The sequence below is a fragment of the Melopsittacus undulatus genome, chromosome 3 (assembly GCF_012275295.1).
Source record: "Melopsittacus undulatus isolate bMelUnd1 chromosome 3, bMelUnd1.mat.Z, whole genome shotgun sequence".
In the NCBI taxonomy this organism is placed as follows: Eukaryota; Metazoa; Chordata; class Aves; order Psittaciformes; family Psittaculidae; genus Melopsittacus; species Melopsittacus undulatus.
Genome location: NC_047529.1, coordinates 24,818,612 through 24,962,790, shown reverse-complemented (window position 1 = coordinate 24,962,790; position 144,179 = coordinate 24,818,612).

Genomic DNA, 144,179 nt, shown 5'->3' with positions numbered 1-144,179 from the left:
TTGCAAAGTAGAAGTAGCTGCCTAGGTGACAAATCCTGTGTAATGTGTAGTGATTGAAGATATATTTCAGCCTAAGGAACAACTGTATTTTTAGAGTTCAGCATTTTCCAAATCATTGACATTTTCAACTAGAAGATCATGGAAAATGTCTTTCTTAGAAACATCATTGTACATTAAATATAGCCGTACAGTTTATGTATGTCCAGTCAAGCTACCGCTTTAGGTTTAGGTAGGAATGCAGGGACTGTGAGAACGACCAGGGCAGCCTATATTTGGGATGTCAACTGCAATCTACTAAGTTTCACTTTCACTTACACCTTCACTAAGTCTTTAACTGGGAGACATGAAAGCTGGAAGAGCTGCAGTAGCTCTTCTGAGTGCTTAATAAAAGGATTATTGTTACTTTGTTAGTGTCTTAGAGGTCACATTGTATTGGTGAAGTCAGGATTAAAATCAAGAGAGAGATGAAATAAAAGTATCAAAATAATGTGAGCTCTGTGAATAACTTCAATAAGAAGCTGAAATCCTTCTGTGGAAATAAAGCCACCTGTGTGACTGCCACCACAAATACCAAGTCTGAAAGTAACCTAGAAATTCCAGGCTATTTTAGTATCTGAATTACTACTGAATCAATATATTTCTGCCATTAAAAGAAAAATATTATTTTTTTTGTAAGAAAATGAAGACTCCTATAAATATGTATGGAAGCAATACAGATTTGCCAACAGACAACTCTCTATGTCTTTGAGCTAGAAACCTTTCAGTAGCAACCAATGAACGTGGACAACTCCACCTGTATGCTCGAGAAAAGCCATGCAAGTAGAAAGAACACAGAAGTCCACTGTTGCAGTGGTGTAACATGAGTATAAAAGACCCAAATGGCAAATTAACAGCTTGATAATAACATGAAACTATAGTATTCTGTCAAGCTAGTGAAGCTCACAGCAGACATATGTGTTATTGAGGGAAGAAAATACTCAAGAAGCCCAGGTAATCAGAGTTTTTACCATGTCACGTGGGAAAAACCAATGGAGATCAGTCAGTGAATGGCAGGTGGAAAACTGCTAGTAAAGGAAAAAAGTGAATCCCAACTTAAAGCATTTTATTGTAAACTATTAAAATTCATCTTTCATATGTTAAGTCTATATTATACCCACATCAGTAAGGAATATACCTTTTTTTTTCTAGGTGAATATTTCTCTAATATTGTCTATAGCAACTTTGGATTTCATTCGACACTGAGCCACAAGGATTTTTTGGCTAATAAAGACACCTCCAACTAGTGACTAATGAAAGTGTCAGAACTAGCAGAAAGTGTACATTAACTTCTGACTTTGAATCTTGTATGGCTCCAGAAAAGGCAGTTTTGTTAATTCCCTTCTATTTTTAAACTGTTTAAACATGAAGTTTAATCTTCAGGTAACAAAATAAAATAGAGAATAAGCGGTATTTATTCCAGAACACTCAGAGTGGTGAAGAAGATATCAAGATTCTTGAGTCTCTGACAAATATAACAATTTTCACAACAAAATGTTCTCAATATAGTCTTCAATCTGTTTAGAACTTTTAAGGCAGTTAAATTTATATTCAAAACATTTTTTTTTTAAAAACAAGTGAACTGCCTTCTGAAATGATGTACTGTCTGGTAAAATTGATGGACAATACCTTTCTTAAACATGACACAGGATGCTCATACATATATAGGGGGACATCTGTTAGTGCTAAACAAAAATGTGGGCATCAAAAAGAATAGTTTTTACAACAAATGCACATTAATACTTCAGTTCCAGTTTGCTTCTCATTCATTAACCTATCCATTGTGAATCTAAACATGCATTTTTCTTCCACATTTATATCGCAATTAAAGATTTCCCAATTAATTTATTGAAAATATTATAGAACACTGTCTAGGTTCACCTACACCCATAACATCTAAATGATTCTGTAAGCAAGACTCACTGGGGGTGGAGACAGAAGGCTTGGTGGAAGATTCAAACTGGCCATCAGCGGCCATTGTTAGTCACTTGCTGAAGTGAGTAGCTTGAAAAAGGACGCCTGTAACACCGGAGCGGAGCTGAGGGTGATCAACGTCCAGGAGCCTCACCACAAAGCGACAAAAGCCACTGCGGAGGGAGCCTCAAGTCCTTGACAGGACTTGCCCAAGAGCTCAGCTACTGCGAGCAGTTGACGTCATCTACCTGGACTTGTGCAAAGAGTTCGACACTGTCCCACATAACATCCGTGTCTCTAAATTGGAGTGTCATCAATTTGATAGGTGGACCACTCGGTGGATAAAGAACTGGCTGAATGGTCACACTCAAAGAGTTGTGGTCAACGGTTCAATGTCCAGCTGGAGACCAGTAAGGAGTGGTGTCCCTCAGGGATTGGTGTTGGGACCGGTCTTGTTTAATATCTTTGTCGCTGACATGGACAATGGAATTGAGTGTGCCCTCAGCAACTTTGCTGATGACACCAAGCTGTGTGGTTCTGTTGATAAGCTAGAGGGAAGGAATGCCATCCAGAGGGACCTTGACATGCTTGTGAGGTGGGCTGATGCCAACCTCGTGAAGTTTAACCATGACAAGTGCAAGGTCCTACACCTGGATCAGAGCAATCCCAGGCACAGCTACAGGTTGGGCAAAAAGGAAATTCATGGTAGTCCTGTGGAGAAAGACTTGGGGGTGTTGGTCAATGGGAAAATGAACATGAGCCAGCAGTGTTCACTCACAGCCCAGAAAGCCAACTGTATCCTGGGCTGCATCAAAAGGAGAGTGACCAGCAGGTCAAAGGAGGTGATCCTGCCCCTCTACTCTGCTCTCATGAGACCTCACTTGGAGTATTGTGTGCAGTTCTGGTGTCCTCAACATAAAAAGGACATGGAACTGTTAGAACAAGTCCAGAGGAGGGCCACGAGGATGATCAGGGGCTGGAGCACCTCCCATATGAAGACAGGCTGAGAAAGTTGGGGCTGTTCAGCCTGGAGAAGAGAAGGCTGCGTGGAGACCTCATAGCAGCCTTCCAGTATCTGAAGGGGGCCTACAGGGATGCTGGAGAGGGACTATTCATTAGGGACTGTAGTGATAGGACAAGGGGTAAAGGGTTGAAACTTAAAGAGCAGAGGTTTAGACTGGATATAAGGAAGAAATTCTTTACTGTTAGTGTGGTGAAGTACTGGAATGGGTTGCCCAGGGAGGTAGTGAACGCTCCATCCCTGGCAGTGCTCAAGACCAGGTTGGATGAAGCCTTGGGTGATATGGTTTAGTGTGAGGTGTCCCTGCCCATGCCAAGGAGGTTGGAACTAGATGATCTTAAGGTCCTTTCCAACCCTGACTATTCTATGATTCTATGAATTTTTCACCCAAATAGTTCTTGATACTAGAAACAAACTGCAGTTTCTGTGTTGTGGTTTAAAACCCCACCTCAGTCCCCCTCTCACCACACTCCCCCCCCCCCCCCCCCCGGCTCCCGGAGGGATGGGGAGGAGAACCAAAGGAATGCAACCCCCACGGGTTGAGATAAGAGCAGTCCAGCAACTAAGGTACAACACAAATCACTACTGCTACCACCAATAAAAACAATGATAGAGGAAATAAACAAGGAGAGAGAATACGATACCACTCGCCGAAATGAGCCCTACCCGGAAGAGAGCTAGCCCGAGCCCTTCCAGCCAACTCCCAGTTATCTCCCCGGGCATGACGTGCTGTGGTATGGAATACCTCCTTGGCCAGCTTGGATCGGGTGTCCTGTCTCTGCTTCTTCCCAGCCTCCCCTCCTTCCCTGGCAGAGCATGAGACTCTCAAATTCCTTGGACAGACCAAACATTTGGTCAAAATATACATGTTATCAGCACCGTTCTCAGCCTGAAAGTCAAAACACAGTGCTGCAGCAGCTACCAAGAAGGAGAAAAAATGACTGCTACTGCTGAACCCAGGACAACTGTTTTTCCTGAATATACCAGGTTGTTGTGAACCTTCTTAGCTTATGCAAAACTTTATTTTTATGAGTATTACTTTATTTCAGTGAAGAGTTCTTTCCTAACCCCGTATCTTGTATCATAATATGCTGGACTTGATTCTTTCATTCTTCAAGATCAGTTTCACCTAACCAGGAAAATGTAACCAGCTTTTTGCTGGCAGTGGATAACAACTTTTTTTTCATGTTAGTGAATAAAGGCTTCAGGAAATAATTTAATACTACTACTTCTAAAAATATAGTTTAGTAATCTTAATGCCAGACTCAGAACATGAAACCAGATGCAGCAAGCCTTAGTAATGTCTGAAAATAGGCGAGACACTGAAAACTGAAGAACTTGTTTGGTTTCTAGCAAGTAAAATCTCCATTCAAAATTGAGGGATCGGGGTGATAAAATTCCTTAATTGTGAGTAAGACAAACAATTTGAAACACAGTTTGGGATAGGAGAAACTAAATTTGAAATGAAATGTTGACAGAAAAATGTACTACTTTCATTACAACATGTCTTCTATTGATTAGTTTGCCATCTTTATTGTTATGCAGTGTTTAGAAACTAGAGTCAGTAATCATAGCCTGAATACGAATGTAAACATTATTATATGTACATATTGCAACACTCCAAACTCACTGTATAATGATTTTTAATTTCAGCACTGAATCATTTATAAAATGTCTGCAATCAGATCCAGTTTAATTGCCTCTGTGTAAGCACACTTTAGTTTCTTATCTCAGGTGTTTTGCCTTTGAAATTAGTAATTAACTTTTAAAATAATTCATAGAATCATTGAATGGTTTGGTTTGGAAGTGACCTAGTTCCTTGGGTTGGAAGGGATCTAGATCACCCAGTTCCAACCCCCTGCCATGAGCAGGGACACCCTCCACTAGCCAGGTTGCTCAAAGACCTGTCCAACCTGGTCTTGAACACTTCTAGAGACAGGGTGTCTACAGCTTCTCTCGGCAACCTGTGCCAGTGTATCACCACCTCATAGTAAAAAATTTCTTCCGAATTTTAACTTATTTAATTAGTAACACTGAGTGTACATTATCCTATGCTTTTCATCCATGCTTCCCTGTCATTAGGGCTAATATTTAAAAGACAGTATGTGAATTTCAGATCAAAAAGAGTTCAGAGTCATCAGTATGCACAGCTGTTTTCATGCACTTTCAATATATGTTTTTAATTCACATATAATTCCTGGTAATTGCTTGTCAAAAGCTGAGTATGACTGCAAAATGATTTTCTGAGATGTACCTTTCTGTCAGAAGATGTCTAGTTTCTCCAGCTGTTTTGTTTGTTTGGAGGTTTGTTTGTTGGGGTTTTTGTCCAAAAAAAAAAAATGAACATATAAAATTTTGGCATGACTATTTGAAAATAACTGAACCACTTTCTAAAGAATCATTTGTTGCTCGTTCATCTTGCTGAGATATCAGACATCAGCAAATATTTCATCATGTCCAGAAAGTTAGTGATTTCTGGAACTTGAGATATGTTATCCTGATTTAAACACATCCTTTCAATGTTAAATCCAAACTACTGTGGCTTGGCACAAAAACTCACTAATTTGAGTCAACGATGATGAACACTTTCAGAACAATGCCCCAACCCATGCTGGCCCAGAAATCTTCACTTCATGGTGAAACAATTCTATGTCTATTTATTGTTCAGTTCACATAGAAATCAAATTCTATAAATATATGATATAGAATTTTTCTATGGCAGACAATGCATGATTTCATAATGTGTTACACAATTCTGGAGTTTCTAAGACTTTTTAATATGACATATGGACACTAGTGAAAAACATCTCCTTAAAGAACATTTCTTATTATGCTGCCTGATGAACTTTCTTCCCACTAATTTTTTTCATAATAAAAATATTTCAATTATTATTTTAGTGTCTCAGCCTTTTCTGCAAGTACCTGTGCATACCATATTCTGGAATTATAGGTTCAGTGGAGCAGTATTTGTTACCCCTTACTGCAGAATTCACACAGGCCTAAGCAAAAGGTGCCCAAAGAACCCTTTTCTAGGTCAACACCTAAGGGAGGGATAAAGGTCAAGATGAAAAGGAGATTAATGAGGATCAGTACTCCACAGGAACTAAAGGAAGTTACACTTAATTGGAGCCTAAATTAGCCACCTTTGCATCTTTTTGCCTGCCTTTAAACTGGAAAAGGTTAAGAGGAGCAGCAGATGAGAAAGGCTGACTACAAAACTAATGAAAAGACAAATGTCTAGGTGATCAAATGATACAGGACAGTGCTTAGTAGGTTCAAACAGTGTGGGTTTAATTAGGGGCAACTGTGATAACAGGCAAGAGAAGAAAACTGTTTTTTTCCTAATCACTGAGTTTGGATTGATGTATATAGTACATGGTGTTTTACAGAAAAATAACCACAAATCTTGGGTACCAAAACTGTCAAGGTTGCATAGATAAAGCTTCTTACACTGCTGTGGAATTGCAATGCAAGTTTCATCTTCTAAGCATTCCATGGTGAGTCAATAGAGCATCAGGCCCGTGACAACTAAAAATGAGATTTCACTCACCTGCCTTTATCTGTTCTTGAGTGTTGGTCCTAAACCTAGGAGAAAAGAACTGAATACAAGACGTCTGAAAAACTCTGCAAAGTTGTGCAGAGATAGATATCATGCTTTAATTAGTGTGTTGCATATCTCACACCTTGGATTTAGGTAAGAAATACTGTCAGATCTCCTTGGATCATAACAGAACAAAGCGAGGATCTAGGAAAGTACTGGACTTTTTCTGGTTCAGCTTCTTACCTTTTTTACTAATTAATACAGGAAATATTTTCCAGAAACTGATTGAATTAATGTAGACTCCGAGCCACGTTCAATATTTCTATTTTAAAAAACATCTGTGAAGACCACTGAACACACATGGAAATCTTCTTATACAAACATTCCAGAGAGACAAGTCTGAGTGTTAAAGTATCCAAATACCAACCAGAAGCAGGGGAAGAAATTCACTTAAGAGTGTAACTGGAGAGGAAGGACCAAGGAATGTGACGTGCTTTGCTACAGGTAGTGCCACTATTAACTGCCAGTGTCTAGGAACAGCACTTTATTAACAGGACTGTCATACTATTACCCTAGGCTTTAGCGACATTTTAACTGTCATTATAAAAAATAAGGAGGTCTGCATTAAACAGTTTTGTAGATTAAGACAAACTGGAAATAAGGCAGTCAGAAGGATTTCAAGTGCATCAGTTTTCCCTGCTAGGAAGAGGTTGGAGATAGGTAAACTTTTCACAGATGCTATGTGGAATACTTCTGCTGAAGTTAAACACTATATTTTCTTAGACTTTTTTTTTCTACAGTTTTTTATATAGAAGCTACTAAACCTGAAAGTTTTTTAATTTGATCTAGTAAGGAAAAATTAAAATCTGGAAGGCCTTCTAGCATTGATTGTTATACATTGGCACTTTAATAACCCTCAACAATAACCAGAGTAATAGTAGCTAAGATTAAAGTCAGCTCTGGGAAGCTACTTTAAAGAAACATCCTAAATGACAGGCTGCAGAGATTTGGTTCAGACACTGAAATATGCAGCCTCTCTTTTGTGTGCATTTCTTCAATCAGTTTCTTATTTTTCAGTCAAAAACATAAGCCTCCACTGCATTAACATGCTATTTTGTAATTCTGACTTGCCTAGTCTGTGATGATCTTAATCGGATCTGACAAGCATAAAGTATTTTTCTTTCTGAAAGTAACACTTATCAGTAAGGTGTTTTCCAGATCAGCTTTTCAGAGTACTTGAAAATTAAAAATTAAATAAGTTTGTGAAACACTGAGATTGGAGTAAATTTTCCAGCACACTACAAAGTCACATTTGGGGCATGTTTCTCACACAGTGGGTAAAAGGAAAGTCACTCTTTACAAGTCTTGACCAGTGATCATCTACCAAACTGAAGAAAATGAGACACAAGGGTAAATCCATGTCATTATAATAATGTTTCTTACTTTCACAGGAGGATCACTTTGAGGAGGGGTGGATGTACTACCTGATTTTGAACCTGCTTAATATTTGCCAGTCAAAATCAATCTCTTCATTCTCTGTTCTTATTTCAATTCAAAAAGAGAAGAAAAAAAAAAGAGAAGAAAATAGAAAAAGATAGTAAGTGAAATTAAAAGAAAACACTTTTTAATGGTTTAAGAGGTTAACATGTTCTTTTAAGGTGCTTGTTGCCTAATATTAAGTGCAGAGAGGCTTTTGGCTTTGCTGTTCCATATTTAGTGCTCCAATACTGAATTTAAATGTTATTTGAGTAAAGATATACTGCTGCTTCAGATAGTCTTGTCATATTAACTGATTCCAATTTCTAACATTTCTTGGCATTAAAATTTTAAAAATAGTGTGGTTTCATGTGCTAACTGTAGAAACATTTCATAGAAGACATGGTAAACACTATCTGTATATTCTGAAAAACTCCACATTACAGAATGGGCATTCCAAGCCCCAGGGAAGAAAAAGTGCAGAATGAATCTCACAGAGGCTTCCAGCATACCATGTGTAGATCCAGGAGTCAAATTTAAGTTTGGCATTTACAGTAAATTACTTCAAATGAGGGGAAAGAAAGGAGCTTGTGACTTACATGTCTCTCATCACAATGTCTCTCTATCACAATTTAGTACCCATGTCTCTCTATCACAATTTAGTATTCCAGTTGTTGATCTAATGAGAATTTTTTTTTTAATCTCAAATCAATGCAGATTATGTTTTTCTCATGACAAACAACAGAACAGGAAGAAGACTATTGTTCCTAGTTGTCGTGGTTTAAGCCCAGCCAGTAACTCAGGATCATGGAGCCTCTCTCTCACTTCCCCCCGTCCTCCCCCCCTGCTCCCAGAGGGATGGGAAAGAGAATCGAAAGAATGTAACTCCCACAGGTTGAGATAAGAACAGTCCAGTAACTAAGGTATAACACAAACCCTACTGCTACCACTGATAATAATAATGATAAGGGAAGCAAGGGAAGAGAATACAACCGCTCACCACCCGCCGACCGATACACAGCCCAACCTGAGCAGTGATCTAACCCTTCCAGGTAACTGCCCCAGTTTATATCCTGGGCATGACATGCTGTGGTATGGAATACTTCTTTGGTTAGTTTGGGTCAGGTGTCCTGTTTCTGCTTCCTCCCACCTTCCCCTCCTCCCTGGCAGGGCATGAGACTCAGAAAGTCCTTTGTCAGAGTAAACATTACTGAGCAGCAACTAAAAACATCGGTGTTATCAGTGCTTTCCCAGGCTGCAGGTCAAAACCACAGCACTGCATCAGCTACTAAGGAGAAAAATGATTGCTACTGCTGAAACAAGGACACTAGTTCAGTTTTGGTCATCTTCATTTCTGCTCAAAACTTTCCCTTTATTTTTCATTGTTACAGTCGGGAGGGGCAATACCCTGTGAACTATTCATCCAGTGATTGCCTTGTGTGTTTCCCCTGGTAATTAGCCACTTGTTTAGAATTATCTTTTCAACATGCAAAATATACCTATGTTTTTTACATCTGTACTTTTTTGCAACAAGCCAGTCCTTCCCAATTCTCTTTGTTGATCAGAGTACAGCTTTTTTTTTACATCCCTAAACCTTTTTCTTGCTGTCAGGAGGAAGACAACTGAAATGCATGACGTAATCTGAAAATTGACACTAAAAGGGATCTAAAGGAAAAACTTTAAAAACAGCTTTTCAAGAGCACACAGCTGCATGTAAATGAACACAGATTCCTTAGAAATAATCCGGAATGTCAAAAATGTCCTTTGCATTGTTTTTGGGGTACACTGTTTCATATTTTGACGTTCTCAGTATCTTTCATTAGAAGGTACATATTTAAAGAATCCTTTTATTCAAGAAATTTCTAGCCCTTCTTCTTTCTCTATCACTCATTTCCTTAAGCATGTACTTAATATATTGATCGTGCAATCATCTTAAAGTTACCCGCTTGTATGCAAACTGCAAACTTGTACAAGAAAACTAATATGAGCTACATGGATACAAAATATAATCTGAAATGACAACAGAAAGATTTCCAGAAAAAAAATTAACACAGCCACATTATTCTTTGTAAGGAAATACTCAGTGATAATAAATACAGTTCCTCAAAACACTTTCCATGTTGTAAATGAAAACAGGCCATAAGCATTCTATGATTCTATCAACAGGAACAGCAAAGACTATTTTTATCATGGTGAACATTCCTGAACAGTTTTCTACAGTATTCATCTTGCTCTTTCTTGTTTTTACCTTTTTAACAGTGGATATCAGTGCTGGTTTTCGTGCCTGTTTTCTCTAGGTACCTCAAGGGAGGTTCAGATGGAAATCTTATACTTACTTCTAGCAAAACACCAGTACATTATTTCTCAAACTGTTCCTGTGCCACCTCTCTTTTTAGCACTGGTAATAACAGGAAGGAAATTTTTCAAGACCAGCTCTCCACCAAGAAGCTCAGTACTTACCTGTAAAACTGAGTAGTAAAGGTTTGCCTTGCCATTACATATTTTAATAACATTGCACAACAAACTACTTTGTATTTGTCAAAAGTGGAATAAGACTGAAAGGATGTTATTTTTTACTGATTGAAAAGGGAAACTACCAGCAGCATTAAATGGAAATATTTAAGAAAAAATACACATTAATCTGCATTAGTCCACATTTGGGTCTGTCCTTGTCTTCTCCTGTACATATCTGTCACAGAATCACAGAATCCCAAGGGTTGGAAGGGACCTCAAAAGATCATCTAGTCCAACCCCCCTGCAAGAGCAGGGTAACCTACAGTACATCACACAGGAACTTGTCCAGGAGGGCCTTGAATATCTCCAACATAGGAGGCTCCACAACCCCCCTGGGCAACCTGTTCCAGTGCTCTGTCACTCTTACAGTAAAGAAGTTCTTCCTGATGTTAACGTGGAACCTCCTATGCTCCAGTTTACACCCATTGCCCCCTGTCCTATCACTGGATATCACTGAAAAAAGCCTAGCTCCATCATCCTGACACCCACCCTTTACATATTTGTAAACACTGATGAGGTCACCCTTCAGTCTCCTCTTCTCCAAGCTAAAGAGACCCAGCTCCCTCAGCCTCTCCTCATAAGGGAGGTGTTCCACTCCCTTAATCATATTTGTAGCTCTGCGCTGGACTCTTTCAAGCAATTCCCTGTCCTTCTTGAACTGAGGGGCCCAGAACTGTACACAATATTCCAGATGTGGCCTCACCAAGGCAGAGGGGGAGGAGAACCTCTCTTGCCCTACTAACCACACGTGTTCTAATGCACCCTAGGATGCCATTTGCCTTCTTGGCCACAAGGGCACATTGCTGGCTCATGGTCATCCTCCTATCCACCAGGACCGCCAGGTCACTTTCCCCTTCACTACTTTCCAGCAGGTCAACTCCCAACCTGTACTGGTACATAGGGTTGTTCTTCCCCAGATGCAAGACTCTACACTTGCCCTTGTTGAATTTCATCAAGTTTCTCCCCGCCCAACTCTCCAGCCTGACCAGGTCTCGGTGAATGGCAGCACAGCCTTCTGTTGTGTCAGCCACTCCTCCCAGGTTAGTGCCATCAGAGAACTTGCTGAGGGTACACTCAGTTCAGTATAGACATACCGTTTATGTTTAGTATGTCTTGCTTTCTTGAGGAACACAGCAGCAAACAGAAAAAAAAATGTTTCTACATCTTATGAAACAAGATTCTTCAAGTATAGGATAATGATTTACAGGCATAGAACGCAGGTGGTGAAAGAGATACCACTGTGCAACTATTTTCCTGTGAAACAGATCCATATTGTACTTAGCTGTTCTTTTCCTATCAGTTTTAATCCTGTTAGAAAAAAAACTAAACAAAAACACCTGTGTTGTTTTTTTTTTTACATTTGCTTGCTGTTATTCAAAGCCATTAGTAGGATTTATTATTGAACTTATTGAATAATTGATTATAGAATGGAGTATATCAGTATGCTAGGGCAATTACCTTCCATAACGTAATTCATTACCATTGCTCCAGTGAACTGTTGAAGACAACTAAAAAATAAAGGGAAAAAAAGAAATATCTCTAAAATGTCAATTATCATTTAAACATATTGAAAAGACATTTGACTGGTTGTTAATAATAATAATACTTATGCAGGGGGAAGTTTTATTCTGTATTTTCCTATTGGTAAAAATCTTGCCTCCAAAGGCATTGAGTTGGGAATATGGTTCAGATGTTAGAGTTTTGCTCGTGGATTCAATGAGATTATTGATCTGAAATTTTGGAAGATAAAAATTTTCATCTTACTGCTTTGCTTGAAATTATCTTCACAATAAGTCTGATTAGGAACCCAGTAATTTTTTCATCTTCTGTTATTTTTGACAGTTCACTTATCCTTAGTCTTTTTTCAGGGTTTAGCAGAATCTGTAAAATAGTATCAAGCTATGAGTGGCTTTGTGTTCTAAAGTGTCTAAAGGCCATCTTTTTTTTTTATGAGCCTTTTTAGTGAGTGCTCCAGGGCATGACATTCTTCAGTTGTCAATAATAACTCATCCTTTGCAAATTCAGAGCAGTCTTAAGTTTTTCCCTTTATGCTTCCAGCCTTTTAAAGTTTTGATCTATTTTAACAGTCACTTAAAGATGACGTTTAATTAATTTTGTACAAAGCAATATATAAAAAATAGCATTGTAGTCCACATAGACCTTAATTTCTCATCACGTGGACAAATTTAGGCTAGCAAGAGGTAAAATAAATGCAAAAACATGTACAACAATTAGATATCAGAAACAAGAAGAAAACTATGACTAAGCAGTGGAGGCTGGAAATACGCATGAAGGGTAAAATAATGTATTGAAAGAATTAAAATATTCTTTCAATTAAACTTGTGTTCACATTTCCTATTGCAGAAGCCAGAAGACCTAAACAGAATGTCTATACTGGGATGTAGGTCTGTGCTAAGACATATATGCATGTCTGCAGATGATCTAAGTGTATTACTGAGGTAATTAAGTCAGTATAGTCAATTAAAGCTAGAAGAGGGTTCAATGCACTGTAGTCAACACAGGTCCAAGAACAACTAAGTTAGTGCCTTATGTAACACATAAGCCCATTGTGTATGGTTTCCACCTGCTATCCTGGAAAGATACTGGCCTCTTTTCTCTCCTAGTAGATTTGATCACCTGCCACTTATTTTCAGAAGAGAGGCTGTAGAATTCCCTTTAAGAGAATGTATTTTTTAGTGGCCAACAGAATTGCATGTATGCAATCTCATTCATATCTCATTCTCAGTGCATTTTTCTTTATTTCCTCCTTGTATCATTGGGGGGGAGGGGGGGGAGGGGTTGTGTGTGGGTTTGGTTGTTTGTTCTTTTTCTTAAAAAACACCAGTGTGTAAGAGCTTTGTATATCTGGGGCAAGAGCTATTATGAGTAAAAGCTGCAGGAGATAAGGCTGATTCTTGAGGTTAATTCACAGCTCCCAGAATGGGAAGTCTTTATTGGGGTCAAGCAGGGTGCAGGACAGATAGTTTCCAAGCAATGCATAAGTCAGCCTGTTTGTTGTTTTGAGCCAGGTCTACTTGGCTTAATGTTTTGTAGGAATTGTTAAGATTTAGGAACAACCCAGGAGGCAGAGGACTTGGCTCTGCCTTTCTGGGGAAGCTGGTTTAGTACATGGAATACAGAGAAGCAGTACAGGTTCTCATCCCTGAAATGAGACAAAGGCCTTTTTATACAATCAATCATTTAAAAATAGTTGTTCCACAAGGATCAACAAGTTTTCAGTTTTCTAGAGTTTAGCACATGCAATAAAAATTTAGACATTGTGGTGTTGCATGACAAAAAGATACCTATAGTTTCGATTTGTTGATGTTGCGTACAGGAGAATAAATAGTGTAGAGATGCTAACTAAAGAGATGTAGAGAGAAAGAAAGCTATATTGGTAGATATCAGGGTTAAAGAAGTAATTTAATTTTTAATCTATTCATGAGATCAATAGCACTGTGTGATGAGCATCTCAAACAGTTAGTTTTATCATCCAAGCAATAATAATATATCCAATACAGTAAGATTCATAGTGTCACTCTATAGAATCATAGAAGGGTTTGGGTTGAAAGAAACCTTAAAAATCACCCAGTTCCAAACCCTCCTGCCACAGGCAGGAACACTTTCCAATATGTCGGATTGCTCAGTGCCCCGTCCAACCAGTCCTTGAACGCTTCCAGGGATCAGGCAGCCACAACTTCTTGGGGCAACCTGTGCCAGTGCCTCACCACCCTCATAGTAAGGAATTTCTTCCTAATATCTTGCCTAAATCTTCCCTCTTTCAGGTTAAAGCCATTCTCCCTTGTCCTGTCACTGCATATACTTGCAAAAAGTCCTGCTCCAGCATTCTTATAGACCCCTTTTAGGTATTGGAAGGTTGCTCTAAGGTCTTTGCAGAGCATTTTCATCTTCATCTTTCCCTTTCTCTCTCTGTCAAAATCAAATGGTGTGAAAGAGAAAACAAAAACAACAAGGCTCTCGAGATTCTTCTCTCAAAGAATATGAATAACAATTTCTATGTTGTAGAAGGAAAAAATCTTCCTCCTTCCCTCATGATAACCAACCAAAGTCTTAAAGAAAAACATCTTCAATTTGCATTTTTTTTTTCCCTCCTAGGGTTTTCCTGTGAAGAATTGAAGGTTTTCCTAATTTGGGATAAAATGTTATTTTGTAAATTATTAGTTTCAGGGACTTGAACTTAAGAAATATAGTATTTTTCCAAAAGGATAAATGTAAATACTTTACACAATATATCAGGTGAATAGAATGTAGAAAGGAAGAAAGAGTTACAATTTGAAAATAGTGATTTTTATGGTTACTGACTTTAGGAAAAAGAAGTCATTCTGAATTTGTTCCATTATTAATGGATTATTTAGTAAATGAAGAAAATTTAAATAGTTACATTTCATTAATTTTATCTATTGGGATTTCTTTTCAAACTTCATATACCTTCATGCTGTCTATAAACTGAGTTGCACAGTTTGAGTTTTACTTACATATACCGGTAAGCAGAGCCAGCAAATGAGTGGCTGTCATTTACAGCAAACTTCTTGAAACAACTGCTGAAATACTAGACCAATAATCAGGTTTCATTCAAAATGACAGTTACAAAAAGAGGTCTTGACACAACATTTCAGTCTCTTTTTATTAAATCAGAGATCTGCTGTTGTTATAAGAGCTTAGTGTAGAAGACAGAAATATTGTTTGGTCCTAAGAGAAAAACACAGAGTGACAAGTGATGGATATTGTGGCAGCTCTTCTAAGAGGTTAATGCAATCAAGTTCTTTCATTAAAAATACTAACCAACCAAACAAGGAAAATTGCCCTAAATCAGATTGATGAAGGGTTATAACAAGACTGTAGTTGCATGAAAAAAAGGCATGATTCGTATTTTTTGTCAGAATTCTTGTTAAAAATGGTATCCAAAACAAATCAGCAGAACAAATTTTCCTCCTTTTTTTCACTAAGTAAGTTCAGAATGGGGTTTGGGATAACTAACTCGGATCTAGACAACAGGCTTTTAGGTACATACAGTTAAGCAAAATTATTTCTCCCTCATACAGTGGAACAATCTGTATAAGATATGACTCAGCATTCTATTTTCCTCACTGGGATTTCCTGATCAGCTGACGTCAGCTCACTCAACATCTCTTCTATCTGCAGCCAAGAACTCCCTAATATTCCAATTATAAACCAGAAATAATGTATAATTTTTGAAGTAATGAGAAGTAGATTACCAAATAAAAATAAGATAATTAAGTGAAACTAATAATGTAACTTCATGATGTATTCATTCGTTTATGGAATATTCATAACGAAATCTAGGAAAACTATAATTTTTAACTCACACAGTGGAGATGATTGTTACTACTGATTGATACGTATCTTGAATGGTGGCATAGAAAGTGCAAGAATTTTTCCAGGCTTTTGGCAGTACATATTTTTCAATTTTGCACCTTCATCTAAGCTAAATCTTTCTGCCTCACCACCCCAGAAGAACAGAGAATTCATTAATACTGAATGAACCTCCTGCTCTTTCACTTCCCTAGAGTTAATCAGCAATTTCTGCCAACTCATTTCTGGACAGTTTAAAAAAAAATATTGGGTATTTGCTGGGAGACAGCTCGAACACTTGGATTTCTTAGTCTGTTTCCATGTTTGTGTGATTGATGATATTGATCTTAAAGGAGAGAGAAAGGAACACACTCAATCTCTCAGATGTTTGTCAGGTGGGCTGGAAAACAGCATTTGGTAATGCATGATCTGTTAGCAGCTTGTCTGCCTATTTTGAATTATCTCCTTTCACTCTGAGGGAAGACTTCTTGGATTTATGACTTTGTAAAGGTAACCTGTCTATCAAGAAGTAAAATCAGTTACTCTCAGGATTTTCATTGTCAATATTTTTTTGTCATACTAGATTTTATTTATTCTCTGTTTCAATAATATCCTTTTAATGTACATAACATCCTTAAATATTTGCTTAATTGAAACCCAATCCAAACACACAGGAAATACAAATAAAAGTTTTACCTTTAGAAGCATCATGTACAAAAATAATAGCCACAAAATCGAATCAGTGTTTAGTGAATTCATCTCACCAAATTTTATTCCAGAAATTCTTTCATGCTAACAGTAATTTTAAACTATTGTGTGTTTTTATAGCCTGCCTCTAGAAAATATACATCAGGAATATGTCTGTTCATGAAAGAGCTTTTCTAGAGTACGCCAAATGTGACAAAACCTATATTCCAGTCATGGAACAGGAACATACCATGTTCCTACCTGCCTGGATAGGCTGGCTGGATGCAGTAAGTTTCATTTTGCTGGGAATTCTTAATCCTATGTTTGTTAGTCTGAATCTAGGAAAGTACAATGAAATAACTTAAATGTAAGAAGTATAACTAACAAGAAGACAAAAAATAAGGCACTGTAAGGCATTCTTCTTGTGTCTGAAGTTCTTTGTTGTGAGGGTATTTGCAGAAAGCGGTGGCATGCAGTAATGCTGAGAAAGAGAAAAAAAAGATTCAGAAATAGAAATATCTGGAGTAATTTTTCTTAGTATATTTATTTATTCATTTTTATTGACTGTGCCAGAATGAAATTTCCATGAGACACAATATACAGAATTCTGCCTTTCACAAATCCTCAAGCAGAGGGAGCTGCCTCAAAAACACATAATGAAGGAAACACATAATGAAGGCAAGTCTTTAGAAAGAGGCTGTTTAAATAATTAAAATAGCTGGCATGGTTGATAAATGAGTTCTATTGCCAGTTGCCATTTATTTTTAATCTGTTCAAAGCAATCAGGTAGTTAAAAAAAATTACTTTGCAAAACTTAAAGGAGAAGATTTTATAAAAATATTCATTGGAAAGGTGATTTTTTATTTTTTTATTTTTATTTTTATTTAGAATTATAACCAAGAGAAAAGGGCAATACTGCCAGATGACGAAATGAGTATGGTAGATATTTAAAATGAATAACAGGGGTATCTGATCCTGGCAAAAATTTTTAACAGAATGTAAGTAGGCATAGACTCATAAGGACTTACATGCTGTATCTTTACATTTTGCTGTTGTAACTGTAGCTATAGAAAAATGCTTTATTTTTATTAGACTGCATTTGATTAGCAGCAATATTTAGGAAATCTATAAAGAATATGTTTCATTTATAACAAGGTAATAATGTATTGCCTGTTACAGGCTAGGTCTGATACACCAGCTGATGCTCAGAACTGGATTGAGCCTTGTTAGCAGTATTAGCATGTCCCTCCACATTAGCATGTGAGAACAGGAGATAGATGGTTGCAGCTGCTTTAGTTATCTTCATTTCTTCACATTGTGCCACACAAGCAGACGTGAAACATGAAAGACTTGGTACATTACTGTAGTAATACATGAAGTTTTTTTTATTGTGAAGAAATAGAGATAGCAATACAGCATTTTAATGGATGGAACAGAACTTGCTGGATTTATATTTTTTTCTTTCTGTGAACCATGTAGAGGTTTAAAATATTATTCCCATTCCTACCTAAGAAGACAGAAAGTCCTGTAATTGAAAATGTGAAAAATAGAAGGTACTAACATAGTGGATTTTTAGCATAAGAATGCCCTTAGAAAAAAATTCTTTTTTGCTGTTCCCAAAGGAAACAACTGTATATAATAAAAAGAGTATTTAGAAACTAAAAAGGAGCCACCAAAAATCTCCAAGGTGACTGATCCTTTTCAGTTGTTTGTTTGTATTTTGGGGCCCTCTAGGATTTTTTTACATCTTGCAGGGCAGAAAAGCTGGTGCTGTAGCCTTGTATTGTGCTTGTGTACAGCCTTGTGGTATGCTCATTGTGGATTGTCATGGTTTGAGCATGTTTTGAGGGTGTTTTTGTTCAAGGTTTTTTCCAGCCAGGTGGAGGAGGGGAGTCCGGGAGGAAGGAGAGACAGGACACCTGACCCAGGCTAGCCAATGAGGTATTCCATACCATAGCACGTGATGCCCAGGATGCATACTGGGAAAGAGAAGGCAGGAGAGGGAGAGCTCTGGAAGAAAATGGAGGAGGGAGCACATGGTGCTCAGCCGGGCAGGGTGGAGTGAGTTATGGGTCGGTGGCTGGTGGGGTGTTGTATTCTTTTCACTTGCTGTTTGCTGTATTATTATTATTTGTAGTAGTAAATGGCAGTAGGGGTTTTGTGTTATGCCTTAGCAATTAAACCGTTCTTATCTCAATCCGTGGGGGCTACATTCTTTGGATTCTCCTTCCTAACTCTCCAGGAGTTGGGGGACTTGGTTTAAACCACGACATTTTTGGAGCCCAACGTGGGGCCCGAGGATTTGAGATAAGAACAGATCTGAGCGGATTTATGGTCTCTTGTCACAATGCTGATTTATTGGCTGTTAGAGGTTTTTCTCTGGATCTCGCTGTTTCGGGATTTTGCCGGGTACTTTGTGTATGGATTGGATGTGTTTGTGTCGGAGGCTTGTAATACAGTGGGGCTCCGGCAGCAGGGGGGGATGGACGTGGCCGTGGACTTGGACTTGTACCAGGCCGTCCCGCTGCTCTTCGCCGTCCTTGTCCTTATCCTCATCATCGTCTGCGTGGAGCTGCGTGAAGCCAGGAAGGAGCGGCCCCGGGACCTGCCGGCAGCTGAGGCTGCCAGGGAGAGCGGCACGGGGAGCCAAACGGCTGTGGCAGAGCAGCGGGAGCAGGTGGGGGAGGAGCGTAGCAGGGCGGTAGCTGAGCAGCGGGATCAGGCAGCAGGGGAGGTGAGTCCCGCGGCCGTTCCCGACCCTCCGACGGCCGAGAGTGTCCCCCGGAAGTCGCCCGCCAAGCCGCAGCAGGATGCAGGAGACCACGCAGCATTTCCCAGCAAGGCAGAGAAGGAAGATCCGGACTCAGAAGAGAAACTGGTGGTGGGAGAACTGGCAAGCAGGGCAGCTACATCAGCCCCAGTGACAAGTGTAGCAGCATCATCTGAGAGTTCTGATGGTTTTGAATGGCTTTTGGGTGCCCTTGGGACCTGCCTGCTGATTGCTATAGGGGTCAGCATGGTGGCACACACACAGAGTGTGTTCTACCCACAACCATTTTGTCTGATCCCAAAAGTTAAGCAGAGTCAGGTTTGGGTCTTGTCTAGGGTTAGACAAGGATATAGGAGCACCAGGAGACTGTCCCCAAGGCTGGACAGTCATGAGTGGCAGGGCATGTGGGACAGTATGGCCAGGTATCTGATCCACTGGGCCCCTCCAGCGCTTTGGAAGCATTGGAGGTGGAAGGCAGCTGTATGAAGTCCCCAGCAGCAAGCTGTAGAACTGCTGAAGGGGACGCTGAATGATTTTGAGCCTGGTGGGCCCAGATACTTCAGGCTATCAGTCCAGAGATGCAACACAGAGATGTCTCATGATCGAGGGGTGGACTTAAGAGTGATGGTGTATTAGAAATGTGGGATCTGGGCATGACGTGAATGGTATGGAATAAGGGGTGGATAATGTCATGGTTTGAGCATGTTTTGAGGGTGTTTTTGTTCAAGGTTTTTTCCAGCCAGGTGGAGGAGGGGAGGCTGGGAGGAAGGAGAGACAGGACACCTGGCCCAGGCTAGCCAATGAGGTATTCCATACCATAGCACGTGATGCCCAGGATGCATACTGGGAAAGAGAAGGCAGGAGAGGGAGAGCTCTGGAAGAAAATGGAGGAGGGAGCACATGGTGCTCAGCCGGGCAGGGTGGAGTGAGTTATGGGTCGGTGGCTGGTGGGGTGTTGTATTCTTTTCACTTGCTGTTTGCTGTATTATTATTATTTGTAGTAGTAAATGGCAGTAGGGGTTTTGTGTTATGCCTTAGCAATTAAACCGTTCTTATCTCAATCCGTGGGGGCTACATTCTTTGGATTCTCCTTCCTAACTCTCCGGGAGTTGGGGGACTTGGTTTAAACCACGACATGGGTATGCTAAATTTTCATGAAAACCTTTACAAAATTTGCACTGGTAATTGCTATCATGCAACATACTGAGGATGTAAGTAATGAATATAGAAATATACATAACCTATGTAGTTTTATTTATACCTTCATGTAATCGCTTTCTCCCCATTTGATATACTTTATATTCTTTTTTGTTGCTATAGCAGCTCTTTTCAGAGTTAGGAATTTCTCACTTTCATATCTGAAGGCCCTTCCCATATTGCTCATTGAATTAATAGGAAAATATAGTATGCATATCTAATGATAGATGAGGAGATATACCATGCTTACAAATTGGGAGGTTCCCAATTTGTTTTGAAGTTTCACTACGGAAATAGAGGTAGTGAAATAAATTGATTAAAAAGGTACCACATAATTTTGCCACAGTTCTATAAAGCTAGGAATTCATCTTGCCTAATAGTTGCCACCCAGGAGCTGGAGTCAGGAATTGTCTTTGTTTGTTTGTTGTTATATGTGTAACTTACTTTGTTACATTAAGATAAGTACTTTAACCTGTATTTTGTTTGTCCATGTAAAACATGTCCTTGTTTTACACTGTTGCACATTGTAATCATTGTAATCATTGTAATCAATACACATTGGCATAGTGTATACCCCTTATCTAACTGATAATGCAGAAGTACTAATATGATGTACTAAGAAATTAATTAATATATTCACCTTTTTACACAAGCAAGAACAGTGGTTCTGTGAATAGCTTCTCCATTCAAGACCTAATTTTTTTGTCTCAAGTGAGGTCATTCTTTCTCCTTTTAGCTATGCTTTATGTTGATATGTTTTATAATTTTAATGTTTATAATCTGTGACTAGTTTTCATTTAATATCTCAGACACCTTCAGAATTTTCTAGTACTTCTATTTGTCTTTACCTTGCAACATTGCATCCTTAAGATAGCAAATTGTGTTATGCTTTCTTCTAAAAACCAAGTTGTATTATAGATGCCTGAGTAAAAAGTCACTATCTCAGTGATTGATACTAATGTCATTTTAATCTTATCTTTAAAAGAGAAGATTGGTTGATGTTGCTCATTGGTTGATGAGAAGCTCAACATGCCCTGGCCGTGAGCACTTTCAGCTCAGAAAGTTAGCCATATACTGGACTTTATCAAAAGAAACATGATGAGGAGGTCAAGGATGGTGATTCTTCCCCTCTACTCTGCTCTTGTGAGACCCCACCTGAAGTACTACATTTAGCTCTGGGTCCCCCAACAAAAGAGGTATATGTACCTGTTGAAGCAAGTCCAGAGGCCACAAAGATAATCAGAGGGCTGGAGCATCTCTCCTATGAGGGAGATTGAGAGTGTTTGGCTTGTTAAGCCCAGAGAAGAGAAGGCTCAGGGGAGACGTTATATAGGGTCTCCTAGTACCTAAAGGAGGCCTACAAGAGTGCTGGAAAGGGAGTTGTCCAAGGGTGTGAAGTGATTGAGGAAGAATAGCTTTAAACTGAAAGCAGGGAGATTTATATTAGATATGAGGAAGAAATTCTTCACTATGAGGATGCTGAGACAGTGGAACAGGTTTCCCAGAGAAGTTGTGGCTGCTGTATCCCTGAAAGTGTTCAGGGTCCAGTTGGATGGATCTTTGAGCAACCTGGTCTAGTGGGAGGTGACCCTGCCCATGGCAGGGGGTTGGAACTGGATGAACTTTACGGTCCATTCCAACCCAAACCATTCTATATTTCTGTGCTTTATGGCTGATATTTCAAAGACCAGGACATTTCCAAATAAGAAGAAATATAATATGCAGCACAAAAAAGAGGACCCTCTCTGTCTTTGCACTTAATCAGGTGATCACTTTTTTTTGTCGTCTCTTATTGCTTTATCTTTTAAATTATTTAGCTTTTTTTATTTTTCTCACTGACAAGGGGAAACAGTACAGAAAGCATAATTGATAAAATATAAATTTATAATAATATTTAATAAATTATAATTATTTATATTTTTAATAAGATACCCAAGAATTATTATATCCAGTATGAGGTTGTTAATGCTGAGAACAATAGATAAACCCTTTAAAATAGCATCTTTTCTTCTCACATCACTCATTCAGTAAGTTTCTTATAAAATTGGTTACTGCCTAATTTATTGAAGACTGAATAGCAGGAAATCACCACTCTCCAATGTAGTATAGCAGATAATCCATTAAGTAGCACAGTAGGATATGGAACCTCTCCTTGAGAAATGATCTATATCTTCCTAAGAGGCAAGAGACTGGCTGTGCAGAGGTATGTCTTATTCAAGTCATAAATACCTGTTGCACTAATCTTGACCAAAGCACATTTATGACGATGCATAGCTGTAAACCAGATTTGTGTCATTAGGCATGGACATATTTGCGTCCCTTTCCCTTATGCTGCCATTCACAGTAACTGCAGACCCAGATGTAGGCTGCAACACAAAGGAAGAATCAAGGCTGTTTAGTTATCGATTTGATAATTCAATCTGTCAGTAATCTTCCTTGCTCATGCTGCAGCCTTTTTATTACAGGAGGTGTTTAAGAGGTGTCTGTCTTCTTCCCAGCTACCCTTTTCCCAGAAATTGTAGGGAATTAACTATTCTGAGGTTTGTGTTAAGTTTTTTTGACCCTGGCTAAGAGGTTTAGGAATTATCTAGGACACAAACATATAGACAGTCAGCACGATCATATGAACTTTCTCCAGGAAATCAATCTCAAAATAGAAACAAACACGAAGTGCTAAACTTTTACAGTAAATGATAGAATAGCATTGATTTTCTGTTTTAGAGGCTTATGGCAGTCTCTACAGAAGACTGATGTACATAAGTATTACTACTACAGCTTGAATCTGCAGGAAAACAGAAAAATTGTCCTGATTTCATATCTTCTGATATTTTTACCTGTGTCCATGTTCATGCAATCTACTGCATGGTAACTGTATTGGATATATAGATAGGCATAAAATTCTTGTCTCTTTTTTGTTTTGATTGTTGGAATTTATAAAAAATATTTCTTTTGCTGTAAGAACGGTAATCTGAACATCAACAAATCATCACTTTGAGCCACAAATTTCCCTCTCCCCACATCTGAGCCTTGTGATACAGAAAAAAAAGGAAAATGCAAGAGAAAATAAAAGATTTTTGTTAAATGGGGATTTTTATCTTTTCAGCCAAAGACTGCTGAAAAATTAAATTTTCTTTTTTTTCTTTTTCTTTTTTCTTTTTTCTTTTTTCTTTTTCTTTTTTCTTTTTTTTTTAATTTTGAACAGGGTCATGTTTGGATAAATATATTTACTGAATTGAAGAAGTTGTTTTATTATTACTTAAAAATACAGAAAGCTTGGGGATGCGGAAAATTTGTAATTATTTTCCTCTCATAAATATGCTTTCTTAGTGTATTAATAAATGATACATTAATCTAACTAGAGGGTTTGCTCTAGTTAGATTTTAAATCAAGTTCTGAAACCCAAACTATGTTAGGCTCATTTAGATACACAAAACTTATAGCCTTCAAAATGAGTGTTGCTGCTCACTTCAATGAGGCAATGAGGAATTCTTCAAAGAAAGTTTAAAACCGGTTACAAAATATGTGAATACTTCACTGTGAATCGATCTGTCCTTCGTGTTCTTGAGCTTTAATTTACAATATTAATGAGCATATTGCATGTCATTTTTTCCATGGTATTTTTTATTCTGGCAGAAGTCTCATCTGAAAAAATCTGCTCTGCCTGAGCACTGCACTTCTAAATAAAATACAGGTGAATCAGGAAGAGTTCAGGGAAGCACAAGAATAGCATATATAGAAGATGCAACCCATGAGAAAATGCTGAAAGAAATAGCATTTGTGCTTTTTTTATAGATTATTAAAGAACAGACTAAGATAACTTATAATACATGAAACATCACTAGATAGAGGCTGGTGCACATTTTTTCTCATCACTTACTGAAGGCAGGACATGAAGAAATTAGGTTAGATATTAGGACTCGATGGGAGATATTGTCATTAGATGTGGTAAGGGTAGTGAAACATACAAACAGGCTATAGAGGGAACAGGTCAGATAGATGTCTCAGTGGACTGATGTGGTCCCAAATGAAAGGAAATGAACTTTTTTTGAGGCTTTTAAACCACCATTTGCTCTCATTCTGTGAAGCAGTTAGTCGTTGCCATCAGCGACAGGCTTCTGCCGAATTCTTTTTCTTTTCCTTTTCCAGATTCACTTTTCCAAAGTCTCACTTACAATTGCATCATTATGATTAAAGAATAATTGTCTTCATTAGATAATCAGCTTGGTGAACCATTTGGAACTCAATGTTGTTATTCCAAATGAAATTTTTAACTATTTGCAAGCAACTAGGAATACAGAAATAACTGGCTTAAACCAGATTATTTGAAGAGATATTAGCCTGTCACTAGTATAAACTTATTAAAAAAAAGTGCAATAAGTCTTTCAGGAGTCTGGCATGAAGACATATACTCTCAGACTGTCTCCTTAACCTTAGAGACATGGAGCATCAACAGTTATATAGTTTCAGCCAGCCTCTTTTTTTCTTCTCTTAATCCTTTCCAATTGAAATGTGGACAGTCTCATCATCTATGCAAATCCTTAAGTTTTCTTATAAACCTTCTTTAGCCTTAGTCTCATTAGCATTCATATCAACAAGTTGATTGGGCTGTTAGGAAAGTATATTCTTCTTATAGCTTTAGTCTGTATTACTGAATCTGCATTTGTTTTTTGGGTTTTTTTTTGGTTTGGTATGGTATTTTTAATTATTAAAATAAGGGAATATAAAATTAAATAACTCAAATTCCTATAGCTCCTTTTTTACCACATCTTTATCCCAGGCTGTATGAAATGAGCACCCTTCACATTTCCATTGTCTTTACACAAACCATATGTTTCTGTGGTGGGTCTAACAGTTAAATACCACCCAGTCACTCACTCACTTGCCCTCCTTAGCAGAACAGGGGGAGACAATAAGAAAAAAGAAAGAAACAACTCAAAAACAGGAGGAAGAAAGCTCATGTGTTAAGAGAAAGGCAGGGAGAGTACTTAGCAATCTCTTCCATTGGTAAATCAGAGGTGGGGAAAATTGACTTAATTTACTGCCAAAGAAAATATTCAGGTAGACAGAAACAAAAAGACAAACACTGAAGAAATGCATTTTCTCCCCACCCTGACACACTGAGATTCAGTCTTTCAGACTCCTGTGTGCCCACCCTAGATGGCACGGGGAGATGAAGGAAAGGTTATGGCCAGTGCACACTGGTTTCTGTTGGTCACTTCCTCTGCTCTGGCACGGGCTCTCCACAGGCTGAAGTCTTGCAGGAAATCTGCTCTGGAATGTCCTCTCCGTGGTCTGCAGAGAATATCTGCTTCAGGGATTGGAACACTTTTTCCTCCTCGCTCTCTGGTGTCCGTGTTCCCTCTGTTGTTTCTCACTCTTTTCCTCCTTCCTCTTTCCTCTAGCCACTGTTTTATAACCCTTAAACCTGTTCTCACAGAAGCAACACAAACTTCACTGATGGGCTCAGGTGTGACCTTGCTGTGCACTTGCAGCTGGATGGATGGACTGCTGAAGTTCAGGAGCCCGCAGCTGCCCCTCTTCCCCTGCTAAAACTTTGCCATGTACACCCAAAAGTGTCATCAATTGCTTTTCAGCTGAGCAGTGATTACAGGCTGGTTGCTTTGAATGTAAGTCATTTGGCATCTTATTGCATTTTACTTCAGCCATCTAAAACCCTATTCATAGTCAACTAAAACAATTTGAAATTCCCCAGCATATCTAAGGCAATTATATCTGGCTAGCAGATATTCTTCAACACAAAACATAGCTGTGCACGGACTGATAAAAGAAAACAAGAATATTTTCAGAGGATGCAACAAGACTGCAATATATTCTGTTTATGCATCACAGGAAAGCTTGGTAGATTCCCATGCTGCGCAGAGAAAATACACTTTAGTAAGATAAGGAAGAAGAAGAGCCATAGCAGGAATGTATAATTACAAGAGGAAAAGAGTCTTATAGCTAGTAAAGATGTAGTTAACACACTACACTAATGCCATAATATTGCATATGTGATATACAATATTAAATATGCAGCCATAGTTAAGAAATTCTCAGAAATCCCAGGACAGACAAACAGGATTAAAAATAAATGAAACACATAAATTATCACCATGAATATCAATCTTCAACTCAGATAGATGAAGAAACTCTCAAAATAAGAAATTATTCAATAGATCCTCTGTGGGGATGCTTCTTCTTAACCCCATGAAAAATACTGTAGAACAATGTTATGAAGAAAAAAAATGTTTTATAAACTTCAGGTATTTTTGAGCAGTGTAAATACAGGTGTTGTTGACAGATCTAAACATATTTAAACCTTCCTTAAAATACTCTAAGGTGACAGTTGCTGGAATGTATTATTGCCTTATATTTTCTGACAAACATAGTACATTTATTCCATGTATTATTTTCTTTTTAATCTTCATCTTCAACCGTCTTTAAAAAGTCTTGATACTTTGAAAAAAGCAGTCATTATGTCATTCACAAAAAGTCACAAGATAGTATTCAGTGTCTGATGCAACTCAAGTATTTATTTTTAAACTCAGAGTTCAAGATATGTGCCTTCCAATTTAATAGAAAATAATGTTCTATTTCCATGTCAAATCTAAATTCTTGTATTTCTGTTGCTACATTTATCTTAGTTCTGACTGGAAATATAAGGTAACATTTTATTTCCTCTTTCACATTTCATTCAGCTGGAAATTAGACTGAGGAGTTTTGCCTTCAGGAGAGAGTTTACATTACTTTCACTTGTTTGGTCAATCAACATCATTTACAAAACTGAACCACTTTCTTATGATAGTAAGTTTCAGAGCACCTTCAATTCCCATTTCATTTCTGAAATTTGTTGACTGTGGCCCACCAAAAGCTATATTTTGGCTTCAGTGGTTTTCATATGCAATAAGAGAATTTTGAATTTCCAAACTGAAGGCAATTAGTTCTGTTCTGCTACATAGATAGACAGATTAACCAGTTTAAAACCCTTTGTCACACTGATGAATATCACTGTGATCAGTTAGCAGAAACCGTTCTTGAGGCATCACAATAGCCCATCTAAAAGAACCATCTGTAAGGAGAAAGGATCAAGTGATATATTATCAGTATGGTCACTGAAGACTTTGCCCAAACACATTAGAAAACATGAAAAATTGCACTGAAAAAAATGCATATTAGAATATTCAGGTTAGGAAGAGACCAATAGCTCTGTAAAAGATCTGAAAAAGCAACCTTCCCTTTGGTGGGTGAGAAATAAAAATGATGAAAGGGAAGACATAAGGTATTCTTTGCACAGCATAATCCCCTAGCTGAAGACATGTGCAGAATTGAAATTTCATAATGAATCTCCTTTGGCAGGCACAGCTGCATATAAACAAAGACTGTAAGAGATAAAATACAGAAGTGAGTTTGATAAAACAGAAACCCCCAGCAAAAATTCAGCTGCAGCAAACAAGATATAATCAGACCTCCTCTCAAGGAAAAGTCAGACACAAGATGAAAACATATGAAATTCTTTGTTTGCCATTCCAGAAAAAAATAAGAAACCAGTCTAATTTCTTATAAAGTTGCATTGTTGTTGTAGCATGATGGACTGAGAAATTAAATGAAGGAAATCTCTGCGGTTTTTACCTCTTCCTATTACTTTCCAGAGACTCTGCAGCAACTGAGGTTAACACTGGAAACCACCTTCACATTTCCTACATGTGTAGGGGATTTTAGATTCACTCGTGTTTTTAAAGTACTGTACATACTCACTGTACCTAGATTGAAAATTGAGGTGGCGTTATGTTGGGAAAATTCAGTAAAGAAGGTATTGCTATAGTTATGAATCAGTTTTACACCAAATATGATTGTCAACACAAATACAGATTATTTTAAGAATTTGCTCCAGAGCTGGTCTGTGCATCTGTCACATAGAAAGAAATTATAGGGTTCCTATGCAGTCCTTTCTAATGACTAAGGCTGCAGTAGTGGAAGACCATTTCTTGCTTAAATTTAGCCTCATCTGCATCCTGCAGAAAGGAAGTCTGCAAAAATCTGAACATTTATTATCCTTTGAAAATTTCTGAACCACTGCTCAAGGGAATCTTGGCTTTTCTTAATCTGTATAGCAGAAGGAGTGAAGCTCTCATATTCATATTTCATATCCCAAGAATAAAACTACATCACCACTCAGCAAGGCAAAGCCCACAAAAATGATGGGGATACTTAACCATTTATGCTTCATCTGAGAAATTACTTGCTTTTGTGCTTGGGTTACAACAGTTCTTAGTTTCTACTTCCTTAAATGTTGTGCCTGAGTAGGCAAAAATGCAGCAAATTTACCAAAGGAACTCTGCTAATGAGAAGTTGTCCACAGCCAGCAACAGAAACGTTAGGTGATGGCATAAGAGTAATCACTGGCTTTTTAAAATTGCTACTTAATGAGGATAATAAATGCCAACTATTGCTTACTTCACTGTGGAGGAATTTTGACTACATATCTTCTCTATTAGTTTGTGAGGTGTTTAATATTATAACATAAGGAAAGGTCAAAATTGTACTAAAAGTCCAACATTTTAAGAATTTATATCAAACTCTGCAAGAGGAAAGTGCTCAAGTAGAAAATGTAAAAGCATGGAAAGCTTATATGCTTGGTTGAATCTGTTGGTTCATCAAACACTGACTACAGATGTACATTCTTCTCATTTAAATGTTGTAGAATTGAATTTCAGCACTAGCAATGAGTGCCAACTATTCGAGCAGCCATTTCATTGTCTTATTCACTGTTTCCCAAGAAGCTCTTCTTAAGAGCTGCAGGTCCTTTCTGATTTGGTTTGGGTATCCATGTCATGACTGATTAATGGTAATGGGTCCTAAAAATAAGTGGGAGAAACAAAACTTTCTGGACAGCCTAGGCATGGCTGTCACAAGCAAGTTGCAGATCAGGACCAGATGACTCAGAAGTTTCCAAAATCACCCATAGCACACTGCTGTTAAAATCCTACAAACTAAAACAGCTGGCTGGACAAGTATCCTGGCCAGCACCATCATATCACTCCCAAGTTCTCAAACTAAGTGGAGGATATCCACTCTGCTGTGCTTTGCTGGTACTCAAGTTCAATATGTGTACTGTCAAATGGCAATTGGGGTGGTAAGAAACATCAGTAAACAGTTAAATAATTCATATTGCAATCTGATCAAATTGAAATGCCCACAGAGATGCACAAAGGTTTGATTTCACTGTGAGAAATATGCCAGATTTTATATTCTAGATCTAAAAGGGAAGGCTAAGGAAAATGAGGGAAGTTGTAGGTTTTTTCAGGATGTTGATTATTGGTGAATGTTAAAACCATCACTAATATTTTTTGGGGAAAGTTAATTGGCTGCAGAACCATAGTTTTCTGTTTCACCCTTATGTATTCTACATATCTATGCTGTAAAGTTTATTTTACAAAATGCTTGGAAGTTTTTTGAAAAATTGCTCATCCTTAGAAAAATATATCAGCCCAAAATTATTGAAAAGAATGAAATATGCATATATAGAAATGAGGTTGATGTGAAAAACAGCAGAGTGGAACTGTTTCTCTGTAAAACACTTGATCTTCACTGGGCCACATTTTCTATCATTTCGATTACACATTGAGGTTTACACAATTGTAATCTGATGAGTATTGTCTCTTTTGACTTCACACCGTTTCACACAATTGTTTTCCACATTGTCATTGAAAGACGGGAGGAAATCTTTATTACTGATTTTTAAATGTCTATACATGACAGAATTTGCCATGTTAATTTCAAATGTTGGCTTTATGCTACTAATACTTAATTTTCCTTGGTATGCACAAAAGCTCTCTATTAGAAGGTGTTGTGTTCAAATGTGTGTACTGTCTTATCTTGGCTTCAATTTGTTATTTCCAGTGAACCAATGGGACTCCAACACTACCACTATTTCTCTATTCCTTTTTCTTAAAAATATCTAATGAATACTCTACTGAATATCTTTCCCCATGTATTTCTGAAAATGTCTGACAATTAAGGAACTACCTTACGCAGTTCCTTCCTGCATTATAGTAACTTCTGATGGAATTTTAAGAGAAATAAGGCCGTTCTTTATAGCTGTACAGTGTATTTCATTCAGTATTGTTAACAGCAATGCACTTAAGCCTATGCCTTGCCTTCACTTTCCTTTGTCATGACCACTTCCTTCTCTTTTTAGCTTTGCTACACAAAGTGTTCTGCCAGTATTTTAGCATATGTGCCTGTACAAAGTGAGTGAGAGAGATCACAGAAAAATATCTTAGTAAGCATTTCAGTCTTCTCCTTAGCATCTGTTATTTGCATTCTTTCCTTGGAAGGGTAATATGTTCATCTAGCAGAATATGACTGACTAACTGAGCAGAAGAGATATTTTGCACAAGTCAGTACTTGGAAGTGCCATAGTTTGCATCTATTCTGCCAGTCTCTTCTCTTGTACGGTTTAGTGCAAAATGACAACCTTTATTGGGCCTTGCTATCTTTCTCTAGTTTCACCATTATCATTCTGGAAAATTGCCTTTACTTCATGGAAATAGGATTGGTCTTATAACCTAGCAGAAAGAGATGTACATACTGTTTTGTAAAATATCTCTTTATGAGAGGTTTGAAAACATTATTTTATGAAGTTAGTGCTCACTGAATAAGTGAGATGAAGTTGGGGCTGTTTTATTCGTCAACAGAATCAACATACCACAAATAGTAACAGTGTAAACTTCTTCAACTAAACCAGGAACACTGATCAAGCTCTGCCTAAAGATGTGCTTTCTTCAAGTTTTCTGAAATTGTTTTATTCTGGCTCTGTAAGAAAATTGCTACTAGTTGTTACTCACTTCTACTGTTCTGATATAATATCTTCAGAGCAACAGATTTGAAAACAGACTACAAATATAAATGGATTATGAGTGTGTTTTTCCTATGTAATAAAATTTCAACATCTTTCCTATGTGGATATGTGCTTAATCCCAATTTACTTCATAACTTCATTGAATATTCCCATATTTATATTTATTTTCTTTCTCCACTTTCACTTTAGATAATCACCTGGTACTAATACAATCATACTTAAACTGAAAATCAATAAAATTATTTTTTCATTATTGTATCCACACTGTTAGAGATAGCATGTTCTCACTGAATCTCCAGACTCAAATATAGTCTTTTCAATAAAAAGAAAAAAAAGGAAACATTAAATTTGATGTTAATACATCCATTAAAAAAAAAACAACTTTGGGTCTTACTAAGTAAATGGAGAAGCTTAAATGTAAAAGATTTCTAACTCCTGTATTTCTTAGTCGTATCTCTGGGAAAGTTCTTATGATAGGTTGTATTTCCGTAGGGAAAATGATAGCAACTGAGAATAAAGTCTCATTTCCCTCATTTTAGGCTGTCAACTGTAACTTCAGCAGTGCTATAGACATGGATTGCCAGAACTGTAAACTTTTCACATCACCACGTTACTGATTTAACTTATTTTTATATTTACAGCTTGAAAAGATAATCCTGCACTTCAATTGTTTGGTAAATTGTGGTGGAATACACTTTATCTAATTTGAGCCAAGATAAATGTCCAATTAGCCACCAAGGCTCCCACTAAAGTCAGTGGAGAAAAAAGAGTCAGGATGATTCATCTCATCTGTCTTGGTCACATAATTTAAGAGTGCAATGAATTGTCTTGGAATTGATTCAGAGAAAACTCCAGGAACAAACTTGCCAACAAAGTTTTCAAGCTGACAATCAGGTATTCTTTATTGCAGCACCAGGAGACACGGGGGATAGCTCCTGCTAATGTGTGTCCCTGTATTGCTACACAAGCCATCCCCATACAGTCCCTGGGCATACATACATATTCATGAGGCTACATATCGATTACACTATTTTCCAGAAAGTTCCCCACATGCGTACAGAATTGTGGTGGTGGTCTCTGAGGGTCGTTTACTTCTTCCAACAATGTTCATCACTTCTGTCAGCCTTTGAAGAACGCACAGTCGATGCTTATACCAGTTTAATTGGTTAGTTATCACTAGAGACATAATAATCCTCCTAACCTCCTACTTATCAGTTAGTTTAACTGTAGCCTATCCTGGACACCCATTCCTAAATACTCCTTAACCCTATGTCCTGTTCTTCTAGACCATTTTTCTTATAACTATGTCAACTATAATGATTTATCTTGTACAAGAATTCTGAGTATGTTCTCTAGCTGTACTTTTCTTTTTTTTCTATGTATCATGCACCTCAGTAATTTTCCACTGCTACCGTTACAAAGCCATCAAATTTAACTTTGCTTAAAGCTAATTCTAAAGGTTTATATATTCCATTTTGTGATTTTGTGACCCCCTTGTTTCAGAATGTACTTACTAGTCTTTGTTGATCTGCTATTTCACCTGCTTACACAATATGTCTCTTGGATCGCTGAAATTAGGTGAAATGAATTTTGCTTCCACTCAACATGTCAGTTTCTTCACTTCTGTTTTGAAACCTCAAACATTCCTTCAGTCTCCACAATTAGGATCTGTTACATTTGAAGAACAGGCATGGATGAACACTAAAGGTAATGAAATAAGTAACATAAAACTCTTTGGTTGAATTTTGTGACATCTGGGATTTTTGTGTTCAGTCTCCACCTGTATTTATCTTCCTGAATGCTCATAGAATACAAGCAGCAGTAACATGTTTTCTAAGGATAGGATGTTATATGCCAAGTGAATATATTCCCGAAGTTCCTACAGCAACCCACTCATAGATAATTGAGAGGATGGATCTGGTCCTTCATAATTTGGACCCTTTTTTCTATTAATACTTTCCATGCTTTAAATAAAAGCAAACTAATATTGAATTATTTCTGTACCTAGTGCAAAATATTTTCAGATTGACTAAATCTTACTAGTTGCAGAAAAGAAGTGGAAAATTCCTTTTCTGCTTTCCCTTTCATTTCTTTTGGACCTCATGTGGGACTTTTGACATGGCATTTTACTAAAGGGTAGATTCACCTTCCTATCAGATTCAGTGGGAGATATATCCAATCAGGGAGCAGAAATGATCCCATATCTTCATGGACCAACCGTCACTAAGCAACAGCTGACATTTCTTCTGTCAAATATTTTTGCAAGTTTATGTTGTATTGAGCCTTCAAGGAAAAAAGAAAATAATAAAAAAAACGTACACATAGCTGGTCTCATAAAATCAGCACAAACAAGTAGAATTAACCTTCTAATATTTTACTAGGATTTTATAAGCTAGTTAAGGCAATTTTTTTTTTTTTATGGAAAACCCGATAGATTGCTACAAACTTTGAATCAGTTTGTTACAAAAGGATTGAGACCCTAGGGAAAAAAATCCTTTTCTTTTCTAGCAAACCAGTGCAAAGTACCTTCACTCTCACAAAATCATAACCTACAGGCAGAATATGCCACTGTCCTATGAAGTAATCCTGCAGGTAAATCTGCAAAGAGACACAGACACATGTTAAAGCCACAGATGTTTCTTTTAACTCAACTAAAAAAGTCTCTTGGATTAACAATTCATATAGCACTGAAAAAATGGCATTGCCCACTGTTCAATTCATAACCCCCTGTTTTATTCATACTCTGCTAATCAGCTGCAGGTAGTATCTACTTTTTCAATCTTAAGGTCCTTTCCAACCCTAACTATTCTATGATTCTTTAAGGAGATCAAGGCATAATGAAAAGGATGGGATGGAAAGTTCCTGACTTAACAAACTTTTATCATGAAATATCTCAGTCAGGAACCAGAACACTTTGTATAAGGCATTTAGGCTAACAGAATTGGCAAAATGTAAAACATTAACTGTACATGCAATAGCACTTTTAACAGAGACTTCTGTGAGGCATCTGGATTGGTACTGCATGCAGTTTAATTTAAAAAACAGAACAAAAATGTACACAGTGTACATTAAACACCAAATGACTAATTAATAGTGTGCATCTCTCAGTTACTTGAATTAGAGTGGAAAAGCATTTTTAGTAAAAAGCTGGCAATGACACATAGGTCGAGGCTTTAATAAACAATGAAGGTGATGGAATACTGAAGAAGCAGCACATTAGGATCAGCAGCTAAATGGCTTGCTTTATCTAATATAGGCAAATAGGATGCTTAATTTAAATTGGTCATCTGTAAAACCACTTTTTTAAATGATTGGATAATACTCTGGAAAGTAGCATCTTAGAGAACAATTTAAAAGTCCAAGGATCCAGGATTTGCATATAATCAATTAGGACAACATTTTTGACTGCAATAGACCCTGAGCTCTATCTTAAGCATAAGGCATTTTCTTTGATGTAAATGCAACTAAGAAAAATAGTTGCATCCATTTCATGAGCTGCGAAAATTAGAAATAAGTTTGGAAGACACCAGTGGGGATGAAGTGTCAATGTCTTAAACTGAGAGACTCAGACCTGTCTGAGTTTGCATTGGCAAGTAGTAACATGCAAGTTGTAGCAGTGAATCTGCAGAATAGTATAGTAAGTGCTGGATACCAAACATCTACACTACAAATGGATGAAAGTTTTACCTAATACTACCAATAGTCTGGTCCTGTTGTTTGTATACCCATAAGTGACAAGATCACGTTAAAAACTGTCCTGAAGCATGTACCCATCCAGACTTGGGCTGATCTAGAGTTCATTCTGTTCAGTTCAAGGCTTTGTCATGAGGAGAAGCCAGGAGTCATAAGTGAGGTTGACAGAAGATTTCCTTCAAAACTGCTTAGTCTCAATTAAAGAATGTTTGGTGTATTTAGAAAAGCAAAAATAGCTTGATGTCTTTGTAAGTTACTACTTGTGGAAGGGTCACTTAAAGGAAAAATTTCTATTGTATAATTCACCAAAGTAATATACGAAGTAGCTGAAAATTCAAACTTGATATATTTAATATAGAAACAATTAAATAGGTCCAAGATAGCAACCACATGCTGGTGTCACTAGTATAAATTATATACACATTAGTTTTTAACAACTTCTGCAGTGGATTGTATACTATTTTAAATGTTTTTAACAGGGTTTTTAAAGACAGGAGTCCAGTTTTGTGACTGAAGACTTATCTCCATAAACACAGAAGTGAACAGAGGAACAATGACAGGTAAGACAATCCTAATAACCATGGCTGTCACAGGAGGGTGACCAGTGGATCCAGTGGACAAGGCAGCTGTTTCCATTTGTGTTTATGTGTTGATCTATCCATGTTTGTATATATATATGTATATGTGTGCTGTACACATGTTCGTATGTGTGGTATTTGGGAATAAAAGCTCATGTTCAGTGATGGTTGGACCTGGGAACATGGACCCTCATGTTTATAAGCTGCCAGGTTCAGTAGCCCCTAACAGTATAAGGGAATTAAAAAAAAAAAAAAAAGAAAAAAAAAAGATACAAGGTGAAAATTTATAAAATTGTAGTGTTGTCTTTAACCCATAATTTAGGGATATATGAAGAGAGTGGTCTTATTAACGTCTTCCTTTCAGTTCAGGTGTGGCGCCAGAGTTCGCTTAAAAAATTACCAAGAACTAACTGGTCAAAAATTAACATGGGAATTGAGAAACATAGCTTAGAGTTTCCAAAGGAGCTCAAGGTTTCCTTACTTCCTTCCTTGCTTCCTTTCTTCCTTTTTTCTTCACTTCATGTAGATTCAAGGATCATCTCTATTTGAAAGTACTTTGCTGAAATTGTTCCAACATTCTGTTACATCAACTAGTCATATCCATAACACTCAGTGCATTTGCACTCCCAATATTTATACAAAATTATGAATTTGGCTTGCTATTATCATATTTCCTTTGCCATTTTGTAGTTTATTTTCTGAATCTGACAGTCTGAAAAAGCACCTAAGTTTGTTTTTACATTCATCATCACGGAGTAATAAAATGGAGTAATAGTCTGAGGAAGCAAAACCAGAGAAATGCAATTAGAAAAATTTTATCTAGCATACAGCATCCAGTCTCCAAACTTCTGTGCAGTACATTAGGATTACAAACTTGACAGTGAGGAAGAGCTCTATACCCTGGCCTAACTAAACATGACAAATAATAGACTAGTTTCATCTGATTAGTGGTATTCATATCAGTTTGAAAGAATCATAGAATCATAGAATAGTTAGGATTGGAAAGGACCTCAAGATCATCTAGTTCCAACCCCCCTGCCATGGGCAGGGACACCTCACACTAAACCATATCACCCAAGGCTTCATCCAACCTGGTCTTGAACACTGCCAGGGATGGAGGAACTCCCAGAAATCTGTTCATCTTACTCTGTCTTCTTCTGACTTCTGTAGTCATTTATGTGGCTCTTTTTCTATGTGAATAGAAAGCTGCTGTAGGTTGGAATTTTACTGAATGTAATGTAGAGTGATTTTTGTCAGGGTTGTTGTTATGGTGGTATGTCTCAGTTATTACTGTCATCAGGCTCATTTTCACATTCTTTTGAGTTGTTGGAATTTTCCTCAAGAGAAAAAAAGTGGGCCATTATCACAGCTTCTGTTATTGCATCTGGCACTATTAGTACTAAAACATTTCTACCAGGTTTCATCCAAAAATAGCAGAAAAAAGGATGTTACAATGGCTGTAGGTGACTTTTTTTGACATCAAATTTAGAGACATCAATTTGATAGGTAGACTACTCGGTGGATAAAGAACTGGCAGGATGATCGCACTCAAAGAGTTGTGGTCAATGGTTCAATGTCTGGCTGGAGACCAGTAACGAGTGGTGTCCCTCAGGGATCAGTGTTGGGACCGGTTTTGTTTAACATCATTGTCGCTCACATGGACAGTAGGATTGAGTGCATTCTCAGCAAGTTTGCCGATGACACCAAGCTGTGTGGTTCTGTTGATACGGTAGAGGGAAGGAATGCCATCCAGAGGGACCTTGACACACTTGTGAGGTGGGCTGATGCCAACCTCGTGAAGTTTAACTATGACAAGTGCAGTCCCAGGCACAGCTACAGGTTGGATGGAGAAGAGATTCAGAGCAGCCCTGAGGAGAAGGACTTGGGGGTGTTGGTCAATGAGAAAATTAACATGAGCCAGCTTCAGTGTGTGCTTACAGTCCAGAAAGCCAATTGTATCCTGGGCTGCATCAAAAGGAGCGTGACCAGCAGGTCAAAGGAGGTAATCCTGCCCCTCTACTCTGCTCTTGTGAGGCCTCACTTGGAGTATTGTGTGCAGTTCTGGTGTCCTCAACATAAAAAAGACATGGAACTGTTAGAACAAGTCCAGAGGAGGGCCACGAGGATGATCAGGGGCTGGAGCACCTCCCATATGAAGACAGGCTGAGAAAGTTGGGGCTGTTGAGCTTGGAGAAGAGAAGGCTGCATGGAGATGTCATAGCAGCCTCCCAGTATCTGAAGGAGGCCTACAGGGATGCTGGTGAGGGACTATTCATTAGGGACTGTAGTGATAGGACAAGGGGTAACGGGTTGAAACTTAAACAGGGGAAGTTTAGATTGGATATAAGGAAGAAGTTCTTTACTGTTAGGGTGGTGAGGTACTGGAATGGGTTGCCCAGGGAGGTTGTGAATGCTCCATCCCTTCCAGTGTTCAAGGCCAGGTTGGACGAATCTTTGAGTGGCATGGTTAACATTAGGTGTCCCCGCGCATTGAAGGAGACATCTAGTTGGAACTAGATGATCTTGAGGTCCTTTCCAACCTAAACCATTCTATGATTCTATGCTCCTTTTGATGCAGCCCAGGATAGGGTTGGCTTTCTGGGCTGCAAGCTCTTACTGAAGCTGGATCATCTTCAGTTTCGCATCAACCAACACCCTGAAGTCCTTCTAATCAAGGCTGCTCTGAATCTCTTCTCCATCCAACCTGTAGCTGTGCCTGGAATTGCCCCAACCCAGGTGTAGGACATTGCACTTGGTTTTGTTGAACTTCATGAGTTTAGTATTGGCCCACCACTCAAGAATGTCAAAGTCACTCTGGAAGGCACCACTTCCCTCTAGCCTATCAACTGAACCACACAGCTTGATGTCGTCAGCAAACTTGCTGAGGGTTCACTCAATCCCACTGTCCATGTGTCCTAGGTTCAGCAATAGCAGTCATTTTTCTCCTTAGTAGCTGGCGCAGTGCTGTGGTTTTGACTTGCAGCTGGTGAACAGCACTGATAACATCAATGTCTTTAGGTACTGCTCAAATGTTTAGTCTGACCAAGGACCTTCTGAGTCTCATGCTCTGCCAGGGAGGAGGGGAAGCCGGGAGGAAACAGAGACAGGACACCTGACCCAAATTAACCAAAGAGGTATTCCATACCACAGCACATCATGCCCAGTATGTAAACTGGGGGCAGTTACCTGGAATGGCTAGATCACTGCTTGGTCAGGCTGGGTATCGGTCAGCTGGTGGTGGGCAGTTGTATTCTCTTCACTTGTTATTTCCTTTGTCATTATTATTATTAGTGGTAGCAGTAGTGGTTTGTGTTATACCTTAGTTACTGGACTGCTCTTATCTCAACCCGTGGAAGTTACACTCTTTTGATTCTCCTCTCCACCCCTTTCGGAGTGGGGGGAGGAAGGGTGGGGAGTGAGTGAACGAGCTGCATGACTGAGTTTAAACCACAACACCATGTCACTGACAAAGCTGTTGAACAGAACTGATCTCAACACCTACCCATGAGTGACACCACTTGTTACTAGTCTCCAGTTGGAAGACTCTGCCTTCAGTAATTAATTTGTAAAATGACTCAGTAAGCAGTTAGGAAATGGTGGGATATTTTTTTATTTCAATATGACAATTTATTCTCATATGAGTGGCTTTAACTCTGCCATGGTAACTCGTCATAACTGACTCCATTCTCCCATTTGCAGCTGCAACTCAGTATTTCTGGTATGTTTATCATTCCAGAACTAGAAATATGTTTATCACCTCATCGAAGAATTGAAACATTATCATTTTGAGTGTTTTCAAAATGTTATTGGTATATCTTATGTTGTTCAATTTCACAGATGCAGTTTAATCGACTTTCTGACATTTTTAATGGCTGCCACATTGAACAAGCAAGCTAAGGAGCCCCCAGTTAAGTTCAAAATGGTAGAGATTACCATGTACTAGAATAATTTCATCTTGTGTCATACAATGAGAAAATGTAGGAAGAGATTTGTTTTCTAGCATAAGCAACAATATTAATATTGAACTGAAATAATAACACAGTTCTGAAAAATACTGCCAGGTTTCCATGTCTTTCATAATGTGCTGGAGAATAAGGGTTTGTTCCATTTTATTTTAAACTGCTTTGGGTTGCTATAATTGAAATCACTTCTTAATTAACAAAATAGTTGTGGCTACTGTAATCATATTAGTAAACATAAACAGACAAAACCAACCTTTCCCTCAGGAAAACTTTCAAAATCTCACCAAAAATATCACTATAGCTACCAGCTGCATAAATATTTTTTGAGAGATTGTCATGGTTTAAATCAGAATGTAGCCCCCACGGATTGAGATAAGAACGGTTTAATAGCTAAGGTATAACATAAATCACTACTGCCATTACTACTACAAATAATAATGATACAGCAAACAACAAGTGAAGAGAATACAACACCTCACCAGCCACCGACCCATAACTCACTCCACCCTGCCCGGCCAAGCACCGCGTGCTACCTCCTCCATCTCCCCCCCAGAGCTCCACCCCTCCAGCTCCCTCTCCCAGTTGCATCCTGGGCATCATGTGCTATGGTATGGAATACCTCATTGGCTAGCCTGGGTCAGGTGTCCTGTCTCTCCTTCCTCCCAGCCTCCCCTCCTCCCTGGCAGAGCACATGCTCAGAAAAGGCCCTGAACAAAAACATCCCCAAAACATGCTCACTACCAAGCAACTGCTCCCAGCCCAGAAGTCAAAACACAGCACTGCACCAGCCACAAGAAGGAGAAAAATGACTGCCACGGCTGAACCCATGACAGAGATCAAATTAAAGATTTTACAAATCAATTGTTTACACTACAGTTTCTTGGATGCAATCATGGTTGTCTTGCATCACTTTTGGGAAAAACAATTTTAAGGAACTTTTGCTCACTTTCATGTTAAAAAAGTAAAGTGTATAAACTGTATCACAAAATTAAAGCTTTGGCCATATCCACATTTTCACCAAATTATTTTCTGCTTTTATACTTGTATGCAGTCAGCAGAAATATTAAGAAAACAGTAAACAAACCAGTCCTTTGAGGAGTCATATAGGAGGTGTATAATCATGTACTAGAAAGGCTTGCTCTGCCACAGTCTATATTTTGTGGTTAACTGATGCTGATTTCTAAGGTTGCTAGTATTATAGAAGGAGAAGATTCTCTCTTAGGAAAACAGGATAAATAAATTATAGAATAATTGCTAAAGCAACCATATGTCACATTCTTTTCTGCTTCTCTTTCATATTTTTCCCATCTGAAAGATCCATCTTCTGAAGCACAACCTTTTCTTCTGACCTTTGGGAAATTAGATAAAAATGGGAATTTTCCCTTCTCCCCATTTGGAGGATGAAAAGTGTGCCTCTAATATGAAATAAAGTAGGTTAAATTCCTCCTTAATAAGTTATGAAAACCTCTAGGATGTTTCTACCAAAATCTCTTAAATGCTTTTCCCGTGACTTGGGAACCTGTGCAATTAAAGAATACTATAATTAATTAAATGATATTTCTTAACGTATTACAGGCTCAATCTATGATTAACATGTACATCAACATTTTTGTCTTCACTACAGACAGTTCTTTCTGACATAATTTCATGACACAAAAAATTGCTAATAGCATAGCAATAAATTAGACTGCATTTTAAAAATAGTTTTAGCTGGTTCCTGTGATTTGCCTCCTAGCAGAGCAATGATCAATGATGCCCTTCCTTTCAGAATGGTTCAACAGTGTGCATCTGCCTTCTCCAGCAAATCATTTGCAGCTTTCACGAAGCGTTCATGTTTTACGTCCTTGTTTTACATGCTAGGACTGATGAACACCATACTCATTAATGAGCTTGATTATCCTTATATGGATTCCCCTTAACTAGGGGCTGAATCATTTCCAAAGCTGTTTTTCAAAGACATTAGCAAAAGCATTTTTGTCGTTATAATGTTTGGCCAATACCTGCTTGTTGTGATAGAGATAAAACAATATGCCTAATTAACAAAAGAGGAATCGTCAAGTTCATCAAGAAGAAATTATTCAGAGAAAGTATTAGTGGAAAATACCCTTAACATGATAAAATATGGGTCCACTGCTTTACTGAAGGGGAGATGATCAGATTTGAAGCTTATACATTTTCACGTGATAATATCCATGATCCCATATCCAGTGTGACACACAGCAATTGCTCACCTTTCATAGAAACCCATTCTGATGGCATGTTTTGCAGCCAAGCCTATGCAGGAGCATACAGATACATGCTCCACTGGGAACGGTCTCCTTTGGTGGGACTGACTGTGCAGAGATCATCACACACTCACATCATTGCTTTTCTGTTTCTCATTAAAGCAAGTCCACCAACCACATTGCCATAACATCATTTACAGGAGATGTTCCATGATAACCAAAATGAAGATGCAGCAATTCCATTTTCTACAGTTTGTGTAGAGCTTGAAATTATTAGGAAATTTTGGCTTGCAGAATCTTCCCGATGACTTGGGGTGAAATGGGGCATCCTGGTCTCTTCCTTGCTTGTGCCGAGCTGCAGTTAGTAGGTGGGAAGGGGAGAGAGGTGCAACCATGGCAGGTAAAGGGGAAGGAGGGGAGGCCGTAAGGATGAAGGGAGAAGAGAGGTAAGGAGAGAGAAAGGATGGCCAGAGGGGGTAAGGGGAGAGGTGGTGTGGCCATGAGGAAAGGTGACAAGCAAAGAAGAGGGGTGGCAATGCAGACATGAAAGGAGATGGTGAGTAGAGAAGAGGGTCAGCCATGAGGGAAGTGGCATGGTTTAGTGGTGGGCTTGTCAGTGCTGGGGAACAGTTGGGCTTAATGACCTTAAAGGTTTTTTCCAACCTGGTTGATTCTACGTTTCTATGATTTTGAAATAGGCTAGATTATGCCTCACTCTATCACTGAAGATCCTCCAAAAATCAGGAATTGAGACAGGCATGTGCTGTTGTACCCAAGAATGAAATTTCTCTTCTTCTGTCAAATGATACCTAAAACCTACTGCCAAGTTTTCTAGCAGCATTGCATTATGTGGGTTTGTGCTTTGAATTCTACAGGATTTAGAAACAGCATTTATTGTGTGGTTTCACTGTCCCTTGACTTACTTTCACCACAAAAAAGCTGCAATATGCAGGGAGGTGATTGCTTAGACATAGCTATAAGAAATAACCCTTCATCTACAGAGAGGGCTTCCTAAAAAGGATCAAGTGAAAACAAAACAATTGTGCTGCTGCCTAGGGAATTATCTAATGTACCATGTGTGAAAATGACTTCTCAGAATGAAGAAATGCAAGAAGTAGAGAGGCTGCAACATCACAAAAATGTCAGCTTGTACCTAGTGAAAGGCAGCTTGAACATATGCTGATATTCAGAGTGGGATGGATACAGTTCATTCACATCCACCCTAAAAATATCATGCAGCATATTGCTGAGGAAGTAGTAGGAGAAGAGCAGGCACAAGCAATATTCATATCCCTGCGCTGGGGACTATATTAGTAAGCTGGGAACTGAGAGGTGGTGATAAAAGTGGTGTTGTCACCTTTATGTGCTCTTGAGTAGATGAGCTTGCTGGTGGGTCATTGTCTTTCACTGTTGTCTCCTCCCATTTCTACTGAAAGGTATTACTGCAATTACAAGTGATACCCTTAAGGGGGACACTTATAGAGCAGGTTATATCGATGATATTTGCTCTGTGTGTCCTTAGAAGATAAGTAGCATGCTGACACAAACCTTAGGAACATAGCAACATTAACCTTAGCTTGTCATGTAAATCTCTAAAAAACAGTATCAAGGGAACAGATATTTTATGCTAACAGCTTTGCAACAAGTGCTGTTAACTACATTTTGTACAAGTGTGCTTCATAAACAGGAAAAGACTGGCTCTGATAAAAGACTCTTAGAAGATTTTTATTCTTTTTGCTGTCAGATAAGGTTCATGGTTTTGCATATAACAAAGCTGTTGCTTTCACTCCCCAGGGGCACCCATCTACAAGCTTCATAATATAATCCTATATACATTTTATATATGAAATTATATGGGGAAGCATTACAGTATGAGGAAATAGAATGTCATCCATATGCTTTTGACTATTACCACTCTCTCTTTTGTTTAATTCTAGATACAGAATCTCTAAAAAAGACAAATATTTTCCAAAATAAATGGTCTGACATCCAGCCTGCAAAAACCAGGAGAAGAATTAATGGAGCTATTTAGGACTGTAACTGCATGTCTTTTGAAGCATATATTTTGCTGAAATAATTTAACACTTCTTTAGGTTGCAGGGCATCTAGAACCACTGCTTATCTAATTGTATACATCTGTCCCTGAGGAAAACATCAGACTTTATATTCAGGTGAGAGTCTCCAACTGTAATCCATGGGGCTGTTACATCCAGTTTTCAGGAATATGACAAGGTTGTGACACCTGGGAGTGCAACTGAAAGAGCAGGCATTTCCACATGGTGAAAAGAAATCTGTTACACAAAAAGGGGCAGCATCCACAGATCAGATTAACTGCAAGCACCTTCAGGGTGACTGAGGTATTTGATTTAGATACATTTCTATAATTCTCTTTCCAAAATAAGAGTGTGAAACAGCATCAAACATCAGCATTTGCCATTTTCCTGTTTCCATTTTCCAAGACATTGGTGTTGTTTGTGGCATGACCTATTTGAAGTGGCAAACATAGCCCAGCCTTTCTGCTTTCATCAGCTGTGAGAAGTTTCTCTGGCTTTTTTTGATCCAGCTTTTCTCAGCTGGCCATAAGACTCACACGCCAGAGAACCTGCCACCAGCTACTAGCATTTACTCTAGATGCTTTCAATAGCTGGAGTAGGTTGCTTGACTTGGCTCTCTGTTTCAGCCCTCAGTCTCACTTCTGTATGGATAGCTTAGTGAGCAAGAGACAGATATGTTAAACAGAATTCTTTTAACAGAAAAAAAAAAAAAAGTTCTCAAATTGTGTTGCTTTGGCAGCTCTGATAAGGAGAAAACAACTGCTCTGTGGTGATAATGTGGGAAAAGCTTCGTCGTCTGGTATTTCTTACTCCTTGGCTACATATAAATTGTGTAAGAGTCTGCATCCACCTCAGCCTACTGCACCCCACTTAGCAGCCTACATGACTCTGCAGTTAATTCTTGCAGCTACTGTAATTCCCTCTTGAAATTATTTGGCAGCTCACCCTGCTGAAAAGGGCATATCTGGAAATTGCTTTTTCTGCAGTTTCACAGTGTCTGTGATTATCCAATTTAAGCAGGAGGATCACGCTCACAGGAATTGGATTTCCATACCTGACTAATAGCTCCTGTCTGCAGTTCCATTTCTAGTGGGTTCTTTACAGAGCAGCAAATATTGGGTACAAAATACTGAAAAAAGCTAACTGAAGTATAATTAAACTAAAATCAACATCTGTTGAGTGAAAGCTGGACATTAACATTCATACTAAATCTCTTAAAGAAAAGGTTAAACTAAAGAGCATTCGTTCCCAGGAGATTTCTCACACATTTTATTATCTTCTTCGGAAAGAGATTTGACTTGTCGGCATCAGATTTTGTGGCTAAAACTGATGCCAGAACAAGCTTTATTAAAACAGAATGTTCGTGTTATACTGTGTGCATAGAAACACATCACTTTCCTCTTTCAGAAGGCAAAGAAACAGAAAAATCACTATAATGCAATCAAGAAACGCTTAGTATCCCAAGGTTCCTATAGGAAGGATTGTCAGTTTGGAATACATGAATTGCACATCATCCTGTTTTAATGATTGCCGCAATTTATTAACAAATGCTTTGAGAATCCAAGTCACAGAATCACAGAATAGTGAGGGTTGGTAAGGACCTTAAGATAATCTAGTTGCAACCCCCAACATGCTTAATTTTAAGAAAAAAGTTTGGATGTTAAATATTTTTTTGCAGTGTGGGAAGACAATAAGGTGAGTGTCCTTCACTGTTCCGAACTGGTTTGCCCTTTCCTAACAGAGTGCTGGTTTTGCTGTTGAAAGTTTTCCACAGCGTGCTACATTGGCTATTAATGTCCTGGTAGTCAAGACAATGCCATAAAAGCAGATGACTTTTTTGTTGGCTGGGTTGTTGGTTTTTTTGCAAATATTATCCAGTCTTGCTGAAATGCATTAAGGATAAACGGTATGTGCTACAACACTAACGGCTTTCATAAGAGTTGTAAGCTTTCCATTAGATAGACAAGACTGAGGACTTTTCAAGGACTCAGGGCTTTAAAGCTTTTTGAAACTTATAGGCTGAAATAGCCTCTCCAATACACGTTCAGTTCATACAAAAAATAATGAAGGAGCAGTGCAGTTACTGTGAATACCTTTGCCGCAACTATTAAAAAAAACCCTCTTATTGGAGACACTTTTTTATTTTTTCAGCAATGTTTTACATACTGGCCATGGAAAGCACTGCACCAATCTGCAGAGCTGTAGGAATCACAGGGAACATTTTAACACTATAAAGCCAGCAGCAATAGTAGTGGGATGCAGGTCTCATTCAATCCTCTGTGGCATGATTTCCTGTGCCATACTATTATAGAATAAAAATATGTAGTTTAAAACCAAACAGAAGAAAAATTCTCCAGTTTTCCCTGTGTGCTTTGCAAGTGTAGTACATTTTTTTTCAAGCATTTTTCCTATATGTGGCAGAAGCACAGAGATGGCAAAAATGACACACAGAGTCCACATATCCCTTGTGCATTTATGCACACGTATTAACCCATTCTTCCTGTAATAAATATGCTGGACTGCAGAAGAGTGGACTTTGGCCTCTTGAGGGATCTGATTGGTGGAGTGCTAACAGATAAAGCCCTGGAGGGAAGAGGAGCCCATGAAAGCTGGTGAATGTTCAAGGATCACCTCATCCAATCTCATGAGTGATGCATCCCAGTAAAGAGGAAGTAGGGCATGAAAGCCATGAGGCCTACATGGATAAACAAGGAACTCCTGGACAAACTCCAGCATAAAAAGGAGGCATGCAGAGGGTGCAAACAAGGACTGGTAGCCTGTGAGGAATACAGAGAAATAGAGAAGCCATGAGTCAGGTTAGGAAAGCTAAAGCCCTGATAGAACTCTAGCTCTCCTTCCCTCTTCCCTGCTTTACTCTCCCACTGAGTACTGTTTGGCAGACTTTACATTCTAGCAAGAGCACTCTGATTTTACTTATTACAGCCATAAAATAATTTAGGTTGAGAGGGGACTCCAGAGGTCACCTAGTACAACCCACTGCTCAAAGCAGAGCTAATCAGAGCAGTTTTCTCAGGTCTGTGTCTCTCTGAGTCTTGAACATCTCCCACAGTGATTCTCTTCATACCCTCTCTCAACAATGTGTTCCAGAACTTGACCCCCTTTATGGTAAAAATATTTCTCCTTCTGTCTAACCAGAAAAAAAATCCGTGTCTGTCCGTGTCCTCCCAGCAGGTAGTTGCAGAGAGCACCAAGGTCTCCGCTGGAGCCTTTTTTTTCCAGGGCAAACTGACCCAGCTCTTCCAGCCTCTCCCTGTGCACTGTGTGCTCTGTCCAGCTCCCTATCCAACATGGTGGCCTCCTCTGGGGTCATTGCCAAATATCAATATTTTTCTTGTGCTGGAGAGCTCAAATCTGGTGTCAGCACTGCCAAAGAGTGGGGAAGGGTCACCTTCCTGGACCTGCTGTCTACGCTCCTTCCGCTCTGTGTAACTGAAAACTAAGTAACTCATTTCTTTACAAAAAAAAAAAATGCTCTTTACAGCTTAAGGACAACAACAAAGCAGAGATAATTTCCTTTTCCAGTACTCATGTTGTTTTTGGCCTCTGTAGCAAGGATTTCTGAACCTTGGTAGTAACATTAGTGAACACACAGATTTTTCTGATTCATGCTTCTACCCATCATGTTACTCATCTAGCTCTCAGAATTGAGAGATTCTACCCTTTGCTCTTTTTATCTTACTATTTTCCTTCATCAGGATCCCTAAATTGTTAGTTCTCTGAAGAATGTAGCACCCCACCCACTACAAAATAGATAAATAAGTAAATATATAAATGGAATGGAATAGCTGTATTGTAACAGTAAGGTTTTATAAAACTTTTCCTTCATGTTGGGTTTCAGAAATAAAATTCAATTTTAACTAAAAAATATTTTGCATTTTACTTCTCTTTCCATGTCTCACAGCATCTCATTCATCCTTCTTGACTGGCATCTCAGTCATCAAGTAAAGACACACTTTATAGCTATGCATTTTCTTTAAAATTTTTAGAAAGGTCTCTTCATTTTTGTTTCAATGAAAATACAAAAGTCCTGTTCAAGAAAAAGTGACACTTCCAGTAGTCCCTTGTTTTCTGTAATAATGTCTACTGAATGTGGGTTTTGCCCCTTAGGATACAGTTCCCATGAATCAAACAGCAGCTTAATGAGCCTTTTATAATGCAAAACTGTAGCTGTAATTTCAGAGGCAAGTCCTGCTTCAGTCCTCTCTGATAACAAGTTTGCTGGTGGCTGACTGTAGCATGTTGTGCACTGTCACAGGTGAGTCTACAGTGAATTAAAGAGGGCAGAGGAGCAAGAAGCATTTCAGCCCTGTCCCCAGTGCCATTGGCAGTGTCAGACAAGTACTGCGATTGCTGGCACATCTTGACAGCTGCCATGGCCAAAGGACAATTCATACTAAACACCTTGGTGCAGTTACCTTCCTTTGGAGAGTATGAGACTTTAGTATCATAAGCATAACAACATTTTACATTTGATACCAGGTGTCCAATATTGCTTAATATAGGAATAAAAAAGCATCAATGAGTCCTCAAATAGAACGTGGTACATCATAATCCAGGTGGGAGAGAGAAGAGCTTCTTATGACTTCCATGCCTCGAAGTACCCAACCAACCAACCAGAGATCAGGTTTGTGTAAACTGTGATATTGTGATGAAAGTTTTTTGTTCATATGACAGCTTCCTCTGAATGTGTTTCCACAGATTCCAGAGTCAGCATTTGTATTTGTCCTCACTTCCTTAGTGAGAAAAATCCCCTAACTTTGCTGATTCCCCTGCTGATACTGTTTGACTTTTTCCCTAAAGGAGTGAGGTTCTAAGGATGTTTTGACAGTCCTCCTCTCCTTTCTTTTCCATTTCAGATGATTTCAAATAGGAGTTAAAGGGTTTTACCTGAGTTCATCATTTCCAATTGAGAGCAGCATTTGCTTGACACAACCTGTGATTTGAGAGTAATTATTATAATTATTGGCTTACATTTCACCATAATCAGCTATTTAAAAGTTTTTAAATTTTGCTGCCACCTTACTGAGTTTTAGCTAGTTGCTACCATCATACTGAACTTTTACTTGTTATGTTTCTCACACTCTCACTTGAAAAGAAGTGAAATGTGGTTCAAAAGAGCTTGGTCTACTTGCTACTACAAATCTAGTTTTCAGTGTTGTGTTCAGCTATGCGTTATTGTCTACCTTTATCTATTTCTGCATTTATGTTGTTTATCTTTGACTATCTACATAATCTGTCAACATTCCTTAACTATTATCTCTAGAAATCAAGCTTTTGGGAAGTATAACATAAAAGAATAGGTTGTTTGCTGCCATGTCTCTTCTCTATGGGCCAAGATATATGTGATTGAATGTGCCCAGCTACATCCACATTTACAGTGCAGAAACAGACATGGAAAAATACTGGCATTAATAAACAATAAGCTCAAAAATTCTCTGGTCATCACTCATGCACAGTGGTCCTATATCCCAGCAGATACCCCAGTTTTATCCTGTGATAATCTCAGAATGGTATTTTTTAGACAGAATTTATACCTGCTATTGAGGATATTCTGATTTTCCTATTTATTTCTCCAACTATTATGAACCTTTATTTTCATTCAGAGAAAGCTGTCATTTATGGTCAAAAATTTGTTTCAGAAACATTTATTCATAGTCCAAAAATAAACTTATGAGAAAGTACATGTTAAGGGTTAAGGAGAAAATGTATTTATTTTATAAAAGAAAAAAGCAGCAATTCTGATCTAGTAATACAGTCTGTTCTGAAGATTTTCACATATATGACATATATAAAGGAATGTATACAAGATACATTTCCTTACAGAAAATGGAAGACATTATTCCTAGTGGTAGCAAAGGAGAGCAAACGTAAAATTCAATTGGAAGTTGTTCACACAGCAATTGGTAGTGGTTCAACCAAGTGACCTAATTCCCAGACAGCAGACGAAATCCAGTGCAAGAATGAGGTGAAAGAAAGGTCACAGTGAGCACTTAAAGAATCACTTGTCCAAAGGTATGCTTGCTTTTAATCAGCATCATTGACTAAGTCTTCAAAGGTTTTGATTCCTTTGTAATATGGACCTTTATATTTTAATTGTGCATAAGTTCATTGCCAGCATAACTGCAATAACCGTTCTGTTAGGCTATCATCCTCAGTGATACAAAGCAGTAATAGTTGTATCATTACTTCTGTGGTTTCTTCTCATCAGTTTTGTAAGTAGTTTTTACTGAGAAAGGAATTAAAAGTATGCTGAGTTTATTTTGTTTATTGCATGCAATGTTTAGCATCATCTTGTCTAGTCTCACTGATTTCAAGAGGAGAACTCTAAATATTTGTACTGAGCATCTCAGAACTTTTCCTTAAAACTTTTTAGTTTTATCCGAAGTGAACTCTTTTTTTAGCTGGATATGAACTTTTGGGTATTTTTCTTGACAAACAGCTATATTTGTTTTCAGGTCTTCCATGCTGTGAAGTAATGCACAGGTACTGCAGAGCAGTCACTGAATATCCATTATCAAGTACATATGACTACTCAAAAGGTAAACTTTGACAGTTGCGTTGGTACCAATCTGACCTCCACACCTAATTTGTAGAGAAGTTGACTCTCATGTGAAGCCAGTTTTAAAAATTAAGACTACTGGTGAAATATATAGCCAAGAATTTAGCTTCTGGAATGGGCAGCTGCAAGTTTAACTCTTTGCTGCAGCTGCTGTCAGAGACAGAACAGGAAAAGAAAAGGGCACTAAAGCACAGCCTGCCAAGCTAATGACAGATGGCAGCAGCACAAATGGAGAAAAATACATCTGAGCTCTGGATAAAACCCAAGAATTACCAATATTTTACCCTACACAGCAGACTGTGCAAATGGAAAAAGTGCAAATGTTAATGGAATATGTGATGAAGCATTTAATAAAGATGTCAGTCCTTTTAAAATGAAATCTCTACCCCATGCTTATTTACACATCCTCCTCTATTTTTTTAATTTACATTTCTTTTCATAGTGTCAGTATTGTTTTATCACACAAAAACATACAGATTACTTAAAGTATATTATTGTTAACCTAAGACAGATAGATGTAAACATTAAATGACAGCACAAACAACATTATGGGACCATTATTTCCCTTCTTTGGCTTGATTTCTTCTGCATTTGCCATTTAGTTTATGCACAGTAAAAACCTTTATAATACCTTAAAGATTTTATTATTTGCATGAGAGATCAACTAAAATATTCTTTGTGAGGGGAATGAAGTCTCTCTATTAAGGATCCACAGTTTGTTAGAGGCATCAACTCAAGTTCTGCATCCCATATGTGTTATTCTGAGGGTCTTCTGAATCAAATAGTGTTTATTGTTGGTACACATCTTCTCAAGCTCCATCAATTTTGCTGTGCACTTTATGAACATACTCTGCCTATATGGAAGCAATTCAGTCTAGTAAACCAGATGAATTTGAGCAGATAAGAAGACAGAAGTTAGCCCAAAGAGCAAATCTTACTGTCCATATTTTCTGATACTCAGGGATAACAGCTGATAAAGGAAGAAAACCTTAGAGACTTTACAGTTCAGAAAAAGTGGTGAATCTGTTAAAGTCATAATAAAAGGTGAAAAACTTATTTCTGGATTACCCAAGCAGAACAACAGTAGCATAAAATAAGTGTCAAAGAATAAAACTGCACAAGTTTTACACAGGTATGGAATCATCTTTGTTCTCAGACTCCTGTGTATGTAAGAAGCACTCCCATTATCTAACTTTAGAAAGATATGCTGGACTCCTTAGAGAAATTATTAAGGTTGAATCTCTGAAGATAGCTGTTTATCTCTACAGACTATACAAGGAACCCAGACAGCTAACCTATGCTTGTCTTTAGCTTCATTTCTAAAGTTAGGTGAGACAAATTTACCTTTTAAATTCTCTTCCAAAGGAATTCAGCTCATTATCAATTTGAATTGCATTCACAGCCCTTTTTATTTAGAGAGAATCTGACCCACCTCTCTGAACATTAACAATCTTTTTAAACATAACTGTCATTTTTTAATTTGTGACTGTCATTTTATAAATTCTAAAAAACACACATTCTCCCTAGCCTAATTATTTTGAATAGCTAACTTAATTTCACTACAGCACCATGTTCCTCAGCAACATATTCTAGCCCTGCCAGGCATGCTAGCTTATCAAAGAATATGTGTTTTCATCAGAGGAAATTAAGTCACCATTTGTGCTGCTCTAAGTTTTCCTCAGAACACTGCTTTGTCTTTCAAATTGTTCTGCAAAATTGCGTCGAAACTCCCTACCTGTGTCTATCAAAAGCTACATTGTCCATACACTAACTGTTGCTATGCAAATATATGGTATGGACTTAGATAAGAGTCATCGACAGCTAAGACACAGAGTCTAGAAAGACCAATTCTACTGTGTCTAATCTTGATCACTATAACCATACTTCGGTATGTCTTTTGGAGACTTTTTAAATATTTCCATAGCATCCTCAATTGTCTAACTCACGAAAAGGGATTTCATAGCAATTCAGGGTGACACTTTTCCAAGAAACCTTAGGCATGCCTGCATTTCTCATTTGGTGCCCTGGAAATTTTGGGTTTAGGTGTGACTTTGACCTATGTCCATACTTAGTATGTGGCTTCCCTCATAGCATAACCACAGATGAATTCATGCATAGAAGTACCAGCAAGTGATTCCCATTTGCAGTGGGAATGCAACACCTTATAAACCATTACCTTTCTCTGAGGTTATCACTGCTGACAAAGATTTGTCCACAATGCAGAGACCATAATGTATACAGCAAAATGAAATCCTCTCTTCCCATCCCTGTGCTATACCAGTTGGTGATGTAGACAAACATGGTGTCTTTGGTGATCAAATGAAGTGAAGCATGAGAACATCTATATCAGAACCAAAAATTGGAAACTAGAAAACCTTTATAGCCCAAAGTCTGGGATTATTTTATAAATTTCTTCCTCTTTGCTTTTCCTTGTAAATTAAAGAATAATGAACTGAAATTGAAAACAAGAAATGAAAGTGAGGAACAACATCAACTCAACTGACATTTCATTCTGACATTTACTGAAAGTCTTTTACTTTTGTTCAGAAAAGAAAATGAAGGAAAAGATATTCTATTAAACATTTTGTTAAGAATACCATTCTGCAATAGATGTTTTCTATATCTCAGTTATAAAACCTGGTGTACTATTGTTGTCTTTCTTTGCCTAAAATCAACAAAAAATAAAATCACTCCCTCTAATGTATTTGCCACTCTTTATCCTGCCTCAGATTATGTGAGTTAATCTCTTGAATTATATATAACTCTACACTGTTGAATGGCATCACACCCAAGAGCATGTCAGTTCCAAGTCAAGTTGTTAAAATACGTCAAGCGAAGAGTCATTTGATCTTAATCAAAAAATAAGTAAATCTACTTGCATTTGTTGCTGAGCAAAGGTATTTGCATAGCCAATTGCTACAGAGAAAGTACATCCCATGAACCCAAACTCTACTTCACCTAAGTAAAAAGCAAATCCAGAATCAGGGCCCTTTTCATGGCTTTACTGAACCTCTCCACTGTGCCAGTTCCTTTTCTCAGTAGTTATAGGTTAGATGAACAAGAATTACTGGACAATATTCAAGAAAACATACCACAAAGAACAATCCTAGAAGGACTAGGAAGGACTAACTAAGACAGTGCAATGGGTCTAACAGTTTTCCCGATTCCATTTGGCGATTCAAGTTCCTAAATCTATTTGTTTATGTTATAGTAGGCACTACTGAGAATAACGCAAATGGCTTGTATTTTGCATGCAGAACCAAATGCTGATCTCAGCAAGCCCATTCACCAGAGGTGAAGCAGGTGATGTATTTTTTTTTTTACTTTGGAAAGCCACAAACCTTCCTTTTGCAATGGTATAGAAATCCCCAACACACTGAAATGTGAGCCTTAGTCTTTCAATTGTCTACTAGAAGATGCAAATTGAAGGTGTCTTTAAACTGTGTAGAGTCCTGAAAGAGGTAAATTAATAGACAGAAAGCAGAAGCAAATTCTTACAGGTTTTTTTGTTTTTTTTTTTTTTTACTACACACACATCCACACAGAAATGGTGAAAAAATAAAACACCTGTCATAAAGAGAAATCCTGCAGCACTTTGCAAACTCTGTCCTATGTCTACAGTCCTCTGCTGTCAAATCTGAATCCCAAGAAACCCTAAAATCAATAAGAATCACTGTATCAGTTGTTAAAAATGTAACTGTAATATTGGGGAAGAACAATGGGGCCATTTTGAAGTTTACTAGCTTTCTTTACAACTACTGAGAAGATAATGTGAGGAAGAAAACATAGCTGAATTAGTTTTTTTTCCAAGAGGGGACATACATACATTTTTAACAGTGGTTTTTGAAGTTAATTCTAGTAAGCATGACCAAAAGCCTTCCAACACCAACAAGAAATCCCAAGTCTTTGTGATGTTCCCAACACTATGCTGCTTGTCAATTAGATTTATTTGTGATGCAATTGTTACCTCATCAATAACCAGTGATGACACTTCTAGTAATTTCATTGAGTTTGGTGGATAGTCTTTGCAGTACAAATCAAACCTAAACCTTTCTGCCATAAGACAGAAAATGCAGAGGTATTACAGAAATATGTCCCTCAATTCCATGAGATGGCTGTAGGATTTAAACAGATTGTTATATGTAATGTTATACGTAATATTTCTCATTTTATTGTAATTCTTCTAGCAAACTAGAAACAGTGAAGCAGAGCTAAACTGGACCAGCTGCATTTAACATTCCTTCAATAACTGCAAAATGTACTTAACATCCAGAGTTTTAAGTCAGACTCCTCCTGCTGTTCTCAGGAGGGTCTGATGCATGATATCTTTTCTACAATGTGATTATTTTTACCTGAGAAGATTCTGAATTAAATGAAATTTTAAATCATTGCAGTCATAATGAAAAATGTTTACTTCTTAAAAAGAAAAAAAAAACCAACAGTGCGATAGACTGATGAAGATGGCAGTATTTTCAATCTCATCTTAAATGTGTTCATATTCGAAAAACTGAACAATCCGAAGTTCTGAGAATATTTTTTTGTGTGTGAAAGGCTGTTTCTTAACTGAGATTTAGTTTTCCATGTAAGAGGTATTATTTATTTAGCCTTTGTTACCTTGTTATGCAAGAATTATGACTTTCCTGCTACCCTTCTCAGGCACTGTGATATTTTGCCTTTTCTGTTGGTGAACCAGATTTGGTCTTAGCTTGATAGGCGAAACCTTGAGGCGGTTTACATAGGTGTTTTATGTCTTTCAACAAGCCTTAGTATAGCAAAGTGATTATTCTTCTGATCATTTATTATATTTACAGATTTTACTATGTTGGAAAGATGGATAAATGTGCTAGAAAGTAAGCTAGAATTTTACCACAGGAGGTGATTCTGAATGGAATCCGGACAGTAGACTCAAAATCTCATTAGCTTTTGGATGTCTGCAGTAGCAACCAAACATTCAGCAGTGCTTAACTAAACAAGTCTGGAGCTGGGATTTCAAAGAATTTTGGGAAAAAAAAAAAAAGCTAAAAAGGCTAAGAGATTGAAGCATCCAAATCCCATCAGAATTTTATGTGATCTGGGTGTTTAAATTACCACATATTTTTCTAAAATTTTCAAGCTAAATATAAGTTTCTATATTTTTTTGTTCACATTATAAAATGAAGTCATGTTAATATATATGTTTTTAGTGCTTCAATATTGAAACAGATTTTACTGCAGATAATTTCTCATATTTGAAATAGTATCAAATTATGTGGGCTCTATTACAAGTGCATATTTTAATGGATGGGAGGACACTTTATTTTGTATTATCCCTTAGATCATTAGTCTTTTCCTTCTAGATCACCTCAACACATCAACCTGTTGATCATCTCCTCTCTGGTTCTCCAGTGAGAAATCTTTGTACCCTAGGAGTCTCACTTCTTTATATCACAGCAACCTGAGTCTTTTCAGACAACTGCTGCAAATTTGGCACATGTACCTGCTTTCTGACAGGATAAATAATTTAACAGAATATTCCCTACATTATACATTCAAGACAGTTTAAGTCATATGTTTTATTCATTGAGTGGTATTTAATCAGAACTGTCATTGACTAACTTACACTTTATCACCTACCTTAACATTTGTTTCATAAGTTAATTTATCCCTGAATGGTTATCTCATATTTATATTAACTAAGGGTGTTAACTAAAGCAATGATTGAAATATTTTGCATTTCTATTGATTCATCCACCATTGGTCTGTCTTAAAATGTTCTTCTACAATTTTCTAGAACATGAAGCAGTCCTTTAAAGTTTACAACGGACAACAGAGTCATCAAAGTTTTCAACAGAGAGAAAACGCTTGGAAAATTTTTATTTCAGATAAGCAAAATCCATTTACAAAATTAGATTTAAAAATTATAGCTAAGTGATGTTGAAAAGGGCAGTAACTGAATTTCATTATCTGAATGCTTAATCCTCATTTTGAGGTGTTATTTTCATGTTATAATAAACTAAAAAAAAAACCCAAAACAAACAAACAAAAAAACCCTCTGTGTTAAATAACATGAAAGTCAAACAGAAATATAAAACCAGGTTTACTGTTTTTTTTACATGAAACTTCATGAAGACAATTTTTTCTAAAAGTAACTGTTTATCAGATCACTACCCAAAAAGTTTGCAAAGGAAGGAATACAGAATATTTAATCCTATTAACATTTGAGAAGCATTTTTTATAGGGTAATTTAAGACAGTCATCCTGAAAGGTCACATTTTAACTTCATTCATCATTCACTGATATCTTTAATAGCACAATCTTTTGCCAAGAATAGACATGTGGTATCTGTGGGTTGCTGTACGCTTTTTCCTGGCAACTACTGTGTTAATCAGAAGTCAGAAAGAGTCTCCAGATCTTACCCAAGAACAACTGAATTTTTGCTGCCTTGTCTTAGACCATGGCTCTGTCCCATTGGTAGCACAACGTTCAACAATTTCCAAAATGGGAAGGGTCCACACGATCACCAGATTCAGGCCTTTGGCAATTAGTGGTTCTGCATCAATTAGCAGACAAAATTTTCTGGGGATAATCCTGGCATCTAATGATAGACTTCTCTAGCTGGAGGGAAGAATTACGCACTGAAGATGCCTCTCTCTCCCACAGACTACAGAGGAAGCTTAGGTAGACAGCTTAAGAGATGCCATATATTTAATTACCCATCTGTTGTGGTTTAAGCCCAGCCAGCAACCCAGAAACCACACAGCCATTCACTCATTCCCCCACCTTCCTTCCCTCACTCCCAGAGGAATGGGGAGTAGAATCGAAAGAAAGTAACTCCCACTGGTTGAGATAAGAACAGTCCAGTAACTAAGGTATAACACAAACCACTACTGTTACCACCAATGATAATAATGATAAGGGAAATAACGAGGGAAGCTCACCACTCGCTGACCGATACACAGCCTGACCAAACAGTGATCTAACCCTTCTGATGACTGCCCCCAGTTTACATACTAGGCATGACGTGTTGTGGTTTAAAATACTTTTTTGGTTAGTTTAGGGCAGGTGTCCTGTCTCTACTTCCTCCCACCTTCCCCTCCTCCCTGGCAGAGCATGAGACTCAGAAAGTCCTCGGTCAGAGCAAACATTACTGAACAGCAACTAAAAACATCGGTGCTATCAGTACTGTTCCCAGGCTGAAAGTCAAAACCACAGTGCTGCACCAACTACTAAGAATGAGAAAAAAATGACTGCTACTGCTGTACCCAGGACACCATCCTTGCAAAGGATTGCATAGCAAAAAATTCAGCTCTTCTGAAGTTCTGCCCAAGTGGCTTTGTGGCTGCAGGAAACACTTCAACTTATACAAGTAAAGATTTCTTTTCCAAAATCCTTATTTTAGTGCTATTCAAGGCAGTTGTTTAAATCGTAAATAGTAAATTCAGTAATGGTTGAAAACATTAACCTGGCCACTACATTTCAGTTTACAAAATTAGTAATGTTTTAGAAATTAATCAGTCTATACAAACGTTACAGCTTTGCTCAGGTCAAAACCTCCCTGAAACATTTTAATATTTCAGGTTTTAATGCAAATATGGTTACCAGTGCCAAATCAGCCCATCAGTACTAGTCAATGTTTGCAAATGCTAACTTGTAATTACCAGCATAGCATAAATACATCTAAAAGGACAGAATAAACTGCAAAATATTCTGCAAAATTGTAAGCTTCAGTCATGTTAAAACTTGCTGCTCTGCTGTTCATTACTGTTGTTCATTACTGTTACATTACTTTTATGTTAAGTATGTATCTTTTTCTCCTATTAGTTTATAATTTACTCAAAACCATGATCAGGATGGGGATTTTATTATTAAAAACTAAACAACACCACAAAAAAAAAGCAGAAAAAAATGACACCTACAGCCAAACTGACAAATACTTTTTCCCCCCACTCACTGTTACTGTGAAAGCATGCTCATTTTTATTTACCTGGAGTGAATCTTGCCATTTGCTCAGATTCTAAAGCTGCCTTGCAGCAAGAACGTTGTGCCACTTGGTGAGCAGAAGGCTCAAAAAGAGATCAGTAGTGAAGTTCAAAGGCAACGCCATTTAGGAAATTAAAACTTTTGTGGAACTTGTGAGGTGAGAGTCAGATATTCCTCTCAGTCAATGTCACAGCTATACTATGTACTAAAATATTTTTTATTTTTATAGTCAAAGAAGTGGGTTTCATGAAACAGAGTTATGCTGGACTTGTGCAAAGAGTTTGACATTGTCCCACAAGACATCCTTGTCTCTAAATTGGAGAGACATCAATTTGACAGGTGAACCACTCAGTGGATAAAGAACTGGCTGGATGGCTGCATGGAAAGAGTTGTGGTCAACGGCTCAGTGTCCAGCTGGAGACCAGTAGCGAGTGGTGTCCCTCAGGGGCAGAAGTTGGGACCGGTCTTGTTCAACATCTTTGTCGGTGACATGGACAATGGGATTGAGTGTGCCCTCAGCAAGTTTGCTGATGACACCAAGCTGTGAGGTTCGGTTGATATGCTGGAGGGAAGGAATGCCATCCAGAGGGACCTTGACATACTTGTGAGGTGGGCTGATGCGACAAGTACAAGGTCCTACACCTGGATTGGAGCAATCCCAGGCACAGCTACAGGTTGGGCAGAGAAGAGATTCAGAGCAGCCCTGCTGAGAAGGACATGGGGTGTTGGTCAATGAGAAAATGAACATGAGCCAGCTTCAGTGTGCACTCACAGCCCAGAAAGCCAACTGCATCCTGGGCTGCATCAAAAGGAGCATGACCAGCAGGTTGAAGGAGGTGATCCTGCCCCTCTACTCTGCTCTTGTGAGACCTCACTTGGAGTATTGTGTGCAATTCTGGTGTCATCAACATAAAGAGGACATGGAACTGTTAGAACAAGTGCAGAGGAGGACCACGAGGATGACCAGGGGGGTGGACCACCTCCCATATAAAGACAGGTTGAAAAAGTTGGGGCTGTTTAGCCTGGAGAAGAGAAGGCTGCGTGGAGACCTCATAGCAGCCTTCCAGTATCTGAAGGGGACCTAGGGGTGCTGCAGAGGGACTCTTCATTAGGACTGTAGTGACAGGACGAGAGGTAACTGGTTAAAACTTAAACAGGGGAGCTTTAGATTGGATATAAGAAAGAAATTCTTTCCTGTTAGAATGGTGAGGCACTGGAATGGGTTGCCCAGGGAGGTTGTGAATGCGCCATCCCTGGCAGTGTTCAAGGCCAGGCTGGACGAATCCTTGGGTGGTATGGTTTATTGAGAGGTGTCCCTGCCCATAGCAGGGGGGTTGTAACTAGATGATCTTAAGGTCCTTTCCAACCCTAACTATTCTATGATTCTATGATTCTATGCTGGGAATATCAAAGATAGGAACGTTTCCTCTGTCATCAGTAATGACTGTTGATTTTGTCGCATTTTACTAGATGTACTTCTGGTGGTTCTGTGATGTTTTGCAGGTAAGTGCCACTTGTGAGACAACATTTGTTCTTCAAAGAGTGCAGAAGTTGATTTTGACATTTTATTAAGATCAAGATGTATCCAAAATGGTATAGTCTCTCATTACTTTAGTTACTCACTTTCAAAGCTGGTCCCACCTCTTCCTGTTGCTCTTAGAGGAAGCCTCATTGGTCATTTGGGACTAAATGGCTAAAGATACATGGGAAAAGCCCTACCCAAAGTGGTACAGAACATGGGGATCTTTCAGTGCAATCCTAAGGCATATATCATCTTTAAGCAAACAGAAGAACTCATAGGAATAGAATACATTTATCTTTTGTTATTAATTACAACTATTAATATTTATGCATGTGAATCACTATATGGTTTTAGAAGGTAAGCAATACAGCCTAAGCTTGACCTAAAAGGACAGTACTTCAAGACCAAACTTTCTTCAATGTTGACATTTAGATTAAAAACAAAAAATTTCACAGAAAGGCAAACACTTCGCTGCAGAGTCCCTTCCTCATTTTGGATGAGGTATTAGCTATTGTGGTCTTCTTTGTACCCTTATTCATTCCCTACAAATATTCATACAATTAAGATTATTTGGCAAGAACATGAGGAGGAGTTTCAAATTTCCACAGTTAAAATCTGCCTTCTTGTACAAAATTAGTACTGTTATTTTTGGAAAGTGAAGTTTCACTATGTAGAAGAAACCAAGATTTAAGTGCTGCAAAGTGGTCATATAATCCATTCATTTGAGCTCAGAAGTAGGTCTGAAAGGCAAATCTCTGATTATGTTTATCACTTTATCAATTAGCCATTAGATCTACCAGTGAGGCAGAAGGGAACCAAGCAGAAGCAACATCCTAGATCCCAGTTTGTGACTCAAGCCTCTCCAAAGTTTTCCAGACTTTCATATGTGGAGGATGAAGTTGTTTCCTGGTAATACAAAAATACCATGTTCTGTTAAAAAAAAAAAAGAAAAGAAAAGCAAAGAAAAGAAAAAGAAAGAAAAAAGAAAAGAAAAGAAAGTCTTTAGCAAAACTCCAACAAGGTCCTTAGCAATACAAATGCAGCATCAAAGCTATAGATATGTTTGATGCTAGTGGCTTATCTTTCACACTAATTTATTAATCTTGAATGCTGTGCATGTTATACAATGATCTGTTCTGTGGGGAAGCTGTCAAAGCTTAGACAAAGAGATCAAAGAAAGTCTTTAATGTAAATGAGCATGAAGCATGTGGTATTTCTCTTAATTTTTATGTCTGGCTTTCCAGTTTATAATGACATCAATGTAAAGGACCCTTTAAAGGCACAAAAGATGTATTTTCTTTAGGTTGCTTCCCATGTCAAATTCTTATACCACTATTAAGAGCTCGTTTTCAAAAGAAATGAAAAGAGTTTATTTTTACAGAAAACTGACTTCATGCCTCTTTAAAGATTAGGAATCTGAATAATGTGATGTAATTCCTCTAGTGCTGAATGTGTCAAACCACCTCAATTTTTGACAAAAGTCTTAAGCAGTCCTGTTATTGCCATTACTTAATAGATTTGTTCTTGCAGTTATTGTATTCAACAGGATTTTTTTTCTGACCTTTCTAGGAAAGAAATGGAAATGACTGTAAACCCAGGGAATTTTATTCTGAACTTTACTGCTTCGCCACCACAGAAAACTTACAGTAATTAATACATTGCCATAAAAAATAAAAAAATCCACTTGCAAAAAAAAAAAAAAGTGTGATTTTCTGGCCAAAAGAAGTAGCCATTTACTTGGGGGGGAAAAAAAAAAACCCTCAGCTTTATTTTTTTTAATGTATATTGTTTATAATAAGTAAAATGCAGATTTAAGGGCATTGTTTGATGCTGCAAGATACTAAATGCACTTTAAATCTTACTGAGATTGTAGATGCTATGATTACTGATAACTGTGAAAGATCTAACTCAGTCGAAATTGTTATTATCTGTCTTGCTTCTAGACTGCCAGAAGAAAAAGCGCAATTACTTTCAGATGAAAAGGTGTATTGTAAATCCACACAGGTGCTTTCTTTTCCCTCCTGGAGCTTCCTTTTGGCTTCAATGGTACAACTGAGCACCTAAGTTAAGTAGTTACAGGTTCTCTTCTGAAATAGCTCATGAAAAATAAATAAAAATATGAATTCTCCTCCTGAATATATTCGATCTTTTGCCTCCACTTTAAACTCAGCTCGGTTTAGTTTTCTGATATGTGTAATGGCATGCAGCACTGCTGTGAGCTCCCTCCAGACCTGCACTGCAGTATGCTTATTTTGTGTGAGAGCTGAGAGGCATGCTGAACACAGGCAGACTCTGCCCATAAAAATCGTATGATAAAATGACTCATCATTTCCTTTGTGCTTCTCTCGTTTTTGACAAGGGTGAATGAATAGTGTCTGTCAGTAGGGAAACCAAAGCCCTTTCCATATTTCTGTGATTTTCCTGTTCATGTCTGACTTTCAGCTCTCCTTGCCAGTTTTAGTGTAAATTTTTAATCTTGCTAATACATTTCAGTATCACAGCGGTTTAGGCTGAAGACACCCTTTTTAAAATATTGGTGGATAACCTTTATTGTATTTTTAATAGCATTAATATTTGCACTAAGCATAAACATATTTGAAAAGAAGACAAAACCTCACTTAAGTCTCCCTCGTAGATCTGTTATTTGGAATGACCTTTCCATATATTATCTCCTAATTTTTTGCCTTATGAATAAAACATAACAGTAAAGATCTCATGTGTAAAGACTGTTATTATAAATGATAGTCATTATATACATGCTAGATATCACACATGCATTCTAGACTTTTTGGCTAAAACGATAATGTAAAATTAAACTGAAAAACCATCTTCACACAACCCTATCTTCCCTGGTTCAACTTCCCTCGTAAATCTTCTGTCTCTTTTGCCCAGAGCTGCATGGGAGGTTGTCAGTGGGCATTGCAGTCAGTCCTTAACAGTGTGTGTCTTGCTGCTCCTTCCTCCTCACACTGTTCCCCTGTTCCTTTACTGGGTACCTCCCATAAGATACAGTCCTTTGCAAACTTCTCCAATGTGGGTGTTTCCCATGAACTGCAGTGCTGGATTTCATCCAGAGGGACCTTGACATACTTGTGAGGTGGGCCAATCTCATGAAGTTTAACCATGCCAAGTGCAAGGTCCTACACCTGGATTGGAGCAATCCCAGGCACAGCTACAGGTTGGACAGAGAAGAGATTCAGTGCAGCCCTGCTGAGAAGGACGTGGGGTGTTGGTCGATGAGAAAATGAATATGAGCCAGCTTCAGTGCGCGCTTACAGCCCAGAAAGCCAACCACAACCTGGGTTGCATCAAAAGAAGTGTGACCAGCAGGTTGAAGGAGGTGATCCTGCCCTCTGCTCTACTTTTGTGAGACCTCACTTAGAGTATTGTGTGCAGTTCTGGTGTCCTCAACATAAAAAGGACATGGAACTGTTAGAACAAGTCCAGAAGAAGGCCACAACCATGATCAGGAGCTGGAGCATCTCCCATATGAAGATAGATAGGCTGAGAAAGTTGGGGCTGTTGAGCCTGGAGAAGAGAAGGCTGCATGGAGACCTCATAGCAGCCTTCCAGTATCTGAAGGGGGCCTATAGGGATGCTGGGGAGGGACTCTTCATTAGGGACTGTAGTGATAGGACAAGGGGTAATGGGCTAAATCTTAAACAGGGGAGCTTTAGATTGGATATAAGGAAGAAGTTCTTTACTGTAAGGGTGGTGAGGTGTTGGAATGGGTTGCCCAGGAAGGTGTGAATGCTCCTTCCCTGGCAGTGTTCAAAGCCAGGTTGGACAGAGCTTTGGGTGACATGGTTTAGTGTGAGGTGTCCCTGCCCATGGCAGGGGGTTGGAACTAGATGATCTTAAGGGCCTTTTCAAGCCTAACTATTTGCTGCCGCAGTCCCTGCCTCCACTACCAAGATCTTGCCATGTAAACCCAGTATACAAGTTTACTGGGAGTAGGCAAATTTTGGAGCAGCAATAGGCAATCCCTCAGATGCTAGATTGGTGCCTTAGAGCAAGCTCAGGTGCTCTTTTTATGTATTCTGAATGGCTCCTATGTGGATGGGATCAAAAGTTTCCAGTTTATACTGTGCTCTGAAAGGTACTTATTTCTACCACACATTTACACTTCATCTATGTGTAGCTATACATATACACTATCATTAAACTGAGTTAGAAACTTGCCATCAATAGACATTTCGTAGGGCATAAACATCTCATTAGCTATACCTAATATGCATGTCTTGAATATCAAAAGACAACAGATTACTTTCTCACGTGTAGACATACAGAATTAGAAAGATTAATCACTGTGTTTGAATCAGGTTGACAGCCAGCAATACAAGTGATAATCATGAACTCATGGATATATATAGGCCTATTTAGGACTTGGACTATCTGAAATGTACTTGGCTTCTATCAGCTGATAGTCAGGTGTAAATTCCATTTAAAATTATGTCAGAAGGACTTTTCTTTATTTAGGGTCTGATTGGCAGCTATGCGATTGGATCTAATTACTAGAAATGTTGGTTTCTGTAAGAAAATGCAGCACTGGTCAGTCTTGAACTGTCAAAACTAAGGCAGATTCTCTCTTCCACATAGTCAGCACTTTAGGGAAGTGATCTTCCCAGGTGTAACCAAAACACTCATTCCATGAAAGTAACAATCTCAGTACAAGCTGCTTACACTTTTCTTTGGATCACAAGTATCCCAAAGTTTTACAATTATGGATGTTTCTCTTTAATACCCAAGGATGCAAAGATCTTTTTTCAATTTATTTTCACAGTGTCTGCTCCTCAGCAAGTGAAGATCTGTGTGGAATTGATGCCCCTTGCTGTAAAATGGTTCAGTTTCTCCCAGTGGAGAAGGAAGACATAAGAACTCATTGAGTACGTTTTCTTTCACTAGACTTGCAAAGCCATGAAGATTGTTTTCACTGTTTTCAGTTTGTCTTTGGTGAGGCTTTCAAACATGTCAGAGCAAAGGTAATTATATCTGTGAAGCTCTGGTGGGTTTTATCTGTCTTTTGTTTAATCAAACAAGAGAATTTCTACAGTTCACAGAGAACAAATGTATTGGAAAGCAATCCCTCAGGCTACTTCATTTCCTATCACACCTGCCAGCTCCTGACACTGCCCTGTCCAGATTGTTCAGTGGTTATTTAAAAAATGAGACCTAATTCACTTTCCCAGATATGATATGCCATTTCTGTGAAGGATCTTGTTACCTCTGACATTTCAATTAGAGGGATGAAACATCAACATCCGACCTTTTCTTTGCAAAGACCAAAAACTCTCAGCCTCTCACTTTCTGCTTTTACTTCTTACTCACCCCTCTCCACATAAGAAAAACTTCTATCATAATTACAGACATTGCTAGAACCAAAAATAACACCATAAATGAGATTTTGCTGGTAAGTATGGCACTCCTTGTCTCTTGAGGTGATGCTATCTGAAACATTTTAATGCAGCTTGACAAAAAACCTGCAGGAAACACCTGCCTTTTGAAGGTAGAGTGGGAGGCCAGGGAGCTATCCTAGAGCATCTCAAGTCATGATAAACTATCCTTTGGCACCTGAAACTCTCGTTATTCATCAGCTACAGGCCCATGATGCATTTTGCACCATATCAGATGTGATGGGCACCCTCCACCCATCATCACATTTAGACTACAGTGGTCTGTTCCACACATACTGTCCACACACAGAGTCCTTTAACTGAATTACAGTAATGCTGAAAAGTACTCCGGATAAATAATTGGCTGTGCTGATATTCACCAAAGATGGAGCAAGAACACAGAACTCCTCACTTACTGCTCTTGTCTCCAGGAGGGCCTAATTCCCAAGGAGAACAAACAATCAGAACAGGCTCTCTGCCACAACTGCAGTAGGGGTAAGATGGCTCATTGTGTCCTGACCCCAGAATAGAAAGTCCCTTCCTCAGTCACAGTGTACTTGCAAGCTAAGACCTGGGTGATCTAACAGTCTGTATGCCTGTCACTACAGCTTCTCATTGCACCTGTCACCTTCTAGTGTTTACACCTGAGGGAAATTCCTGAGTTGAATATGGCCCATTGCAGTGAGTAATGGCAGTTTTGGAAACAACTATGAAAGATGTAACATCCACTTACAATTAGATATCGGCTTGTTCTTGTAACCTTAATAGCATTACTTCCTACTAGTGAGTTTGCTCTGATGTTACAAAAACACTCCAATACTAAATAAAAGATTCATACTAGGGTACACATATAAAATTTCTATCTGAAATGTGAGTGACATAGAAATTTTTCCATTTTTATAAAACATGATATCATAATTTCAAGTAATTTTAGATCACAAGGTTGATTTCTTTAGTTAAATAACAATTTACAAGGATGAAAGTCCAGCTAATTCCAGTGAAACATACCAGATATAACTTTCTAGCCTGTTCAGTAAGAAAGAAACATCCACTCTTATATTTTTTCCTTAAAATATTTTCATTAAATATTTTCCTTATTGATTGTGTCATTTGGAGATGATGTTCTCTTCAGCTTGAACAACCAGATATATTTCTTGAAAGCACCAGCATCTCTCATTGTTGCTTTCCTCATCTGATTTACTTCAGTTATTATGCTGTACATCCAGTGGGTTTCCTTAGATGATCTTCTTTGAATATTTGCACATAGCAATTCTAAAGTAGATGAAGATGCATCATGGCTTGTATACAGAATACACAGAGAGTAGCAGGCAGGGATCATTTGTGAAATCTAATTTAGCAGTACGCTGTTTAATGTTTGGATGCTGCCTGTTCCTATGCTGCTCGTTGCAGTCTGTTGTTTTCCATGAAGTAGCTGCTTAGGATCTGCAATGCAGTAAGAGTAATTTTCATTTGACTGCAATTTTCTTGACATTTGTTTTAAATCCCAACACATTTCTCTCCATATATATATGTAAAATGCTTCTGATATTCCTTTTAGAGTGTAATTTAGAGGTGTTAATTGTTACTGAATAATGTATCTAGAGACATTACAGAAACGAGTACACTAAATGGATCAAATGAACATTTTTGTCAGAAAGAATCTACTGAAGACACAGAGCAGTTTTGAGATTCATATTATTTGTATCATGCCCTCAAATGAACCATTGCAATGATCTCATGCCACAGCATGTAAAATAATTCTTGCCCCAAAAAGAGGCTAAGTCGCTATTTCACAGCATGGAAACCCCAACAGTCTGTTGTGCTGCCTAAATGTAAATGATTCAAAAACATAAATAATGAATTACTCTGTTTTGTCAACTTATGGAATATGCTGACTCTGATTACAATAACATTATGGTAAAATATGATAGATTGTTTCTTTACTGAGAATGTAATCATTTCTACTGCTTTACAAAAGAAAAACACAGACCCATGCATTAGTTTGTACTCTAAAAGATAAATATTAAAAACAAGTTATCCGAATGAAGTAATTCAATGAAGCAATTATTTCTGTTTATGTATATTACATGAAGCCTCTAGGGTGCTTTAAGCTTGCAATCCAGTTGGAAATTCAATGACATTCATCAGAGGAACATGATAGAGTAAGAGATGAAATTTTGTGCAAGGGGAAGACATTAGAAAAGCAGCTAATTTAGAATATACTTGAGTATACTTTCACAGATGCTCAACGGCTCACTAAATAGTGTGGGTATAGGACACTTTGATAAAATTAAAGTGTCATATTCTAGTATTATGAAGTGAGTGTGCAGCAAGCACAGAGACTATGGGTGAGAGTCAGAACACCTTCAGCTGACCAACTTGAGACCGATGCACTTTGAGAGCAACACTTAAAACTGGCCCATGAGGCAAATAGCAATGTTTCAGACCACTTAGAGGGAGCAAAAAGGCCATGTAGCAGTTTTTCTCCTGCCACTGAGGACTCTGTCAGGTCTTCTTCAAAAAGCACATGCACACACAGACAAGGAGCAGACGAACAGTTCATTTAAAATCTCTAGGCCAACAGCACTCATCCATTCAGGATCAAATATATCTGCAAACAAAAGGAATTCAAATCCCTGTTTACCAGTTCTTCAAAGCCTACTATATAAAGATGAAAGGGACATAAAAGTTATTTTTTACCCTTCTCCCTGAGCTTGGGGGACTCTGAAATGAAGAATGTAAGAGTTATAGCACAGAAAGAAAGCAGATGAGAAACTGTGGATAGAGCCTAGCAGGTAGGGGAACAAACCAGAAAGGAGGGAATAAGAACAAAGATAAAAGGTTTTTATAACTTTGTTTTGCTTATACACTCCCTAAAAGAAGTTATGGCAATAAAATTCCTTCATTTATTCCTGCAAAACCTGACAATGCTTGTAATTAGGACACCATATACTTCAGTAGGGATTTTCCTGTAGTTTCTATCATACATTTCATGCTGAAGGATTACACTTGCTTCCTGCAAATGTGACTGTTATTACTGTGCAAAGGGATGAACAGACAGCTGGGAGAACAATACCTGGAGAAGTAGAGAGGATTCCTTTAGAAACCCAGAGATCCTGAGGGATTATTTGAGGAGTGAATTTATTTTCCACAATAAAGGATGATGATTAAGAAGAATTGACCAGAAATGAGAGTTAGAGAGAGTTAGAGGCTTAGTTGACTTGAATTCAAGTGGAAATTAAATGTGAAACTAAATTTAAATTGTGAGGTGTAAACTGAAAGAATACTCAGTACAATATCACCTAACTCCTATTGTTCCATCTATGTTAATCTCTGCTTTAAATGAGAGAAATAAAATTTACAAGCTACTATAATACAGGCTGAGCAGGCGACAAGGACTGGATCCAATGTAGCTACAAATACATACCTGAATGTGATCCTAATTAATTCTATTTTTTTTTCATTAAATGTGTGGATAGGGCAAACTCAGGTGAACATATAAATGGGTGTTACATTGTTTAAAGCAAGCACAAAATGTATTGCTTGTTCTATATGAGAAATGAAAAAATATTTCTTGAGTGTTCTTCTAAAATATCTGTAGGAAATAGTTCTAATGTAGGATATTTGGATATACACATGGTCCTCAATTTAGAGGAAGGCAAGGTACAGGAAAAAAAAAAATCTAAATAAAGTGCTTTTAATTTACCAGAAAGCCAGAAAAATGTAGCAAATATACAGTTGACCCAAAGCACTATTGGGTCAATAACAGAAGCAATCAAATAATAAAATGTATATAAATGTAGCAAAATGCACGTAAGCTGTCAAAACCTGGTCAAAGATAATGCTATACCAGACAAAATACTAAATGAAATATTCTAAAGGTGTAAAATATTAAATATTTTTCCGCTTTCTCTAGTGTTTTTAACTTTTTCAACATGACTTGATTGTCCAGTTCTAATAAAAAATAGTGAAAAACATGAGTCAACTTTGTGAAGTCCAATGCATTTGCTAGTGAACAGAATCCTGCACAAACATTGCATGTGGGGAACTTCAGAAAATCAAACTTCATTTGAAAATTAATCACTAACTTAATCTTGAACAGAAATTTTTCAACAGTTTTATCCTCTAAGCTTGGTATTCCATAATACATATATTAAACCCAATGTGAAAAGGCAGAGAGATAAAATAGAAAGAGAATTGATTTTGAAGCTGAAAAAAAAAAAACTTTTTTTTTTAAATCTCAGAAGTTTTATTTAGTGAAACTGAAAACTTGCGAGATCACTCTGGCTGATGGTGGTTAGGAAATGAGTGTGCAGTAAAGAGTATAGGAGTAACTGAAATAATAGAATCAACACACCATCTAGAAAAGTATCTTGTCATTGGCACTGGACAAGTAACAGATGCTGAGAAGGATTGCAACCAAGAAAGCACAACATAAGACTTCTTAGTACATTCTCTCATCATGAAGCAGGCTGTGCCTCAAGAGCTGCTTAATCCACAGCTATTGTCTTTTATTTAATGCCCTCTTCTGCCTTTTCCACCCATGATTTCATAAACCATGTTTTGAACCTAGACTAAGCTTTTAACCTCTGCCCATCCAAGGGAAGCCTTGTAATGTAACCATTCCTGTGAGAAGTGTCTCTTCTGCTTGTTTTGAGGCTGCATGCTGATAATTTTACTTGGTTTATTCTACTTCTCATGGAAAGGACAGTGAGCAAGCAATCCTTATTCATCTTCTTCCAGCTGTTTATCTATCAAATGACTTCTCAGTTAACTTTCCTGAGTGTACTAGTCCAATTAGTGGTTGCTCAGTCAAAGACCCATCCACATTTTTGATCCTCCCTGTCATCTTTCTACTTGGAATGTGTTTCTTCTGAGAAGTACAGAGCATACATGCCTCCAGAGATGGGTGGACCATGGAGTCATACATCACAGTGGTGATGCTTTCTGACGTTATCTAATCCTTTCCCATTAATTCATGGTTTCATTTTAACTGTTGCTGAGAACTGAAATGTTTTTTCTATGCAATGATATGTTGTGACTTAAAGATCTCATCTCTGGGTGGCAATAGTTGACTCAGAACTTATCCCTACAAATAATAAAATAACCCTTTTATTTTTCTCCTTGACATATTACATTTGAGTTTTGTCAGCAATCCATTGCCTAGTGACTAAATATTACAAACATCTGCAGTTCTCCACCATTAACCATCTTTATTATCCCAATTAATCAAGTCTCATAGACAAATTTTGTCACCTCATTCTTAATACTCATAAATATGTTGAACAGCACAGGCTGTAGGTCAGACCTCCATGGAGTCTGTGAACTACTTCTCTGCACAGTGAACACTTCAGAAGTCTGTTAAAATGACAGATTTTTCAAGTTATCACCATTTTTTGAGCACACTGGTAAGAGGCAACCTGAAGTTAGCCATCTAGTCTCACAATCAATGTCAAGAGAAAAATTTAACTCAGAAAGAAGTGTCTAAATCTGCTTCAGCTGTCTCTACACATCCAAAGGAGGTGTCTGTCCCTCCACACTGACTTCAGAGAACCTGGATGAGTATCTTGGAACAGAACTTTATCTTTCAAGTGGGTAAAATACGGAGATGAATCCTATCTTTCTGATGAGTGTTTTCATCCGTTACTTAAATTCCAATAAAAAGAAGAAAAATCTATGGCCAAAGCAAGTAGCTAGAAAAAAGCTCCCTTACAATGCAATTTGGTATTTGATTCTCTACCTAATCAGTAACTTTCATTTCTGTGAGTTGGTTTTGTTTTGTTTTTTTTTTTCTTCCTAAGTAATGATAACTATTAAAACCATATAACTTTTCAGAGAATATCTTCCTCTTATTCCTAATTGTCACTATAGGAACAGCTAGGCTTATTAGTATTTAAATTGGACTTAATTTTATGTATTATAGAAACTGCAATATACTTGGTATTTACCATACACCATCTGGATTTGCATGAGAAAGGCTGAACCTATATAACCAAATAAATCCCAACAAATACACAGACATGTCAGATGTTAAATTTTGACAAGTCTGACCCATACCATACTAAACCTGATGCGTTACCTTTGCATTTGCAAGCAAATGTTTGTACCAGAAACATGGCATTGCAACTGGTTACAGAAAAGAATATCCTAAACCACATAATAACAGAAACCTTTCTGCTCACTGAAACTGAATGGAAATCCTAGGCTTAGAACAACCCCCATGTATTTACTGTATGAAGATGGTCCTCTGGAAAGCACTCACCTGAAGAGTTTAAAACAACATTCTGTATTATTAGGTGTAAGGTACAATCATGCCTAGCCTTTGTTAAGGAATGTAAAGTATCAGTCCTTTATTTTGGACTACTCTGGTTTTGGTAGCTAAACACAAGATTTTCAGGAGCAATTTGTGACCTTGAAAGTCCAAGTTAGATCCAGCAAAAATGTTTGTGTGAAATTTTCTTTCCCTGAAAATTTGTTTTTATGATTTAAATGCCATAAGATGAAGGTAACCAAAATCATTTATTGACTGTCAGGTTGCGAGGGTTCCAGCCTCAAGACATCTTAAAGTTGTTACGGATTTTTGAGACCTGAGTCCACAGCAATTTGAAAACAGTGTAGTGGAAGCTGTGAACAGTCAGCAACTGTGAAAGCCAGAATTGATCTGTAGGTAAAGCATGAACAGAAAAGTAAACTGAAGAAACTATTGTAGCCATCATTTGGAACAATTGACCTTAGCTTGGCAATTTGTGCTTTGCATGCATGTTAAACACAAAAAAAACACCCCAAAGACCCAAATAAGAATAACAGAAGACCAGAAATAGAACAGTAGAATAAAGAGAAAAACAAAAAGAGAAGTAAGACACTTGTTAAGAGAGAAATCTCATTAACAGCAAGCTGCTCTGAATCTTTCTCTCTCCAAGAGCTGTCACCTCAGGAAAGATTCTGAATGTGGAAAAGGAATTGTAATACCCCTCTCCTGTTTTTTTCCCTCTAGACACACAGAATTAAGAGTTTCAACACAGGTTCCTTCAAATCTCCCTGAAGTTTCTTCACACTGAAGAGGAATCTCTTGTTTGAGCATGCCAATTTATTTCAGTCTGAGGTATAGGACAGTCGACGTGCCAAAGTGGTGGCCCTCAAATTCATTAAGGGAAGCAGAACTGCAACTCCAAACTGATATGCTGGCTTAGGGTACAGTCATTTGAACCCATGTTGTTCCCTCTTCTGAAAACAAACAAACAAAAAACAAACAAACAAACAAAATTGTTTGCATTTTGCAGTTTGTTTATTCAGATATAAACAATGATGAAGAATGGTATGTTCTCAAAGCAGGTTTTATGATATGTAACAAACTTTAATTGTTGTTTTCCTGCATTTCATCTTAAGAATTCAATACAGACAATTCCCTACAGTGTTCAATTAAATTATTCATCTCAGAATATGCTTGTTTGTGTTTTACTACAAATAATTCTATTTTTTTAAAAAAGTAATTCACGTCTGAAGATTTATTCTCTGCTCTACTTATGCTACATAAGAAAGAAAAATGAGGGTTGCATTTTCAAACATAGAAATTTTGAACTTTGATGACCAAGTGACTGTCCTAGCTCTTCTTGAATGTATTTGGACAATAGCAATTGATATAAAACTGGCTGTTGGATTCCAAACTTGACTCTAATAGCTTTGTTTTGCACCCCTATCTTCCAAGCACATTTTAGGCTACTGGGAAGCCAACACGCATAAAGGAAAGTTCCTAAGTTTGTAATGAATGCTGTTATGTCAGAATTTATTCCTAAAGCTGTTTTTTACTTCATTTAGACACTTATTTTGGGTGGGAAGGTCACATTAAAGGAGTACTTTTATCTTCTTTTTACTACCTATACTGTTCTTTATTGTTCTGGCTCACCAAACTTGGAGGTGAGTTGAAGTCTTTATAAAATGTTCTGATTCTTATCCCTGTGTTTTTTTTAAGACCAATATCTTGCTGTTGAGTTCCAGTGAAAATTAAAATAAAAAAGATGAAAACAAACTGATTGAGTTGAGAGCACTTTAGTGCATTCTGCATCATTAAACATTTGTAGAGTTAAGTCTTCCTGTTAGGAATGCATTATCATTTAATAAATAAAGATGGAGTACTTTTTAATTTTGAAGAACCTTGAGCCATAAAAGTACATTGTGAAACAGATATGTAATTACAGTACATCCACTAGCAAAGTCACTACACATTTCATTTCTTGTTCATAATTGTTTATCTGAAATATAGTGAAGTTCTGACATGCAAAGTGCTTTTCATTTAAAGTGTTTGAGTTTTTAGTGAGATAATATCTAAGACAGAGTATGCACATTTTTTTGTTGCCATGGTTACAAGAATATTGAATTTATGAGCAAAACAACAGAGTTTGAAACCCTGAAATCAAAATGAAGTTAGAAATGATTTCAGTTAGTTAACATAACTTGAACTCAGTATACAGGAATGGACAATGTATAATAACAAAACATACAGCACGATAAGTGTTGCTATGGGTGACTTATTTTCTTATATTGTCTTCTGGTAAGAAAATGACAGGATAACCAAGTGAAGAGAAGCCTGTATTCAAGTAAAATGAAAAGCATGGTAAAGATAATTCACCTGATTTGTGTTTTGTAAACAGGATTAATATTCTGCCAATATAAACTTCTTCTTTGTTTGCAATAGTATAAAAGCAGCCTATTTTAAACTTAAATATTTAGTATATATTCCCTAAATTACTGCTTGAAAACAAGCACTTTGTCTTTCTTACTAGATGATGCTAGAATACATCTAAGATTATCTGGATGTAATGTTTGCCTTGAAAAGAGGATAAATGGAAGTTCCTGTGGTCTGTAGCTAACAGCCACACCAGAAATACCTACCTGTGAAACAAAGAAATGTCTTTTCTGAGTTGCTTCCATTTTCTCAGTTTTCAGGGACCGAATTTGCATACTTAGCTTGCCAGATGAAGAATATGCTTGCATGATATCAAATGCCAGGAAGACATCCCCCAGCCACTTCCCACTGTTATTTGAAAATAGATGGGTAACAAATTTCTGTGTCTTTTATCACAGCCATTTTTTCTTTTGCTAATTATGGTTCTAACCTGTGCTTTCTTTTGAGAGGACAGATGTCTGTGGTGAATATTCCATGTTAAGACTACAAGGACATCATGCTTTCTTAGATTGCCTATGACAATGACAAACTGCTTGGCCTTAATTTGCTGCAGGTCTGTGGGACCTTTGTTGGTTACGCTACCTTTGACACTCATCAAACCTGGATGTGTACAAAGTGTAATTTCTCAAAACTATATTTCTCTAGTAGTAAGATTTACCTTGAGAAAAAGACGATGACATTTAGTAGTCTATGTTTTTAAATAGCCAGTGCAGTCAATTGGCATTGGAGGCATGTAGTCATAGGTGTCGAGAAAGGTTTTAAACTCACTAGACATGGGAGCAGAACTCAGCTGTTCAACAGATACTGTTGCCATTTAAGACACCCTAAAGAACCAAAAGACATCTCCAGAATGCTTAGCAAATCTGGCAAAGTGGAACCCCAGCCTCAGGTGAGGTGCCTGGCACTCCCACTTTTTTTTTAATAGTGATTGGCATAGGTTTGATCTGGAACTGATTTTGCATTTCAAACAAGTCTATAATTGCCTGCAAAGTCACTTAAATCCTGGTATATGGTTACCTCCATGAGGGAAGGATAATACTCAGATGCTGTGCAATGTTCTGTGTTACAAAAGTAGATGATTCTCATTTATTGTTTAGTAACCCAAAGTATGTCTGTTTTTCCTTTGAGCAGACTGGAGTGGTTCACCAGATAGGGAGAAGAATGCAAAATATAACACACGAGTAGGAGTCAAAAGCTGCAGTAGCATGCTGAAAACTGTTGATTTATCAAATATATCTCTGTTTTTAAGAAAACTATGTTTTAACACTGTATGTGCACGATTGGTAAGCTCATCTGTTCTGCCTCTGTGAACAGTAGAGTTATATTTACTCAGTGCAGAACAGAACACTGATGACATTTGTGTCACCTTAATGATTTTGGTTACATCAGTCACCTGAGATATAGACTCTACCTGCATGACCTCAGTCTTTCATTATCAGTTAGTGTAAATAAAAAAAAAAATCCATGGATTGATGGAATTTAGAAAAAAAATTATGGAAAACCAAAATAAATGTGTAGTTGTCCAGAGTGTTTCGTATACTTGTAAAAATAAAGTTACATTTTAGTACTTTGGAAAAGATTTTTAAAACACTTCTTAACCAAAATGGAAAAGTATTAATAGAATTTCATGTATATGCCCACTGGTAAATGTATTACAGTTGCTCTGCTTCCATATTCATATAGTTGTTTATTCAGCTCTCTAAGAACTTCTGAGTTTAAAATAAATCCATTTGTAACTGTGGCAAATTACATAACTTCTTCCTTAAATTTTGTTTACTGAATTATGACATTATCAGAAGTCCACACACTAGGTAGAAAGTCTTACTTAAGATGATGGGAAGCAGTGAACAAATGTAAGAGCTACTATTATTGAAATTTTCATGTTGCTTGAATAACTGGAATTATTCTGCCTGATCGTGATTTTATGTAAATAAAGTCATTATAATACCAGTGAATTCCACATTCAAATAGATATATTATCTTCTTTTGACTGTCAATTCATGAAGCATTTCTTTTAGGTCTGTCAATAAAAATTGCCAAAGCAGAGCAAATCAGACAAAGAAATTTAATTTGGTTCAGAACACACAAACAAGCAAATAAATAAATAAATAAATGTTCAGAATAAATCGAATCATTCTCATAATGCAATGCCTATGTAATAGAAGTATCTAAATAGAATCATAGAATCATAGAATAGTTAGGGCTGGAAAGGACCTCAAGATCATCTAGTTCCAACCCCCCTGCCATGGGCAGGGACACCTCACAATAAACCATATCACCCAAGGCTTCATCTAACCCGGCTTTGAACACTGCCAGGGATGGAGCATTCACTACCTCCCTGGGCAACCCATTCCAGTACCTCACCACTCTAACAGTAAAGAATTCCTTCCTTATATCCAATCTAAACCCCTGCTGTTTAAGTTTCAACCCATTACCCCTTGTCCTGACACTACAGTCCCTAATGAATAGTCCCTCTCCAGCATCCCTGTAGGCCCCCTTCAGATACTGGAAGGCTGCTATGAGGTCTCCATGCAGCCTTCTCTTCTCCAGGCTCAACAGCCCCAACTTTCTCAGCCTGTCTTCATATGGGAGGTGCTCCAGTCCCCTGATCATCCTCGTGGCCCTCCTCTGGACTTGTTCCAACAGTTCCATGTCCTTTTCATGTTGCGGACACCAGAACTGCACACAATACTCCAAGTGAGGTCTCATGAGAGCAGAGTAGAGGGGCAGGATCACCTCCTTTGACCTGCTGGTCACGCTCCTTTTGATGCAGCCCAGGATACGGTTGGCTTTCTGGGCTGTGAGTGCACACTGAAGCTGGCTCATGTTCATTTTCTCATTGACTAACACCCCCAAGTCCTTCTCCACAGGACTACCATGAATTTCCTTTTTGCCCAACCTGTAGCTGTGCCTGGGATTGCTCCGACCCAGTTGTAGGACCTTGCACGTGTCACGGTTAAACTTCATGAGGTTGGCATCAACCCACCTCACAAGTGTGTCAAGGTCCCTCTGGATGGCATTCCTTCCCTCCAGCGTATCAACAGAACCACACAGCTTGGTGTCATCGGCAAACTTGCTGACGGCGCACTCAATTCCATTGTCCATGTCAGCGACAAAGACATTAAACAAGACCGGTCCCAACACCGATCCCTGAGGGACACCACTTGTTACTGATCTCCAGCTGGACATTGAACCGTTGACCACAACTCTTTGGTGATAATATATGTAATTAACAGCCTTGACAATGGATCAAGTTTCACAGTTCTTGAAAGCTGTCAATAACAAATGAGCCCTCCTTTTATCTGTTCATGCATGCTTAGCAAAGGAAGGTTTATAAGGATTGAAGAGAAGACTGTAGGTATCTCAGTACTGGTTCTTGCAGGGCACTTGCTGCCATATGACAAAGAAACATTAGATCATTGCAACTGCCTGCTTTATCCTATAGAAATGAAAATTGTGAAAGAAAGAAATAAGACATCAGTGAAACTATATTCTGGGAGTTATTGACCCTACTCAAGTTTAGACAGGAAAATTAGCTAGCTCGTCTCCTTAATCTATATGGGGCAGTCCCAGCTTTCAATTACTGTAGTAGAAGGGCACGTCTCGTATTTGCTATGCCATAACTACCAACCTTTTGCATTTGGTACCTCTAGTTAGGCAGTTCTGAGCAGATTAGGTACCAGCCTAGTCTAATGCAACTGAGTTGTAATTAGGCTTTTGGTCAGCTGAATCATTTTCTAAAATCCACTGATGGTACAGTTATAGTTTTCTTTGGCAAAGAGTTTAGACACCTATAAGCCCTTAAACACAGCTATATATAGGTATCAAAATGAAGGTGTTTTAACTTTCAACTAAGTCTTATGTCTAAATTTAGGTTAGACAAATCCCATTGTTAAGGATAAACCCCTTTGTTTATCAAGCTAACAAGCTAAACAATTTGTTTCTTTAATTGGAAGTTCACTAACTTCACCACATCATTTAGTTACAGAACAGGAGACCATTGCTATGTAATTACTCTGAAACAGAAATCAAACTTGACATTAAATCAGTGTAGAATACTGCTCACCTGGAATTTCACAGAAGTTTTCAAAATGGTTAAATACTCTACCAAGGCTTTATTTAAAATTGAACAACCTCACTACAGACAGTGGCACAGATCTGAATGTAGACCTGTGGTTCTGCTATGGTCCTTGAAAATTGATTACAAATGCGTATGCTCATTCCTTTAGCTCTTTCCTACTACTAAGTACTGTAGTATCTCTATTATCTATAATAGTTAAGGTAGTGTTTTATAATAAAGAAATAACATCAAAATATTTGCAATATTTTTTGCAAACATCTCTACCTTAATTTCAATAAAAACTCCACTTATAAACTGAATTCAAGAGTTTGTCACATGGGAAAAAAGAAAGACCTGGTCTTTCAGTAATACAGACTGTAGGAACCTTCTGAGATCAACAGTTTGAATTTGTTTTCATAACAATTACATGTTAAAGGTAATTTTCCTTTCTTCTGAATTTTGACTTTTTTTTGGGAGGGGTATTTGTTTATTTGTTTGTTTGTTTTTCAGTTGAAAAGAGTTTCTGCTAGCTCTCTTGCTAGCCAGATCTCAATGTCCCCAGTAGAAAGATACAGGTACATGAATAATTTTCTGGTGATTCTCTCTTCTTACCATAGATATAACTTAGGAGATGTACAAAAACAGGCCTGTCAGTTAAAAATAAGTGAAATAAATACATGCTGAGCTAAATTTTAACAAAGATAAGGACATTTGATATCTATTCTTATCTCATGTGTATGACAAACCATAAATTTCACTTTTATTTAAGCAAATAATCAGTCTTTGCCTGTAAAAATTCTTTTTGCTATGGCAGATTTTCTGTGTCAACATGGGAGCTTTGATTTGAAAACATCACTAGGCAGGTGCTGAGAGAGGAAATACAGTTTATTTGTTCCTTTTGATTCAGAAGGCAGAGGGTCAATAGTAGAAGTTATCAGTGTTCCTGATATTATCTTTGGAATGGCTCTGCAGAGCTAGAGTTGTAACTGCCTACACTTGTGGGGCTCCTCTGGACACTGGCTGTCTGCACAAGATTTTCTTCCTTGGGTGAGATAATACTTCTGAGCATTTTAAAGCAGATCTGCAATTTTGTGGAAAAACTTTTTTATAAAAGTAAATCTAGGTTTCATAAAGCTAGAAAACTAAATCATATGGGAAAACATTGGTTTAATGAACAATCTCAGTAAGAATACTATTGTGGAGTTGAAATATTCCAAGATTTTTTTTAAGACAGGTTTTATGAATAATTTTCATATATAAGCTTTCACAACTCTTCTATATACCTTGGAATATTCAGTTTGCAATATGTAACTATAATAAAATAAACAAAACAACCTAACAATCTTCCATGTCTTTCTTACTGGTAAAAACATCATTATAATACTATGTGCCTTTAAATTTTAGTTTCTCTGGCAACCTGCTAAGGAGGTGAAATAAAATTAGCAGCAAAACATTTTCTTTCTGATAAGGCCAACCTGAGGAAAAAATATTACTCAATGTAGTGAACTTTTTGCTTCACCTTGGATTTTTGCAACATTATGCTTATTTCACATATACTTATTTCCACTCTGCCCTTTTCCACAGAGCAGAGTGATTCACTTAGAGGACCACAAATGAGAGGGTACAGAGAAAATGTGTTAAGAGAAAATCTCTCTAGTAGGAGTTATTTTACTTGGCTTTCTATTGCATGAATTGTCCTGAGCAAGCTCTGGTTTCTCAGCTGTGCAAGGAAAATTGAATTTTGCTGCCTCGAGGATGAAAGATGGACTTTTCTTACAGCAAAAGGACTGGAAATAGTAATTAATGTACCTGAAAAATTCTTTACACCTGTAGCAGAGTTTATTGCCTGTGACATCCACACTCTTCTCCTATCACAGCACACCAGGTTTCCTGGGGATTTCAGTAGCAAGATCATCAAGACCATGATGGCTTTTCTACCCCTTGTCATGACATGCTGTCTATATAAAGCTTAAAGCACATCTCGACTTGGTCTGTACAGCTAATTCTAGCTTTGTAAAAATCACAAAGGTATCTAGGATAACCAGAGTCATTTGCCAGCTGTCTTTTAATATCTGTACACCTGAGAAAATACTGTACATGCATGGGAGCTTTAAAATAGTCATTTGGCTGCAATACACTGAACTGTCGTCTGACAGTGTCTAAAATGATGACAGAGATTGACAGTACTGCAGAATAGTTCAGTTAGTGAAACAAATGTTGTTTCTCAAGATGTGAAAGGTTCCATGTTATCTTGCTTACTGAAGAGAGTATATCTTGTTTTCTAGGCTAAAAGCAAGTTTTCTGATCCTGTCCTTTCAGTGATAATACAGACCAGTATACAGCTACCCATCCATCAGTAGGCAGCAGATGAGTCAAAGCTGATTTTCAGATTTCTGGAAAACTTTTTCTGCTTAGTAAATCTTTATTGACAAATTCAAATACTACTGCACAGATGATGTTGGGTGGCAGATAAACATAGATGAGTGGTCTGATGTATTTTTTGGAAAGATTGTTGGACCTGAAGTCAGTACCCACAGATTTCTCTAATGGTATCATATGCCTATGTACAAGCAGGTGGGTCAAACTTAATAAAGAGACAAATTCACATGAAAGGCCATCAACAGTCTCTTCCAAGACTATTAAAACTTTGCCTACAGTGTATTCCCATGCTATAAAGCTCAGCAGCCATGTTATATATTGTGTGGAAAATTATATTAGTGTTTACTGTTGCTGAGACTCATGCTTTTAACACATTTACTTATGCTGAGAAGAGCATTGAAGAGGGAAAGGACAACATTTTTCTAATAATATAAAGTTAATCAGTATACTTAAATTAAGAAGCAGCTGTGGAGAACAGCAAAAGGATCTTACAAAGCTCACCTACTGGGAAATAACATAGCAAATTAAATTTAAGAGAGAGAAATATAGAAATACACATGGGAAAAAAAAATCTAATAAACCTAATTTCCCATTTAAAATGCTGTGTTTTTAAAAGCTAATAGGTAGGATAGACCCACGAAAAATCATCTCAATGATCAGTAAAAACTGTTATAAATCATTTGAAAAGTTAGAACAATACAGACTTTCAATGTATCACTGTTCCATCCAGACTCTGTACCTAAACATAATTGTGTACCTTGAATGTTGCGGAGAGCTGTGGCTGCCCCACCTCTAAACCAATAAAGTATAATTGTCAAAAGTTCAGAAAAGAACAGCTAGGGTAAAAATGCACACAATGTCTTCTATTTAGGAAATGTATGTTAAAGACAGGACTCTTCAGCCTGGAAAAGGGGCACTTGAATGGTGGGTGATATGTAATCATGATCAACATGGAGAGAATTCTCACAGTTCCACTGCAGTAACAAGGGACATCAAATGGATCAGCTGAAGAGAAGTATCTGATGTACAAGAACTTGTGGCTTTTCACACATGTACTTAAACTGTGGAGGTCTTTGACAAATGGTGCTGCAACAATATTTGTTTCTGTTATTGAGAAAAGCAAAGGAAAAAATCTAAGGGAGGAAAAAAATGCAGGTTACTAAATACAGTAACACCTGGTGGCATCTCTAGCCACCATTTCAGATTTCTATTGCCAGTCATTTAATATCCTGCTCTGACAGCCATCATCATTACTCCATTTTTATCTTCCCTTGCTAATGATTGACTTGATTGACTTTGATGAGCAGCAGACATCTAACAAAGATTATGACAATACTGGAAAAGTAATTGTACAGAAAGAGGCAGCAAGAACAGTAAAATGTTGACATCATTTGATGTCATCATACAAAATAATCTACCCATCAAAATCTGAAGCCAACAAGCAGTCATGTACTGATTTCTATTCTAAAAGAAATCAGCACTACAGCTTCCAAAACTGTTTGCACAATGCCAGCCATTCCTGCACTTTGTGATCCTGAAGGTCCTGTATATATTGCTCTGTCTTCCATGTCATATACATTTTCCTTATGTATTTAAGCCATTTCTGTAATCTCTACATCTTATTTCAATTACATTAATTTTTATGGGAAAAAAATAAATGTTGCTGTCCATCAAATCCTTATAAGTTACACCTTTTAGAAATGCATCCTTAATGAGCAGAGAAACTACAACCAGCTCCAGAAGTTTCTGACCTGAAAAACGGAGGCTGGGTGTACATGAGAAGGTAGTGTGGCATGTGCTCATCCCTAGGCATCCATTTCTGGACAAAGTTAGAGACAGAACAGTGCCTGGACCTTCAGAGTTCAATTCAGCAACCAATACAGAAAAGTCCAGTAATATTTGACATCTTCCAAGAAATCAGACACTGGTTTCTTATATGAACTGAGTAATACCCTCCATGCCTACCTAGATTTCTTGGATAATCTTATGTGACTCAAAAGTGTATGTACCTACGTCATGACTTTAGGCTTATCCAGTATAATCCCTCCTATGGTACTACCCAATCTTAGACATTTCTTAGCATGGAATAAATCACTGTGTGGAGGTGATTTTAACTGGTAAGAAACAAAGAAAAAACAAAACCAAACCAAACAAAGAAAAAAGAACGCCCCTTCCCCCACCCCCTCAAAAAAAAAAGCAGCAATACCAAAAAAAAACTACCCTTGGAAACTATCTTAGACTTACATGTATTATGTTTTAAACTCATGAAACTGTGAGACAACACTCTCCTTCATTTATTTCCTATACATTTAACACAGGTCATTTAATTTCCCCCTCAGGATGCTTTTCTGTACACTTCAAAAGGTTGCCTTAACTTTGCTTTATTCTGCTTATCATTTAATATCACTTTAAAAATATAGTCTTCTCAAGTTACAGTCAAGTTCAAAGGCATAGCTGAGTTGAGAACCTGACTACAATATAATTTTCTACTTGTAAGCTAATTTATGTGAAACTCTTTACAGACATTTCAAAGAGATTCACACTTCAAAACACAGCTCATCATTTTGAAAGACAGACATCTACACCGCATCAGATGAAGATCTCCCCTGGAGACCATCTCTAATGTGGACAGCTACATTGTGAATATCTCAAGTTAGCTGTCTAGCTGGTAGCCTACTCCTACCATAACTGACTCATTTCCCAACAGCAAAAGAACACTGGAGATTTATTCTCCTTTCAGTCTTTAGAAGTATAACTTGAAATTACTTTTGACCCTCAAACATGATATGAGACAAGAACTGAGAGACTTCACTAGCAGCACTACTGCCTAGTAATAGGATTGCAAGGATGTGAGTAACTACATCAGCAAAACCAGAGATATATACAGGTTCTTAGAATTATAGTCTTCTGGCAACTTGTTGTGGGTCATTCTGTCACATTTGGAGAACACGGCTCTAATTTCTAACTGCAACTATACCTCTGTAAGTAAAGGAATTAAAAAATTCTTCCAGCAGAAGATTCTGCTGTTAATTCTGAAAGAAGAAATAATAAAGTTTTGTGCAAACACCTCAGGATTTGGCATATGGACATATGGGTTGTCGCACATATTGAGATACTAAGGATTGTAGGTAAATCTCCCATCAGTTATGGTTTGCGGCTCTGAAATCTACATAATTTCAACAAAATAAAAAGTCAAATGAGACCTAATTTAAATTGCATGAACTTCAATTCACCCATTGGGATCCAAATATAAATTTTGGGTTGAATTATGTTTTATGAGAAAGACCTATCAGAGGGAAGAAGGGGGTACTGAGTGGCATTGGAAAGAAGTGATTAATTTTGCTCTCAATACAGGGGCAGATGAAAAAAGTGTAAAAGAAATAAGTAAATGGCTGAGTGAAGTGTAACATCTAGTTACTATTCAAGATTCATTGATCCAACTGGAATTTGTTACTGAAGATTGCTGTGGGTAAGGCTGGAGGTTAACACTGATGAACAGACACTATTAACTGAGCAGTCCCAGTTGTAAAGTTTAGGTACATCCCTGTTTTCTTGTTGATGTCATCATTAAACCTGCCAGATAGACTTGATTTAAAGTGGGCTATCCATCTGAGTAAGAGATTATGAGTAGCAGTAAAGCTCAAATAATTTCTTATAAATAAAGAAGCTTATTTCAGGTAAACAGAAACAAGTTAATTTTAGCTGATCATCGGACTACATGAAGATGGCTTTTCTAATTTATGCATATTGATGGCATTAGAACACACAGACAAAAACCCCAAACAAACAAACAAACAAAAAAAAGGTATCTGGAATATAATAGATTTGTAAAATACTGTTCATCCTCTACTGAATCATTCCTAGAGCTCTGCAGAATTTCATATGACATTTTCATAAGTGATGAATCATTAAAATTTATCCTATACTGTAAAAATTCAGTCTTTCCTTAACTATTTAAAAACTGAAAATGCAAAGAACATCAATCACTTTTGCTGTGCCAAGATATATTTGCATTTCAGATGGTCTTGTTTCAGAAAGATGTTCCTAGCAGGTTAACAAAGTTACACTGTAAAGTTTCCACATTTCTAAATTATGGAGGCTTCTTACATGATGAAGCTCGACACACTTTCCTAGAGTATGAGATATTGCACTTGGGAATACTTTGGTTTTGTTTTTTGTTTATATTTTATTTTGGCTTATTTTTAAATCACTGCTATTTTTATGAGACTTTCACCATTATGTTTTTATGTTTTCAAATTTCACCAGAGCAAAGTTATTGGTTGACATATTTCCATGCCAGTGAAACTGGATTTTATTTTGAGTTCAGCAAGACTAGAAGAAAGATGTTTCGGTTTGCAAATATTGTTTGTTTGTTTGTTTCCCCCCACCCCAGTAAAACCAGGTTCATCAAATGATCTACTCAACTACCTCTTTGTGCAAGCCTTTCTTCTCCTGTGTTGTCTATCACTTACAATTCACTTATTACATGCAATATTTTGTCTAGTAGTATCAGAATATCATAATAGTCCTTTTCAGGCAGCAACAGTCTTGGCCTCAATTGCAATAAGCCAAATTAACATTGCCAAGGTCAATACTTCAAAAGACTAGCTTTTTCGTAGAAAGCTAACTATGGTCCAGTGTAACACCCTAGGTGCTTCCAGAACAGCCGTTCCAGAGGAAAAAAGGGGAAGCAGCTATGTAACGTTTTTGTAGAAATCACCATCCTCAGTAGTATTCAAAACTCAATTTCACAATTACCTGGTAAAACTAATTTAACTTTAAAGCTTGGTCTAACTGCAAATTCAGCCTTGCTTTCATCAGACGCTTGGACCAGATAACCTTTAAAGGTTCTTGCTAAACTGAGATTTTCTTAGAGAATAAATATCAGTTGGATACTTTCTGTTCTATTTCTTCATTATAAAGGAGAAAAACAAACAAACAAAAAAACCCCAAACAAAGCGAAAAAACAATGAACAACAAGAAAAGAATAACACAAAACCAAAACCAAACTAAATATTATTGTCTACATTTACTTTTCACACAATCAAACTCTACTTTTCTAATGGTATCTAATATGTATACAGTTTAGAAGTCCTGGTTATGGCACTTAAAGCAAAATTAGCCAAAAGTAAAAATAAGAGGATTACATCTAAAAATACAACAACAAATAATCTCTGCTCATTGATTCCTCTGAGTCCATCTTTTCTGCCTCCATTTCTGAAATGCAAGAATGATGCCAAGCAAGTAGGCTAGATATTAACCCCTCCTGCCTTCCACTACTTCTAACCTGAGAAGCTAATGCACTCATTTCTAATCAGCTAATTAGAATACAAATGAACAGTCTAAAGAGATTAGTCTTGCATTCAAAGAAAATCAGCTACTAACAACTTAGTTTATGTATAGAAACTGACCTGGAAAACTAAGTAATTTGTCACATAAGCTTTTCTTGCAGTCAGATCTATGAGCAGCAAGGTTTCCAAATTTCTTTGAACTTAAAGAAAAAAGTACTTAATGTACTTTCTTTTTAAGCAATTTAAAGTACTTAAATAAAAAATTCCTCCTATATGTACTTAAAGAAAAAGAAGAAAAACAATATCCCAAAATTGATCATGTATTACTGATATTTCCAGACCTACCTTATCTATTCACTTTAGAGGGCTGCAGACTAGTAGGTGTATACAATTAAGGTTCAGAAGCACCTCTTGAAAGGTCATTTAGAGCAGCACATTAAGGTCTCTCAGTTTATATAAAAAGCTGTTTGAAAGACAAGTAACACACTGTACACTCTCTATAATGACAGTAACATTTCAGTGTCACTGCTTTGCCTGGGAACCTTGTAGTTCAGAATTCAGAACCTGCTCCATACCTGGCTGTGTTCAAGGCCAGGTTGGATGAAGCCTTGGTTTAGTGTGAGGTGTCCCTGCCCATGGCCAGGGGATTGGAACCAGATTATCTTAAGGTCTTTTCCAACCCTAACTATTCCATGATTCTAACAAGTGAAAATTTCAGTCATTTAAAGTATAGCTTTGATTTAAAAATGCCTGCGTAAAACTGGTTCTTGTGAATTTGGACAAATTTCTTCAGAGTGCATGGATGCTAGCATTTGCTGCATCCCAAAACCCTTGAGAAAAAAACTTATTATTCAAATTCACTTGGGAAAATACATTTACATAAAAAAGTCCCTAGCATTTTAATTGCTGATAAATGCTTAAGAAAGGCCTTTTTCAGTTAATGTAAATTTGTCCAGGAGTGAGAAATTCTAGCCTAAGTGCTGAAGCATTTCATTTGCATTCTGTAGCACCTTGCCCTGCAAGGGGTCCTGGTGGTAGTGATGCTTAAGGAACTGAGACTTGTATTTTACATAAGGGATCTTTTTGGCATAATATGAAAATGTGGTCTCTTTGGAGCTCATTTTCTTAGTTAAATGAAGAGGTAAAGAGGTGCATACCCATGATGAAATACATACTTAGCTGAGCACACTCAATATTGCTGCGGTAGTTCTGTTTATCTAATGAAACACAGAACACAATGCACATCCTCAGAAGTCTGCTGATTTACCTAGTGAAGCTGAATGTCCCAGACAGGTGATAAGCAGAGCTCAACTGAGCTACAGGAAGCAAAGCAATTTAAGCTACAGCAAATCCATTTAAACATTCTTTCTCTAAATCTTATTGTTATCACACATTATTAGTTTGATGCTCTTATTTGCCCTCATCTCTTAATAACACAGACTTTCTACACTGACTAAACACAGACAAGAAAGTTTCATCTAGAAAAAATAGCCATTAATGAACCATACTTTAGCCCAGAAGAATCAACTACCTAACATGAAGACAGATTTCTGAAAATAAACAAGAATCTATTACATATGCTAGCCCTGTAAACCCTCATACTTATGCATAGATGAAACACTAAAAAAGTAAAGCAAAATGTAAATGTGGTGTTGTCACTTTTTTAAAACCAGAATAAAAATAAAGAATTTGAAATTGCTCCATTACTTTTGATCTTCATTGTGGTTGTTACTTTTCTGCAATTAGGTAGAAAAGGCTTGTCTGAGCCTCAGAAACAGAAAGGATGTATTCCTAGCTTAGAAGTTTATATCATTTTTGTCTGTGATATTTTATTCATCCCTTTTTCCACTGGATGGCCTTTTCTGGAAAACAAAACCAAACCAAAGATACAAATGCTGTCAGGTATTGTCAATGTTGAGAGAAATAAATAAAAAACAGTTCTTTTGTGTTTTGTTTTTTTTTTTTTTTTCTCTGCAGCATGATTTAATTTTTTTTATCAGGATAGTTTTGCATTTGTTTTAACTGAGTCACAAACTTAATCATGGTTTTCTATAACTAGGAGATTAAGTATTCAATGCAAACACTGTGGTTCACCTCTAGAGCAGAAAATCTCTAGAATTTTATAACATGGATGAAATTTATACCACAGCAAAAATCCTACATTTTGAAAATTTCCCAACTTAGATCACTTTAGGAGTGTGCTGATAACAGAAATCTCTTGCTACCATGTGACATAACAGGCATAAAAGTCATAATCAGAAAAAAAACATACTTTTAAAGATTATTTAATGTCTTAATGAACAACGTTGCATACATGCGTACACTGTCCTCATTCTTTCTCCAGAAAATACAAAACTAGAAAACTAGGATAAATTCACAACTTTAATTAGTGACTTTTAATATAAGGACCCATGTTGGGTTTATATTTCAAGAGCATCACTTATTCTAATTAGACTGTTAACATTTCTGAAGTTCTTATCAAATCTGCACTGTGCTGAATTTTCAAGCAAACTTTCCAAGGTTTTTTTTCAGGATAGTCTTCATGTTCAAGAGGAAATTTTTTACTCTCTGTAAAAAAATACACATATTCCCTAAATGCCTCTTATCTCTTATGCTTCCAAAAAGCTTGTCAGCAATAGCAATGCAAGTACATTTAGCTCAGCTCTTTTTCATGCTACTGAGATAAGTTTGTTTCTATATGACCCCTTATTTGTAAGTTGTCATCACTGGCACTGTTTTATACATCTAGATCAAGTCTGCAATGCCATACGACAACAGAATTTGCTCTTTGTCACCTCAGATTTGCACTCATTCATAAACCTATTCGTTGCGCAGCAACAAAAGACAGATTTTCTATTACAGAAACAAAACCACTTCTCTGAACAGCAGAAGCAACCAAGTGTTGTATTTCTCCCACTATGTGCTGTTTTACTTAAGCTTATAAAGAGAATTATCCACCAACAGTCTCCAAATGTTTTTCTTTGACACTGATCTTCCACAACTGAGTCCCACTTCACATCATCACAGTCATCAGGAGTTCTCTCTTAAGCACCTACAGTACCTAGCATGGGTTGATCAACATGTTCTGCCAGTCCCATATTTGGGCTGACAGGCATGACTCAACAAATGAAAAAAAGCTAAAGCTAAAATTCGCATAGTTGCATGGATTAGGATGAAGTCCTATAATTTTTCGTTCTGCAAGGAGCATCAGGATCTAAAATCCAGTCACCAGGTAACAAAAGCTTCAATCATATGGAAAAACCAATTGAAGACAACTGAATCATTTCTTCTTTTTCTTTACTGAAGTACACTATATTGACCATTTAGAAATGACACAACACTACTCCTGAGGTGAAAGATCACTTACAAACAGTTTGATTTCAAGTACTGAGTGGTGGTACTTCCAGTTGCCTTGTCTTTGAAATAGAAATTATAATTCAAAATGTTTTTTGATATAAGCTAATGAAACAGTAGTTTGGTTCATAACCTAGGCTGCTAGACAATAGAATCGTAGAATAGTTGGGGTTGGAAAGGACCTTAAGATCATCTAGTTCCAACCCCCTGCCATGGGCAGGGATGCCTCACAATAAACCATATCACCCAAGGCTTCATCCCGTCTGTCCTTGAACACTGCCAGGGATGGAGCATTCACAACCTCCCTGGGCAACCCACTGCAGTGCCTCACCACCCTCACAGTAAAGAATTTCTTCCTTAGATCCAATCTGAACTTCCCCTGTTTAAGTTTCAACCCATTACCCCTTGTCCTATCACTACAGTCCCTAATGAAGAGTCCCTCCCCAGCATCCCTATAGCCCTCTTCAGATACTGGAAGGCTGCTATGAGGTCTCCATGCAGCCTTCTCTTCTCCAGGCTCAACAGCCCCAACTTTCTCAGCCTGTCTTCATATGGGAGGTGCTCCAGTCCCCTGATCATCCTCGTGGCCCTCATCTGGACTTGTTCCAACAGTTCCATGTCCTTTTCATGTTGCGGACACCAGAACTGCGCACAATACTCCAAGTGAGTTCTCACAAGAGCTAACCTAAACAAATAAGGATGTGGGTTTTGGTGGGTCTAACACCCAGAAGTCACTGGCTTAATAAATCTATAAATGAGACAGTTTTTATGGTAATTAAAATGGTCTGAAAAACACTGATTAGCTCAAATTTAATAAGATAAATGTCATATAGAATCAGTGAAGGGACTTTACACATCTGAATTTCATTTCGTAATCAGAAGTTCATCAGCATCACCTAAAAATGTTTTGCAGCACGAATGTCAGTACACTTGTAACCATAAATGTACCTTTGTCAATCACATTTGGTCTGCAAGATTAAACCTTTATGTCTCATAGGACTGTTCTAAATACATTGCAAGATTGGAATGACATTGCTCTGTTGCCACTTTTTGATATACAGAAATTCATCTCAGCTACCTACTAAGCTGGATGTCTTTAGAATTCATAACTGTTGAAATTCAAAAAAGTGTTTTTTTTTTAATCTGCCTTTCAAATATTGAAACCTTTTGATGTGAAATAGCTTATTTAAAATGTGGGTTTGTGGAGCCTTTCTCTCTAATGCTGGGGACACAGAGAAAAGAGGAGTAATTTCTGCTGCACTGGTGTAAAATATCCATTTTTTCACTTGATTCTTCCAGAAATGCCTTTGAACCACTTAGGGACTAGAATCTTCCAAGTCAGAAACTATTGGAGGTTGATCGTAATTAGATAGGTTCTTCCTTTTGCCATATACTCTATTCCTCTGAACGCATAGAACTTAATCAGTATCTATAAATTTGAGAACAATGTAATAAAATAAAACCAGCTAGAACCGTACACACAAAAACTGTAAATAAATATAGTTATTAGCAACAAAATATCAGTTTGTAGTTCTGGAAGTGGTAGTAATAACAGCAATTTCAGTATGATAGCTTAGAAGAATCTCCAGTCTATAAAGACTTTACAGTGTTGGGCATTTATCAGTTCCCCTTTCCAACTGTATCCTACCACCTTTTGCACTCTGAAGCCCAGGTATTAAAAGACTCCAAAGCAGCTTAAAAATAAAATAAACAATAAAGTACAGAAAAGATATGATACATTAATATTCAGGAGCCCTCAAGAGTAATTCTCTATGCCTTATTTCTTAATTCTGAATCGAATTCTGACCCTATGTAAGAAATCTCTCAGACAGACCCCAGATCTTAAAATGATTTTCCACAGGCTAAGTTTCATTGTTATCTATTTTAACTTAAACTGTGTCTATAATAAGGCAACATTTTTGTGTTTCCAAAAGTCATAGTTGCAGAAGGGAATCAGAAGAATTTAAAGTATATGAAAAAATTACTGTTCCAATTTTTTATAAAATAGGGAGTGGCTAGATACCAGGATGACAGTAACAACTTAAGAAACTGAACCAAAAGAGACAAAAAAGGAAAGAAAATATATTGGTGAGAAAAATTATCATTATCAGAAAAACATTTTGACTTACTTGCAGAGTATGGCTACAAAAATATTAATATCCAAATAGCTGCCTTATTATTATGGCTTTTCACACTCATCCCAAAGGATTTCATGCTTCAAAATACTATTTTGGCCTAAATCTGTCATTTATGTAAGGGACTTGTAATGCTTTTTAGCACATCTTCGAATAGCTGTCCATAACATCTTCACTTTCTGTCAGAAGCCATGAAAAAAAATAGTCACTTTGGAGACTATTGTCTTTTGGGTTAAGTACTGTACCATGGCAGTCAGTTTTCCAGCTTCACTGGCTAGTAGACAAAATATGTGACAGTTCTCTGGTTCTGAGGCTTGCTGGCTGTCATGGTTGGAGCATGTTTTGAGGGTGTTTTTTTTGTTCAAGGTTTTTTCCAGCCAGGTGGAGGAGGGGAGTCCGGGAGGAAGGAGAGACAGGACACCTGACCCAGGCTAGCCAAAGAGGTATTCCATACCATAGCACGTGATGCCCAGGATGCATACTGGGAAAGAGAAGGCTGGAGGGGTAGAGGCTGGAGCTGGGGAGGAAAATGGAGGAGGGAGCACATGGTGCTCGGCCAGGCAGGGTGGAGTGAGTTATGGGTCGGTGGCTGGTGGGGTGTTGTATTCTTTTCACTTGCTGTTTGCTGTATCATTATTATTTGTAGTAGTAAATGGCAGTAGGGGTTTTGTGTTATGCCTTAGCAATTAAACCGTTCTTATCTCAATCCGTGGGGACTACATTCTTTGGATTCTCCTTCCTAACTCTCCGGGAGTTAGGGGACTTGGTTTAAACCACGACACTGGCATGTCTCATGCAGGACAGTCAGATACTTGGACACAAGGAACTCAGTCCTGGGAAGGGGCCTGTGCCTGGACTAAGCCCTCTTAGATCAGCATTGTCCATGTTCTCTTTATTTTCCCCGTGTTCTTACAGGTTTTTTTTAAAGTCCTTGATGTTAGGGAAGTGTTTCTTTAGGAGGGTACTCTACAGGTCTTTTGCATAAAGCTATTAGGTTGCACAGAAGTTCATAGGGTGCGGTAGCTAAGGGTTATTGCGCAGAACACTGAGCACTTTTTGACTGATTTCTGAACAGCACATGATACTAAAGGTAAAATAAATTATTCCAGTACACTTTCAAGAGAAAAAAACAACAATTCACTTGTTTGAAAGTGTGAGGAAATAGTCAGAGTTAAATTTGAGCTTCATTCCATAACTGTAAATAATGATCACTGATAAGAAGCGTGAAAACTTGTTCTTAAGTATTCTGTTGATTTACATTTCCTTTTGTTAATTCAGAAGACAATTTTGAGATGATATCAGAGATGTTTGAATAGTGGTTGTCTACAAAAGAATATGACAGTTGTGAACAAAATGGTTCCTTCTCTTTTCCTTAGGATAAAAAAAAATTGAAGATAAAAAGACCATGAAATATCTTAGATTAAAATGCATATAATATTATAAGTTTTACAGACTGGGAGGACTTACAAGTCAATGATTGTTATGACTGTTAGCACTAAAGCAAGTAACTGAGCCTTTTAAAAGTAGATAAAATAACAATCATTAGAGGAAAGAGCACGTAATGAAGGAACAAGCATCGAAGTGGCTCATTTAGGCTGATAATGGCTTTTTCTTTTAACTGGAATTCTCCAGTCATATTTCAGCCCAAACCTCTAACTGGAAACATCGTAACTCAGTTTTGGAGAGTGTGTTTAAATAAAAAAAAGTCCCTAAAGATGCTGAATACACCCTTAACAAACAATTGGAACTTACCTAGCAGAGAAATCAACAAGTAAAGCTCAAAAGGAAAAACATTGTCTGAAACTAGCGATGCTATGAAATATCCATAGATTTGCAGTGAAGTATTTGAGTCTGAAAAATAAATGGATGCACTGTCAGTTTGAAAACAATAGCAAATACCACAACTCAGTTTGATTCCTGGCATTGAAAAAAGCTGAAAGAATCCAGTGGACTGCAACACTTTGCAGAAGCCATCATAACATGCACAGCAGGGATGGAGAGGACAGTAACAGCATCTCTAGATGAATTCCTTGTGAAGTCATTGGACAGTACTTCAGGAGAAGGTGAACAGACCTGAAGTAAACAGGTTATTTAATCATTTTCAGTCGGGCAAAGTTAGGTAAGCAAGTCTGATATCTGAAGCAGAAGTAACAAAAATGAAAGAGCAGTAGGAAATCAAGATGAGAGAAGGAACTACAACTTATATCGGCTAGCTCTAGGACTTTCCCTCTTGGGTGAAATTGTAAAGTGAAATACTATTTGTTTTGTGGTTTGTAACATGCAAAGGGGAATTCAGAAAGTCAAGCTGTTTGTATTTGTTATCCATTGAGATTAATAAAAAATTTATCATGTCTTAGAATCATAGAATCATAGAATAGTCAGGGTTGGAAAGGAGCTTAAGATCATCTAGTTCCAACCTCCCTGCCATGGGCAGGGACACCTCTATCCATTCTTGATAAGTCCTTTTAAATTTATGATTTGCTTGTTTCTCAATTACCCCTTAGAGTTAAGGAAAAAAAAAAAAGGTAATTTACTTCTGCATAGCAATGCAGTGACTAACTAATCAACCCCCTTATAAAAAAACATTTTCTGATCAGTTTTCCACTGGGTACATTTATCCCATACACCTTTGGGAGTGTAGCTATTTTTTGCCCTCTTTTGCAGGATTCTACATTATTTGCCAGAAGCTCCTGTTTCACAAATGCAATTTCATGTTATTCCACAGGGACACTGAAAACTGAGCCAAGAAATACTACAAATGACTCAAATTCAAACTGGAGGCAAATAAAGTCTCTACTGCTCTACTGCTGCAGCTGCTAGTATACATTTTTTTTTCTGTCATTGCCACCTGTGTAAATTGTTTGTGGCTTTACTGAATTCAGTTTAAATTTGCTGGAATTACAGCAGTGCAACAGAAAATCTGTTATCCTCCACTTAACACAGTTTGAACTTTAATTTCTATGAAGTAAAATATTTTTAACTCTCTCAGAAATCTTGGGGGGGGGGGGGCTAAAGACCTGTGAAAAACTAAAAATCACAAGCATCACAGCTAGAGGTAACAAGTGTAGAGCTGCATACTGCAGTCAGTTCACATCCAGAGATGATAAGGTTCCTAAGTCTTCAAATACATTGCAGGCTCCTTACAGACTGAAGAAAAATAGATCTATCTTCCTTTTGGAAGAATGAAACTTTTATCTAAGCCATGACTGCTTCTGTACTCACTTCTGTCCCATGATATATGTGAATTAGTTTTCCTCACTTTATCAAAGCTGCCTTGCAGCAACCATGGGGTATTGGTGTGCTAGTAGCTTCATGCTAGCTAACCTCATTTGTTTCCTGACCCTTTGAGTAGTCAACCCCTTAATTACTCTGTATGACATGTCTTCTTATGAGCAGTTCAAGAGCCATGCTGGAAAGTTTAGTTTTGGACCACATGTCACCATACAAACAGCTATGCTCTTAGTTCACAGCAGACTGCAGTAAGTTACTAAGCAGCACCAATTTAAGAGACACCCTGGGCTTGCTGTGTATCAACCTCGTGCCAGTGCTCAGTCAATAGCTGTCTTTATTGTTACAGGGGAGAAATCAAGCAGTGTTAAGGAAAGCCACAGAGCATTCTGCATGGATTTTTAAATCCGCGATGTGTTGTTTAGATGAATGATAACCTCAGTTTGTGCAACCCACTCATCAATAGTATCAGAGAATAAAGGTGCTGTCTTAAATACAAATCTGTATGTATAAGACAACAGAAGCCTTAGGAAAGAGTCTCACCCTTGGTGGAGATCCAGTGAGCTGGAACTCGAAGGCTAGCTATTTTCCATTCCCCCGTAATTTGATGAATTACAATGTCATTTAGCAGCATACAGATTTATGAATTGTTGGAGTCACTCATCTACTGCTATTAATTTGTATCAATAAGTGAAATGTCCATGCACCTCTCAGCCCTAGAACACAGAGAACCTTGAAATAATAATGATACCCCAAGCTACACTTTCAGTGAGAGCTGGGGATGAGGTGTCCATCGTTTGTCACTGATGACATACTGACTGTGTAAATCCAATGCAACTATAAGGGTGCCTTAGCAACAGCAGGCTCTTTCCTGTTTTCTGCAAGCCGAAGCAGCCTGGGAAGTAAGACATGTAGGAGAGCAAAGCAGGAGAGCTTAAAGTATCCTGTCTGAGTGACATCCCATGACTCTGGTAAGGTGACGCTGGCTCATTTCTCAGCTCTGTTACATGAAGCCAGTTATACACTGATGCTGACCTCCAAATTGTTAGTACCTGGTATCCCTTGTTTGCATTTTCATAAGACTACAATACCCAGGTGCAGTATTTTCTCTGAATTACATTATCCTTCCTCCCTGTACCACACTTTCAGACATTATTTATCTTTCAGGTTTTCACTTCAGTTTGTTATCACTGCATCATATCACTCTGCAAAAGCACTCTTTTTTCAAGATTCATCCACATTCCCTAGGTAGCTCCCCACCAGACACACACTGGCATGAACTGCTTAATTTCTTAATATTGGGAACAAGTTCTTGAGAAAGACGGCAAAGGACAAACATACAATAAAACAGAGGTGACTGATTTATGATTTGAGTAGAAACAACAAGCACTGAAATGATCATGCATCAGATATCCTGAGGTTATCTCATTCTGCCATCACCTGTGGTTTGACAATTGCAGCTCAGAACAGAACATGTTTGCTTCTCAGAAACTATCACATTTTCCTGTCTCACTCCTCTCAAAGAAAATATTGCTTTAGGGGAAAGTGATACTACAATGTGACAAATCAGGAAGGGATTGGACAAGACTTTGTCATTTGTTGGTTAAGACTCAATGAACTAGAGTGATTCTGCAAAGCCATTTCTGCTTATTCTGTGTGGTGATTCTTTCCTCTGAGTTGTTTTATTCTGAGCATTTAAATGTACCTAAACTATGTAAAAAACAGATTTCCTGTCCAGTGAAATTTCCTACAATTATATAGAAAGAATTCTCATTTAGTGCAGAGCATCACAGGATTTCAGGCATATTTATGAACCACCAAGGAACAGCTCATTTTCTTAGACTGAAAATTTGCTCTGAAGTGTTATTCTTCCTCATGCTTCTGATCTGACAAATACTGAAGTCTGTACCTAAAATGCAGAGTTACAATAGACAACTAAAATTTAACTTACTAGTAACATCAGAATTTTATACATTGTCATGTGAGTAAAAGTTGAATTTGCATCCCTTTTGTCACATCTCTCTTCTGTTCCACTCTCTGGAAAAACAAAAACAGAAGAAAAACTATTAGGTACTTCTCAGCAGAAAAGGTTAAGTATTGCAGAATTTGAACTTGCAAAATAGTATTTGCCTCAGTAACCTAATGTTTGTTATTATTGCACAAAGAAACCAAAAAAGTTACCTCTGATCAGAAAAAGCTAACACTCAGGAGCTGTAATTCTCCAAAAGGAGAGCATAGCACCAGGGAAATTCTCAGATTTAAAATCATAAATTCTTTTGGACCATGAAGAAAACTGGGAAACACTGATTTTTTTTAGCAAACCAATATGTTTCAGGAGAGCTTATTTCTGTTAAAACAATGCTATTTCACTCTGTGACGTTCCTTGAAATTTTACTTTGATATAAGGCCAAAGGTTTTGGCCCTACGTCATACATCTGCTATTGATCTTATTATAGAATGTAGTGTGATTAAAAATAAATATTTTATTTAGGATACTGAAGATACAACTGAAAGTCTTCTATATTTATTATTATTATTATTATTTTACATGGTAGCTACTCACAAGTTATCACAGAAAAAAACTTACATAAATACAGACAAAAACTTAGAATTTGTCAAATGACTAGCAGATTAAACTTAAAACAACATTAGATATAAGTTATGGCACACTTTTTACCATAAGAAAACACAAGAGCTCCTAAGAGTTTTCATTGGAGGACAATGATTTCAAGACTCCATGTATTGTGTTGTGGCTTACCCAAGATTTTGGGTACATACTAAGGTCTGCTGCAGAGTAGCAGCATGGCAATACACTATGGCAATACGCTAACTGTGTTAGGTGTCAAGGTCTGTGATCTGTAAGAGGTTTATCTATGTTAAGAGCTATTTCCACTCGTCCTGGGCTGCAGATTCATTCTTCCGACATGATTACTTTGTCTCTTTTTTTTTTCTATACTAATGGTATTTCTTTACCTTCTAGGAAGAAATCAGTGAACTTTGAGCAGTTGATGTTATCCACCTGGACTTGTACAAAGCGTTCAACATTGTCCCACACGACATCCTTGTCTCTAAATTGGAGAGGCATCAATTTGATAGGTGGAACACTCAGTGGATAAAGGGCTGCCTGGATGACCGCACGCAAAGAGTTGTGGTCAATGGCTCAGTGTCCAGCTGGAAACCAGTAATGAGTGGTGTCCCACAGATCATCTAGTTCCAACCCGCCTGCTATGGGCAGGGACACCTCACAATAAACCAAGGCTTCATCCAACCTGGCCTTGAACACTGCCAGGGATGGCGCATTCACAGCCTCCCTGGGCAACTCATTCCAGTGCCTCACCACCCTAACAGGAAAGAATTTCTTCCTTAGATCCAATCTAAACTTCCCCTGTTTAAGTATTAACCCATTACCCCTTGTCCTGTCCCTACAGTCCCTAATTAAGAGTCTCTCCTCAACATCCATATAGTCCCTCTTCAGATACTGGAAGGCTGCTATGAGGTCTCCACGCAGCCTTCTCTTCTCCAGGCTCAACAGCCCCAACTTTCTCAGCCTGTCTTTATATGGGAGGTGCTCCAGTCCCCTGATCATCCTCGTGGCCCTCCTTTGCACTTGTTCTAACAGTTCCATGTCCTTTTCATGTTGCGGACACCAGAAATGCACACAATACTGGAAGAGAGGTCTCATGAGAGCAGAGTAGAGGGGCAGGATTACCTCCTTTGACCTGCTGGTCATGCTCCTTTTGATGCAGCCCAGAATACAGTTGGCTTTCTGGCCTTTAAGTGCACACTGAAGCCAGCTCATGTTCCTTTTCTCATCGACCAACACCCCCAAGTCCTTCTCCGCAGGGCTGCTCTGAATCTCTTCTCTGCCCAACCTGTAGCTGTGCCTGGGATTGCTCCTACCCTGGTGTAGGATCTTGCACTTGTCATGGATAAACTTCATGAGGTTGGCCTCACAACCCACCTCACAAGCATGTTACATCTCTTTGGCTGGCATTCCTTCCCTCCAGCGTATCAGCTGAACCACACAGCTTGGTGTTATAGGCAGACTTGTTGAGGGCACACTCAATCCCATTGTCCATGTCACTGACAAAGATGTTGAACAAGACCGGTCCCAACTTCTGCCCCTGAGGGACACCACTTCTGCGTGCAGCCATCCAGCCAGTTCTTTATCCACCAAGTGATCCACCTATCAAATTGATGTCTCTCCAATTTAGAGACAAAGATGTCATGTGGGACAGTGTTGAACATTTTGCACAAGTCCAGGGAGATGACATCAACTGCTCTACCCCTGTCCATCAGTTCTGTAGCCCCATCATAGAAGGCCACCAAATTGGTCAAGCAGGATTTCCCCTTAGTGAAGCCATGCTGGCTGTCACCAAGCACCTTGTTGTTTTAAATGTCAAGACTCCTTCTATAGCCATGTGAGACACTGACAGCTCCTGCATTCATCCTATCACCTGGTCATCAAATACACTCCAGATCCCAAAGGAAACATAAGGATTTGGACCAACGGTTGAGAAGTATCTGAAGGGGTGCTATAGGGATGCTGGGGAGGGCTCTTCATTAGGGACTGTAGTGACAGGACAAGGGGTAAAGGGTTAAAACTTAAACAGGGGAAATTTAGTTTGAATATAAGGAAGAAGTTCTTTACTGTTAGGGTGGTGAGGCACTGGAATGGGTTATCCAGGGAGGTTGTGAGTGTTCCATCCCTGGCAGTGTTCAAGGCCAGGTTGGATGAATCCTTGGTTTAGTGTGAGGTGTCCCTGCCCATGGCAGGGGGGTTGGAACTAGATGATCTTGAGGTCCTTTCCAACCCTAACTATTCTATGATTCTATGTATATAATAGCCAACTTTTCCTTGTTGGATTTGTTTGTCTTCTATTTTAACAAATATGCTTAAGAAAATGCACAGGTGTTAAGCTATTGGTTGACTAGAAGCTTGCATGAGACTTTAGTTTATTTTCAGACTAGGAGAACAACAAAAGCTCCTTTAGATATGAAGACATGCTCACAAGCAGTTTGTCTGCTAGTTCTTGTATTTTTGGCCCAATCTCAGGCTCCACAGCAAAGTTTAGATGCAGTGATCCCTTTGTGAGCTACATGTCTCCTTAAATGTTTGGTTGGGTGTTTATTGAGCAACCATTCTAGAGTTCAGCTCCATGTTAATTGCTTTCCTGTTTCGTAATCTAAACCCCTAGAGGAGAGTAAGCAGGGTCTGCTTAGGCAAACATCACTGATTATATCAGAACATGCAACATGTCAAGCTCAGCACCAGTGTGCACTCCATATCCATGGAATTGCTTGCTGTTATTGCCTGACAGGAGGTGCTTCTGGATCATGGTTTCTCCTTTAAGATCCATAGCACATACGTTTCATACTGGCCTTTGGCCAGGAGAAAATACTGACCCATGACTCATTAAGTCAGAAATGCAGAGTAGCCTCATCTAAGAGTAGTATCCCATGTCTTATTTAGGTTTATGGTGTAAGATAAATCAATTCTTTGGGGTTGTTAGGTTGTGTGCTTTCATTCTGACACAGAAGGTGACCAAGAAGCAGACAGTGGCTCAGACATTGTCTCATCGGCATCCTCTCGAGTCTGAGGTGGAAGGAACACTCCTCTCAGAAACACAGCCATTCCTAAGGGGACTGCCTCCTATCCAGACAGGAAGATAAGAAGACAAGTTCTGCAGAAAGCATGTTTTTCCTGTGTATAACATAAGTAGAATATACAGTCCAAGAAGGGCATATATTTCTTCATTTGTGTGGGTAATTTAACCTGCAAGTCACTCCTTTTCTTCTATTAGAATAGCTGGTAACTACTACTCTAATGGATGTTTTTCTTTTATGATGCCATCATTTGTGTTTCACATTTCTTTAAAAATAAAAGGTTTAAGAAACATAAATTTGTGGTAATAAGTATGCTATTTATTCTTTTCTGCTTGGAAAATCCATGAATTCATGACTTTCCACCTGCTTCTCTAATCTCTAACCGCAAATGACTTAACGCATTTAGAATTGGTTTAATTACTGCAGAAACTGAGAAAAAAAAAAGGTTAACGATAGACCTCAGGCTGAAATTTCTTTCAGTGCTTTTAAACTGATTTTCTATTCCATTTTTCCTCACACATTTTGTTTCTGCTTCAGCTTTATAATTATGGGGCTTTTTGCAAGGCATAAATAAAAGCTCTTAGTATACATGGGAACGACTGTGTGTGAATATAACTGACATTCAAGGGTTTTAACATTTTCTTTCTTTTTGAAGTGCCAGTTCAAAAACATATCATCATACAGTTTACCACAATTAAATGCCTGTACTAAGGTCTGATTGCAGTGGATTAACAAAACTTCTAACCAGAGCTGAACCATGGCCTTCTTCCTTTTGCATGCTGTGCTCACCTATGTTCCTACACAGTCAAGTCTCATTTCTCAGCTTTTTAACTTACATGAGCACTGAAATTAACTTTAGAAACCATACTAACAGACAAAGTCTAGTCAGGCTTGTTTCATTTTTTTCTTTATTGAATTGAACCTCAAAATTGGCAGTTGCATAAGAATACGTGACTAGACTGTCAGTGTGGAAGCCTGTTTGGTATGCACCTCACATCTTCTCCAAGCTTTCTATCACTTAGTGCTGACAGTGTGAATGGATGCAAAGATTTACTGACTGACACTGCAAAATTGCCATTGTCAGGAGAGGCAGACACCCTAACGATGTGCAGAGTTGCTGAACCTAAAAGGCAGAAAGAAGGGAGAAACAGAGAGACATTGTTTCCATGGCTACACAATAATACTTTTTTCATGTCTCTTCTTCTTACTGCCTTGCCATCTGTGTCCATTCTGCAGATAGCAGTTGATTGTCTCATTAAAATATTTAATTACTCCCAAGTTATTAATTAGTGAAGGTTCAAATAGGATTGTGTCTTGCTGTAAACATTATTCATAAAATAATCTTGAAAAATATTATATAAAGCAAATAGTGCTCTGTACCTAATTTAACCCTGTGTATATCAACACACCTTGGGGTCTATTACAATACAATGTCTCAGCAGTGAGTTGTCTGCCTCAGACAGCTGCTCATTACAACAAGGCACTGAAAAATGGAAGCTCTTGGGCTGTACCTCTAAGCATCTGATAGTAATATTACTGACATCTGAAATACAGAAATAATAAGATTAAAGTAATGCACTTATTTAAGTCTCTACTCTCAACACAACTCATACTGTTCATTTCCAAGTTTTATGAGTATTATATAGCCCCCCAAAACAGTAGGTGTCAGTGTTCATACTCAGGAGAAGGTAGGTAACTTCCAAGAATATTGAAATCTGCCTTTCAGGAGAACCTCTTCTTTCCCACATACTCCTGAGTGGTAAAACCAAGTTGAGGTATGTAAATTGCTTGAACTGACTTAAGACATATACCTTCCAAAACCATTCAGCAACCTCTTACTCACAGTCACTATTGGCTCTCTTACTATAAGCAGTACTGTGGCAACTATGTGCTTGCAGAACCAATACTATGAAAAGGAGCAGTGGATTACTGAATATAAATATGAGGAGCAGGTAAAACATCTTTACATTTTGAAGGTGAAGGTGATTCATATAGAGATTTTACCTTTTGTGGAATTCTTTGCAGAGAAGTCCTTTTACAGGATTCAAAGGATTTGAGTATGTTTATCAGTATCTTCCACATTATTCTGTATTTGTTTAGTTGCAGTCCTTTGAAGGCAACAGCATTCATTCCACTGACCTCAGTAGTTCAGGAAGGATATAACTAAAGATTGTAAATAAAACAGTACAGGTAGAGTTAAATAATTTGCAGTGCATATATACTTTCTTTCCTATTAAGTGGATCTATACGAAATGACTTATTTCCAGAAATTTAAAAGCATAAGGATGTTTGTACATTAAAGACAGAAACCAGCTTTAGGATTTGAAAATGTCAAGTTGTAAAATAACTAAAAGAGCTAGAGATTATGCATGAATTTACAGCACAATTTCCTTTAATGCCACTAGAAAATTCTCCTGTGATAAGAGCCAGAGACCTGCAGTTTTGCTACAAGATATGATTAATCTTTAATGAAGATATTTGTGGAACAGAAATACAAGTGTTTCCCAATAGCTGCAGACATAAGACTCGCTATTTATTTCCCTGCTGAGCAAAATCAACTTTTTCAGGCCTGATTCTGCAACTCTTGCTGGTACTGTGTAGGTCTTTCGCTCAAGTGAATCATCTCTGCATACAGTGAATCATCTTCTATGAAAGGTGCAGAAGGGTTTCTTTGTTCTCCCCTCTCTAAGTTGATAAAGAGATGAATAATTGCTGAATAGATGTCCAAAAAGACCATCATGTACTCTAAGCCCCACCATGCTTCTATGGCACTGTACATATTCAACAAAATCTGTCTCTGAATTTCCAAGTGCAAAGATGATGACACCCTGCAGTGATCCCTGCCTCCCTTTGATTAGGCAACAAATCATAAACACAGTGTGCATTTGTCAGCTGGTGTAGCATTTATATACATAATTTGTAGATTAACATTCAGGTTCGTGAAGACATATGGTGTGATATTGTGAGTTTTGCTACGCAGCTTTATGAGCAGGAAGTCCATGGGAGTAACAGTGAAATTGGCTTCTGACTGGAATCAGCTCCTTAGATAAAATAAGGCTTTGGAGTTGACCCAAGAAGCCTCATGATTCTACACTACTCATTTCCCAGGTACACCTAAAACATTAAAGCTTGTTTCCATCTTCACAAACAGCATGAAACAAATCTTATTTTAACATCATATGGATGATTTAATTAGATGAGCTATAAAATACAATAGAAAGCATTAAATCTTTTCATGTTTTCAGCAGAATTTTCAGAAGTTCTTAAGAGAATAAGAAACCTTACTGTCAGGGTCATTTCATTTTGCTTTAATCACCTTAAAATTAGGTGTCTGGTTTAAGGTATTTTTCATCTGGGTGCTTTGAACCCAAATCATGCTTTGGAAGACCCCTCACACTTTCCTAGACAGCAGGTGAAACATGTTAAGACAGGTAAAGTTAACTCATGCATTCAGTTCCATTTAAGAAAACTCTTATCCTTGACCCTATTGATATATTCCATAATACCAACCACTACAGTGAAGATCTGCAAATCCCCAGAACTCAAATTAGTCTTAAGATTTTTCTTGAAGACAAGTTCAAAATATGTTATCCAAGACTGAATGAATTGTTAGCATTTCCTGCAAATAATTCAGGCATGTGGCATGCTCAGGTGATTTGTTCCTCTTCAATATTCTGGTTTTGTCCAGAGCATTTTTTCCTTCTAGGAAAGTAGTCAGTTCCTGAAAGAAAGATATATCTAACAATCCAAAGATTAATGAGACTAGCAGAATTTAACAAAACAACCCGTATAAAAGAAGTATGTTCAACATATTCCACACATGCTTACAGTTGTAACTGAAAAAAATAGACATCTGAGTAAATTTCCTTCATAGAAAACCATGTACAGTCTACATTTGGGATACAGATGTCAGAGCAAAAATCTGATCTACATTTCCAGCCTGAAGAAGCTACTTGTCTCCCTGTTGAAGTGAAGAGCCTAAAGAGACATACATTAACCAAGAAACTAACCCTTATCTGCTTATTATTTTGTATGTACTTCAGATGAATAGTCTGGATGGAAAACCAAATGAAACGAAATGAAACAACCTCCCCATCCCCCCCCCCCACAAAAAAAATACAACCAACAAAAAAAACAACCAACCAACCAAACAAAAACAACAAACCAAGAACAGAAAGGAGTAAACCTCTTGAAGGGTTGAACTGTAAATGTCTTTACTGATTAAGTTGGGTTTTTTTCTTTTTAAAGACTATCATCCAGTCCATTGCTAACTTGGTTTCTGCACTGCAGTACTGAAAAGCTCCTGCACTGCTGATGCCTTAAAATAGGTCTGTGAGTCTCATTATCATCACTCCCAAGTAATTATGTAAAATATTTCACGAATAAAAGAATGGCTTTGTGAATCAAAGCCCTTAAGAAAATCAGTGCATATTAGAAAGGCAGAAGTGATAGCAGTATCTAAGGAAAAGAAAGCTTTGTTTAGCATCTTCACAGATGAAAGTTAGTAGACATATCTAGTATAAACCTAGCTCTAACAAAGTCTGCTTTGTTAGCTTTGGAGAACTTGTTTCACTACTATGTAATATTAATTCTGCAGTTTACCACTTGTACTGTCTGTGTTGAGAATTTTTCCCTTTATTCCCCTGTCACAATGACCAGTGTGTGAACCATCACAAAACTGATAATCCGATAGTATTCAAACACTATAGTTTATGCTTAGAGTATTAATATTGGAGGATGTAACAACCTTCTCCCTTTGGGTGAAGATTTTTCTTGGCAGCTGTCAGGCTAAAACTAAAAGAACTGATTTTTAACACATTCTTTCTTTTTAGAGGTCTTTTTAATCTTCCTGCTCCCCATGTCTCACAGCCTTTTTTCTGTAAATGAATTAGACTTCAATACTCTTGCATGCCATAAGTCTTACTTAGGTTCAATTTACTCTAAGGAATTAAGTCCAAACATGTTGGAATTTGAGCAAGTATGCACTCAGTTTTGGATTTCAAATAATGAGGCTGGGAACACTGAATACTCTGATCTGGATTCCATCCATAATAGATTCAGAATGAAAGTAAGCAAACTCAAAGAGACTTACTGTTGAGTCACACCATCATTGCTACTGGTATTTTTCAGCCTGTGTGTTGCAAAACCTGAGATTCCTTCAGGATCATGACTCATTCCTTAAAACATGATTATTAGAATGGCCTGATTTAGACTAAAGTTCTACCCTGATTCCAAAAGTTGACTAAGGCAGACTCATGCAGAGTATAAACACAAAACAAACACATAGCGTACCTATCCCTAACATATTCCCAGTCTCTGCTTTACAGCATAAAACTTTAAAAAATGGAGGTGGTTTCTATGCACTTAGCAAACCAAATGGATTTCTCTTCTATGAAATTACTCTACCTCCTTTAGAACACACGAAAACTGTTGGAATCTCTATTCTTATTTATATTTGGAAAATCTGGACTACATTTCATCCCTATCTCAGGTCCTTTGAGGCAGAAACAGTTAAAATTATAATTTAAAATAACCACTTTCACGCTCTTTCAACTCTGTTGCCAATTTGGATAGATTGCACCATAGATACAAATAAAATGTTTATTGGAGATTTGGATAAATTGCACCATAGACACAAATGAAGATAAACTTACTTAAATTAGAAAGCTAATCATAGCTGTGCAGCTATGGCCACACCAACTTCAGCATATGCTGTAAAATACAGCCATGAGTTCATAGGATCATGAGATCACTCAGGTGGGCAAGGACCTTGGGAGGACTATAGTCCAACTACCTTCTCAAAGCAGGGTCAACTACAGCGTTAAAGGAGGTTGCTCATGGTTTCAACCCCACTCCAAAGGTGGGGATGCCATAACCTCTCTGGGCAAGCTGATCCACTGCTTGGTTTTCCTTCAGGGCAAGGAGTTTTCACTTTTTACACTATTTTTTAAGTATGAACCCCTCCTTGTTCAGTTTTTGCCCATTGCTTTATGGTCTCCAGCTGGCATGTGACCCTGAAACTATATTATATGGCTTTGACGTGAAACATAATAGTTTTTCACTATGCAACATAATAAGAGTTTGCTTACTACAAACTGGATAATTTAAAAAAAAAGTAGTAATTCTGCATTTATGAATATTTAATTTCTTTAAAACATTTAATAAGTTTATTAATTTTTCATCCTAAAGATTTTTAAAAAAAAACCCAGTAAATCTATTTTTTACTTTGGGTTTCAAATCCAGTTCTGGTCACTTTTAAAGCCACAGTCATGGAAAACAAAAAGGCTTATTTCATCTTAACTAGAACCTGCCACCAAAATAGCATACTCATCTCCTCAGAAAATATTTTGCTTTAATTTTCCCTTCATACAATAGAAAAAAAGGCTGGGTTAAATAGGGCTTTGAGCAATCTGGTCTAGTGGGTGTCCCATGATCTTCAAGGTCCCTTCCAAATCAAACCATTCTATAAATCTATGAAATGAAGTTAAAAAGACTAATTGCATTTTGTTTGTGAAATGTAAGATGCGTGGGCCTCATGATTATTTGCATACTGTGCAGATGCCAGCAAGGCTAGCTCCAGACACACACAAAGGTAGCACTCATCTTGATCAGCAGGCTATGATGCATACCAAAATATAGGGCTGCAGTGTTCCCAAGCTCAGGCTAACTATTGCTCTCTAGAGCTGAGGTAAGAGCTAGTGATATCCCACAGGAATAGTCACTGCCTCTCTCTCCCAGCTGACCCACCAAAAGGAAGAAATAAGCCTCTCCAGGACCTTTCTCCCTCCCACAGCTCTACTCCTCCCACCTTCTGTGTTACTCCTCCTCTTTAGTTTCTGTGGGAAGAACGCCTAGCTCTTATAAGGCCCTGAGTCCTCAACCCTGGAGCAGCATGATTCGGTCTTGCAAGATTCAGTTTTTCTTGCAGAGCTGACAGCAGTGAGCCAGCCCTGTATGTAGGTCATGGCTTTTCCCTCTGTATATTTATGTTCCTGACCTTAAGGTAACCTGACGAAATTGTTTGGATATGTAGAGGACTGATGTTTCTTTTAAGAAAGGAGAGCAGATATAGAATACCAACTTAAAATGAAATATGTCAGCTCAGGGTCTTAGACAAATCTGAAGCAGAAATTAAGATGGCATTACTTCTTTAAGAACAGCAGTCAAACTAAAATTCAGTCTGAATTTAAAGACACAAACTCTCACATTTTAGTAGTGCCTGTTTAAGGATCATTGCTCACCTTCTTTGAGAGCTTAATATTTGTCTTGATTTCTTACCTACATCTTGCTTAATATGACAGTTGCCTTAAATAACAAAGCTGTGAACTGGGAGGTCTTCAAGTATTGAAGAGTATACCACTTAATGCTGGTTGCTGAATAGTTAGAAAACAAGCATATGCTGTTTAATAGGGGGGAATGCATATATATATATATATATATATACACATATGCATATATAATGTCTTGCAATACATAGTTTTATATATATGCAAGATTATATAAATTATACACAAAATTAACATAGTAGTAGAAAAAAACTTCAGAAGAGATGTCAGCTTGCCATCCCTTGCTATCTTCACAGCAAAATCAAATCCTTCTTGGGGTGGTGTATTTTTTAAAAACTGGGATTGTGGCATTTCATGACACGGACTCAAGTTGATGCAGAGACTCAAATCCAGCTTCATTACATCCAAGCCCTTTTTATCCCCCTCTTCAGTACTTTCCCAACCTGCACATACATACAACATTCAATCTCATTGGCCCCTGTAAAACTCTCCAATCACAATGCTGCAGACCCTCTCACAACCCCCACATCCTCTGGCCTTCAACTCACCACCCCAGGTCTTGTCAAAGCACCAATGCTTCAGAGCTCATTCCCAAACTGTTCTTCATGAAAATCTTCTGTTCTTCATACAGATCTTACAGCCTCCACTCCCCATATGGGATAATCAATCTGGAGAAGCAGAAATTAGGCAAAACCTAAGAGCTTCCAGTATTTGACCTTCATTGGACTCCTTTTGTTCTTCCACTTTGTGAATCTGCACAGGACAGATAGATTTCATACTCAGTGGTAACATTCTACAGTGGTCCTTAATTAGACTTTAGTCATGTAATTGGAAGTGAAAGCATCCAGAAGAGGTGGGTACCAGCATAAAAATTCATAATACCACCTTGCCTAGGCTGGGTTGAGCATCTTTCCTTCGGATGGCACAGGAAACAGGCATACAGTGAATGAAGGATTGTTAGGGGACCAGGAGGGACTCCAAGGTGCTACTGCAAGGTGGGTTTCTCACTTGCATGTTCCTGGGTGTTACAGGGAGCATCGTGGGCACTGTAGCTCTCATGTCTTTTGTGGGAGGGGGCTACAAGTAGGGACTGCCCAGAGGGGTGCATGAGCCTGAAACCCATGTGGCCTGGCAGTTTTCACACACATGATGCCTGTGTGTGATTAAAATTCTGGGAGCTTTATTACAAGAGGTATTTCAAAACCTGCAGCTGTTTGTTCATGTCATGCATCGAGATTTACCTGTTTTATTGCCAAAGCATACCCTGAATGCATGGTTCAATAATTGTCAGTTAATTATGCTACTAATAAATAAATAAACTTCCTGTTCTGGTCTGATTGTAAGTCTACGAGACAAGAATTTGCTATGCACAACACTCATGCGTGTGTCTGTGAGTGGCACACAGCTGTGTAGGTCCTATGAGTACAACACACAAATGTGTGTCCAAGCAACATACACTGTCTAAACATTTGGATATCTTTTACCACATACATGCAGGAAAAGATGCTAAGACCTGCCATATATTTCACATAATTGTAAAAATAAGGTATTAGATGGAAGCATGTGAGTGGATAATGAAGATAACTCCAAAGAAAAAAAATCCTGATGGGAAGGAATTTTAAAATGGATGACTAACCTCAAACAAAACCACCTTGAAGTACACTTAAGTGGTATTGTGGTACCACAGTATTTAGTGTTATTCAATTGTGCTGAAGGACAACTTTCCATAGGAAGTATGCTTAAAATGTAGAACTAGTGCACTTCTCTTTTTGCTCCGTACAAAGTGACTTTCTTTCATTATCCTCCCACGCTCCATTTAAAATAGGCCCATGAGTTATAAAGCTTCTAAATAGCTAGATTAGGTATTTTTAAAGATCATAGTGACATCTGAAAACAGTCCCTTAACATTTTTTAATGTTACAAGAGCTTAAAATACTACATTAGAATAGGAAAATAACATAATTAAGACTTTCAGGAGAGTCACCTGTGAAATAAGCACAGAGCTACAGACTTTTGTATGGATTTTTAGTATTATAAAACTGAGTGAAAAAAATATCAAAGGTCATTTTCAGTAATTGCAGGTTTAAGTTGAAAAAAATCTCACTGTAGCTTAATGAAGGTCTAAAGAAAAAAAAGAATTCGGTGTTTTTTGGGTCTCTGCTAAGGACAGAGAGAAAGAAATACAGAAGGCAAAAAAAAAAAAAAAGGAAAAAACACACTACATTATTATTTCACATAGCTTCCTTTGTCTTTCCTGAAATGCTTTACACAAACCAGTAATACAGTTTCAGAGATATCAAATAAAAAATCTATAAGGTATCTTTTTTTCCAAAGCAATTTGAAATGGGAAAAGATTCTCCCTCATCAGTCTTTAGTCCATTAGTTTATTCAAACATATGCTTCACTTCAAAATTAAAAAAACCCCATCAGTTTCCTAGGTCTACCTTAGCACAGTGTTTAATTTAAACCTCTGTCTCTAAAAAAATTAATCTAAGCTCTTAAAAATTAAGCAGATTGTTAGGGACTGCCTTGGTTAAATATGTAATCTCTTGTTTGGTGCTGCAGAAGCAGTATGCAAGAAATACCTAATGTTCTCTGGAGATTGTAAGGTTTATCTCACACTGTAGCTAGTGTTAAAATGAGGGTTCTGTTCCTATTACACCAAGCTAAATCCAGGTCTGTGTTTCAGCTCTACAGGTTTAAGGTTCACCTGTTACCTTCAGCCCAAATACTGACTGTAACACTGACGACTATCCCATATCTGTAGGACATAATTAATGGTTTGGAAATTTTCTCTAGACATCAGTAATTGCTGAAGTGTCTGAGTAGAAAACATGTGTTCCTATTTCCATGAACAGAAAGCATCGAGAAAAGGAATTCTAGTACCTAACAAGAAAGGAGGGATACAATTCTTCAGTAGCACACTGGAGAAAATATGCTCTAAAAAAAATCAAGATTAATCAGATTTTTTTTCTAATACTTTAATCCTACATTCTTTGATGTGTACTGTATTTAACTGTGAAAACAATAAATGATATTACTATTTTAAAAACAAATAAAAATATGATTTTTTTTTTCTCCCCTAAGCCAAGAAGATGGAGAAGCTTTTAAAGTGCTGTTGGAGCAATGAAAATTACCCTGTGACAAATCTGACTAGATTTTTATACCATGAGTAGTATGGCAAATTAAGTAGTACTACAAATTACTGTGATTATTATATAAATGAATTTCATCCTGTATTTGTTTTAGACTATTTTTAAACCTTATACATATGCTAATTATTTAGATCTGAAATTTCTAAAGGAACATAGAGAAGTGAAAGAAACAGGCTCCTGTAATTTTCCTACAGATACATGAGCTGAACAGTTATTTAAATCTGAAAGTAAAAATTTAATTAATCTATATTCTGTCTCTACAATCTACAGGTTACTTTAAATTTAAAATGAATGCACTATCACTGCCTTACAAATGTTATTCTTTCACTATTTTGCAAGTTGTTTTGTTTTTTTTTCCAGCAGAAAACCATAACAATAGAGACTATTTGTAGTGGAGGAATGTATTATAAAAACAAGCTTCCTTCTTTATAGATTTTAAAAGTGAAAATGAAGGAATTCCTTAATTTTCAGCTTCTTTCTGCTTAACACTTAACCAATAAGAAGTACCTATAGTTTCTGAAATCATATTTCATGCCTGAAATACTGGATGCTGGAAAGATGTATTTCAAGCAGAATTGTAATTGCTCATCTCTGGCTACCTTAAGCTGTAGTGGTGTTACATTAAATTGTAGAGGTGGTAGCTCTGTCTATGGAAAAGACAATTTTAAAAAAATTTAATAACCTTTTTTATATTGTTTCTATGAATGTATCAAGATATAAAATCAAATACTTGAACGCACCTTTCTTGTGAAACATTCATTTATATGAGTAGCCATAAAAGAAAAATTCTCAAGTCCTTGTAACAATGAGATTGGTGGCGAAATCAGAACACTTCATTTCAAGTGCTTGCAAGCGTTGGGAGGAGGTCAGATTCATGTCATTGAATTTCACCCACTTTTGGTAAAAAGTCAAAGTCAAGGGTCTCTTCAACACTGAAATTAAATTCCAGAGGGTTCAGCTATTCTAAATATAAAGACTAGTCTGGGGTCTAGAGGATACAAGCACCTAATCAACAAGTGTACCAAAATATAAATAAGAAGCTTGAACAAAGATTCAAAACTCATTGATGGGCCTTTGTCCTGGGTTTAGCGGTAGCAGTCAATTTTTCTCCTTCTTAGTAGGTGGTGCAGCACCATGTTTTGACTTTCAGCCTGGGAACAGAGCTGATAACACCGATGTTTTTTAGTTGTTGCTAAGTAATGTTTACTCTGACCAAGGACTTTCTGAGTCTCATGTCCTGCCAGGGAGGAGGGGGGGCTGTGAGGAAGCAGAGACAGGACATCTGACCCAAACTAACCAAAGAGGTATTCCATACCACAGCACGTCATGCCTGGGGGGGGTTACTGGGAGTTCGCTGGAAGGGCTCGTGCTCTTCTGGGTCAGGCTTGTTTCAGAGGGTGGTATCGTATTCTCTTCCCTTGTTATTTGCCTTATCATTATTATTATTGTTGATAGCAGCAGTGGTTTGTGTTATACCTTAGTTACTGGACTGTTCTTATCTCAACCCATGGGAGTTACATTATTTTGATTCTCCTCCTCATCCCTCCAGGAGCATGAGGGGAGGGGGGAAGGAAAGAAAGACTGGGTGGGGGGTGAGAGAAAGAACTGTGTGGTTGGGTTTTAAACCACAACAGCCTTTAAATCTAAGAGATTGTGCATTAAGGTAGGGCTTGAGGAGGTTTTGCTGTGGTTTCTTTTTTTTTTTGCTTGCTTGTTTGTTTGTTTGAAGCTGAACAAACCAGGACCCACAGGTGCTTCCTTATAAGGTATCATATACATATGTTATCATTATTCTCTTTAGCTGACTTTGAGAATTAGTTTATTTCATTTACATGGAATTCTCTTCTCATGGAAATGCTCTTACTGATTGCTAGGACTAAGATAACCACACAGGGGTATGTAAACATTGTTATATCTGATTCATTTAAATTCATTCTCTGCATTCTTTTCTTTCTCTTGTTTTAAACTGTGGGCATATTTGTTATGTTAGACATATTCTGTTACACAGCAAACAGCTATGTGTGCTGTGTAACAGTTATTGATTCCATCTGTTTTTTAAATCATGGATAGTCCAAATGTTAGTTAAAATCTGTTTGTTATCACCAAACTGTTTTTATGAAGACAACAGAATGGCTTTTCTTTGTTAAAAAGTTCGAATGATGTCTTGTAATATATAAACCAGGTACATTTATAAATACAAAGGAAACAGCAAGGGTAAAAGCAACCAGATCTTTATTACAACATTGGTACATCACCTATATCCATGTGGATGAATGCACTATAGACAACAGGAAGTGAGGAAGACAGATTTAATGGACAAAAATCGTTATGCAAAGGTCAGCAAGATAATGCATAACTTTGGTGAATGCTTTTACTACATAAACCCACAAACACTCAAACACACCTATAAGCATCTTTGTGGGCTACTGTGATTAAAATTTGTGCAAGAAAGATTACATTAGTTTAATGATGGGCAGATATTTCTACCTGCAAAATTCAGATGAGATTGCTTGGCATAAGAATGATCACCACTGTGTGCAAAAGAGAGTGCTTTGCACACACTGAAGGAAGTGTTAAGGCTGCATTTGAAAAACTTGTCCTGGAGTTTCTGTGCAGAAGAGTGGGTAATTTCATATTTACCTACAGTTCCCTCCCAGCCCTCTCCAAGATGGACCTGCTGCTGCCCAAAGCTGAGTTAATCAGCAATATTGGTAGCACCTCTGAGATAACATATTTGAGAAAGGGTAAAAAGTGCTGTTCCACAGCTGAGAGGAGTAAGAATATGTGAAAGCAGCAGCCCTGCAGACACCCAGGTCAGTGTAGCAGGAGGAGAGGAAGCGCTCCAGATTGTGGAGCAGAGATTCCTCTGAAGCCCATGCTGCAGACCAAGGTTTGGTGGGCACCTGGCAGCCAGACAAGGTCAACCCACTATTTCATTTTATGTGACTCAGTTATTGCTGTTGATGATGTTCTCATTCTTTTACTCTACATAGTCACATAAAAGATGAGTGGGTCCCATCCATTTCAGCAAGGCTGCTTGGAAGAAGGGGTCTGACTGGTGAGAGAATTAAAAAGTACCCCACATTTGATGCTACAGCTATAGTTATACTCTTTGTCTGAAATGGTAAATATAAGATCGCCTGTCTGTCACTGACTAACTAAGATGCCAGCAGAGAAACTTTTGGCTGAGCTACACCAAATTGCCTTTCGACACATGACCTGACCTCTTCAAGGAAGGATCCCAGACAGACTCTGCTGCCTCAAGGATGTGTGGGACACCTGAATGGAAGCTGAAGTGGGACGTCTATGGCTATCCATACCTTTCCATACTTCAGGTATGTTGTCTTAACTTGTTCTCCAGGTTCATCTAAAACCAGTTTCAAGGGTAGTTTTGTGTCAGTCAGCTCAGAACAAGGTAAGTTTATACTCAGACGTTCACACCTCTGTTGGAAATGCAGCAGAAACTGGTTCTTTGGCCTTGTGGATTGAACCAAAGAAAAAGAGAGTAGACAGTAAAAATTTTAAAGTGCAATAAGACAGTCTGAATGTATATAGAAGACTCCACTACTAAGTGCAAGATGTATCCATTAGTCTTCTAATCTTCAGACAGGTATTCGACTATTTACAGTAATTTCAGTTGTCCAGTGTCAAGGTCAGTGCACTTGTCTTCTTTCTTTTCTCACCATGTATTTATTTTGTGGTCAGGAAGGATATCTGGAGTGCAGTATAAGACCACTGCACTCTCTGGGGACAGATTTTCTATTTAGACCCATCAGTAAATGCCGTTAACATCTTTTTTATTATTATTTCTATTTTGTTTTATTGCAGATATTTCTGTTTCCTCCATCAAAATTTTGTCTGAAAGGCTTCTAGTCTAGAGCAAATACCTAAGCCATACTGGCATAGGAAAGAGAAATGACACTGACAAAGACGGAAGAACAAATGCAGCTGTTTCTGTTGCTGACTCACTGGCCAGCAAATACTCTAAAATCAGAACCAGGGTGTTAACTGATTATTTTCTTGCTGTTTTGTTTTTGGTTTGTTTTTTTTTTCTCTTGTACAGTAATAAACAAAAGCTTAGAAGCAGTAACATGGGTAACACAAAACATGTGAGAAGATAAAAGCAAAAAGTTAGAACAAACTTTAAGATCCTTTTAACAGTTGAAAGGGTTTCCCCACTGAAGCTGAGTAGGAAGTATCTGTCAAATTACAGTAGTTTGTTTCTTCTCTACTGATTGTGTTGGTAAAATATAGTGACAATGATTTCCCCTCAAGGAATTTAAAAGCAATATATTAGTGAGGCTGCTTATCAATACATTAAGGGAGGGATTTTCTGGAGAGGTCAGATTATATACAATTACCCCATAAGTAAGGGAAAAAAAACAATCAAACAGACCATAAGGACCAAATGGTCCTTAAAATAGACCTGGACAAGTGATGACCTTACCCTGACAAGGATTGTACCACTGTGTTATTCTACCCATGACAGAACATCTATTTTCAGAGCAAAAAAAAAGATATTCCTAGCTTTTCTCAGAATGTCTCCGATCACCTCTATTCTTCTTCCTTGTTCGCTGCTGTAGCTATTGCACTAGAGCTGCTCAGAACTGTTCTTGAGGAAGTAACAGGGAGGAAAACTCCTCACTTCTACAAAAAGGTGTAAAAACTCTAGCGTAGCGCAACCTGAAGCTGAAGGAGAGAAAAGTTATTACAAGAGGTTTACACATCAATGCTTCAGCTAAATGTTGCTCTGCTTGGCCTAGCATGGTAAAGGAAAGTAAAACATAACAGCTCATGTTCAGAGCCTGTGTTCTGGGCTCTGAACATCAGCTGTTCAGAGCCTGGACAAATAAAAATATCACAGACTGAGAGGAGTGAATAAAAATGACCCAAGAGAAAACTTGTACAAATGAATGTCTAAGATTAAAACTTTTTCCAAGTAAGTATCATTGACCTTTTTCTTAAGTACCTTGGGCAAATTAATTCCAAAGCTCTTTCCCATAAAATTAGGAAATCAAAATGGATAAGCAAACTAATGCAATCATTAGCAGACAGTCAGTTTGATGGGCTTTTCTGGGATTGCTACTGCACTTCTAAAAAAGAACAAATCTTTAAGAACATGGAGAAGAGCTGAATTCACTCCTCCCTCATGCTATAATTTGACTTAGAATTGCACATACTTGAACAGAGCAATGAATCTAGCTCGTTAGTTTTATACCTTGGGCTTCTGAAGCTTGTGATCTGAACTGCACGGAATGAGATCAAATATTTTGTAGATTAAAAACCCACTAAATTATAAGTGGAAATGCGCAAGAGGTAGACAAAGCAAGTCTTCTTCACTCATGGAGTCCTTAACCTTAGGGACTTCTTTAAAACCTGCCAGTCTCAATTGACACTAATGGCAGTTAGTTGCATGCTGAAGCATTTTGTTGTGCTGAGGCATTTTGTTGAACCGAAGCCTGAGGACATAGGTAAATGATTGTAAAAAATTCCATTGCCTTTTGCTAGGTTTAGAATAGGTTCTTTTGCAAGTATATAATGAATGATAATAAAATCTCTTATCTGATAGCATTTTGTTCTCATCTTATTGGGTGCAATTTGCTGTCCAAGGTCAACTGTCTGCTTGTTCTTCCTCAAAGGCTGGCTCTCAGAGTACCAATGGTATAACTGAAATAGCCACATCCAAGGTTCAAGCAAATTTTTCTTCTGTTAATATTCTTGTGTGCTTTGGTCCTGTGTCATTGGTTGGCACTTTCTTTTGGAAAAGTCAGAATATTTTTATGTTAATGGTTCTTTCTTCTTCGTATAGGTCTATCACTTGACTGTTACACTGCACCATAAATAGACATGTTTTTCCTCTCTTCCCCTAATCACACAGCTCCAATACACATATTATGTCCTTTATCACAGCTTGTGATGCTTGCATGGGACAGTAAAGATTATCTCTAAGGCAAAATATTTATCTATCCTTGCAAGAAATGAGATAATTTCTGTAAAACCCTCTTGATACATTCAAGTGTACTGCCTGAACCAGAGAAATTGTGACTAGTGACTTAGAGGTGACTAGTGGAAAACACAAACCAACGACACTGTTTCCCTCGGGAACAAAACAGAGAAACCATTAGCTGGAAGAAGTCCCAATTCAAGTCCCACCAAGCTAATACAATTAAAGTTTTCAGGCTTGTGAAAAGCAAGATGAGGGTGAATCCTTGACCTTCAGTCTGATTCTGGAGAGGAGCCTCAATACTCAGGAAGTTAAAAAGTGTGTAGGTGAAATAAACAACAAACCAGAGCTTTTTCTGGATATTAAATCCTGCCTTCTGAAACCAGAAATTCTAGTTACTTTGGCAAACAGGATCTTACACATGCTGTACAGACAAGACCAAGTGTATTTAGTAAAAAAGTACTTACTATTTTATTAATTTTAGTAATTACTTTCTGTACAGAGTGTAAAACTATAAATCTGAGAATAAATAATCCTTATTTTGAAAATGCTTTTGTCACTGAAAAATCTTGTGAGCAAACTAATTTAGGGACCATTGGCTACTCAACATTTATATATGTTGGAAGGTCTGAGACCAGGAGCCAAATCTTCGTCTTATCTGACCTGCATACATACTAAAGCATAGCTGCAATTCTTGGTCCACTGATCATTCATATCAACTAGACACTTTGGATCCCATCTGGGCATCGCATTTCTGTCCATAAAACAGAATATGTGGTAGAAAGGGTCTGGATCATGCTTTCATATTTTATTTAGGTGGAATTAGGTCTGTGTTCCTGTATCCAAATCAGACATAAAGTTACATCATCTGGATCTAAACACTGAGAAGAAAATGCAAGAGCTTTGATCCCTGGCCCAAGGAATGCACTCTTGGAGAAAAAGAAATTTAAGAGGAAATTAACCTGATAACAATGAAAACCATTCTCACCTCTCTTAAACATATTCTGTCATCTATAGCTGTTACAAAGGCATCAATGTATTCTGTGACTCTTCTGCTAGGCTACAAATCATTTCCATTTGCTAGTATGATGATGGCACAAATCTCTCATTATCTATCCCGTCCTACCAGCAACAGAAGCTTTCAAGGTGTCATTTATCCTCTGCAATGCAAAATTGTGTAACTAGGGTTCTGTTGTTGTTGTTCTTCACTTTCTTTTGGTTATGACTCTTTCTTCTTTTCACATAGTTATGTTTGTATTACTTCACCTTTAGAGGCATTCAAAATCCTTTCAGGTTCCTGGATGGATGTCAAGTGTATTGACTGGCAGATTGCTTTCTTTCACATTTTTTTTTAAATCATGGCATATCACTAAAATTGTTGAAACTTTGATGTACATTCTGCCTGATTTAGTCTATTTTAAAGAATTTTGTAAAGTTTTACACTGGGTTTTGACATGTGTTCAAACACTGATCATGCATCGCTAGTGCACATTTGTAGGAGAAACAGGCTTCAGTGTGGCTATTCCCCAGGTTTGTATTCACAGTATTAAGGGTTTAACATATAAATACTACTATCCCCATCAGCTGCAACAGGTTCTGGTTTCTGGGCACAGCATTCAAATTAGAGCTATCCAAATAAACTAAGATAAATGAATGCAGTATCTTAGCACATTGGAATTTTTCTCATGTGTTCTTGACATTTCCACAGAACTCTCTTTGTCAATTCCTTCCAGAGCTAGAAATGTGATGAATACTCACTATCCTTCCATGAGATCTAATTTTCAGTGATACCTGTAGATATAAAACCTGGAGAATGTAGTGCGAAGTCAGTATGCAAAGAGCTGATATCTTTTAGGATTGTCACCTGAGCTTCTGTGATTTTCTGCTTTCTAACCTATTAGCTGACTGAATGGAGGTAAAGGAATTTAAAAAAACATATCAGAGGTGATGTTGTCAAAACCTACTCTTCACTAAAGTGTTCTGAATGAACACATTTGTCAATTGGTTTAAGGCAGAGATTTGAGAATGCAGAATGTGAAATTAATCTTTCAGAGCCTCTGATTTTGCATAGTGTGTATGAATTTTATCATTTGACTTGCCTCATCTGCCAAGGGCTTATTATATCAGTGTCAGCCTCAAAGGGGTCATGTGAAGGCTAACTAAGTGATCTTTATTAACTGCCACATGATGATAAGCTCTTTGATGAAAGTCATTATAGACATGTGAATTCCCCTTTTACAAGCACTGAATTAGCCCTCAATATCTCATTTAAAGTAGCTGAGAAATTCAAAAGCATATTGACATACCACAAATGGAATCCCATCTGGCCATATGCAGTTGAACTGTCATCAAAACAAAACCTAAAATTGTTTGCAGAAACAACAGAGAAAAACATGATTTGGTTTTTTTCTCAGTCTACTAAATGAACTGACATGTTCCTCCTGCTGCTGCTGTATGTACTTCCACATGAAGTTCATTGTCATCAGAGCAGTAAAACTGAGAAAAACGAGGTCCATATTAATAACTGAAAATTTATGCCAAACTCATTCTCTGTGTATGTGCAGTGTTTTTCATCCCTACGCTTTATAGACACCTAGGAAGAATAAATCCAGCACCAGAGCAAGTACATGTTTTCTTCCATTTGTCAGTGAGGTACAACACAGACAGAAGCAGCATCTCACTGAAGTCAGAAAGTCAGATTATGACCAGGCTGTCCCAGACATCAGACACAAAGCTATTATTCTTCTACAGCTGTTCTTTAATTTGCTATCAATGAAAAGATCAGGACTGACTATGTAAGCTGGTAAAAAACCTGAAAGATGCACCAGCCCATCAGTTTTCACCAGCTGCTGCTGGAGTTTGTAACAGGGCAAGGATTCCTAGGTGTGCACACCAAATGGCACATTAAGTTCCTCTATCACATATTCTACTAAAGGGAAAAAAACTATTAAAAAATAAAATTCTTCCTGTAAACCAGATTCTTTCTCCATTGCTAATAGTGTGCCTTGAAATATAATTGTATGGCATGCTACTGAAGTTTGATGGTTCTGCTTATTGTTATCACTAAAAATACTCCTCATGTGATGGAACAAATGCGTATATATTTAGTTTTATTTTATGGAGCTCTATCTTACATGATTGCACCCATTTATCTTTGTTTACCAGGCCTATTGTTCAGCAGCAATTCCATAATTTTATGAAACTGTTCAGGATTTGCCAGGTTTTTCACATCTTGCCCTTCAACACTGTGACATGAAATATTTTCTTTCTCTTCTTCATACTTTATTCATATAAAGAAAAAAATATGAGGCTGCTGTCAATGCTGGCAGTTTAACATACTTTTTTTCAAGTGTACAATAGAATATAGTGCATGCAAAGTTCCACAGGGAGGAAATTTTTCCATTATTTTCTTAAAAACCTGCCTTCTAGAATAGCATGAGACTTACCAAAACAAAACACAGAGGTTTGATTTTTGATGAAAATTCAGAATATTTACCATGATCTCAACTCTGGGTTTACTTTTGAACACATGAGAGCTGAATAAGAGAATCAGAAACTGAAACTAGGAAGAACCTCAGAAGGGGCACTTGATCTTTCCCTTTTCTGGAAAAAAGGGGTTTTATCTGTTTTGCTATAGAAGATTTTTTAAATGTTGCAGCTGAAAAACCACTCTTCATAAGCATGAGAAATGAATTGGTTTCATTCTACTGGTGAAACAGCAGCTCCCAAGATACCAGCAAGTGAGGGATGTGCAAGGCAAAATTCAGATATGAGCTGAGCGGTCCCAAAGCTGGCAGCACCTTTTTGAGTACCTTGACATTCATGTCCAAGCATTTCCATTGGAAAACTTCACTAAATATATGTTTGCCTTGTGTTGTAAGACAGGTTTAAGTGCACAAGGATTTATCAGTAGTGTCCTTAGCTGATGGCATATCTCAGCTCTATAGTAAAGCTAATTTTAGGAAAAAATATAAACTAAAGTGAGAGAAAAAGAAAAGAGAGAAAAAAACTCTCCCCCGTGACCATCTGGGAAGAGAAGCAATACTATCTCTAGTGAGCATCTCCCTTGGGCTCCTACGCAGCAGAGCAGGCAAAACCCAGCAACCTTTCCCCATAGGGACTAAATAATTTTCATTAGGATCCTCTCAACCCTCCCATTGGTTTTTGCCTCCAGTGCTGCTAGTGCTGGCTGGAGCACGCTTTGGTTTGGGGCTAGTGCTGCAGGTGAGGTCATTAGTAAGGCGTGTGCTTGCATATCATTAGGTACTGATAACATAATCCAAAAGCTACAATAAAAGTGCAGGGAAAGGAAAGGGTGATTCTGGGATGCAAATGCTGGAAGCATTTTATTTCTCAAGAGACCCTGCTGTATCAGTGCTGTCAGGGTTTGAAGGAATAAGGCCTTGAGAATAAAAGCACAAAACCAACATGAGAACAACAAAGGAAAACCACTGCCACAGAAGCCTGAGTGAAACATAGCAGAGATTCAGGGAAAAGTCAGGCTACAGAACTGCCACTAAAAGTGCCTTAGTATTACAAAGGGAAAGTCACCTAAAGCACTGAACAATGCCTCCGAATTGAAAAAAAGTGATGTATTGTGCATTCACCTCCATGGATTCACCTTTTACTCATTCTCTGATAGGTGACTGCAGTCTCTTTTTCTCAACTCCTGTTCCCTCTTTTCCCTGTTTTAACATTTCTGCCTGCTCTCATGTGCACTGTCCCTTATGGTTAACACATACCTACACCCTGCAGCCAAAAACTGTGCACTCTGCTTTGCATTTGTCAAGGTCCATCTGGATAAAACCCAATGTCAGAAATATTTTGTTAGTAAACCCCAGAGTGAAATTAAGACACAGATGAGGTCAAGTACCACAATCAGTCAGTTTGTTTATTGTAAAAAGATTATTATTATTAGAAATATTATTATTTTAGTGATAAGACAGATAAGAAAAAAGGATGGAAATTAAGCAAGCATTTAGAGTGCAGAGAGAGAGTCACCACCATGGATCCAGTGGTGTCCCAAGGGTCTGTAGTCATCTTCAGTGGTGATGACCACAGGTTTACCTTTGTCGCCTTTTATTGCGTACAGTGGGGGAAGCACATCTGTTCTTAATGTCACTGTAATGCACATTCCTGGCTGATCACGGGCACCCAGTTTTGCTGGTCTTGCAGCCTGTTCTTCAACTGCACTTCTGTCAGCAGTCCTTGAGATAATGGACTGCAGTCTTTGAGACAATGAACCTCAGCTCTTCACACCAATCTGTCAGCCAATGGACAGTGGAGTATGATGTCAATTCAGTCTCTTACAGCATTGACAAGTACTTTCTTCATTGCCTTCAGTGGACACTAATACAGAAGTATCTCACCTCTAACTGTGAAAAGCCTACTTTTTGCCTTCCTAATTTTGCCTTCCTAATTTTGTCTTCCTCTGAACTGCAAAAGTAATTTTTCCTACTTATTAAATAAAGCAAATCTATCAGCTTTAAAGACACCTGGCAGAACAGTGCCTGTTCTCTTTTAATGTTCTTTTGACTGATAATGACACAGTGAAATACCAGACTACAATACCCGTATTGGTGCAAATCCATTTCAAGCTGCACTTGTGAGCAACGCAACCTCATCACCAAGGATTCAGGGGCATGGCTACACTATTTACACCTTTAAAGCTTTTCCATTTTACCTTACATCCACAAACTGGACTTTGTACACCAGAGCCTGATATTCCAGTCCCATTGAACTCAGAAGTGAAAATAGCTCAGCAGTAACATGCAGGATCCTGCAGTGAAGGGTGAGCTACTTTCTTTGTGTTACTCAGCAACAGTCAGTAGCTGATGCAGTGACACAGGACTTGTCTGCAGATTAAAAATACTTTCCAAATAAATTGCCTTTTTTAAGCAAATACCTAGTGAGTATATTTGAAGATTAGCAATTATCCAAAATTACTCCCATAGGAAAACCAACATGATGTTTTTTATCCTTTTTCTTGGTCTTAGGAAGAGCTCCTTGAGTTGAAAAGGGGATGAAATGATTTTATGGATTCCTAAATCCATTCTAAGTCCCAAGAAGTATTCACAATACATTTTGGCTCAAGTCTGGGGGAAAATGATTGTCTTTACCAGTGAATTAAATGTTGTCACTACCTGGACATACTACCTGGTTCTGATATTTTATCACCGGCAGAATTGACTTGTTAGAATGGGAGAGTGTTAGTTGGTCTGCACCAAATCTATGAATGAATGAGCAGTTTCCAGCCATGACCCACGTAATAATAATACAGTTTAATAACATGGGCTTGGCCAGACTCTGCCACTTAGTCTCAGTGCTAAACACCTGACCCTATGACACTTATTTTTCATTAAAAATTATTTTTAAGGGCCAACATACCATTATGTTTTCTGTTTTCCTCCTTGAATATCTAATGTGCAATAGGCATTTCAGGTTGACTTCTTCACTATGGTCTCTGAGTTAGAAACACTTTTTTTCTGGGATAAATCCTACATTTGGTAGATACGGCCTCAATTGACAGAGGTCATTCTGTCCCTTCCATTACACATTACTGTGTTTATCTTTTCCGTAGCATCATATTTGTGATATTTAAGAAAGTATTTGCCTTAATAAACTGTAAATCTTAATGCCCTCATAATTTCTGTAGTAATACTTAATTTCTTAATTTTTTTTCTATTCTACTAGTCTACATTCAATTTTGTTACAATCAGAGACATTATAAAAATAACCATATGCTGGACTGCATAAAAAACAGCCTGGCCAGGAGGCTGAGGGTGTTGATTCTTCCCTTCTACTCCACTCTCATGAAACTCCACCTGCAGTACTGCCTTCAGTCCTGGGACTCCCAATCCAAGAGGGACAAGGACCTGTTGGAGTGTGTTGAGGGGAGATCCACAAAGATTGTCAGAGGGCTGTAGAACCTCTCCTATGAAGACAGTTTGAGAAAGTTAGGCTTGTTCAGCCTGGAAAAGAGAAGGCTCTGGGGAGACCTTAGAGTAGCTTCCAGAGCCTGAAGGGTCCTACAGGAAAGACGGAGAGGGACTTTTTACAAGGCCTGTGGGAACAGGACAAGGAGGAATGGCTTTAAACTGAAAGAGAGGAGATTTAGGTCAGTCATAAGGAAGAAATTCTTTACTATGAGGATGCTGAGGCACAGGAAGAAGTTGCTCAAACTGTGGCTGCCCCACCCATGGCAGCGGTCAAGGCCAAGTTGGACAGAACTTGGAGCAACCTGGTTTAATGGAAGGTGTCCCTGCCAGTGGCACGGTGTTTGGAACTGTATGATCTTTAAGGTCCCTTCCAATGGATTAAAGTATTAAACACCTATGCAAGCTGTTATACATAGTGAAATGCAGTAGTCTAGAGTCACTGCATTTCAGAAATGCATTAATATTGTTTGTTTTATGCCAGGGAATTAGGGCATCTATGCTCTTGTAATATTCTAGTACTAACAGAAAACTAGAAATACCATCGTTGAGGAGGTGGATTTTAAAAGCAGCAAGAGAAAATAGGACAATCACCATTCACACTGATAGCAGGAATATGTATGCAGCTTTATTCATTTGTGTAAGCAGGGTTCCTTTCACAGCTGCTGTGTTTGAAGGACTTTAACAGCTTTTTGAGGAGCCCAGAAGCAGCTACTTTATCAGTCATTACTGCTTAACATTTTGCACATTTCTTCCTTATATCCCTTATCTTCCCTTATATCTGCTCATCATCAGTATTTCTACATAATAGTGTTGAGACAAAAACAGAAGACAAGCCTTATGTTAGCCTTCTGCAATGAACAGACTCGTGTCTTTCTGCCAAAGTGCTACCACCAGACCTGCTCAGTCAAGAATCCAAAAGCCCTTGACAATAAATCTGAGTTATGGGTTCCCACATAATAATTCTCCAGTATAGAGTAAGCTGACTCTGTGACTCAGGAGCCTGGCAGGTCTGCAGGCAGTCTCCTCAGTGTGATTGTGTCGTCCGTGGCTTGCAGCTGAAGACCCAGGAAGGGAAATGTCCCATTGGCAGGTACATTCCAGTGATGAAGGAACACAGTGGTTCTCCACCATGTAAGTTTGAGACATCTTAGAAACAGGTTGCTAAGGAAAAATATGAATAGCTGTCTCAAGAGGCTGGAAGCAACAATTTTGTTACTAGAGGTTATTATCTACTTTTTTATGGTAAGCAGCTTATTAGGGACTGAAAAAAAGATTGTGGTCTGTTAAGTATCCCCAGTAAAACAAAATGTGGGAAAATATAGTTTATAAGCACACAGATATTAAAAACAAAATAAAAAGGTCAACAATGTATCAGGTGTGATGGCAAAGAAATAACTGTAGTGCATTAGCTTGTAAAGAACGTGCAAGTGAATGGTGTAAGGAGAAATTGGAAAGCAAAATAAAGAAAATGAAAGGTTCTGGGGAAAAATCAAGTAATTGGAGCATGAAAACACAATACTGGTAATTAATACAAGAAGGCACAGGAGAAAAAAGCTTACAGGGTAAAAGAATGCATAAGTCACTCAAGCTGTGCAAAGTCAGAGTGCAAATGAAAATTCAGTAGCTAACAGGGAAAGGCAAAATCAAACTGTGGCTGGGGGAACTTGAGATGTGCATTGACAGCACAACTGCAAGTAGGCAGATCTAAGACAGATATATCTTCCTTTCTCTGTGAGGTCACGCAAGGACACTGCCAAGGAAAATAAAAAAAAAAAAAGCAGAATCTTTAAGAAAAAATAGAAAGGAACACAAAACCACTGAACACCCATCCTATTGATTATAAATTTCCTGAAACCACAGAGCCCATTAAAAATTATAGACAAAAATATTCTAAATCCTATTGAGGATAAAATTGGAATGTTCTGAAAACAACCAGATGACATCTTACTCAAAAGCTCAGAATTTCCTTTTTTTTTCCCCCTCTCTTTCTTTTTTTTTTCCCCTGGAACAGCAGACTGCTTCTCATCAAAACAGCAAATGAAGTAATTTTGCCCTTCCCGCTTTTGTATAAATGGTTGGGTGAGAAGGGCAGAACAACATTATTAACAGGTTATATATTTCTGCAATAATGAAGGAAAACCAGATTTTCTTATGAAATTAACAGAAGATAATGTTAAAATTTACTTGTGATTTTGGCAGACACTTCTGAATAATGACTGTGTGGAATTGTTCTGTATTTTACCTTTCAAAAAGTTCTCCTCTTTGACATTTACCCAAACAAGGATAGGGGTGAAATTTGTTTATGGAATTCCCATAACTAGTGGCATCTAGTTATATTTCTTTTAAATCATTACTACATCTTAGATATTTATTATCTGCCTTTGTCTCTTTCTACATCTTTCTCTCTGCTATCTCACGTTTGGTAAGAAGTATATTATTTACAGTATCTTGGACAAGAATCAGTTGATCATAAAGAAAATGCTCAATATATATCAATACTTACTAATGTTGGCAGTCCATATTTAAGTATTTCTACATCAACTGAATCAATGCAGATACAGGAAAATGTCTTCAAGCTTTTATCCATTCTATGTAGTGAGGCATATGAGGAAATGGAATTTTAATGATAAAATATATTAAATGGTAAATAGAGGAAATCCAAACTGTCATTTAAGCAAGATATTCTTGTGAAGAAATATAGTAATGCACAGGAAGGCTTCTACATTATTCCCATCTGATACACAGATTTGCTGACATAGATGACTTAATATGATGCCAGAAAAACAGCAAGCCATCTAAAATACCACTTCAATCCATTGAAGGAATTTAAGTAGAAGAAAATAAACAGAATAAATAATGTATATAAAATGAATTGCATCATGTAGTTAGTAATGTGCATATTTCATTTCAGTGTTCTGGTTTTGACAGTGCCAAAGTGCTAATCAGACAGACATTGAAAACAAAATAGTGTCCTGGCTGAATAGTTTAAGTGCAATGTCGCAGCAATTTGTAAGATTTATTTTCAAGACAAATGGAAAATAGGCATCAATTTGCCACCTGTGTTGTGAACCTATCTGCACATTTTTGAGTGTGTTACAGTTTAACCTATAGGGAATGCTCAGTTTGGATGAAAGCACAGCATAGTGAAATAAGATGGTATTAAAGGCAATTTAAGTTCTATGAGTTAATTAAAGCCTGGAGGTTCATGTGGATGGGAAGCAAGGAATATGACAGCAAAATCTGTGAGAACTGTGTGGAATCTCTGCCGCAGGCTGATAGCAGAAAAGGAGTTTAAAGATTGGAACACACCGCAGACACAACATGTCCTTGTTGTGTCTTACAGGAACTTTTAAAAAGGAAACCTGGGTGCATTAGACTTGACAGGAAAGCTGTGAAATTTGGTTTATGTCATGATACTGCTGTGATATAAACAGAGACAGTGTCTTTTTGAGACCAATATTTAATATAAGAAAAGCTGGCAGGTGTTGCTGCAGCAGTTAAAATGGAGACCAGAATATACACCAGATTTTGTAGCAGAGAAGAAAGCTGTCTCTAGCTCAGGCTTATGATTTTCAAAGGTATAATTTTCATTTCTAAACTAGTAAAGTTTCTTTCTGGAGACTACGGAATTTTCTTTTTCTGATTTCTTAAGATGCATCTTCCCTCTGTATGAAACTAAATATTTTATTAATTTTGACATGTTAAATCAGTTACACAGCTGTGACTAATGCATATTTGTGGAATAGTTTTATATTACCAATCTCTCCATTAATTTTCCTGGGTAATTGCAAATTTTAATGCAAGTTTTACAGAAATGCATCCTTAGGTTCAGTATCTTGATATTTTCAAATCTTTTAAAGCTGTGGAAAACTTCTTCCAGAGCTTCAGAGCACTCTTTATAATGTTCTATTTATATTTTTACATGGCCTTTATCACTGTGGCATCTGACTAGCTTCCAAGCCCCTGTTATATGATATAACTACCTTACTTCAGTTGCAAAGCTCTTATATAATTTTTCTGCCTGGAAGAAACAGAAGAGTGTTATTTTTAAGCTATTTAAAACTGCATGGTTTGTGTGTTTATTTTTAGCTAGATAGGTGCCTCTTGCACAGGGAAAATGATGCTTTGAAGCAATTCTTAATTCCAGGGAGCATTTATTGTATAACTGAGGACCATTGCAAAACCCAGGGCATAAATAAATGCCTACCCCACAGACTGGGACTCAGCTTGGGTACAGTTTGCAGGACATGCATTTTACTATATCCTGAAACCAGTTCACTATCAAAGACTGAAATGCTGGTAGCTGTGGAGAAACTTTAGCAGTTCATTGGCAGAATTCATGGAAATCCTAGGAAAAAGAAACTACTGGTCACATTCTAGAGTATGAACCAGGTATTGCATTCACATTGACTGATCATCACTTTCTTGGATTATTGTGTACAGTTCTGGTGCCCTCACCATGAGAATGACATGGAGCTGTTGAAGATGTTGGAACAAATCCAGAGGAGGGCCATGAGGATGATCAGGGGGCTCAAGGACCTGCTCTATGAAGACAGGCTGAGAAAGCTGGGGATGTTCAGCCTGGAGAAGAGAAAGCTGTGTGTAGACCTCAGAGCAGCCTTCCAGTATCTGAAGGGGGCCTACAATGATGCTGGAGAGGGGTTCTTTATTAGGGACTGTAGTGACAGGACAAGGGGTATCGGGTTCAATCTTAAACAGGGGAAGTTCAGGTTAAATGTAAGGAAGAAGCTCTTTACTGTGAGGATGGTGAGGCAGTGAAACGAACTGTCCAGAAAAGTGGTAAATGCTCCATCCCTGGAGGTGTTCAAGTCCATGTTAGACAGAGCCTTGGGAGACATGGTCTAATGTGAGGCATTCCTGCCCATGGCAGGGGAGCTGGAACTAGAGGATTTTAATGTCCTTTCCAACCTTAACCATTATATGATTGAAATAGCACTGAAGAAACTCACTTCCACTTCTTATTCTAGAATTAGTGTCCAAATCTTGAAAAGCAGAAGCTGGAAGACATTTTTAGACATAATGCGCCTATCTCATATAGACATTGTATTAGTGCCATGTATAGTCACTGGCATCTAAAATATAAACACAAGTTTCAGATACTGTTGAATACCTTTCCCCAAAATCCAGGGTTGCTCTCTCTACCAGCTACTAAAGTATGGTCAACATAAGGGAACATATTCATGAGGAGTGATGGCAGCACAGGGCTCACAACCAGCGTCAGAGTCAATTTGCTTAGAGCAGGAATTACTGTATGAGGCTGGTTTCGCCTATTTGGTCAGGAAGGAGTTTTAAAGAATTATTAAAGTCATAAGTGATATACTGCATTTTCCTCTGCCCAAAGTGAAAGTAGTGGCATGCTTCACTGGTATGTGTCATGTTTTGCTGCCAAGAGCTGTCTCTCAAGCACACCCACCATTAGACTTTGTCATACCTTGAGTACAAAGCTTTAACTGTACAGAGGTCAAACACCACACGAATTCTTAGATTTTTTTCTTACAGGACCTCCATCAATAAATTTTTTAGGAGGAAACCGTGCAACACACTTGGAAGCAAAAATATTGTCCTTTGCTCATAAACAGTCAATCACAGCTATTGCTAGTCACTGCTCTGAGCTTGCCATTTCCTAAGTATCAGGTCTTGATAAGCTGACCTTGAAAAAACATGTCCATTGAAACTATACCTCTGCTTTTACAATCCAGAGAAAAGCTGCCAATATTATGATGCTCTGCAATCCAAGTGGATAAAAGCATAAAGAATACCCACCATTGCACTTTCTCTTCCTATCCTCTCAAAGCAGAGCAGTAAAGGCAGCTACAGCATGGAAAAATGAAGCTGAAGAAATAAAAGCAATCCTGAGCATTCGTGGTTACAGCCTGCATTGGTGGTCCCAGAAAGGCTTTCAGAAAGATTTCTGTCAGGATCTCTGTGAAAATGACCCCAAGGGTATAACTGCCAGAAGCTTCTATCTGCTTCTCTACTCAAGTTCTGACAGAAGCAGAGAACAGGTAGCTTATTTCTTCTCCTATAACATGATTGCAATTTGTAGCTATAGTCCTAAACTGTAAGTAGATGTATATGAACATATACTATTTTGCAGCAAGTCTATAACCTACTCGACCCTCCTCTTGCCTGATTAATTCTGGTTATGCAGAACATGAATCATCTTTGAACTCCTCTGGAAACTAGAGAAAATGCCTGTTCTTGGTACAGAAGATGCTTTTTCACCATAGCAGAGACACAAATAAATAACTACAGCTTGGTCCCCTCCCCCAGACACCAGCTTATTGAAAAAGATCTCTTTTCAACATAAAAAGCAGAAACACAAATAACCAATTAAAAGGGACCTTTGTTCCTCTAAAATATCGAAGATGGGAGGGGGGTTCTATATATATATAAAAAAATCTCATTATCTTCCTCCCATCTTTTTTTTTTATCCCTCTTACAAACCTCTGAGCTCACTACAGAATAATGTTCTTATTAAGAATTATAAACAGTAATAAAATGACAAGTCTGGTTTTATAAGGATTCCTGTCAATCCTTATCCAGAAGGAGGTGATGAAAGAATTTTGGCTGCTTCTGTTCTTTTTACATTCTTAAAAAAAAGAAAAATAAAAATCAAAGCACCTGAGTTTGGAGGCTTAATAGGGCATAAAGCCACTGCTTATGCAACCTTCCACAGATATTTTCTACACATATTTTCTGTTAAGCAGTTTAGTTACACTGTAGCAATGTGAACTTTGTACTATTTTTGTAAGAGAAATGCCCAGGAGGAAAAGCCCTTTTGGCACAGAGGTATTGTAACCAAACTTGTTCATCTGGGATAGGAAGATTCATCTTACTTTTTACGCCATAAAGAAGTCATTGTGTCAGATGGCCTATAAGTACATAGGAAGAATCAGTTCTGTCACAGAAAATTCTGATCCTGACTTTTCTAAGGGAGGAGGTCTACTGAGAAAAAAAAAAATCTAATGAAAAATGTCTTGGTCATTGCTCACATTTTTATGCTTCACAGGGATGCACAATTTGCAAACTGTCAGCTGTGAATTTCTCTCACCCTCTTTGCTAGGAGTCTCTTGGAATTACAGGAATGAATGAGAGGTTTTTATCCTGATGGAGAGGGATGATAGGAACAGAGCTCCTCCAGAATGGGTCACCAAGCCTTTTTTTCCTCTCAAGCCTCCCTTCCACATAGCTTTTATCAATGTGCTACGTAAATTTGATTCCATATACTGTTAGTGTCTGAACTTCAACACTCAGACTGCAGGTTTGCAAGCATGAGGATTGCTTTCTTTCCATCGCAGGGCTGAGACATTCTGCACACTGTGAAATACAAGCAGTCCTACTGGGACAATTTTTAAGCCAGTTTTATCCCATGAGCTGTCAAAAACATAGTATGACAGCTCTTGCAGAGAATTATGAAGATGATTCGCGATACTCCTCTCTAGCCCTTCCGTGTATGAGGAAAAACATGTCCTTTTCACAGTAACTTCTGCAAATTACAATTGCCTCAGTATCTCCTACTGGGGTTCTGGTACTTTTCTTCTTCCACACTGTCTCCCACTGAAATGGCAATCTCTTGGCAGAGCTTTTCTGTGTGCCAAGTGCTGCACAATATTCACTCCTCAGCCCACCACTTTGCCACCACGTTGCTTTCATTGCCAGCCCTGGTTTCCTTCAGATCTGTAACAGAATTCAGCATTTTCCTTGTTCACTGCCCTTTCCACTCCTGGGTAATAATGATTACCTTTTAGTTTTGGGTAACCCTAGGCCATCCGATATGATTACAATAAATAGAAATTCCAACATTCTGAAGAAATAAAATCTAGAATTCTTTTTAACCTGCATAATTTTTCATAGCCCCAAAAATATTGCACTTCTTTTGTTCAGAAATGTTAAAAATTATTTATAGTGGTAGAAATTCATGTTAGAACCTCTTCAGGTGTTCTAGTTCCAGTGTACCACCCCATATCCGCAACTTTGTATGTACACATTATCCCCTTTTCTAATTAAAATTTCGCAATTGTATTTCATACTAAGTTTTAAAAGGTAAGTTTGTATGTATCTCAAGTTTGTTATGCAAATTATATGGTATAGGAAATTCTTCACACAGCAACAGAAGATAATATATGCTATGAAGTGTTACAATATAGTTATAGAATTTTACAAGTAAGCTGTCAAACACTAAATCCAGCATCTATTAAAATTATATGATTTTGTGATCAGTGTCCCCCTAAGTGTCGTAGTTTAAACCAAGTCCCCCTACTCCTGGAGAGTTAGGAAGGAGAATCCAAAGAATGTAGCCCCCACGGATTGAGATAAGAACGGTTTAATAGCTAAGGCATAACACAAAACCCCTACTGCCATTTACTACTACAAATAATAATGATACAGCAAACAGCAAGTGAAAAGAATACAACACCCCACCAGCCACCGACCCATAACTCACTCCACCCTGCCCGGCCGAGCACCATGTGCTCCCTCCTCCATTTTTCTCCAGAGCTCTCTCCCTCCAGCTTTCTCTTTCCCAGTATGCTTCCTGGGCATCACGTGCTATGGTATGGAATACCTCATTGACTAGCCTGGGTCAGGTGTCCTGTCTCTCCTTCCTCCCGGACTCCCCTCCTCCACCTGGCTGGAAAAAAACCTTGAACAAAAAACACCCTCAAAACATGCTCCAACCATGACACTAAGGTATCATGACACTATTTTATCTGTTTGTGATGCATTTGGTTCCTCCTATTTTTTCAAATATAAAAAAAAAACCAACAACCTTTATTCCAATCTCTTTCCTAAATATATATGGCATACAGTAAAGAATTTGTTGATCATCGCTGGTGACAAAACCTTAGTTGAAACACACTGTCCCGGTACAAGAGCATGAAAAGACTGAGTGGCCCAGTTTGCTTGGCTTTGCAGTGCAAACTGTTACTCCCTTTGCTGAGCACAGAAGACCTTTATGACCTTTCATACCTGCTGAATTTTCTAAAAGTTTAAAGAAATGGCATCTGCAATACATGGTAAGTTTGGCAATTTTGTCTCCAGCAATCACTGAGTTGTATCTGTCAGAAATTTGCTCCATTCTGGAAATGGTTCTTGCATGTAATCAGCACAGTAGATTGATTAAAAAAAATAAAATTCTATTCAGTACGGCTTTGGAAATCAGCCAGACCGAAGCCACAAAAAAACAGTATGTTGCAAAGCACCTAAATCGTGTCAGAAAAACCACGATCATGCATCATGTATTTAACCTGGGACTTCAGTTCTAACCAGGATGAATCTAAAGATAAATACTCAGCAAGGTTCAGCATCTGCTGCGGGACCAAAAGCATGGAATTCTAGTAGTTTTCACTGTTTAGTCTCATCCTTTTTGTTGTTTCTCCAATTACAAGGCCAGGTTCATGAAATCTGATGTACTGTACTGCCTCTTTCTTAAAGCTATGAAGTTTTCTTTTCCATAAGTGACAAGAAATGTCTGAAGTGTATTTGCAAGCCTCCTCCAAAAGGACTCAGGTGAATCTATTTTCTAATGAATTAAAAGCAGGTCTAGTAATCCACAAGCTCAAATCTCCTCATGTTTCTCTTTCAGTGTTTGTTCTGAGACAGTATTATCTCTTCAGACATGTGTGTTTAATTGTGACATATTTTATTAAATTCCTGTGTAGGGAATGCATAGTCACATCTCTGTTGAAGATAATTTGTTGCACAGCTTTGTAGGCATAATAATTTAGGGGGTTAAGATTTTTCATAGATTTTTCAGGATCAAAAAGGTTTGCAAGCTTCTTTTCTTTTTAAAGTCTTTGAATTTCTAGGAGGGGATGATGTTGTGTACATGGGACAGTGTAAGCTGGAGGTTCAGGAAAAAGGTTTTAATGACACTGAACGAGGAGCCAAGTTTCTTTTTTGTAAAATATTCCTAAAGTAGCAGCTCTCTTTTAGAATATCCATTTATTTTCTTAGGAAAGGTAAGTTTATAAGCCAAACTGCCATTTTCAGAAGATATTTTAAGGGGCATTTTACTCTGTTCTCTACTTGGTTTGATGACAGTAATAAAAGAGCTCTCCAAAGCACTGGCCAAAACCTTCATCTTGCTATCATTACATCTCAGTATTTACTGAATTTATTCATTTGGTCCTTCCCTCCAAATAATTACATCATAAGATTTAGTCTTTTTTTATATTCTATTTGATAATTCCAGTGTGCCTGGACTTACTTCACATTTGGAGTAAAGAGTCAAACACACTGTTACAAAAGCAGGAAATGGTTTCCAGTTTATAACATCCTAACTAGACAATATTCCCAGTTCACCAACTATAGATGTGGGTTTGTAATCAGACTGTAGATGCTGTAAACACTCATTTACATTTGGGAAGACACCAAAAATAATTGCAATATGCATGAAATAAATGGTTTTATCTTTTTTTATTTATCTGTCCTCTGGAACACAAAATGACCATTTTGTGCTTCAAGGCTTGTGATTCAAAATTCATTAATGGCTTAAAATATGTTTACTTTTAGATGCTTTGTGAACATCAATTTCCCAGGTAAAAGCAAAACCATTTCCTCCTGTAGCACCTCATCACAGTGTCAACAACTCTCATGGTTTATTCACACACAGAATCTCCCACATAACCTCCAGGACTTGAGAATAATTCTTTCAGCCTTCACTTAGAAAATAGAGAGAATAAACTGAAATCTGTATCATTGGAGAGTAATAGTAGTTAAAAAAAAAAAAAACAAACAACAAAAAAACCCCAAAACAACAAAAAAGCAACAAAAGAAACACAAACCAACAGAGTAAATATACATACACATATATAAACACCACAAACTGTAGATTACTTTCTTAATTTTGAAAGATGTTTAGAGTACTTAATACTCATAATTTTCTGTGAAAAACTGAAAGAGCATCTAGCTAGAGGGCTGAGTATGCACTGGAAAAGCAGCTGTCAAATATGTACTAAATAAGATTCTCCCCTCAAAGAATCTATAACAAACAGCTGAAGAGGAAGAGAAATGAAAAGAAGTACATAGTTTAGACTAGATTAGATACATAGTTCTTAGCTAGTAGCAAAACACACCTTTACTAGTTATCTTCAGAGTAGACCAGAAATCATTTTTATCACTGTGCTGCTTGTTTTTCTGAGTTGCTCAGGGGGATGTGATAAAGCCTCAACTAGTATTCTTCCTATAGCCATTCAAAATCGGTTTCTCAGAGTGACAAGAGACATTGTTCTGTGTTCAGCTGGGATAGAGTTATTTTTCTTCCTAGTAGCTGGCACAGTGCTTTGTTTTGGCTTTAGTCTGAGAATAATATTGATAACACACTAACGTTTCAGTTGTTGCTGAGTAGCACTGACCCTGACCAAGGACTTTTCAGTCTCTCACACTCTGCCAATGAGGGAGGGGCACAAGAAGCTGGAATGGAGCAGAGACAGGACACTTTACCCAAACTAGCCAAAGGGGTATTCCATGCCACAGCACATCATGCCCAATGTATGAACTAGGGGGAGTCACCTGGAAGGGACCTATTATTGCTCTGGTCATACTGTAAGCAGATGGTGAGAAATTTTATTGTGCATCACTTTTGGTTTTGTTAATTTTCTATAGAAATCAGGTTTGGAGTCCACAGAAATCTCCCATATCTCTCTCAAACATGTAAGACAAATGAATAACTTTTGTCAATGCCAAAGAGGCTTAATGTTCTTTTATTACTATCTCACCTTAAAAAATTCAAATCAAGGTTTAAAATCCATCCTAAACTAGAGTTAGCACATTCTTAATGACCTAATATTTTTCAGTGTAAAACTTCTCATTTAAACACAAATATCAATAAATTTATTGAATATCCAACTTAATAATTTCATGGCAGATCAGGACATTGAAAAGCTTTCTGGTTTTGGAATGTCTGTTTGAGATCTTTCAGCCTCAAACAATTCAATTCAGAAACATTTGAAGAGTAAAACAAATCATTAGTTACCAGTTCCCTGTCAGTGTTCCAAGGCCAGGTTGGATGAAGCCTTGGGTGATTTGGTTTAGTGTGAGGTGTCCCTGCCCATGGCAGGGGGGTTGGAACTGGATGATCTTAAGGTCCTTTCCAACCCTAACTATTCTATGATTCTATGAATGCTGTAGTCTAACTGGACCATCTGAACCATGTTACCCCAGCTACTTTCTGCTTCAAGGTAACTTTTCTGCTTTCAAATTCAGCAAAGAAACATCTTGTATTTTAATTCAAGTAGAAATATATTGCATATATTGAATATATTTTATGAAAGTAAAAATAATAGACTGTGGTAGGGAGCACTCTAATAATATATGAATCTTTCTGCAAAACAATAAAAGCCAATGCACTGATTCAGTACAATTTCTATTATAAAGATATAATAGAATAGAAAAAGATATAAAGATATATGTGTCTTACATTGCCTTGATATGAGAGTGCCTCACACTCACTAAAATATTTACACCCATAAGTCACAGCATCCTTTGGAGAAGTGTAACTACTCATATTTCACAGATGAACAGCCAGGTATCTGGAGGCACACATTTGGCATTGAAGCACCACACTTCTAATTATCCAGTCATTTTGTGGAATTCACAACCCTAGTTTAGATAGGCTGAGTCCCTAATACAAGAGGTGTGAAGACTTAGTTTTACTGTCATTGTATCATAACAAACTAGAATATAGGACAGACAAAGGCATGACATAAATGTATACCAAGCCCATTGGTGCTTTTTAAAAAAATGGAGAAGACCTAGAATACATAATCCTCATAGTGAGAAACTGTCGGTATTTTAGCAATCCACAACGCATAGTGTTTCCTAGAATGAGGAAAACCAGTTTAGTTAACCTAATGTCATCCATCCAAAACTTAGGTTCCTGGGCTAACTAACCAACACCCTTTTTAGTTGGGAACTGGAACTGGAACTGCCAGAGATAAATGTATCCCCTCTGCAGACAGGTCACATAACACTGTCTCTTCTGTTCTCAGTTTTCATGATAAACACATTACTTGCATGTCAGCTAGGTCTGTGAAAACACTTTAAATCTTTCTTTCTTCCTCATCTCCCACATGACTGTTTCTACCTTCAGACCATGAAATCTTACTGGTGAGAATGATTAACTCCCTCAGTTTGTTATTGAAGCTCTTCTAGTTCATGTAAATACTAATTCTGTGACTATGGACACTTGAATCAAGGTCTTTATGTCCTCAAGTCAAAGTCTATAACCGTCAGACTTCAGAATCAGTCTCTCATTTTCCTCCTGGGCCAAAGATCTTTCCATCATTCAGCACAGTGTAGACCAGCTTTGAAAGCTGAGGAAAAGTGGGTGCCTTCAGAACACCACAGATATAATTTACAGCGGTCAATAAAATGCAGATGGCTCTGCAGTTAAACAGCAGCAGGATTCTGAGGATTAATATTCTGGATTTAAACAGCAAACATGTCACCAAAAACTACTTTATGAAAACAGCTTGGAATCTCTTGCTTGAGGTCACAGAATCCTGAATTTGTTGCAGAAGAGGGAATTGGTCCTGGTTTGCCTTAGTCCAAGATAGCATCTTCATCATCAAGCACTCACTATATCTTGAGTTGCTGCTTTTCCTATGACACATTATTCTTTCCTCTGCAAAAATGCATACAATTTTGAAGCACTCATAGGACAAGACAAAACAAAACAACATCAACAATGAAAAGAGATAAGAAAACAACCAATTTCCTTTTCTCATTTTCTCTGGAATTAAAAATAGTTTTTACCATTTGCAATTTCCAATGCATATTAAAAATCTTTTTGAACCATCTGTAGCAAGATTTACATCAAAAAGTTGTAATAACTGTTATGAGAATGTTCAATACACAAAAGCTCTGTTAAGACTGAAAAGCAAAAACAAAACCAAGGAAGTTACTCCTAATATAATGGAAAACCTCAGGTTATGTCTAAATGCAAATTGAATCTCAGTGGCCTCAAACTCTAAGTTGCCTGTCTGAAGAGACAGTTCCTTTTTTATCATAAGAAAAGTAATTAGAAATTTTTGAAATAAGCTAGAGAGATAGGAGTAGCTCACACCTAATCAGGCATTTTAAGGATGTATATTGGAGGGTGAGGTCTATAGGTGCTTCTGAAGGAAACAGGTGCCTTTGTGATGCCATCATGCAATGTTATGCCAGGGTTACAGAAGCAGAAAGGTGGGTGGATGAAAGAAATCTCATTGCTACTGAGTAGTCACCAAGGACTGTAATGGCTCAGTTTCAAAAAGATGTGTGTGGACCCAAACCTTTTCTTGCGTGACCCAATAACAATAGTAGGTCTCAGAGGAAGGTCTTTTCTATCACTGCATACAACAGTAGGATGATTGCTTCTATAGAGAAGCTGTCAGCCCAAAGTGTGTTTTCTGCATGCTGCTTCTAAGGAAAAGAGGCAGAAAATCAGATAGAGCTAACCTCCATGCAAAAAGAGCACTGGCTTATTTCCACATCAAACCACTACCCACTGGACCACAGCTATTGCAAACTTGAGGGAGAGATAATTCTCATTTAACATATTTTTTTTGTATATGTTCTCTCTCCCCCACTGATGTGTGTGCTACTTCTGAGTACTATATAAAACAACAAAATCCTCAATTTTAAAGTATTTGCTATACATTTGTCCTGAGTTCTTATATGATAGATATGATACTCCTTAAATTCCAGTGCTGTTTTTTGAAGTGGAGAATACAGCTTACTTTTTAATTGTTAAAGCCTTCTGATTCTCCTAAGAAAAAAAAAAACAAAGACTACTATAAGCAGTAGTTATAAATTATTGCCTTTTAATATACATATATTTTTCACACTTTCTGTATTTGCTATAGCAATCTTAAATGACAGCATTGTGTTATTTCTCCAACAATACACATTGCTGGCTTCCTCAGCTACAAAACAACATGCCTAACAGGCTTTATTTAAGTTTCGATAACTAAATAAGAGAATAAAGAACAAAAAACTGCTTCTCTGTGTCTCTCCTTTCTTTATTATTTTGCTAGGAGGCAAAAAAACTGAGCCTTTCTTACCCAGACCTCTGCCCTACTGTGTCTCTTTAAATTTGATTTGCTGCAATGCAGTATTTTGTTTACTCTCAAAGAAATGAAGTAAAGGACAGTGATAAGTAGCTACAGACCCAGAGACTGCAGCATAGAGTCCAAATGCTTCTGATAGCTCATGTTTTTAAAGGCTTGTCTACTTTGAAAAAAAGGTTTAGAGAGGTTACCTGAAAAAAATAACTTAAATGAAGACGTAAAATAGAGTTTGAGCTTCACATGGGAGAATAGAAAAATTCATTACTATAATTCCTTTGTAAAAGAAAGGGATGGTAAAGGTAGATAGCAACATCAATGCTGGTATAAGGCATGGTGATTACATAAAGAGTAAAAGCTACATATCAGTTATTTAGGTTGCTACTTTGGGGATTTTATACTTACAATAGCAGCTAAGAAGGTTTTTGTAAATCATCTGCAGTGCTCAGAATTACTTGACTTTTTTAATGATTTCACATATGAATACCATAGAATCATAGAATAGTTAGGGTTGGAAAGGACCTTAAGATCATTGAGTTCCAACCCCCCTGCCATGGGCAGGGACACCTCACACTAAACCAAATCACCCAAGACTTCATCCAGCCTGGCCTTGAACACTGCCAGGGATGGAGCATTCACAGCCTCCCCAGGCAAACCATTCCAGTGCCTCACCACCCTAACAGGAAAGAATTTCTTCCTTATATCTAATCTGAACTTCCCCTGTTTAAGTTTTAACCCATTACCCCTTGTTCTATCACTACAGTCCCTAATGAAGACTCCCTCACCAGCATCCTTACAGGCCCCCTTCAGATACTGGAAGGCAGCTGTGAGATCTCCATGCGGCCTTCTCTTCTCCAGGCTCAACAGTCCAAACGTCCTCAGTCTGTCTTCATATGGGAGGTGCTCCAGCCCCTGATCATCCTCGTGGCCCTTCTCTGAACTTGTTCCAACAGTTCCATGTCCTTTCCATGTTGAGGACACCAGAACTGCACACAATACTCCAAGTGAGGTCTCACGAGAGCAGAGTAGAGGGGCAGGATCACCTCCTTTGACCTGCTGGTCATACTCCTTCTGATGCAGCCCAGGATATGGTTGGCTTTCTGAGCTGTGAGCGCACATTTAAGCCAGCTCATGTTCATTTTCTCATTGATCAATACCCCCAAGTCATTCTCCGTGGGGCTGCTCTGAATCTCTTCTTTGCCCAACCTGTAGCTGTGCCTGGGATTTCTCCGGCCGAGGTGTAGACCTTGCACTTGGCATGGTTAAACTTCATGAGGTTGGCATATGGTACAGAAATACATACATTAGCTACTGACTAGGTACACATTATCCACATGCACATAGTGTTTATAATGTACACATGTATAAATACATATGAATAGATAAATATTAATATAATAACACAAGTTTTACATTTTATAGTAGGTCCAACAAAGACACACACATAAGAAGACATTTGCTGATAACATTTTGTTGCTGTTTTTCTATTGCATTCAGTTGTGCAATAGAGATAGAATCAGCTGATATCCTGAAGTCTCTAGCAGACCTACTTTTCAATGAACAAATTGCCCATTTTATTTATAGGAGACATATTTTGCTAAACGTTTACAGGCAAATGTGCAGACATATGTCTCAAAGAGTTAATTACAAAAGTAGTCAATATATGTATTCCAAAACCAAACACAGAGAAAAGGAAGAGGAAAGAGATGACAAGGTAGCTCTCAAAGAGATGGGAAACTGAGCATGTGAAAGACCCCAAAAAGGAGTAACAGAAGCTCTCTGCTTCCCCCTGTAGGAGAAAAAACTGCTTTAGCACGTCTGATTTGCACATATTGCTTTGATTAATATTAATACATCAGTGTGCTCCATCAGACTCTCATGTCTGCTGTGCTCTATTTCACATATTAGAAGACACAATGTATGCAAATATATTTACAGAAATAAATGATGAGGAAACTGTAAGATGTAATAGCTAAAGGAAAGAGGTAATCCTTACTTACAATGGTTTCCAGTTGGGTAGCGAGGCCAAATCCAAGTTTTTGTGCCTGTTTCTTTAGTTTATGAATATATCAAATATATCAGGTGGTATGGTTCTGCTCCTGGCTTTTAACAAAGATATTAAGAATTCAGGGAAGTGAATAAAAAGTTTCCTGGTTTCCTTTGTAATTCCTTACTATCCCTTTTCCTTCATTTAGACACATAGTATTTGTTTTTCTGGGATATTTGTTTCCTTATGAGATCTTCAGTGTGGTTTTGGCTTGGTTTTGTTTCACATTCATCCTTGTTTGTTTATTTGCAGTGGAGCTATAAATGAAGAATAACAATAATATTATTTGTAATATAAGAGCATAACTACCTATCATGACTTACACAAATAAATGTTAGAAACTAGTCTAGGCTAGTAGTTCATCTCATTTACACCCATCCATGTGAAGAAGTAGGCAGGAAAATGTAACTGAAGAAATTCTTTTTGTCAAAACTTAATCTATTACACATAGATGTACATCTGAGGACACTCATACACTCACTAGACCACATTCTGATTCCTTTAGCTTGTTTCAGTCACCCAGAGTGCAAATCAGAGCACCTAAAATGAGAAATTTTTTTAGTCTGACCAAAAAGGCAATAAGTGCCACCAGAGAATGACTCAGAACACTGGAAGGTGCATGATTAATGTCTGTGTACATTAATATTCTTTGAAATGCAAAAATTATTACTTTTATATAAAAATACAAATTTATATGGATGTCAGTGCTTTCAAAAATTTAAGGTCACCATCTGCTTTGGGTGGGATTTATCTTACCAAAAACTTTTACACCAGAGCCAACCATCCTTAGCCCCTCTAAATAGAAAGACTCTTCAATTGAATATTTCATGTCATCTTGAAGGAGATGTCTGAAATTAAGAGTTATAGTGAACTGTGCCATGAATAGACATATGTTTTACCACTGACCGTGAAGACAGTCTTGGTACTACCAAAAGGTGTGTGCAGTTACACTACATGAGTATAAAGCTAGGAGAGATTAGCCAATATTTCAGGTCATACAAGACAGATCCTTGGAGTGCTTCTCATTTGTAATAGATTTTTACTATTTAATTGCCATTACTTATCATTAGTGGGGTTCCAGGCACAGCTGCAGGAGTTGCCATATTTTTTATCTACCTCTTGTTCTCACTTGTCTTTTGAGGAGCAGCTGCAACATACTATTGAAGTTCCCTTACATGCAAACGACTATTCAGAGTATGAAGCCATGGAATTATGTCCAAAATATAATTAAAAGGTAGTAAAGTAACCTTATATTATATTCTATGGAATATACTAGTTTTAGTAGAAAAAAAAAAAAAGCTACTTCTCCTGTTCTGTCCTCCTGTTCCCCTGATCATTTGTCTAGCCTACTCTAGGCAAGATGGCACACAAATCCTCAGTAAAATTATATTACTTGATTGTGGTTATAAAATCCCTTGATCCTTTGAGTTAAAGTAATTATTTATGGCATTTTTCAATTTAAGACTTAAGATTTTTATTGTTACTCTTTAATAAGTGATAAACTCCTTAAAGATTAATTGAAAATGTGCCTTTGTAGAGTTTGGGTTTTTTTTAAAAAAAAAATGCTCCTTGTTCTAATTTATTTTCTCATTTTCTTTATACTTTACTTTTTTTGTAAAGATAATTGCACATTTTTTATACTGCTTATAAGGGCAACACGTTTTGAAACACTACAGGTATTTTACATGACTAAAATGTTTTTCAAACAGAAAAATAATTCAATGTTAATATAGTTGATCAATAAACTCTCTCCTTTATAGAATATTTTTCTGAATTTATTTAGGGAACAAATAATTTATGGAAAGATTGATGTACATTCAAGAATTAAAAAAGAATGTTACAAAGTGAATTTAAGATGCATATACAAAAAAGAAACTACATGCTAACAACTGCTTTTAAATATTAATTTTGTAAAGAATTTTTTTTTTTGCCATTGGAAAAGAGCAATTCATCAAAACAAAACTGTTCATAAGAAAGAGCTTTTTTCCATGAACAGCCAGAACAACATTCTGACAAATGTTGAAAACTAGATGTTTTAAGGGCTTTAAGCTCTCCAAATAATCAGCATTTATGCTTTAAAAAAAAATGTTTTTTTCTCTTAATCTACATTTCAATTTAAAATAATGCAAAGAAGTAATGAAGTAAAAAGAAAAAAAATAAAAATTTGATTGCTCAGAAGAATCAAATTGAAATGTTTTGATTGACCAACACAAAGTCTCCTATTTTCTCTCCTGAACACTTCTGAGAGATTTATCTTTCACCTCATTCCAACACTGGAACATTTTTCTATAACCTTGAAAATTCTTACAATTCCCACAAAAAGCAAGAAATTAAAATTTCATAAAGATAAACTAGACACAGAAATGGACAGCTACTGCAAACAGTGAAAAATTCAAGAACTTATGGGTACATTTTCATAAATAAATAAATAAAGCAAATAGAAGTGAAAAAATACATTTATGTTTATCAATAAGGCATTCTGTGGTTAAGAAAAAAGAATCAAGAATTATATACCTAAGGGAATATGCAAAATCATATGCCCTTATGGGGCTTGGCAGGGTCAAGATTCATTTAGGCAAGGTGGAGAAAGAACCAGGCATCTGATATTATAATAAAAGTAACATCAAAACAGACTGATAAATCCAGTCATCTTCAAAGCAGATTTAGGTTAATAGAAGTTACAGGAGTGGGCAAGCAGTTCAGCAAACCTTATCATTTATGGGTTCATCTTCATGACCTCTTGCTCTTGCAGAAAGCAGTCTCAACTGTGGCAATTATCTTAGTTCAAATGGCTAAGGTATCTGTGTAAATTCATGGATTCTTCTAGCATAAATCTCTACCTAGAAGCCCAGGTAGTCTTAAGACAGCATTTTCCCTTCATCAAAGCTGTGACTTTGACTATTACATGACAAATTATTTCATAATGGGTTAAGGAGTAACATTCAGTGTTATTTAATGACAGAAATCTCCCTACTCCCACTCTATTCATATGAACCAGAAGTTACCAAATGTCCTTTCAACATTTTTCCTATTTATCCTTCTTCTACACACTGTTAAATGATAAAGAGGTTCTCTGTATGGTGAGGGGTTGTTCACATATATGTTATATGACAGAGCATAATGTAGACATCACGTCTCTGTGGCACAAGTTTTAAGCTAAGAATTGTGTATTTTCTAACAGGACTTTTCTAGGTCAAAACTGGACTGCAAAAACTGGACTGCAGAGTCCTGGCTCTTGAGAAGCATTGCAGTTTCTGTTCCTCTCCAGGAGTCTTGTGGCACATGCAACTGCTTGGTGTGCTGGGCTGCTGTAGCAGCAATATGGGACTCCTGAGGGACACAGATAACATGTGGGAGAGGCATGTATGACCATGAGGGTTGTCCTGGACTCTGCAAAACAAATGAAAATATTTTCCCATGTTTCCCATGTGTTAAAGGACCACAGCTGTGGTGCAGTCCACAGACCCCTCAGCATTGCCCTGTCATTACCTCTTACATCTTTATTGTATTTATTTATGATAGCGAAAGCACTTTAGAAATTGGGAGGAGCAAGCATGCATTCAGGGTATTGAGATGGCTATGGCATGCAAGGAGCCCATCAAAGCTTCCTTTTATTTCCATGTACAACAGATCAAATTCCCTACCCTCTGTTAATGTGCTGGCAGCAGATATTGCTCAGGGAAA